This window comes from Thermobia domestica, chromosome 5 (assembly GCF_964235325.1).
Source record: "Thermobia domestica chromosome 5, izTheDome1.hap1.1, whole genome shotgun sequence".
NCBI classification, from domain to species: Eukaryota; Metazoa; Arthropoda; class Insecta; order Zygentoma; family Lepismatidae; genus Thermobia; species Thermobia domestica.
Window position 1 is genome coordinate 197,934,224 of NC_137458.1, and position 144,179 is coordinate 198,078,402.

At 36.3% G+C, this 144,179-nt stretch overlaps 1 protein-coding gene across 1 annotated transcript; it reads right to left on the reverse strand.

Annotated features, from left to right (window-relative positions):
• Positions 1–3,442: 3,442 nt before the first annotated feature.
• On the reverse strand, positions 3,443–102,559 carry LOC145686333 (putative acetylcholine receptor chaperone). The gene is made up of 4 exons (XM_081759551.1): positions 102,230–102,559; positions 68,882–69,020; positions 23,580–23,686; positions 3,443–5,564 (listed from the first exon to the last, which is right to left on the reverse strand). Exons 1-4 carry the CDS (start codon positions 102,338–102,340, stop codon positions 5,448–5,450), a joined length of 474 nt encoding a protein of 157 aa, XP_081615677.1. The 5' UTR covers positions 102,341–102,559; the 3' UTR covers positions 3,443–5,447.
• Between the last annotated feature and the right edge of the window lie 41,620 nt (positions 102,560–144,179).

Sequence of the window (144,179 nt, forward strand, 5' to 3'; positions counted from 1 at the left end):
CTTTGCTCTTTCAGGCACGAGACAACTACTATCTAATTTTTTTCTAGCGTTTAAACAGAAAGAAAATCTCAATAATAATAATAATAATAATAATAATAATAATAATAATAATAATAATAATAAACTCCAATAGCTCACATTAACAGTCAACAAGAAACTTGATTTTGAATCAAAGCAAACTTATATTAAATTTGTTTGTTAGAATATCCTATGGAATATATTCTTGTTCTCTATTGGTATATTATTCAAATTTAATGGTAACGTATTAATATACAAAGTCATACGAAAATGATATTTTAACATATAAATAATGCACTTTGGAACATACAGTCTCATAGTGGCAGATGTTCAATGCTTTTACTATGAAAAACCTGCTACTTATATTTGTCTGAAATTGTATACTGTTAAGACAATGAAATAATCTTACGAATACGGAAATTACAGCCAAATTTCCATCCTTGGAATGGGAAAGCAAACGAAACAGTATAGTACAATCACTACCAGCTCGATCCTCTTTAACGAGTAGAATAAACATGCTGATGATATTCTAGATTCTCCTTGTTTTGACAAGGAACGTTCCTATTTTTTCCTGATCCACTCAGCCGAAAGGTAACATAAGATTCATTCCGGAAGTCCAAATACGAGAGCGCAGGATGCTTCTGGCTGGCACGCTGAAAGGTGCTTCGGGAGTGAATGACCGCTATCGGGGTTCGCGGTATCTCTGAAGTCTACGGTATCAACAACAGTATGTTCCTATTTGGCGCTGGCATGTTGCGTTCATTCACATTGTAGATGCGGCATAGGTCGTCTGAACGTTTTTAAAAAAAGAAAGAAAAGGAAAATATGTAAACATCTTCCCATGTTGATGAAATTTAGAGACATGGTTTTATATTAAATAAAAGATGTGGGCTTAGAAGTAGCTATCATTTGTAATTTTTTCATTTGCAAAACTGTCATATTTTTAGTTACCGCCAGTAACAGCAGTACACACATCCCTGGATTAAGGATAGTGAAAAGTAGTTTGATAGAAACAGCCGCCTAGTAGTTGTGGAAGATATGACTATGGAGGCTATTGAGAGTTATGAATTATGATAACTTCCACCCAATCTACGTAGATTTAATAATCTGAAGGAACCGAACACGAACACTTAACTTGATGTTGACGCCGGGGATGGTTTTATTCATTCATACTATTCTGATCTCTCTATATAGTATGAAGTGATAGGATGAGATGCGGGAGGAACATTCGCTGAGAATGCGAACATTAAGTTTGCTGATAACTTTGTCCCGTATCTGTTCTCACAGGCGGAAGTTTGAAAACATGGTACAGTTATTAGGATTAGGAATTAAGATTTCTGGGCTGTAGGCATCGAAGGTCATTTAGCCTGTCACGTATATGAGTGGTGATGTCCCTCGGCGAGCACACTATCCAATGAAAGGGACGGAAGAAATAGGTACCATTTGTCTGGTGTGAATGAGGGGAACCCAGGAAAAACCTTACTCAAGATGGCTGGCCTGAAAAAGCTGTTACGCTTTTTTGACCGAGTGTCCTCACTGGGAATCTCGGTACAATTATTGATCGTATTGATTATTCAGGAACAATCTGGCTACAATCAAGTCATCCAAGCCTGAGGCAGAATATTACAAGACAGGGGGTCTAACCAATGCATCCAAACTTCTTCGAGAAGAATAGATGGTGCTATTTCCATTTCATTCACTGTTTGGCTTTTTTAGTGACAAGGAAATTATGTGGAAGGGAGAACTACGAGTAATACTTAAACGAAGTTCTACAATAACATGCTGTTCTACCGATAGAACTCTAAAACAGATTGTGGAATATTGGAAAGGGAAGCTGAATATTATAAACATGGAGCTTGGGATATCAATTGTGGAGTATGGAAAGATTCACGCTATAAAAATCAAGGCGAATATTCTCAAGAATCAAAAGCTGTCTATTGAGTTTCCCAATTATATCAGTGAATACACAAGAAACTACTTCGAATTCGATGCTACCGCTCAGTTCAATAATTTACAGTATGTCGTGCCTGACTTTATTGTTGTTGCCTTCTAGACAGGGCGTGAAAGTAGTGATCAGTTAAAGGACGCAAGTAAGTTCGAACATTGCAGCGTGAAAACCCTTTAGCTCAAAAATGTTTGAAACTAAGTATTTTCTACAGAATCTCAATCTAAATTATAGTCAGCATAACTACCTGAAAGCACTTTAGTCAGCATACACTGCATTGAAATTTGTACGTATCTCGAAGTTCTACTCAGCTGAAGAAATCTTCGCCACCCGCTCTGTATATGTCTAACACAAGCGAAAACAAGTGGCAATTAACGATCAAACATCTATATGGATCTTTGTAGATTTTACTGAATCAGTTCCTGATTATATCATATGTACTGTTATTTTTAGTTATCCTGTACAAGTGAGTAGTTATTTTTTATTTTATTATTATTATTATTTATTGTTAATCTTTCCGTAAGCGAAAACTGAAAACTTCAAAAATTTTGTGGACTGGACAGTAGGAAGAATCAAGTTTCCTTGCAATGCTTATTTTGATGTTAAACTCGAGAGTCGTTTTGAAATTAAAGTTAACGATACCCCAAAAGAAACACTTCCTCCTGTTGTATTTATAATCACGCAGTAAATGAAATTTTAACAATCATTAAGTCATCAGAATAATTTTATGCACAAAACATCTTCAGTTTAAAGCTTTTTCATTAATGATTTCAGTGTGGATCAATGCGCTTTTCTTTTTTTTTTCTTTCTTTTTTTTCATTTTTTTTTTTTTTTTGTCATTCTTGTTTGATACTATATTCGAAGTAAATCACTGCAATAAAGTTGAGCTCTAAGATTCATTTGATAAATGAGGGTACCTACGAAACAAAAATTCATGCTATCTGGTTTCAAAAAGACGTCGGGGAAACTGATATCTCTTATCGAAAAGTGTACGTTTCTATTGGAAGAAATGTCTCGCCTCTTGGGTAACCCTATTGATGGACCATATACTTCTTAGTTTGTACCCCAATTGTACTTACGATTTGCACATTCGTAGCGAATACTTGGTTATTTTGGATGAAGCCAGAGACGGAGTAGACATTTAACAGAAATCTGGCTCCTTACTGAGTGCAAGAGAGTGATTCATCTTAGTCACACTCAGATTTACAGAATTGATTATAAATGTCATGACGATTTGCTTTTAGTTAGATTTTTCTCATTGATTCTTTAAGAGCTTCTGGGTGTATTAAAGATTTAAAAAAAAATGTTTTAGGATAGCGAATTATTGCAAACCCTCGTACATTCTATTTCTATATTAAATTTCAAGGCATCTCGGAATGTTTATTAATAAAATGAAATGTATAATGTTGAACGAATTTTTCTAAAAGAATAAGTAATATTTCATGAAATCTGTCAAGCGATTAATAATAAATAAAGAAATAATATTTACTTTTATTTATTTTTGAAACAGAACTACAGTTTACAAGTAATCAATAACACAAACAAAATAAAGTACTGACACTAAAACTAAAATGTGAAGAACTCAAAAAAAAAAAAAAAAAAAGTACTGAAAGAAATAAAATACATACTCTCAAAAAGTCAGATGAATGAAAAACAGGAACTAAAACAATATAAATCAACATGCCGAGATTAAACAGCATTATTAAGATCTAACGTTTCGTAACGTATGGCAGTGGTTGTGAATTATATTAAAAAGTATAAAATTACACATATGCAATCACAGTTTCAAACTTAGTTTTTTTTTCTTTTTTAAATAGAGCTAATGGAATAGCCACTTTATCTCGTTATTGTAGTTTTGCATGACTAAATATTGTTTGATGTAGAATACATCATAACTATTCGAATTTAAAACAAAGTTTACATTTTATAATATGAGACTAATTTAATACTGGAAATAAGTCCGTTAAAATATAACTATAAAACGTTACTTTCATATTTCTATAACAGGATACTTAAAATACGTAATACATTCATTTGAACATATACAAAGCATAAGTGTCTGTTGATACAATGTAGAAATTCTCATATAATCGTTATCAATGTTTTTGCAGTTCCCGACTTCTCTGTCTCTTTCAACTTTTACATACACAAGGCAATATGAAAGCTTATAATGAAAATTCCGAAGAAAGACATACCATTTGATTAACGATCCAAAAACCACAAGGTGCTGTTTATAAAGATCCAAATTTGACTGCTTTCAAATATGAGGACTAAAGTATTTTGAACATAATTAAAATCAGAAGAAAAGGTAAATATTACAACACAGTATCTTTCAACAGCGAGGTTGTAAGGAAACTTGAAACTACTGGGTAACTACACCTAGTTCTTGGTATTTCAAATCTGATTTTTTAAAATAGCACAATTCTCCATACAAGAGGACATTAGCTTTACTTATGCTTTTAACCTTTGTATTGTTTTTATTGAAGTTTACAAATTGATACAAAGCAGAATTAAACGCTACGAAGTAATTTTTACTAAGATTTTGTACCCCATTTTTAGATTTTTGTTTTAGGAAATCGACATTCTACGTTGACCTTATATATATATTAAATCTGGGTATACATTCCCCTAATTTTCATTCACGAGGTAGCTTGGAGTATGAACATAAAATGCGCTTTTAATATACATTCAAGAAAAATGTAAGCGCTGAAAAACATTTCACGATGATGTTTCGCAAAAATTAAGTTTTGACTAGAAATATTGTAAGCATATTTGTACTACATTCAATGTTCAGACTAGCTCAACTTTGAGATTTAATACCGTCAACATACTCTAAGTGTATTAATTAACATAGTTCAAACTTCTACAATCAATACATTTCGAATGACCATACTCTCAAATATACACAAACACTATAAGGAATTAAAGACGTCATCAATTAGCTGTTTTTTATTGATTCTTGATTTGAACTTCGTGATTAAAACACAACTTATGTACGTAAAATGAATTTTGATTCTTACACGAATCTTCGTTTCGTTTTTCACTTTAAAATAAATGTTGCACAATTTTAACAACTGATGTAAAAACACACACACATACATACATATTTTATATAAACATTGTTTCAATTTCATATTGCTTTATTGAAAACCATTTAATTCATGCAGCCTAAACATCACACTTTCGAGACATAATAAATCTCCATACTTATTCTTTCACCTCATGAACAGAACTTAATATCAGTTCTAAAAAATTATACACACTGCATACTTTATAGTATTAAAAAGAAAACCAAAGGAACTGCAGAATATGCTAATTTTCTCTTCACATTAAATGTTTTCCTTTTTTTCAGGTGTTCAGTATCCTCAAAATTGAATCCGAACTTGTTTTACTGGAGCTGTGAAAATCACTCGAGATTCCTGGAAGGTATTCTGCATAAATTTCGGCAGTAGGATTACTGTTACGGAAAAACAACAAACAAAACTTAATCCTGTTTATCCAATTTTTCTTCAGCTGCACTTGCGGACTGAGCTTTCGCAAGTTCTTTTCTTCGAAGCTGCCAGTCGACTACTAATCTGCAAGTTAACATGAAGAAAAATACCTAGAAAGATAAAGGAAAACAAATTTTAAATTTGAAACTGTTCTGCATAAGGTACATCATGTATTTTCCCATTATAAGAAGAAAAAATGATTTTATTTTCATCACCAATGAAGAATAAACAGGAAAATGGGCAGCGACTGCTACTACTGATAAATTAAAATAACCTTTAGAAAAAACAGGTCACTGTACAATAATAATAATAAAAAGAAAAGGATAGTTTCTGCAATATTAAAATTTCCGGTTTTATATTAATTTCATCTTGTACGCAGAAAAGATATGCAAGACTCTCCGATATAGTTTCAAGTTTTTCATTTGTATATTACTGAGCTATTGATTCAAATGTATATACATCTCAAACTCAAGAGGGCAACTACCCGCTTGCCCTCCGGAAATTATGCTGCTGCTTGCGCAAATTACTAAAGAATTAGTTTTCTTGGATGAACATATTTCCATACTGCTTTTTGTTCAACAATAAAAATTAGCCTGTGTTGTATTTGAAATTTCACATGAAGACGAAATAATTTGTAAAAGAAATTCCACATTCTTTGAAAAGTCACTTGTTTCTCGCACAAAGTTTACGGTTGAGATATCACTATGTGGTTCTTTAAACACTTCGAACAATTCAACATAAGTTTTGTCATTAAATAAACGCACTATAGCAAAGGTTCTAATATTATGAAGATACACTGATGTTGAAGATTCAACGCACATTGTTTACACGATATTAGATTTAGGTGTAAGTGTACAATTATACTTTTTAAGACACAAAGTTTACTACATGATACACAAAAATTACCACCACCAATGTTCGAATACATTTTTTAAAACTATAAATACAGTTCACAATTTTTCATAACCTTTCTACCTATCCTTATCCACCAACGTCTACTAAGTTTTCTAAAAACGTGTTATTTTCACTTAGTTCAATATATGTATGATGGAAAGTAGTCCAATAATATGGGATTTTACGTAAGTATAAAAATACATTCTTCGACATCAACATCCAACGTTACATCTTTCTTTGTACATTGCAATTCTTCTAGTGTCATATAAAAACAGTCACGTCCCATTTGATTTGCACATCCTTCAGCACATTCCGTACACAGTAATGCAGTATCTGTTTTCATAAATATATTGCTTCTTTCACGCAGTCATGATTCACTTGATTACTCGAACATGTGCAGGCTAAGCTCCAGAACACTGCAGGTGATGCCGGTGGTGACGGCGACAACATCGGTGAAGGAGTCTCTGTGCGCTGAACCTCTTCAACAGAAGATTATGAAAATATTTCACCATCGGATGATCACGATAAATAATTAACGTTTTTGTAATCGATAACCAAGTACGATGACTGTGATCTCTGGTCTTTTGTTTCTTCGCCGGAGATTGTCTCGTCCATTATCTCACTAGTAACTGTCTCTGATCGACTCATCGCTATTATATAAATGTGAAATTCTCTTAAGATTGAGTATTTAACCGTTTACGTCACAATAAAATGGCGTCTTCATCCACTCAACGTCACTCATACTACATTAAGTTCGTCACAAAGGTGTCCAAACTCATGAGGTCGGCGCTCACGAGTTTGGAACTCACGCTCACTCGACCTCAACCTCACGAAGTGAGCGTGAGGTCAGACTGATGAGGTGAGCGTGAGCTCAGACCGGTGAGGCGAGCATGAGGTCGAAATGAGTTTGTGAGCGTGAGGTCTAAATTAGTGTGAGCGCCAGGTTAGGTCAGACTGATGATGTGAGCGTGAGGTCGAAATCAGTTTGTGAGCGTGAGGTTGGATCGAAGTAGACACCTGGTTTTTCCAATAGCAGGGAGAAGTATATTGTGATTTTTGTTCTCTACACAAAAGCTTTTTTTTTCTCTATCTGAAGATAACACCTGCTGTTGAACGACCATACAGGGAGTATCTTTGGTCCGCTATCTTTTTTTTTTCATTGGCCAACTTGGGATAGAAGTTTTAGTGTCTTTGTGATCAGGTATTTCTTATAAGCAACTAGAAAATAATCATGGAATATCTTGATGTTTTGTCAGGCACACTGGAGTATTTGGCCTCGAAATCCGGTCAAGAATATTTATTATTTAGTATCATAAAATATCCGATTAAATTAAATTGCTTTGTATTTACCTACATTTTTAAAGATAAATTACCGCCAAAACTGGTTTGAATATTTTCCTTTGTCATTTAACTATAGTTTTCTCTTGTAATTTCACTTGCCATTGTTTAATAGGGATTTTGTAGGCTAAGTCAGTGTTTTATTCACGAATTTTCTAGGGAAGAGGGGAATCTTGAATCTTGAGCTAGCAGTTAATCACATTAGAATTGCAGCCCTCCCCCGCCCTCGGCCGAGGGGAGCCCATCTCTCCAACTACTTGGGCGCAATTTCCCCCGGAATATACTATTCGCCCCCAAAATAGTGCTAAAATTCTTAGCGAGATTCCCCCTCCCCAATGAGTTTCCACACTGGTTTGATTGTCGAATACATTGCAGGCTACATCAATTAGTAGCCCTTGTACATTCTTTCTAAACAGGATCAGCCAATACAGTATTTTCTTCCACCTTCCGTCATAATTTTATCCTTTCAAGCCACAGAAAATACATTCATTCACATTCATAGTTGCCGTTCTTAAAAGGAAAATTATAGTATAATTAAAAGTGCGATTCTGTCATTTTGAAAGAAAATATGCCCTCCCCCCCCAAAAAAAGGCTAACGGGTGCAACTAACGCCCTAAAACCAACCTGTGGGCACCCCTGCCTGCTCCAAATAGAAAATAGAATTTACATATTTTCTGAGCGAGTATTTGAGAGACATAATTACATCTTGATAAGTATATAGAATTTCATATACAACGACTATTTACTTGCAAATAAAATTCATATAGTTACCAAATAATTGTTTTTGTATAAATATAACTACGCAGAACAGCCATAAATAAATGTTTTCTATTACTAGGGTAAATGTGCGTCTTCGACCACTTAACTCATTTTCGTATAATCCTTTAATCGTTGTTGAGAGAGCGGAACAACTTATGCGGATGCAACTAGCTCACGTGTGTTTCTAAAGCTAAATTTCATCTATATTTTATCCAGAACGGAGATAACTTATACCATTTATGTAATATTAGTCGGACAAATACCGATGATTGATTTATTTTTAGTGTTCGTCCAGGGCCGGATTTAATGTTTTGCCGCCCCTAGGCCCAAAAGCGTTTGGCGCTCCCCTCCCCCCGTCGATGAACAAAATTTTAACAATACAAAGTAATCATATAGAAAAACTTTTTATAAATATCTTCGTTTTTGTACAAATTTTAATGTATTTTCACTTTGTATCTTGTAAAGAAAGATTTGAATTGTTACAAATTCATTTTTTAAAGTAAATTTACAGATTGATTAATTTGAGTTTTACAATACGAGCTAGTTCAGTAATACAAGAAGTTCGTTTCGAATTTTCGACTGTACGTAATAGTTTTAATATTGAAAGTACTGAGAGTGTCTCTAAAATGACCAGGATAACTGTTTGTACTGTTGAAATTTATCTAGATAGACATTGGTAAGGTGGCAGATGTCGAGGGTCATATGCGAAAGAGAACTTAGGGAATGGGGCGAAGCGCATCATACGAACCGGCCTCTATGCAAATGTCTACTGCAAGTATAAGGTTAAAATTTCACTTAATTTCGATCAATGATTCAAGCCATAGATTTGCAAAATCAATTATTTCTTGGAGTGCTTCACATTACTTTTATTATTATTATTGATCTTTGATTTTTTGGGGGGCCGCGGTGGCTCAGTGGTACAGCGTTCACCTCTGGTGCGTAGGGACCCGGGTTCGATCCCAGCCCCCGCCAAGTAAACTTTGTGGTGGACAAACATCGTGTGCGTGGGTTTCCCGTTTCCTCCCCCTATTTCATCCATTATTTCATCATCACAGTCTCCTTTGCCCTAACCGGCGTAAGTGTGGGGCGTTAAACTCGAATATTTCATTTAGAATGAAGGGTTACGAGAGATGACAACTATTCTTAGACGCCTAACCAGATTCCAAAACCTACTTCTCGCTAGTTCTTAACTTTTTTGCAATATGTATTGAATCCGCAAGTTGTAATGTACTTCTATCATTTCCGATTTTTTCGGTGGAAAGATAAGGAGGTAACTAAAGGTATTCTTGGGGTGTTTAATTAATTGAAAGAAAAAAACCGCTTATTTCTATTAGTTTTTACTTTATAGTGATCAACGTTAGAACCGGACGTGGTTGATATCTGTCATTTTCAGTTTGAATAGAAGGTTAAGAGTGAATGTGAGAACTTTACTTAGAAAACTAAATCGATTCTTTTTAAAAAAATCACTATCTTGTTTTCTTATATAGTTTTTGATCTATGTAGATCAATACTGAGACTGAAAGTTGTAGTATATTTATATCACTTCCGATTTTAGTACATTGTTAAAGATGGAGATGCAAGGTCTTCTTGGGACGCTCGATCAATTGCAAGAAACCATGTTTCGCTATATGTTACTGTCTTTGCTCTATAGTAATCAATGTTGAACCGAAAATGGCTAATTTCTACCTCTACCCATGGCTAAATCATCTTCATTAACGAACTTTTCGAAATAATTATTTTCCCAGGATCGCGATCCCAGGAGATGGAATTCAATAATTCACTTGCATTTAGTAGTTCGCGTGTGAAGCAAAAGTCGTATAGGCGTACGAACTAATATTACAATATTGTAAATCCCAGTTGAGTGATCCTGATAAATGGACGTGGGTTTGTCATATTTGGTTGTATTAGGTAGTATTCCTGTGGAACAGAGAAAGTTGAAGTATTGAAAGTTTAGATCGTGTTATATGAATAGTTTTCGTTATGTTGAGAAAGTAGTATCGGTATACCATGATATTGGAAAGAAGAAAAAACCGAAAACTATCCAAATACTGAAAACAATCGAAAAATCGATATCGAAAATTCCGACATTTCAAACTATCGATCGATACATCGAAATATCTAAAGGCCTACCCACGACCCTGTGCACCAAAGGTGCGCGTGCTAGCCAATAGACTAGCGAGAAGGGCTGTGCCCAAACTCACGAAATCGGTGCTCACGAGTTCGGAACTCACGCTCACTCGACCTCAACCTTACGAAGTGAGCTTGAGGTCAGACTGGTAAGGTAAGCGTGAGGTTTAGTGAGCGTGTCAGACTAATGATGTGAGCGTGAGGTCAGACCGGTGAGGTGAGCGTGAGGTCGAAATGAGTTTGTGAGCGTGAGGTTGAGTGAGGTTAGATCAAAGTGGTCACCTCTGGTTTGTCAAAGTCACAAGCCAACATTTTCTTGATATATTTGGAAAATAATACGGGGCATTACAGAAAAACAAAGACGTGCAGTGCTAAGATTCTTCTCATGGCCTCCTTAAAGACATATCCTTCCCCACCTCAAACATTCGTACGAGATCTTTATCAACAATAGGCAGCATTTTACAACGGAAGAACAAGGACTCCCATTAGCTCTTCAAAACACACACCTGCGATGCAATCCCAAACTTTTTCCCCCTGATATTTTAGCTATTATGTGGTATTAAAAAACGCGTCCTTCAAAACACATTTGCAACACTTCAGGATGCAAAAGATCTATTGTCAAAAACTTTTTGACAATAATTAATAAGTAACAACGCATTATTCGAGAACTTTGTCAACAACAGACAGTATTATACAACAAAAAATATAAAGGTAACCAAGAATGTTCTGTAGTTCTTTCACCTACCATCTTCGAACATCGATATGTCACCTAAGACATACCTGGAAGATCAAAAATAGTCCCCATGAGCATCGACGACCTGACGACCTTCTATCAACATTCTGAAAGGCCATGGATCCATCGCGGTAGAACCTGGTGGACTGTGAAGCGAAGAAGGTATCAAGTGCATTTTGCACCTCTACTAAGAATTTGAACTGGCGTTCTCTAATGTAATTGTCCAAGGAATGGAACAAGTGATAATCGGACGGTGCAATGTCCGGGGAATATGGCGGACGCAATAGTGTTTCTCATTCAAGGCGTAGAATGGTGTCCCGGGTCATCCTAGCCACGCGGAGCTTAGCATAATACTGTAAAGGGAGGACCCCTTTGCGATTCAGAAGTGCAGGCTCCAGAGCTTAGAGTTTTTCTTGCACACGGCTCAATTGCTGACAGTACACAGTTGCACTGATACTCTGACCAGCTGGTAGCAGTTCCCGATGCACGATGCCGCGAGTAATCCACCAAACACACAGGGGGGCCATCTTCTGATGCAGTGCTGGTTTCGGCTGTTTTGGAACCGATTCATGAGATGCTAACCAATGATGAGCGCTGTGGAGCTTTGTACAGGGCTCACTTCTCATATGTCAACACCCTGTCCAGAAATGGCTCCTTCCTCAGACAAGACAGCAAAGAAACACGGGTGTCTGTTCGCGTTGCCTTCTGGCCCGGAGTCAAATCATGTGGAATCCATCGACCCAACTTGTAGTGCTTCCCAAGTTGATGGAGGTGCTGCCGAAATGTTTCTCCACTCGCAATGAATTGTAGTCCCAGTTGCTCACATGTCAGGTCACTGTTCGCCTCAATTGTTGCCTGAAAATCTTCATTTTGTACATGTGTTGGTCTTCCGGCACGTGATGCGTCTTCGAGTGTTTCTTCACCGTCCTCAAACTTGTTAAATAACCGCTGCACTGTCAACGTAGTCACGACACCCTCACCTAAGGCCTGGTATATCTTCCGCCCCGCTGCAGCGGCGTTTGACTCCAGTTTGAACTCGTACAGCAAATACACCCTTATGACGCTCTGTGGAGGTCCCATTTTCACTCTGTCCTTAAGCAAGTTCACGGTGTACTGAACTGCCACAACAAAGTAGTATGTTTAATATACCCACACCAACAACTGACCTTCGCCTTATCTCCATTCGCTTTCAACTCACGGTGTGAGGGCCAATTAAACACAGACCTCCACAAAAAGCGATAGAACTTTCTTGGTTACTTTTATAAGATGCTAACATACACGTGGAACACCAAAAGTTATTACAAATCTTTTCATAATAGTATCTCTATTGCCATACAAACAAAACAAAAGAACGTGCAGGTGTTCAAATTCATCTTAGAAAACTCTCCGATTACTACTCGAATAGAGATGACTGTAAAGATAACAGCATATATAATTATGGAAGACTTCCACTCCTCCTGGCTGCTTGAGAGTTGGTCATCACTTATATACTCTCCGGAGATCAACTTTTAATTAGGCTCCGCCCCTTCATTAAAAAGTAACACTTGTGTGACTTTCACTTTCACTTTTTAGCTGCATACGTGTCCAATTAAAAGTTTACTTTTTCGCTCGATACATTCTCTCCTCTAATTATCCTTATTTTCCTTATTATTTTTTTCTTCTCTTTCTTTCTTCCTCCTTTTCATTTCTTCTTCTGTAAGCAGAATCTTCTCCCATTCTTTATTTAATCCTGCATTCCAATTCATCACCTTGTCTCCTACCTTCACATAATCTCCCTGGCTTCCTTTCATTTTCTCACCAAAGTTCTGTTCTCTACTTCTATGACCTCTGCTCCTTCCCACCCTATTCTGTGGTATGTCTCTTTCTGATGCTTGTATATCGCATTGTTGTCCATTTTCAATCATACATCATCCTGGTGCTGTTTAATCCTTTCTTGCATTTTCTTTTTTTGTTTCTCGTATGTAAATTTTGTTACACTGCGCGCATCCTACTCTATATACTACTCCCCTTTGATCTTTGTCAGCTATTGCTTTTCTCTTGGTTCTGACTAGTTCAATTATTCTCTTTCTTCCTTTCCTGTACGTCCTAATTCCTGCTTTCAGAAGCATTCTCTTTATCTTCTCTGTTTCTTTGCCTAGGCTTTCTATTCCAAACCATTTTTTGTTCTTGTCTTCTTCCTCTTTCTTTCTCTCTCTTGCTGTGTTTCTTGTGACTCTATCCTCTTCGTTGTATCCATTTCCCTTAGTTGTGTCCAGAACTTCTTTAAATCTGTTTTCCTCTGTTCTTCATTTGTGTTCTTCTTTGTACCCTCATCCACATCACTTCGTTTGTGGCAATACATTTCCGCTGTACTCTCTTTTTTTGGTACACACCTGTTCACAAAAAGCTGGAAACTCCTTCAGAAACTAAGTCCGAAAAAGTGAGCCTAGATCCGTCACAATTCCCGCAGATCTATACACAGGGAATTGCATGTTCCCGCCGTTCTTTATATAGACACTAGCTGCAAACCGTACTGTCATCCGAGCGATGTGAAAATGTAAAAGCAAAATCAAACTACTTATTTCTGAGATTAATATTGATTGCACACTTCATGCATAGTTCCAATATGCAAAAACAATCATCTTCTTAAGTAGAAATTATTGAAAAAGACTTGTCTTAAGTAGAAAAAACTTCAAGTGTCAACCTGCGCTTGGAGCGATACAATTATCAAAATTATAACGCACTTCCTTCTAAGTTCTTCCGTAGCCAAGAGGGTTTAGTAATGCTGATTGTAATTTCTGAAGCGAAGGGCGACGGTTCGAGCCTCCGCGCGGAGAGTTCGTTTTTATTTCTTCCATTTTTTTTAATATATGGGAACACTGTTATAAATATAAATTTCTACTTTGAAGTGCTTGGAAAAACAATCAGACGAACTTTTCAAATCTCTGTTACATTTACTAGCCCGCCATTTCCAGAATTTATGTACGAAAACGTTAACACAGACGTCAAAAATGTAAATTATTCATGTTCCTGATATATATATATATATATATATATATATATATATATATATATATATATATATATATATATATGTGTGTGTGTGTGTGTGTGTGTGTGTGTTGTGTGTTACGCAACTCTGTAACACTTTTTTTTTCGTGAAAAATGCTAAACTACGAAAACATGACATATGCCTTGTCGCAGCAGACGAGTTTCTCCACTTAAGCCTACTAGTAACGAAATCACCTACACCCAAACAGCTGCAATTCATTCATTAGTCATGGCTCATCGTGGTCAGAATGTTCGCGAGCAGCTTACTGCTCTTGTTGAATACGGTGGTATGAGTGTGAGACAAGCTAGCGAACGTCTTGGTGTTCCCTGTTCTACAGCATATACTTGGTGGAAGAAATACTCAGAAACGGGTAACGTGTCTAGAAAACCTGGCACTGGCCTACAAAGGGTTTCAACCCCACATCAAGATCGGGTCCTAGTTGATGTAAGCCGTCGCAATCCTTTCATGTCATCCCGGCAGTTAGTGAGTGTGTCTCGTTTTCCTGGCTCCTTCCTCACCGCTCGGCGACGCTTTAAAGATGCAGGGCTTCACGCATATCGAGCCGCGTGTAAGAAGCAAAGTCAAAGTTGATCGACTAGCATTTGCTGAGGCAAATATAGGTCGTAACTGGGAACATGTAATCTTCACAGACGAAAAGATATCCTCTTCAGCAAATGATGGTCCTCTACTTATGTATAGACCCACAGGAAAACGTTACGATCCACAGTACATGCACAGAACGCATCGAATGGGGCATTTTACTATTCACTGCTGGGGATGGCTGTGTAAGGATACAGTTGGTGAATTACACCGTATAGAAGGCCGATTGAACAGCCAGAAGTATCTGGATATTGTGCAGTATGGATTGCTCCCCGCTGCAAGAAATTTATTTGAAGACGGCATTGTAGAAGTTCAACAACATCATAGCTCAATACATGATTCCCATCTAGTTCAAGCCTGGTTTCAAGAGGAACCCAATGTTGAGCTACTCGACTGGGTTTCAAGAGGATCTGACTTGAACCCAATGGAAAATCTATGGGCGGAAGTTGCAAGAACTCTACACGAAAATTGGCCTGATCCCCCACCAAGGACAGCTGACGCACTTTGGGAGCTAGTTTCTAACGCGTGGGAAGAAATAGCACAGGGACATCAATATGTCGCTAGCTTTGTTAACTCATTACAACAAAGACTAAGATGCGTCATCGAAGCTAACGGCGATTATACGATATATTAACCTGAATAAAGATTTGTCTTCATACCCAGGTGACCTTCGAGCTCTTTCAAGAGCTCACTGTTTTTCATTTTTCCTTTAATATTGCTTTCATTGGGACGTTTGCGTTTCGTCGGAATGTGCAATATATATTTATTTCTGCTCCTTTGTTTATCCTACACAGACGGTCTAGTAGTTTGCACGTGTGCCTCTGGTGTACGGGGTACTTACTGGGTTCTATTCCCGCTGGGAGAGGCTTGTTTTTATCTATCTGTGATAATTCTGTGTTCGTGCCCCTGTTGTTCAAGAAGTACTATAAAACTATAAAACCGAGTAAAACAATTACAAATAATAATAATAATACTAATAATAATAATAATAATAATAATAAAAACAGTTACTGAGGAACGTTCGGTAAGTCAGTTTTGTTTTAATATCTAATGCCTAGCGCGTTCGTTGTTGGGTCTTATAGTCGCGGATTCAATTCCCGTTAAGGATCCATTAACATTTTACTTGAACTAGAATTTATTTGCATAAATCACCCATCTTCTTCAGCCTAAAGGACGTAAACGTTTAGAAAAATATATGGTAAAAATGAAATAAAAAATAAGACAGTAATAATGCTATTAATCTGTATCTATCTACATAGGATATAAATGAAAAAGACGTCGTCTATCAGAACAAAAAATGGCTTAACCGTGTGAAATGATTTTTATTAGTTAACACTTTCACTTACCTCTGACTCATGGATACCCGAAGGGGACAGGGTGGTCCGCTCTCTGACTCACGAAATGTATACAAACAGAAATACCAAACATAATATATAACAACCATGAAGATAGCCTCTCCTAGAACATTTTAGGGTGCCATGCGCGGACTGGCTTGTTGTCATGCCATTTTTATTAAGATGCGTATCCTAACAGAGGAGAGGAGTTAAAATTTATGCCAAAAATAGAATATCTCACATTTGTGAGATGAAACTTGACCCCATGCCGTTAATGTCGCCAATATCTAGTGGCTCACTTGCCGTTAAATATCGATAGTCGATATAGCGACGCATCGAAAGATTGCCGCTAGTGTGTCCCTGGCGGCAGGGTTTCGTCGAGTCGAAATAGACATCTAGAGAAGGGGTGTTGCAGTTACCACCACGTAGCGGTGATGACTTCTTTTCGGTCCGTCTTTCGATTCGTCGCGGAGAATCGGCGAAGGAACCGAAACGACTTATCGCTAGTCATGTGCATGCGTTTATTATTATATATTAGTTTTTCCTGACGAGTGTTCCTAAAGTGAGCTCCGGGGTCACGAGTAACCCATGCTTCTACATCACAAGGTTGCTGTTTCGCGCCATTCCGGGAGAACTTTATATATATTTTGTAAGTGCTTTTTACTCATCTCAATGTAAATGAATCATGCATATAGGCTATTCAACATATTTTGGTGGAGTAATTTTCTAATTCATTGGCATTTCGTCGCGTCTCTGCCACCGGTGGTATAATTTTCAAAACGGAAGTAGGGCCACCGCGGATCGTTACAGTGGGGCCATCAATTTTTGGCGAAAGATCGCTAGTTACCCATCGATGGTCTACCGACGCTTACGGCACGGGGTAACTCTAAATTAAATTTAATTAGGAAATCACTACAGTTGCTATAAGAACTAGTTTTTGAACTTGGACTGTGTAATATTGGTCTTTTGAGGCAAATATTTCCTAAGTTCAACTCCGAGTATCTTCGGGAAACAGTAAACCAAAGATGATAGGTTCGAACCATAATCCAACGTTCACAATCGAAAACATTCTGTAAATCTGTATTTTCCTCTTTTAAGTGTAATAAGATATGCTGATCTGTTATTAACTGTACTGTAGAAACAATTCATCATTGTAATACTTAAGGATAAAGTATTTTGAAATTTATGTATACATGGGAGCACATGGTAGTTGCCTCAGTCCAGCTATAATCTATGCCCTCAATTTCCTTCGTGCAGTTCAAACCGATTTTTCTGCAAGCTGTTACACAACGACAATTAGTCTAGTTGTCTACGTGTCGAACTGCTAAGTTAAAGGACGAGGGATCGAATCTCGGAGATGGACATGTAAATTTTTATTACTTGCAGAATTATACATTTCACCCACAATAAAATGAGCATTAAAACAGTTTGTGTTTCCGTGGAAAAGTAAGAATTTATTTCAAGTTAAACTTGTGAGCAGTGAAGCAAAACGAATTGGGCTCATGGTTGTCCGAATACCTGACGATTTGAATAAATCAAACGACACGCCTTTAGTATGGAGTTAAAGAGCTTTCTGATACGTATAAAGAAATCTCAATGACCTAAAATCCATTGCGAAATAGGACCTACCAGAAGCTTCAACACCACGTCTGCGTCACTTCGGTGAACACTGTATCGAAACTTCCTATATAAATTTCACTCACTTGACGTCTAGTCAGTCGATCGTACTTGGTTTGTTAGCTAACTATATTGAAGGGGTATAGACGAAAAATATGCAAAATCCATTTTTCAATTTTGTCAGGAAACGAAGAAAATGTGACACCCTTATGTTTCAGAATTGTTAAACATTTTTTTTTTTTTTGGAGGGGGGGAGAGATTTCACTCATCTGCTGTTAGTGACTACTGCTGTTAACCATTGCTTTCTTCCATTTTTCATTTACACATCCTATCCTCTTTCAAATTCGGTTCCACATGCCATTCCATTTAGTTTCATATATTCTGTTCGATTAAATACACATTCCTCAATCTCTTGTAATATGTCCAAATTAACAAAACGGTTCTCTTGTCTTCTTTCTAATAATGATGATTTAGATTTCAAGAGAGTTAATTTTAAATAAACTTGCAACCAATTTGTTAATTACTACGAGCATTGAGTTCTTCCTCATTGTGTGTTAATATTCTCCAGTGTTTACATTCTAATAATAATAAATATTTATGCCACAATTAGATATAATTGAGTATACGAAGATGAAGTGGGTAATAAAGCAGTTCAAGCCAATATCTTACTTCAATCTGTATCGTAGATTACAATTATCGTTAAAAGAAATTGAATATTCGCATCCAAAATTGATTTTATCTAGGTAGGATGGATAAGGATGCGCACGAGACAAGATTTGAGGCCGTCTCGTCTCGACAATATGCTGTAAAAGTGATGTCTCGACTCGACAAATGTATATTTTTCTATTGGAAGAGATGTGTCTCGACTCGAATTTTGTCAGGAATATTCTGTCTCGACTCGACTCTGCGCATCCCTAAGGATGGACAGTTTGAAGAGCCCAGCATTCCAAAGCTGGCGGGGTAACCAATTACACCATTACGCAACATCTTTTCAGATACAACCATTATTATACACTTCATTTTCACAAGCTTCTTCTTATAATAACTATATCGATTTCCTACTTAAATTCAATTATATATAATTGTTTCTTATGTAGCAGGTAATATTCATGCTATACAGAATAAAACAAGTACACATTCAATGTAAATAAATACAAATGTAAGATATTACAGATTACTGGCATTGCGATTTAATCCGATTTTAAGCAGTACATATTTTCAAAATAATTGTTAAAATTACTTTATAAGAATCCAGATTATGAGGTACCCTAAGTTTTTGTAATGCAAAAAATACAAGCATATATATATATAGGTGTATTTTGGGGTACTTCCGGGCTTGATCCCCCCCCCCCCCGGAAATGTTATGTTTATTCAAATAAGATATTGTAAAGTGAATGAAGTATCTTGTAGAATGATCACATTTCCAAGAATGAAGTTAGCAACGCCCCCCGAAATATATATATATCTGAATAATTTTCATGTTGGACGTGTGGTTTTAGGTATTCAACTGTGTTCACATTTCTCATTTTAGCGTTTTCGTATATGAATTATGGACATGGCGGGCTAGTAAATGTGACAGGGATTTGAAAAGTCACAGTTCGTCGGATAATGTGTTTCCAATCACCACAGTAGAAATTTATATTTATAAAAAAGTTCTCATATATTTTTAAAAAAGGAAGAAAAACTTTAACTTTCCGCACGGAGGCTCGAACCGTCGCCCTTCGTTTCAGAAAGGTCAGTAGCAGAACTAAACCCGCTTGACCACAGACGCAACTTACAAGAGATAGTGATATAATATTGATAATAGAATCGCTCCAAGCACAGGTTCCTACTTGGAGGTTTAAATATCCATTTTCTGTCGTTTTCAGCAATTTCTACTTAAGATAATGGCTGACTTTTCATATTGGAACTGTGCATGAGGTGTGCAATCAATATTAATCTCAGAAATATTTGGTCTAGGAATTAATTCGTGCGGTTGGTACGCACACATTGAAGCTGTAGTACAAACACAAAATACATAAATACCTTAAGAAAAATACTGTCCATCGCTAGCCACCACTTTCGCCCATCTGTCAGGCAATGTACGGATTCGGTGGCGAAACAAGTCCTCATCCTTGGAAGCGATCCAGTCAGAGACCCATGTTTCGATATCTTCTGAAGAAGTAAACCGCTGTCCAATCAAATCGTTGTTCATGCAATCGAACAAGTAGTAGTTCGAAGGAGCAACGTCTGGTGAATACGGCGGGTGGGGTAAAACTTCCCATCCGACATTTTCTAAATAGGTTTTGACCGGTTTTGCGACATGTGGGCGAGCGTTATCATGTTGAACAATAAGTTTATCATGTCTGTTCTCCCATTCTGGTCGTGTTCTGGCCAGAGCTTGCTTCAAACGCATTAATTGTCGTCGATAACGTTCTCCATTCATAGTTTCACCCGATTGCAGCAGCTCATAGTACACCACACCTTTCATATCCCACCATATGCACAGCATAACCTTTGCACAGTGAATATCTCGTTTTGGTTGTGATGGACCTGGTTCACCTGGTTTCACCCAGGCCTTTTTTCGTTTAGGGTTCTCGTAATGGATCCACTTCTCATCACCCGTAATAATTCGATGCAGAAACCCCTTTCTGCTCTGTCGTTGAAGCAGCAATTCGCAAATGGTTTTTCGTCTTTCAACGTCTCTGTCTTTCAATTCATGTGGAACCCAATGTGACATCTTTTAAATCATTCCCATGGCTTTCAAGCGTTTGGAGACTGTTGTTTGATCAACGCCTAATGCTGCTGCAAGTTGTTCCTGCGTTTGACACGAATCCTGCTCGAGCAATGCTGTCAATTCTTCGTCTTGAAATTTTTTTGGCTGTCCAGCTCGCTCTTGGTCTGCCAAGCCGAAATCACCACTTCTAAACCGTGCAAACCACTTCTGACACGTTCGCTCAGCTAGAGCATGGTCACCATACACTTCCACCGATGGCTTTCAGTCGCACTTTTCTGCATGTTAAAGTAATGCAGCAGGACACCCCGCAAAAACACTTTATCAGGCACAAATTGCGCCATGTTCACTTAACTACAAACTGGTGTTGTTGACGCTTTAATCCACTGCCCTATACTACGAACGATACGCGATGACAGGGGTTTGCAACACATGTGTGGATACACGGAACTGTGGGACGCTCCGTTCGTTGCGCCATCTCTTGTCCACCCGCACGAATTAATTCCTAGACCAAATAAGTAGTTTGATTTTGTTTTTACATTTTCACATCGCTCGGATGACAGTACGGTTTGCAGTTAGTGTCTATATAAAGAACGGCAGGAACATGCAATTCCCTGTTTATAGATCTGTGGGAATTGTGACGGATCTAGGCCCACTTTTTCGGACTTAGTTTCTGAACGAGTTTCCAGTTTTTTGTAAACAGGTGTGTACCAGAATGTAATAAACTCTCCTCCTTCCGACTTCTTTATTTTCATATCTAAATAGTTTATCTGCTTGTCTACTTTATTTCATTTTCTAGTCTAGTCCCTTTCTTTTCATCTTCCACGTCTCTTATGAATTTCTCCAGCTGCCTTTTCGTTCCCTTCCATATTCCTAAACAGTCGTCCACATAACGGTAAAAAAGAAGCAGTCTTTCTCCTCCTCGTTCTATCGCCTCCTTCTCCCATCGATTCATTATTATATCTGATAGTACTGGACCCAAAGAAGATCCTATATTAAGTCCTTCTTTCATTTTAACAATTTTGTCTCTGATTATACAGTATCCATTCTCCCACATGTCTCTAATTTTTTCCTTACCTTTTTATTGTCCTAATTTTCTATTCTCTTTTCACCCATTTCCTCTTCTATTATTCTCAATATTTCTTCTCTCTTAATGCTCGGGAACATACTCTTAACATCCAGACTGAATAGCAATGTGCTCTCATTTCTTATTTCTAATTTATCTATCATCCTCTTAACCATTTGCGTATTCTCTACTCTCCTACTTTCTTGTCCTTCTCTCACTGCCTCGGCTATCCTCTTAAGCTTTTTCTCCAATAGTTCTAACATATTATTCCTGCAGTTAAGCACCGGCCTCAACTTCACTATTTCTTTGTGGATTTTTGGAAATCCTTTCATCCTAGGTAACTTTCCTTCTTCTCTCACTAACCTCTTGAACCCTTTCTTTTTGCAGTCCTCTATAATCTTTTTCTTTACCTCTTCTTCGTGTCCTTTTTCCGCCACATCTTCATATGTCTCGTCTTTCAGATCTCCAAGTTTTTTCATACCATACTTTATCCATCACAACTATAGCTTCCCCTTTGTCAGCCTGTTCCACTACTATGTTCTTTCTCGTTCTTACCCTTTCCATTCCTATTTTCTCTTTCAGTCAGTTTGCCTCTTTGTCTTCTTGATTTGTTATTTACTATATTTACTAGTTTCCTCCGAATTCTGTTCCTATCTTCTTCATCTTATATTTCCTGAAGTGCTTCCTCTATTCCATAAAACGCTTCTTTCTTATCTACCTCCTCTTTTGCTACTTTGAATTTATATTCTAGACTTAAAAACTGCTTCTCTTCTTCAGTAATCTCAATATCTCCTATGATTACCACTCTTTTCTTGTCTTTTGTCTCTTCTTGTTTCCAGAATAGGCTGGATAGAGTCACAAGGAACATAGCAACAGAGAGAAAGAAAGGAACAAAAAATGGTTTGGAATAGAAAACCTACGCAAAGAAACACAGAAGATAAAGAGAATGATTCGGAAAGCAGGAATTAGGACGTACAGGAAAGGAGGAAGCAGAATAATTGAACTAGTCAGAAGAACCAAGAGAAAAGCAATAGCTGACAAAGATCAAAGGGAAGTAGTATATAGAGTAGGATGCGCGGAGTGTAACAAAATTTACATAGCAGAAACAAAAAAGAAAATGCAAGAAATCACTAAACAGCACCAGGATGATGTAAGATTAAAAAGGGACACAACAACGCGATATACAAGCATCAAAAAGAGACAAATCACAGGATAGGGTGGGAAGGAGCAGAGGTCATAGAAGTAGAGAAAATAATTTCGGTGAGAAAATGGAAGGAAGCCAGGGAGATTATGAAGGTAGGAGACAAGGTGATGAATTGGAATGCAGGATTAAATAAAGAATGGAAGATGATTCTGCTTAAAGAAGAAGAAATGGAAAGGGAGAAGAAAGAAAGAGAAGAAAAAATAAGGAAAATAAGGATAATTAGAGGACAGAATGTATCGAACGAGAAAAGTAAACTCTTAATTGGACACGTGTGCAGCTAAAAAGTGAAAGTGAAAGTCACACAAGTGTTACTTTTTAATGAAGGGGCGGAGCCTAATTAAAAGTTGATCTCCGGAGAGTATATAAGTGATGACCAACTCCCAAGCAGCCAGGAGTGGAAGTCTGATGAAGACACATTTATTGTGTTGAAACTGTTACGTGATAGTGTTTTTACATATTATCACATAGCCTTGCTCAGTGTGTTATTGTGTATTAGAATAACATCAATGGAAAGAAAATACTGATTCACACTAATATCTATATAGTTAATATGTTTGGTTTCTGCAATGCAGACAATTACTTGTTAATCAACTGAATGATTTAGAAATACCCTTATTCTGTAATATAAATACGGTTTGTAATTTTAAAGTCAATACATAATTGTGTAATTAATTAAATTAAATATTAAGATATCAGTTTTGTTACTTACCAATGCTGGTGCAATTCTTTCAAATTTGTCATTAACCATGTAATGTGAATATACAGCCATCATCATCAGACAGACTAGAACGATGTTTGCTACTTGTTTGGCTTTTCCTTGATTAAAGATAAATACATACATAAATCAATGATACTAGATATAACGATTACGACTTAACAAGTTTAATAGACATGGAAAATGCACTAATTACTAGTTTTTTTTCTTAATAAACACTAGCGTAAGTAAACATAACGCTAACTAAATTAAAGTTTATAATTTTCGCAGTACCGTCCACTAATTTCTACATTCTGCTAGGCTTTGTCATCGTAAAGGGGAAAGTAGATATCTTATTACGTCAGAAAGGACACTTTTGTAATAGATAGTGTTGCTTCAAAAGCTTTCCACATCACTACATGTACGCTCAAGTTCCATTTAGAACAGCACTTCCTGATCCTTTTAGCTATCAATGCTCGCCTATTAATAACGACTACAATTAATGTTTATTTTAAGGAAAATTTACATACTTATACAATTATTGCCATGTTATTTCCTAATTCCAATTTGTGGGCGAGTTGAGTTGATTTTAACGTCCCGTTCAGCAGCGAGGCTATATGAGACGTGGACCTACTGATTAACGTGGAATCCGAACCACATGAGCTCCCGCCGGGAATCGAACCCGGGTCTCCCACGCCAAAGGCGCGTACGCTAACCGCTTAGCCACAGAGGAGCTCCAATTTGTGGGCGAATCTTCGAAAGGCGAAAAATACGTAAACGCAGTAACAAGTAATATTTCAACATTTATGTGACTTCACAACTCGAAACGTTTACGGAAATGGAACTAAACGTGCAATAGATTCACTCCTTAATACACAAACTACATTTTGTTATGAGTCATGACATGCGGGCACTGCTAAGAAAGTAGGAATGGATTTTGACCGCCACAAACGATATCTGTCATTAACTTTATGATCCTAAAATAGTTAATCAGCTGAAGATCCATTTCTGCACGAGTTCACAAACAGAGTGACCCCCAAAGCAAGCAAAAGTTTAACTCGAGTCTTCACTTCCTCAAGTTCAATACAATCTCAGCTTAACGTAAGGGAACTTTGGGTAATGGTATTACATTACGTAGTATCATTACTGATGCTTGAATGATTTCCGTGTTTTCTTATAAATACAAAATAATCGTAGGTTTTAATATAAATATAAAATTCTTTCGAGAAATAAGTGAATACGTAGTCTGGCATAAATACTGTTACAAATTAAAAAAAAAAAAAGTAAAAACTAGCAATTTGGTGAAAAGTAATTTTGCATGCATAAAGGATATGAAGCATACATGATCTAACACCAGTTTGTATCAATCATACTTAAAGAAGTCTGCCGTTAGCACGCACACAGGCTTGGAGCCTGGTGGGCGACTCATAATGCTAACTAAATTAAAGTTTATAATTTTCGCAGTACCGTCTACTAATTTCTAGATTCTGCTAGTCTTTGTCATCGGAAGGAGAAAAGTAGATATCTTATTACGTCAGGAAGGGCACTTTTGTAATAGATATTGTTACTTCTAGCTTTCCACCTCACTACACGTACGCTCAAGTTCCATTTAGAACAGCACTTCCTGATCATTTTAGCTATCAATCGTTGTCTATTAATAACGACTATGATTACTGCACGCACTGTCTTCACAGGAAATGTCTCCACTGCAGTCAGTGAAGAGTGCTTCATGCTGTCAAATGTTATGGCTCTTCTTGAAGGCAATACCCTCAAGCACTGTCCACAGATTGTAATCCAGAGGATCAGTCAGTGCCGCTAGAAAGCCAATCATCAGCGGATATGATGTTAGCCACATTGTGCTCCTGCTCACAAGGCGAAATCAACCCATGAGTGGCTTCACTTCTGGGTTAATTTCGCATTGTGGACAGAGCAGAATCTTGTTGCAAATTCTGTAAGGCCGTTCTAAACAAGTTGGTGGTCAAGTCTTTGTTATAGCTCCAGCACAGTTTTGATATACCGGAGCACCAGTTTTCACGCCTTTCCTACAAAACTGAAGATGTCTGGTGCCATATTCTTAGTTTGATGCATCTGTGACTGCATGATTTTTGTATTTCTGGAACTTCCATAAGGTTTGCACTACTCTTCTCTATATTTAGACCAAGTTCTTGTCTTAATAAAGAATGAACCCTAAGTAACTTCTTAAGTTAGTTCTTGATTTAACAAGCATTGTACCTTAGCTGATCTTGTGGTCGGTTTCATGTAAAACTTTTGATAGCCAAAAGTAGGCATTTCCGCCTCTCCTACTTTTGGTATTTTATCTTAGTTTCGACATTCATTTTTCAACTTACCATGTAAATTTTACTTTAACATGGTCAGGGTTTTAAAATACCATACGAAAAGTTAGATTCAACAGAGAAGCTCTTATATTCCGCCAGTGACTTCTCTATATGCTAAGGGAAACGGGAAAATATTCAAGTCATATGTATTTTTCCCTAAAGAAAGAAAAAAAAAAACTGAAATTGAAGGTCATGTTTGAGTGACGTGAACTCCAATGTTTCTCGTCTCAGAATCTAATCCAGATGTCTTCTTGCTGTACATCTTAGTCAAAAGTTTTTGGTTTTGTGTTTAAATAGTCAAAGACAGCTCAGGATGAATGGAGATCTTTGACAAAAATTTCAATTGTGCAGCATCCTGATACAAGACCAGTATTTCGACACCCCCAAAGTAAAGAAATCGTAATTTTGTGAGAATTAAAAAAGTTCAGAATTCAATATGTAATTGAAATAATAAGTCTTACCTTTTATTGATGACACACTATATATATATATATATATACAGGGTGGGCCATTTTAATCAATCCATGGAAATATCTGAAAAATGATAAAAACATAGAAGAAATGTTTGAAGTACACGTTATATATTGCTAAGGGGGAAAACCAATTCCGCCAAAAGTACTCCTCTCCGCCCCCCGTAAATGGGGGTAACGGGGGGTAACTTTGAAATGTCAAATGGGAACATGGGTCGAGTAATACCTTGTTCGAAAGGTCTCGGAAAACTAAGTAACGCTGTACCAAAAGATGTTTCATATTTAGCACCAGTTTCAAAATGGCCGTCATGATATAGTTCGGAAACTCCAGTACCCGTAGTATGAAAACCATGGAAGTTAAATGAATGGAACAAAATTGAAATACGTAAATATCATAGGGCATATCGAATGATGTGATCCCTGTGATCCCAGCGGCTTCCCTGAAGGGGTCTTGGGGGCTAACTTCAAAATTTCAATGTCCGACCGGACAACGGTTCGGGTGTACGCTTGACCTACCCAATGCTGTTTGGAAGGCAGATTTCATGGATAGAGAGTTGGTGCACTGAGTTAATGCGGATGGCCACAGTTACATTTTGTTTAACTATTAGCTCTCATGTCATATCGTGAGCTTAAGGCTAGTTTTAGACGGAAGCATTTATCGTAGCACTTCTCGTAGCAAATATCGTATCATCGATATCCTACCGTGTAAAGTAGCAAATGCTATAGGATTTCCCATGCCATGGCATATCCTATGGCATTTCTTGCCGATAGAACCTGCTCTATTTCGTAGCATTTTTCACAGAATTTCTGCTCCGATTGCAGCGCCGTGGTGTGTTAAAAGGAAGCGAAAGATTGTGTGTCAAATATCCATGCTCTTTGTTTTGTGTGGGAAATTGAATTGTAATAAAGAAAAATGAGGGAGTAGGGATACGATTATTATGTTTATTAAAAAATATGAGGAACATCCTTGTTTGTACAAAGTTAAAAGTGTACAGTTTCACTATACGAATCCACACAGAAATTCATTTAAAAAACATTTCGTTTCATTTATTGTACCTTCAGCAATCATTTCTGAGGTGTGCTCTTGCATTCTCCGGTGCAGGTTCACTTTAACAGGTGGCAACGTGTAGTTTTACTATACGGATCCATAGTATAAGTAGTAGTAGTAGGAGGAGGAGGACGAGGAGTAAGTAGTAGTAGTAGTAGTAGTAGTAGTAGTAGTAGTAGGAGGAGGAGGAGGAGGAGTAATAGTAGTAGTAGTAGTAGTAGTAGTAGGAGGAGGAGGAGTAAGTAGTAGTAAGAGTAGAAGTAGGAGTACTTAGTAACAGTAGCAGTAGGTGCAGTAATAGTAGTAGCAGTAGTAGTAGGAATAGGAGTAGGAAGGAGGAGGAGTAGTAGTTGGAATAGGAGTTGTAGTAGTAGTAGTAGTAGTAGTGGGAACGGGTTAGAAGCCCCGAAGGGGTTAGTTGAGTTTTGTTCTCGATACAAAATGCGGAAATTACAAACTTGCCAAGATTTTATGGCAGCTTATTGAAGATTACGTGCATTTCAGGTTCGACTTTAATTTCTATATTTTCACTTAAATACGCATTTCAGATGTAGTGCACACCATATTTCCATTACTTATACACTACTCTATTAAAATATTAGAAATTTCTTCTGTAAATTTTAAAATCTATGGATCTGTATAGTATAACTGTACCGTTAAAAGTCCTTTGTATCATAATAAGCATATGCGAAAAAGGGCTTTAGAAAAAATAGTGACTGAAATATCTGTTTTTAGTTCTGGAGCCATAATTGCGCTCTTCTGCAGTGATTTGTTTCCTACGTCACGACAAAATGCTTATCAAAATGCTTCCGTGTAAAAGCACAATATACTTTTGATGCCATAGAATATTATACGAGATTTTTGGCAGCACATCTGCTAGGAGAAATGCTACGATAAATGCTTTCGTCTAAAACTAGCCTAAGGGACGAAACAGTGTGTACGTATATCCCTGAAATGCTTTCCGAATAACCAGCACACATTGCATAAAAGTTTCTGTGGCGACGGAGATTAGCAAATTCACACGTTTGTAAGTTCCAGCAACTGCATTATTCGACAACTTCTTTCGTATAACGTTCCTTCTGTTTTCGCATCAAATCATACTCAGCCATACAGATATGCGTTACCATTCAAATAAAATTTCACCTGTTTTAGTCACAACAGCGTCATCCTTACAAACAAATGTTTCAACCACAAAATACCTATTTGTAGCGTAGCCTTAATTTGCGAATTAAAGTAGAGTTTTCATTTGAACTTTCACAGTTACTTTCCACCCCACTCACATACAGAGCGCAGGAAGAGATTATTTTGCAGGACTTGGATTTCTCTCTATACATTATGGCAATTTTACTCTAACATTTTTATCTCTGTTGTATCATTCTCGAGCCTTGGAACGCCTCCGTGGTTTTCCTATTTAATTTTTATTATTTTCATTTTTCTCTAACCGTATTCATACTATGGGCACTAGACGTTTTCTTAGACACATTCACCATGTCTTGGCGATCATTTTGAAAACGGTGTCTCATGTCGAAAATATTCTTACAGAAGCTGTTTGATATTCATTTGTCTATGTAACGTGATGTTACTCGCTTCAAGTTGCTATTTGAAATTTTCAAGTTGGTCTCGGATACCTTTCAGTGGAGTCACCCCGATAAAACCTCTCGATGTGCCTTACATCAGTTACCTACTCCAGTTTTTCTTCTGTTGATTTATCTCCAATTGCTTTCATACTACGGATACTAAACCTTTCCTCTGACACGGATACTATGTTTCGGCGGCCTTTTGAGAGCACTGCCATTTCACCTCAATCGTTTTCACCTGCAAGATGTTTGATTTTGCAAGATTTATCGAACGAGGTACCACTCGACTCATGTTACTATTTGAAATTTTGAAGTTAGCCCCCAAGACCCCTTCAGGGAGGCCGCTGGGATCACAGGGATCACACCATTCGATATGCCCTATGATATTTACGTATTTCAATTTTGTTCCATTCATTTACCTTCCATGGTTTTCATACTACGGGTACTGGAGTTTCCGAACCATATCATGGCGGCCATTTTGAAACTGGTGCTAAATATGAAACATCTTTTGGTACAGCGTTACTTAGTTTTCCGAGACCTTTCGAACGAGGTATTAATCGACCCATGTTCCCATTTGACATTTCAAAGTTACCCCCCGTTACCCCCCATTTACGGGGGGCGGGGAGGAGTACTTTTGGAGGAATTGGTTTTCCCCCTTAGCACGTTATAACGTGTACTTCAAACATTTCTTCTATGTTTTATCATTTTTCAGATATTTTCGTGGATTGATTAAAATGGCCCACCCTGTATATACACAGGGTTGATTAATTCGTGTGTCAATTTCATTTGTTCACTGTGCAAAAGTGGTATGAGGTAAATCCGTGCAATTTGGTGTAACTTTAGACGAAGGACATAAGTTTTGTTTCGCTATAGAAGCATGTCACTCATACTAAAAATTGAAGAGATATAGGGTCAAAAGTCAAATTTCGATTTTTTCCTTATGGGACTGCAATGGTAAATTCTGAAAGAGCCTGAGAAAACGTAAATCGAAGTGGTAACAAATAAAAAGCTGTATGGTATGATTCTATGTCGCAAGCCGACCAAATATGCGTCAATCAAGTGTCGAAGTCAGAGGTCACGGTCAGATCAAGGTCACAGGTCATCTTGAGAACCCATTTGAATACACGGAAAACAACGCAATGTCCGTACCTCATCATGTGAAATGGGTACTTAAGGTGACCTGTGACCTTGATCTGACCGTGACCTCTGACCTTGACACTTGATTGACGCATATTTAGTCGCCTTGCGACATAGAATCATGCCATACAGCTTTTTATTTGTTATCGCTTCGATTTACGTTTTCTCAGGCTCTTTCAGAATTTACCATTGCAGTCCCATTAGGAAAAAATCGAAGTTTGACCTTTGACCCTATATCTCTTCAATCTTTAGTACGAGTGACATGCTTCTATAGCGAAATAAAACTTATGCCCTTCGTCTAAAGTTACACCAAATTGCACGGATTTACCTCATACCACTTTTGCACAGTGAACAAATGAAATTGACACACGAATTAATCAACCCTCTTAAAAAGAATATACGTATTACGAAGAATTATTTTGTCCAAACTATCGATCGCTGCGCCTCGGCTCGGTTATTGGAGAAACGAATACATAGTCTAGTTTATATTAATAGCCGCTAAATGTCAGTTGTCTTCTATTTTGCTTGGTAACCGTCTTATGTTTAAAATGGCTACGCCGAAGCAGAAATCATATTGTGTTATCGAGTTTGCGAAGTGCAATTCCGTGATTACTGTGCAAAGACGTTTCAGGTTGAGGTACCAAATTGATCCTCCAAATGGGTGGAACATTCGCAGATGGTATCGACAATTTGTAGATACAGGATGTGTATGTAAAGGAAAGAGTCCTGGCCGCCCTCTGTTCCTGAAGAAAATGTTGCACGAATTCAAACTGCTTTCCAACGTAGTCCTTCAAAATCAACTCGTCGTGTCAGTCAGGAGTTACAAGTGCCGACAACAACAATTTGGCGTGTTTTGAGACGTCGGTTAGTTATGAAGCCGTACAAGTTACAGCTGTTACAAGCTCTGCGTCCTGATGACAAACGCAAACATGTGGCATTTTGTAACGAGATTCTGGATGCTATTGACAATGATAACACTTTTACACAACGCATCGTGTTCAGTGATGAAACGACTTTCCGTGTTAGTGGTCAGGTAAACAAACAAAATGTTAGAATTTGAGGCCTACAGAACCCACATGCAGTCACTGAACATGTACGAGATTCGCCCAAAGTCAATGTCTTTTGTGCGATATCCCGATCATCTGTTTACGACCCACTCTTCTTTAATGGAAACACGGTTAACAGTCAGCAGTATCTCGCTATGTTACAAAACTGGTTGTTTCCGAGGCTGCACGAAGACAACTTCATTTTTCAACAAAACGGGGTGCGTGAATAACTGAATGAAACTCTACCGAACCGTTGGATTGGTTGTCAAGGAGCTAGCGACTTAGCATGTCTCAGCTGGCCTCCACGGTCACCGGACTTGACCCTGTGACTTCTTCCTGTGGGGTTTTGTTAAAGACAACGTTTATGTATCATCACTCCCACAGAACCTGGAAGAGTTGAAGAACCGGATCCGTACTGCCATAACATCAGTGACGCAGGACACGCTTGTCCGAGTATGGGAGGAATTTGAGTATCGATGTGATATTGTTCGTGTCGCTGATGGAGAACATATTGAACACCTGTAATCTGAACTTGAGAGGTTCGTAAATATGTGTGTAAAATTTCATATTCGTATGTCTTAAAGTTTAATAAATATATGCATCGAAATACGTATATTCTTTATGAAACAGGGTATATATATAATCATTCTCGGATTCGAACTCGCTCTCTATTTGGTGACTTTTGTACCCTCTTATGGTAAATCAGGAAAATGTTGGAGTCCTGTTTGAGCAAGAAATACTCAGATAAACTGGGTCGCCCTTTTCTTTATAATAATAATAATAATAATAATAATAATAATAATAATAATAATAATAATAATAATAATAAAATTGTATTTTTTCCGATGTTACTTTCTGTTACCTTAACCTTAATATAAAGTTTCACTTTATATGAATTGGTTGAAGAAATGTGTATAGATACTTTTTTTACTATAAACCTTAGTGACATTTTGTTACTGAACTAAAAACTGACGAGAACTACAGAAGATTGTTCGGTTTATACTGGATCAATCTTGAAGAGTACTAACATTACGGGAAACCTCGCCACCAACATCCATAATATTGTAATGGATTCCCAACATTGTGGACTATCGCCCGACATCGGAGTTTCCCTCGGAGCACATTACAATAAAGTAAAAGGAAAGGGAATTCGGTCCCACTCCTCCCTGCAAGCATCCACGGACCAGGGAGGGTGTCCGGAGACCGGTCTTGGAGACCTTTTTTCAGCAGGCCAAAGCTGCTGGCATCACAGTTTTTCACAGTAATATTTCCAAGCGAAATGACATAAATTCCTAATCTCCGTTCCATTTCCTTGGAACCCGTTAAGCTTTGGTGACACTGAACGTAGCAAAACAAGACATTTAAGGTTTTATATATATATATATATAAACATATTGTTCCCAGATAAAGGTGAGTTCTTACAACCGTTTCAGTCGCAGTTTCGTTATCGACAAGAGATAAAGTTTACACTGAAGAGATATCGACGCGCTGGAAAGACAAGCTTTCGGAACAGGCTGTTGCGGCTGTAAAGGCAATGGTTGTCGTTTGTTACTAATGATTCTAAGCATTGGAAGTCCAGATCTGGAGTTGAGAGCGGCTTCGTCTGAATATTCTCAGGAATGTATCGTAATATGCACTTGATACATTGTCACTGCACTGGATGGTCAATGTACTTTATCGCACCGGTGTAGTCGTGTGTATTAGTTGGAATATTCGTGTGTTGATCAGGTTGATCAAATAGTTCGTGCGAGACGCGGTCAACAGGGAGCGTGACAAGTGGTATATAGTTTGTCATAGTTCGTCAGTGATGATTGGATGGAAGAGAACGACACGTAGTATATCGGCGTCATCCACAAATAAGCATGTCACTAAACATCACAGTAATAAACAAAACAGTTTTTCCCATTAAACTGTCACTTCCTGGAGACCTGAAATCGAAGGAGAAAAACAAGAGAATAGATGGGTTTCCAATGTTTTCTCCTGTTGTCCCCGTTACACTTCTTGTCGAGGTTGGGTATTCAAACCTGGAACACAGTGCAACATGCAGATTTGCACATCTATATTTTGCATACCAATATATAAATATTTAAGTAAATTTCACATGAGATATTTCACATTCGATTACGTAAATGTATCTATAAGAATAAGTTACCACTATTTTAATAATAATATTGAAAAATCGTTCTATATCCCATTCCTACTAACAAATAGTTAGAAATTTTATTAAAATACTGAATATATATCTAAAAGACAAAAAGAAAACAGAGATTATTCTAAATGGATAGAAACCTGCTATAAAGGCAACAGTAAGCCCGGAATTCACCTATTGTTGGAACTACACATCTCATTTCGAAGATACAGCAGAATAATAGGTATCCGAAATCCTATTCCGGGACCAGTATTTTCACACATTTTGAAGGGCTAGTGTCTGTTTACCATGGCTGTCGTAGCGAATCAAGAAAAACAAGTATATTAGCTTTCCAGACAGGAGTATCAGATGTAGTATCTGAAAAATTAATATTATTAATTAGATGTAATAGTAGTACTCATGTTTCTTGGAAAACAAGTGAAAAGTATATTTATGTCTCTTTTCGCTACCCTTCCTCGATATCACTTTTAAAACATTTTCTTTCAGTCGTTTCATTTTTAAAGGAAACACAAAGATACTTCTGGCAACGGTGGGCGGAGCTCTGCGAGCATGCCTGTGAGAACAGAACAGCAACCGAACGCCAAGGAAATTTACTGTTTTTAACCTTTTCTTGGAGAATGAGAACTACATATATACTTGAAATATATAATAAAACGAAATTATTTCTATGTAAATATTGTATCTATGTAACTCAGTTTATATAGCTGTAATTTGTAAAGCTATAATGAACAACCAGAAGTTTCAAAACAAAACCATATGGGCATTGTTTACGTGACTTCACATTTTCGTTCCAAGAGGGAAACATTACATGGGGCATGTACAACCCTCATCTCGCACTCATGGCGGAGAAAAACACTGATATCAAATCTTAATATTGTAATTTAAGGAACAAATTAAAAAGTAAACAGTGTATAGTGTCAAATAAAACAATATATTATACAATCATTAGAATTACGTGACAACTATTAATAAAATATTAAAGAATAAAGTTATAGTAATTGGACATAGAAGTACAGCTCCCAGAAAGAAACCGTTACTCTGAAAACACAAAGAAAGGGTTTGATCTCTTTGAAAAGTGAGCATGCAGAGCGCGAGCTTCTGTTTTTCGAAGTATTCTGTACGTAACAAAAGCAAGAGAAGGAGAATTTCTGCAATCTCTAGTTAGTTCTCAATCAGACCTGGATCAGTTTTTAGTTGTCAGTTATAGGTTCAAGTGTAGACAGTTTGCAGTTAGTCAATGTTATTCCGTATTTCGGATAGTTTTTCAACTATTCACTCAACAATTTGAAGACATTATGCGAATATATTTCCAATTTATTATTGGAACTCAGAAAATATTGTTTAATTAGTGTGTACTATGAGAGTTTACCCAAGGATATTTATCGGTGACGTTTTGTATCTCGAAGTGATCCGTTCGTTACGAATTTCAAGATAAAATTATAAACCTGTGAAATATATATTTGGTCTAGGAATTAATTCGTGCGGGTGGACAAGAGATGGCGCAACGAACGGAGCGTCCCACAGTTCCGTGTATCCACACATGTGTTGCAAACCCCTGTCATCGCGTATCGTTCGTAGTATAGGGCAGTGGATTAAAGCGTCAACAACACCAGTTTGTAGTTAAGTGAACATGGCGCAATTTGTGCCTGATAAAGTGTTTTTGCGGGGTGTCCTGCTGCATTACTTTAACATGCAGAAAAGTGCGACTGAAAGCCATCGGTGGAAGTGTATGGTGACCATGCTCTAGCTGAGCGAACGTGTCAGAAGTGGTTTGCACGGTTTAGAAGTGGTGATTTCGGCTTGGCAGACCAAGAGCGAGCTGGACAGCCAAAAAAATTTCAAGACGAAGAATTGACAGCATTGCTCGAGCAGGATTCGTGTCAAACGCAGGAACAACTTGCAGCAGCATTAGGTGTTGATCAAACAACAGTCTCCAAACGCTTGAAAGCCATGGGAATGATTCAAAAGATGTCACATTGGGTTCCACATGAATTGAAAGACAGAGACGTTGAAAGACGAAAAACCATTTGCGAATTGCTGCTTCAACGACAGAGCAGAAAGGGGTTTCTGCATCGAATTATTACGGGTGATGAGAAGTGGATCCATTACGAGAACCCTAAACGAAAAAAGGCCTGGGTGAAACCAGGTGAACCAGGTCCATCACAACCAAAACGAGATATTCACTGTGCAAAGGTTATGCTGTGCATATGGTGGGATATGAAAGGTGTGGTGTACTATGAGCTGCTGCAACCGGGTGAAACTATGAATGGAGAACGTTATCGACGACAATTAATGCGTTTGAAGCAAGCTCTGGCCAGAACACGACCAGAATGGGAGAACAGACATGATAAACTTATTGTTCAACATGATAACGCTCGCCCACATGTCGCAAAACCGGTCAAAACCTATTTAGAAAATGTCGGATGGGAAGTTTTACCCCACCCGCCGTATTCACCAGACGTTGCTCCTTCGGACTACTACTTGTTCGATTGCATGAACAACGATTTGATTGGACAGCGGTTTACTTCTTCAGAAGATATCGAAACATGGGTCTCTGACTGGATCGCTTCCAAGGATGAGGACTTCTTTCGCCACGGAATCCGTACATTGCCTGACAGATGGGTGAAAGTGGTGGCTAGCGATGGACAATATTTTTCTTAAGGTATTTATGTATTTTGTGTTTGTACTACAGCTTCAATGTGTGCGTACCAACCGCACGAATTAATTCCTAGACCAAATATTTATCTTTAAAAGTCGTAGATAGTGGTGTCTTACTTTTATTAACACGGCTAGTGGTTCCATATATCGTAAAAAGTATATATATATCAGCGATTTTTTTTAAAGTGGTATTGCATCGCAGTTTCCGATGCAAAAGCATGGAAATGCGGTACAAACTGAAAAATTTATCACAAATTGTGATGCATTTTTGCATCTTTCATTATTACCACGGAAGCTAAAATACGCAGCCAGATGAAAAAAAATATTACTATCATTTCAAGAATCTTTTCTTTCAAGGGTCGGTTGCTGAAGAAAAAAAAAATGTCTCGACTTTAAACTAGAAAACAGTTTTCCACTCTGTCTTTCCTTCTCTTTGTCGGTTTGTTGCTAGTGGGTCATCCTTTCAGACCTTCTCAAGTTTCGGGTCATCCTATCTTTATTTCTGAGTGCAATAAAAAAATACCTTGAAGGAAACGCTCAATGGCAGCCAGTGGCGGCGGTTGGACGTTAAAAGTGGGGGGGCAAGACATGATCTGAACAATTGTATATCAATGTTAGATTTCCTGATTGTTTCTAACACTGTTTGATGAAAGGTTGTATAACTAATAGGATACTATCTTTTTTCACTTAAAATACCGCATATCGTATTTCTATTTTATTAAGTAAATTCATAAGAGCAATACAGATAGGTACTAGCCCTTTATATTCTTAAACAACGAAAGTGTAAGAAGAGATTTGAGTTCTTGCTCATGAACATCTTAAAATTCTGTCTGGAAAATTGTGTGATCAGATTATTTAATAAATTTGCTAAACAAATAAATAGAAGGGATAATATTAATCATAGTAATGAATAATGATGCTTGTTTTGGAGAAGTTACATTGAAACTGGAAATTAATGAACAACTTATACTTTTCATTCCGCGCATGCCATTAAATGAATGTTTTTACTCTAAGAAAATAAAATACAGTAAGTACTTCAAGCATATGCTGACATTTAAGGAAATATGCAATTGCAATATTAATTGCTTTGAATTGCAATTAAAACGCAATTCCTGTAGTTTTCTTAACTCCACGCGAAGACAAGTAACCAATACGTACTCACGCAATGGCAAATATATGGCACCATTTTTTCTATGAAACAGTAATACAATACAAAACCTTTACCAGGGTCCACATTCTGGAAAATAAGTGAAAGTCAGGGAAAGGTCAGGAAGTAAAAATGTATCAGGTGAAGTCAGGGAAATCGCAGATTGGTCAGGGAAAGTCAGGGAAAAATAGATTTAGGTCCATTGTTCAATTACTGAATTTATAAAGTAGGGTTGATTTCTTTACTGTTAATGGATGCAAAATCTGGTGTTCTCAATGATGATATTGAGGGAGTCAGTGTTCTCTGATATAGTTGTTGAAACTAATTTTCTGCGAAAAACACATATCTAACTGCATCCTGGCATATTTGCTCAAAAGGGTAGACGCTGTTCTAGAAGAATTGCATGGTGCCAAGAGGATATGTGGACAAATGGCTGAGAACGCTAAGAAATAGTATCTACAACTCACAGTGAAAGCTCAGACTTAAGAATTTAAGGAACACTCGAGCGAATTCATAGCCAATGACAGAGATTGCATTGGACTTGATGAGTTTTTTACTTAGTCTTAGGAAATGGGAACAACTTCGTTGACTTATAGTCAGTTATGAAATTGTGTTTTATCTTCTTTCACGGAAACGCATTTTTTGAAAGTGATTTCACAATAAATAAAATTCTCATTGATGACAACTTACAAGAAGAATCTCTGGTGGCTCAGCGGATCATATATGATTCTGTGATGAGAATAGATGGATCTTCAGGATTAATAATTACAAGAGGTATGACAAATTCGTGAGAAGCTCAATGAGACAATATCAGGTGTATTTGGAAAAGAAAAGAGAAATAAATACTGGAGACGAGAAGAGGAGAGAGAAACGGAGGATACAGCAACAACTAAAGGAGCTGGAGGAAGAAGAGAAAAAAATTAAACTGCGGAGACGACAAGAGGGATATTCAGATCAATGGGAAGAAAACTATGCGAGAAAGGATGAAAACAAATTTCTAAATGGGTTGCATTTAACAACTGCACCAGCAAAAGTATGTGTTACATAATGTGTGTGTGTGTGTTTTTTTTATATAATCAGTAAAATCATGTATGAATTGTTTATTACTATAGTATATTATTATAATATTGTAATTGGTATTCTAATGTGTATTTTTTTTTCATATCTTAAGTACTCTGTATACTGCACACTTTCGTTTGTAACTTTACATTTTGTATAATATGTAGGCCTAATCAATATCGGCCTAATGCACATGTTTGTAAATTTACATTCGTTTGGAAAGAAAATTAAAAAAAAGAAAGAAACAGAAGCGGAAGAAAACAAGACCAAATATTGGGAGTGTAGAGGCTGGGATTTCTTTCTTTTTTCTATATTTTTAAGTTATTCAGGGGTCAGGGAAATCTGGAACTTTCGTCATGGAAAGTCAGGGAAAAGTCAGAGATCTTTTCTTCAAATTGTGTGGACACCCTATTTACATTTTCAAATAAAACTATATAAATTGGGTCGTCACTTCAAAAAAGTGGGGGGGCAACTGCCCCCTCTTGCCCCCCCTAATCGCCGCCCATGATGGCAGCACAGAAAACAAGTTCAAACTATAAGGACCTAGCCGATATATGATGTAGCATGAATGGGGTTTGGATATGGTCAGTATAACGCAAAAGTGCGAACACTAGATCGATGGAACAATAACGCATTGTTCTGCTCGAAAATACAGAGAAATACACTCATCATTCTCTCTCTTTTCTTTTCGCTTTTCATTTGAAGTATTGATATACCGGATGCACATTTACGCCCTGTAAAAACCAACATACAGTTTTTGCAAGATTTCTCCCCGAGAGACGCCACGAACCTAACTCAAAAAACATCCCGGCCAAAGGAAATCTCTCTCTACATATAATCATTCTATAATTATTCATTATAGTACAGAAAATGCGATACAAAATTTACAAATTGCGATACAAATTGAACTTTGTATCGCAATTTGCTACACAAAATGTATCTTCTAAATGTGGTGTAAATTTACGGATGAATAATCAGTAGTGAGTTACATTTACGAAATGTGGAGAATCAGTAGTGACGTGTGCTTATTTAGTTAGATAATAGTAGTAAAAAGTCAAACTACAAGGCGAGGACTATGCTAAAACCTTAATACTACTTAATAAGAATGGAAGCGGTTTGAAGGAAGTTTCAGTTCACCTTATGCAGTCTTTTCGACACAATATCTACAACGTTACCCGAATGGAGAATTCTAAGTGGAGCAAAGGACAACCGTACGAGTGAAGCAGATGGATAAAGAAAACAATACACGTGATATGAAGTTACAATCATCTTTGGTTAAATATTGTCTGTTAATTCTATCGGTTTAACGTCTTCAATAGAAAAAACTGGTTTCCGAGGCTTTCGGTATACAGATGATGTGTTGCTTTGTAAGGCGATTTGTCCTGAAGGCGTTTGAGGAAATCCTCTTCTAGTAACAGCAAAAGTCACCATGTTCCAAAATTCTAAAATAGTGTGAAAACGTAGTAGTACTTCCAATTTTAAATTTGATTAAAGCTATATGTCTAAGCTTACAATTGTATTTTCAATTCCTCTAATATTAGTGGAGAAAGGTATCAATTTAGTATTGGGCGGTAAATCTTGTTTCGGCAAAAAAAGGAAGAGACGACCCTGTATCTATTATTATTGGTAAAATGTCTGTATTCACTCGTATATTAATAAGTAGGTTATTTTCTTCTATATTGTTTAAATTCTTACATTCCCTTGGGTCATTTGAAGCTACGTTACAGAAGAGAGAATTACGAATTTAGGGTTTATTTCTCTCACTAGCTGAGCATACTGTATAAGACTGTTTTTCCTTTTTTCTGTACGCTGTTTATTATTTTGAAAACAGCTACAAGCTCCGTGGCATTTCTTGAAGCAAATACTGACAGTTTCGAGTTTAAAATTTTTATTATTATTTCTGTCCGAATTATTATTACTTCTGTATTATTATTATTCCTTCCATTCCTATTCCTATTCTTTTCACAATTGCCTATTCGTTGTTGGCCATTACAACCGTTCCTGTTTCTTCTAAATTGTGATCCCCTCACAGCATTTTGCGCAACTAACAAAGAAAGTTCTTCCATTTGGTTGGCAAGCCTGCTAATACCTGATGAACTATTCGCTGCTGATTGGCTAGTCAGTAGGGGAGGAAAGGGATTGTGACGAATGTGCCTGCTGGGGGCGGGGGTGGGCAGGTTGGTGTTTGATTTTGAGGAACACCCTGTAGCGGGAGTGCGAAAGAAAGCATTGTTCGGTTGTTGTCCATATATAGGTATAGAAGAGTCAGCAACGGCAGGTAGATGCAGGTCACTAGTAGGCACTCGTAATGCGTTAGAAGGTTGTTCACAAAGGGAATAAATAGCCTGCGACAACTCCACATAACCTCTTCTTTCATGAGATCTGCGCGGTCTCCAATGAGTGAAGGTAGTTTTATAGTATTTGTAGTGTTTGAGAGGTTTCTATTGCAACTTTCTACATGAAGTTCCTTTCTAATCCTTTTCCTGTCTTCGGTTGCTTGTGGTGTAACTTATCTTATTAATTTTCTTAAAAAGTAGGCATCAATAGGTTCATTCTCGCCCTGTTATATTTGAAAAATTTCGAATTCCGTCCTGTAGGTTGGTAATTTGGGACGACTAAGATTTATCAATTTACTTTTAATTGTTCATAAGTAAGTGTCTAATTGGTTTTGAGTTTTTAATTAGAGTACCAAATCTAAGGCAACGTTCTGTAAATACATTGGAAGTAATTCTTTGTTTTTTCTACTGTCCATGACTGCAGTAACGTCAAATAGTCAAACAGCATTAAGAACACGATTAGGATCTTCAGCAATTTGACCTAAGTATTTAGTTAAGTGTGGAATGTTGAAAGACGGGTGAAAGTTCAGCCATATTTATTATATTGTCTGTGAAAGTGTTCTTGCCTGACCTAGTCTGTGGCATAAAGTTTAAACAGTTAGTTTACTTGATATGTTGAAGAAAAGAAAGAAAAAAAAAAGAACAGTTTATTCCATGTACCTAAAATGTTTTTTAACTCCACTTTCCAGTTAAACAGAGTGTCCAGTGAGAGTGTTCAATTCAATCGTCTCGATTGAGTTCGACGTTTCTACAATGTAAAATTGCCTTGTTACGTACAAAATAGAGTAATTATGCACGGGAATGGATTTTCTCCCACAACTTTTTTTTTTTTTTTTTTTTTTATAAAACTTCCTGTTATAAAACAGTATAATACAGTTTCACTAAGATAAATACAAAATTCTCTAAGTAATTAGGATAAGAAGGTGTTCCAAGGGCCTGGCAGCAATAGGAAGGATTCTCACAAAGATCCAGGCAAGCTGAGTGAAGTGGGCTACGATTCTCAGTGCTCCACAGCAAGCAGAGAGATTGGAGTCCCGCAAAGCCTCACAGCTAGCTAGGTGGGAAGGAATCTCTCAGAGCTCCACAGCAAGCTAAGTGGGCAGGTAGCCTTATAGCTCCAAGCAAGATAGAAGGCTTGGGTTAGGTTAGGATCCCTCAGAGCAAGGTAAGAGAGGGGTGTTGACCAGTTAAAACGGGTGTCGGTTGTGGCGATGCTTGGAATTTTATACCTGCTCCTGATTAGCGTTGGCGCTGGTGTTCTTCTTCCGTAATCTGTTCAATGGTGACGATGATTCCTGTCGTCTGCTTCGTGCAGTAGCTTGTAGCAAAATGCATGTAGTTTTGTTTACAAATAAAAGCGTAAATTGATGTTTATAAATACAACCATCTGCGGGATATTACAATATCCACAAAGAAATTAAATTTCGAGTGAAAGGAGGAAATTCGTGCTATCGTTCAGTTTAAAGTCTCTTGGCATCGCGAATTCTGTCGAGGAATATTGAAACTTAAAATATATAAAACGATAATCATCTCTGTCGTGCTGCATGGCTGCGTAACATGGGCGTTTACTCTGTGGGAAGAACGCTGACCGAAGTATTCGAGAATAAAATTCTGAGACGAATATTCAGACCCACGAAGAACGGGAATGGTGGAAACTTCATAACATAGTTTCATAGCTTTTCATTCCACTATTAGCGTACGCGCCTTTGGCGTGGGAGACCCGGGTTCGATTCCCGGCGGGAGCTCATGTGGTTCGGATTTCACGTTAATCAGTAGGTCCACGTCTCATATAGCCTCGCTGCTGAAAGGGACGCTAAACTAAAATCAACTCAACTCATTCCACTATTATCATCTATCTTATCATCACAGTCTCTCTTAATGTCGGTAGATAATCGTGGAACAAAACGCTGAATTTACATGTTGTATAGTCCTTAACTCAAAGGCAAAACAACCAGTTTGTGGAGGATAATAAATGGTTCAATTATCAACACCACACAACACTTTGAAAGGTTAATTAAACATTGAATACTCACACATCAGTATAGAGCATTATATTTAAGTGCTTTAATAATAGTGTCTCAAGTAGGATGAAAGAACGAATTGCTGCATGAAAACGCAAATTGATTTTTAAATAATGTACCTCTTGTCTAATCAGGGTTGTTGGAATTTTCCCCAGTGGGTTTTATTGGGTAAAACCCACAATAAAATCCAAAAAAGCCCACATCAAAAAATATACTTCAAAACTTCCACTGAAATAATATGATTACGATTATTTTCTTTAATCGTACTTCTTAAGCCTAGTTTCAAAATTGGCTTAAAATATGTATTTACCACCAGAACAGAATACCATTGAAACAAAAAAGGTTTGGGAATCATTGATAATGAATTCTGTTTGCGCTCTATCAAATTCGCTGTAACGCTGTTCAACTGTAATCTATTACATAGAAAGAAAAATAATCTTGTTTGTGCGCGAAACTCGGGAAAACGGTTAAACTGTTTGGAATGAATTTTTGGATGCAGTTATCACATACCTCGAACTAGGTTTCTAATCAGGTTACTTTGATTAAGATGCGTGTTCTGTGGGGGAAGTGGAGGGTTAAAATGCGAAAATCTTAGTATCTCACAATTCTATTAAGTTAGGAAGATGGCATTTTTTATGTAAACTTCCCATTAAAAGAAACTAGACCCTGTCCCAGTGTTTTTGAGTTTCCATTTTAAGTGGGGAAGGGGAACATTTTCTACAATTTGAAAGCGAGGTTGCTTGTTGTTTCTGATCACGTCACAGGGGGAAACTGTTAAGCAGTTTGAAATGAATTTTTGAACATACAATAGTTAGTACCTACCCTGAGCTGGGATTTTTTTATTACTTTGATTCAAGGGCGCAGGAATAGAGGTTTAAAATTCATGTAAAAAAAAATACAATATCACGAGGCCGCCAAGTTCGTAAGATGAAAATCGGTATATAAGCTCCTCATTAAAAATAAGTTGGCATGTGTTGCAGCGCTTTTGAAAATTTTTGTTTTAAGGGGAGGAGGTGATTTTCCATAATTTCTTTGTTTCCATTGAAAGTGATGTTACATGTTGTGTGTGATCGTATTACGGGAAAACGGTTGAACAGTTTGAAATGAATTTTGGAACATAGTTCATTATTACTTATTTATTTATTTATTTATTGTGTTACTTTGACTAAAGGGAACATCGTAATGGAAGTAAAGAGGGTTCAAAATTTCAGCCAAATTACAGTATCTCGTGAGCGCGTCAAGTTAGGAAGATGAAATTCGGTATATAAAAACCTGCTTTTACAAATTTCAATTTTAAGGGAAGAAAGATGTTTTCTATAATTTCTTCCTTCACATTTAAATATACGACGTCTGTTGTTTGTGATCGCGTCACGGGAACTGGCTGAACAGTTTGAAATGAGTTTTAGAACAGTTAGTACCTACCTCAAGCTGGTAACTTTCCTTAAAGGGCGTATCCTAAGGAAGAACGGGGTTAAAAATTCATGGTATAAATAATGCTATAATTCATGCTAACAAATAAAATATCTTATTACACTTTCATTGATATGCGTGTTCTAAGGGGAAGAGGAGGCTAAAACATTTTCCTTGAACCTAATTCTCCCCGTGCAAAAACCAGACACTTCAGCGAGTATGGAATCAAGCGCAATGCGGCTACATTTCCTTTGCTTTTGTTACATACTTGCGTATTAATATAGACAGATAAAATGTCTTTCTTCATATGTCAGTTAATTACAAATCGAGAACGTTTCACTTGAAAAAGAAATTACTAAAAATACAAATATACACCTCTATCTTCTCAACACTAACGGCAATGAAATCGTGGAACTTCCTAATTCTTCTTGTGCATCTGATGGAGTGTGTGAAGCACAGTGCAATTATTGTATGTTACAAAACCCCTTTAATCGCAAAATCTATTGTAAGAAACCACACTGCAACTGAAAATGAGAAAAATCCGTTTCCAACATTTCAGTACTTAAAAGAAAATATTTTTATTCACTTAGTTAAAAAAATAAAACATTCAATAAAGTCATTTTTTATCTCTGGCTCCTCAACTTGAGGTACTATTTCAGTATTTACCTGGTGGTGCCTTCCATTTCAACTCAGGCAAAAAATATATATATATATATATATATATATATATATATATATATATATATATATATATATATATATATAAAATTGTACCATCACCATCTCAGATATTGTTGAAACTTTTTTATATAGCAACTAGACATATTTTTAAGAGACCCATATTTTTTTGTTTTGTCGAAAAAAAATTTCCCGCCAAGTAATGGGCCATCAAAGACTAAGAGTACAATTTATGAACTGTAGAAGACATGGAAAATGGTCAACTTCGGAGCCTCACCATTCGGCTATGGAGACAGGTAGAGTTATAATTCTTGTTGTGGTATGTACATAGGGATATAAATAAACTATATTTTATTATAGTTTGGTTTGCGCATGCGTATCTTTTTGTTCATAAATTAACAAATGAACGTCAATTTATCTGAAAAGTCGAAGTTTGCGAATTTTTTTCGAGCACTTCCGCTTCGAATTTTAAAATTCTGTTTTCGCGGTTGGTAAGACCTAGCTACCCGCTTTCCGAAAAAAAGTTTGTATCGCTTCTGTGTGCAACCGTTTTGTCGCAAAAAAATTCGAAAAATTGTAAAATTTTCAAAAATCGCCATTTTTGGGCGCCATTTTCTCGAAAACACCACCTTTTAAAATTCTGAAATTTTGTCAGATGGTTCAACTTTACATGAATAATAAACACACCAAATACCATTCTCGACCAATGTTTCATGAATTAACTGCAGCCTTTTAAAGTTAGCGAAGTTTCATTAACTTTCATGTCACAGTTAGCAACACTGGGAACAATAGAAGTGCAATGATTTGATGATGTTTGTGGTTCACATTCATTAAATGAAGAATAAAAGGTTTTCTTGACTGGTTTTTCTTTTTTTTTTTTTTTTTTTCATTATTTTGATCAAGAAGGCTTTCTGAAATAGTAAAATGAGCCTCCCACTACTCCTCCGTTTTCTTAAACCGAAATAATCTGAGGTGGAAATTACGATTACGAAACGCACAAATTTCAAGTTCACTTACTTAAAATGGTCTTCGGAAACAAAATTTCACTGATTTATTTTTATTTATTTATTTTTTTATCTATTTATTTATTTATTTATTTACATGGACCAATTATTTGCTTGCTTGCAGGGTGGCCACTCATTTGGAATTTCAAAATTCCCTGACTTTTCCAGAAATTTTCCCGGTTTTCCAGAAAATTTCTAGAGATATCTAAAATTGGTATATCATTGTTTTTCAAAGCTTAAACAGAAGCTACAAGTGAAATGCAATGTGGACTAGAGGATCATTATTAAAAAAAGAATCACAAAAAACACTAGCGAAGATAAATAGTCTAATTTTAATCACTTACTTGCCTAATTTTCAATTCTCCTGCGTTTCCACTCCACTGTAACAAATTGCTGCACAGAACGAGAAGAGGAATGTCTATCCCTATCGCTTTCCAACCTTAAGCTTAATACTAGTCACAAAAGTACACACACTTACAGTCCACTACTAAAACACAAATTACTGGAACGAACACTACTTTACTGAAATGTTTTAAAACCTCAAATCACAGATTTGCAGTTCACTAAATTCAAACTGAAGTTAAGACCACATCCACTTAAATGTATTTAAGACTTCAAACCAATAATCTCATTATCAATTGCAGACAGTTTCTCCTTGACATCATTCAACAACTTCATTTTCTTCGCCTCGAGTTCAATAACTTTATCCTTAATGGCATTTCTCTTCTTCTGTTTCTTCTCTTCCTCTTCTTGATTCCTCAAAGACTCAACATATACTCCATGAGCATTGCGGGCAGCATGGACAACCCTCTTTGTAATTGGAAACTTATCAATACCACCCACAGCTGAAATTTTATCATGTACCTGCCTGAGTGCAATTAGACTCAACTTGCTTTGATTTTCAATTAAACATTCTTTGTTGACTGAAAATCCCCTCTCCACACTAGCATTTCCATGAGATATAATGAGGAGAAATTTCACAAAATCAGTCATATGTATTGAGCATGCGCCTAAATGCAACATCTCCATCCAATGCAACATCTCCATCCAATGGTCATCTAATCTCTTAGTTTTCCTGTCATAAGTCCTCATTGCTTCCAATACAAGAGCAAAAATTTTGAATTCACCTTGGATTTCATCAGCTAATGTTCGTGAAATCCAATTCTTGGATACTACAATTTCTAAGCAATTGGACAATCTCTTTGCAGCTACAGTGTCATCCATAACAAACACACTTGGATCCAGGAAAGAAATTGCTCTTGTCAGGTTGAATTTTAGAGGTGACCTGTCCATTATTTTCAGTATGAATTTCTGACATCCTGCGCGACAGTCTTGTCGAAATTCAAGTCTGTCTATCCGATACGGTATTGGTTTTTCGTATAGCATCCTTTGATGTGTACCCAATGTTTACAAACTTGGCTGGCTTGAAGTTTTCGCTATTATTGAAATCAATCTTAACCAATGGCCGGCCTTCCAAAACACTATCTTTCACAAAACGACCTGCAACAGACAATACTATGGCCTGGGGCAAGTTGTAAAGGAAAGGAGCTAATGGAGCTTCTCCCTGAAATTCACGCAGGAAAGGTTCAACAGTTTTTGCTAATGTTGTGAAAAAGCCAAGTTTTGCACCAAGCAGGTTATCATTTGTGAAATGTCTTACAGTATCAAAGCTTTTGCACTGTGGTACTTTCTTCTCATCAACAGCCCACTGTACGTATTTCTTTACGTTCGGTAATATTTCCATCGCCCGGCAAGCAACGACTGAATTTTCTGTCCATCTAATGCTGCAAAATTTTTTTCGGAAACACAGAAGACCCTGTGCATCTTACGTAATCTGCACGACGAGCTGGAACGTCTTTGAATGAATTATAAGACGCCCTTAGGAATTCTTCTAATTTCCAACCTGTTGCTTGCATGGCAGCTTTAAAAGCACAATTCATAGTATGCAGCCCACAACTTCCAATATCAAGAAGAATTGGATCTGAAGGTGAACTTGCAAGATCTTTCTGCAGGTCACTTAAAAATTTGAAGTTAACATGTGGGCCATCCATCGAAACTTGAACAATTTTCTTGAGGTCCAAACCTAAAATACCATTCTTGAAACTAACTTGAATGTCTGCTGACGTTGAATGTCCGAGGAACACTGAATTTAAATATCTTGCTGACACTTGGTTTCTTTCATTGTCCCAAAACTGAATCGTAAGGTCCATTTGCTGCTTTTGCGAGATTTTGTTAAGGCTTTCATCAAACCCAATAACATAATGCTTGCAAGCTTCTATTTCTTTGAGATGATCACCTTTAAAAAGTCGTCCAAAACCATGAACGATAGTATAAGCTAACTTGGTACGTTGTAATTGCATCTTACTACAAATGTCGCTATCAGGGAACATGAGCTTAAAATTTGTTAGCCAGTCGGGAAGCAGATCGGAATGACAAGTGTTGCATTACTGCCTGCAAACACCACAGAACTTCAGCTTTAGTTACTGACTCAGACACTAGAAACGACTTCATAACATTAGCATGTTTATTTTTAATAGATTCTTCGGAAGCCACCAGCATCTCTTTACTTACAACCAGTTCTTCAGCCGGACAAGAAGGACCTGGATTCTGACCACTACATTCCACTGCATTCTTTTGCTGACAAAAAGTTGTTATCGGCCGAGTTACTACAGAGTTCTTCACAGCTGCAGTGTGTTTTTTGCCTTCCATGTGGCTAATAATAGCCCGTTTTCCCATGCTGCTTAGGCTAAAAGTATTTCTGCAAATCTTACAGAATGCAGCATTCCTGTTGTCCTTCACAGCAGAAAGCCACAATGAGAAATTTGGGTTGGACAGCCAGTCGTTCGAAAAAGTAGCTCTTTTTAAGACATGATTGAGACGCAAACTGAAATGAAAAATAATAATATGAATATGAGTGTACAATTCATTCACATCAGAAATTAATATATATAACAACATCAATGAAATAAGCACACTGTCTATTGTTTCTCATTGCTCAACGTTATTACTGAATTTGGTATACCGAAAAAGTTAGTTAGATTAATAAGATGTGTTTAAGCGAATCCCAAAGCAAAGTCCGCGTAGGAAAATACTTGTCCGCAAGCACGTTGAGAATGGCCTGAAGCAAGGAGACGCTTTGTCGCCATTATTATTAAACTTTGTCCTGGAGTATGCTATAAGGAAATTAAAGGATAGCAACCAGGGCCTAGAGCTAAAAGGTGTTCACCAGGTTATGGCATATGCCTATGATGTAAATCTGATAGGGGAAGATAAAGGAACAACAGAACGAAATGCAGAGATTTTATTAAACGCTTGCAGGGAAATGGGGTTAGAAGTAAACGCAGATAAAACTAAATACATGGAAGTTCGCCGGAATCGTGATCATGCAAATTGCGAATGCGTCAAGATTTGATACCCGTAGCCCCTTTAGCTTTTAGTCTGTGAATATTTTGGGTACAGATAGACAGGCAGACACGCGCATTAAATATATCGATGAGGCTTGTTTTTGCAAAAGTTATTTTGAAACTGGGAATTAATTAACAACTTTTATTTTTAATTCACGCATGCTATTACATGTTATTACTGTTAGAAAGACAGTAAATACTACAAGCTTATGCTGCGACATTTAAAGAAATACTTTTGCAGCTTCCCGAAACATGTTCGTTGCCATTAGGTACAATTTTCACTTTCTTGGAATACATCAAAACTCAACAATACTTAGAATCACTCCCCACTTCAGTTAGGTAAAATAATTCTAAAACCTAAAATTATGTTGAATTCACTAAATTTAATTGTATATACAAAATTGTACCCCTAAACCTGTGGCGTATGCTGGGATTGTGACTTGGGCTATCACTAGACCTAGCAGATCCGGACAATAAGGCTAGTTGATTAAATGTTAACTTCACTAACAGTGCAGTCTTTTCTGTAGTTGTTTTATTACACATTTCGAAGAATTAGCACTAGCAACTGTCTAGTTCACTTTAGATATGGGCTTCAGTGATAGCTTTGATAGCCCACATTATACGCTACTGCCCTAAACTCGTATATTACACTGCAAAACAATGCCGCGTCTTTGACGTGGGAGACCCGGGTTCGATTCCTGGCGGGAGCTCATGTGGTTCGTATTCCACGTTAATCAGTAGGTCCATGTCTCATATAGCCTCACTGCTGAACGGAATGTTAAACTCAAAAAAATCAAATCAAAATATCCCTTACTAGTAGAAAGAAGAAAAGACATTTTAGGAACTGTCGATTTTTGTGCAATTAAAAAATAACTTGGGAACAGTGTTTCTTCCAGACATGTTTTTTGGGGAGCACTGCCCTCTGAAGCTCTGAGAGTTCCCCCTGAAGGAAACCAAAATAACAGTGTATCATATAATAATAAACAGAATAGTACCTGCAGTGCCCCTCCGGAATACTAAGTGTGCCCCCGGAACATTGTTTCTGAAAGAAACACTGCTTGTAAAGGACTTTTTTTTTTTTTTCGGAATTTTATCTCAATTAGTTCCAAAGCGGCTGACTAACATATCGAGCCCTTGTAAGAAGAAATGAAAGTACACTCGAATTGTGGCGTGCTAATAGGTTAATTTTTGAGCCATTTTTCGTGGCAATTAAAACGCAATTCTTGTAGCTTTCTTAACTGCACGGGAAGACAACAAATACGTACTCACGGAGCAGCAAATATTTTATGGCACCATTTTTATTCTATGAACCGTTAATACATACAAAAACTTTATATTTTCAAAGGAAACTATATACATTAATGGGTCATTTCAAAAAAGTGGGTGCAACTGTCCCCCCCCCTAATCGACGCCCATGAATCAGCCATTCGTTATTCTCTTTACATATTTAGAAGCGAATAATTTATATAGGACGAATCAACATTTACGCAATGTTACAATCAATATGCATGCTTATTTCCTCAGACCAAAACAAATCTGTACTAGAATTTAGGATCGGAAAATCGAATGTAACGGAAACTCAAATACGAATACGAACAATAAGCGAAAAGGTCGATAAACGGCTCAAAATTACAGAAAATAAATCCAACCCATCGCAGAAATGTCGTTTTACATAATACTTACAAATCATTGACATTGGAAAAATTCATAAAAATTATCAGTGTATATTTTATCACTCCTACGGGTGGTTACGCGCGTTAACGAAAACTGACACGTTAATCATACATAAGGTATACACAATAAATTCACACACCACGACAGGAACCTTGGGCAACTCAGGGACACGAACCCCTAAATTCCAGTAAAATTATTGCTTTCAATTATTCTTTTGTGATTCCAGGCCCCCGGGCATTTGTCCCCTATTCCCTCTCCCCTGTCGCCGGCCCTGCAAACTCGTAAACCACTATTAAACACAAATCATGTGAGTTATAGCAAAGAAGTCCATGTGTTAAGAAAAAGAATTACTCGAAAACATGGTATTTTGATCCAGGTCCATAGCTAGGAAATGGCCAATGGAGGTGGAGCCCGCACCCTGCGACAATCCTCAACTCCTTTGACTGAAATTTTCATTTGCTTTTTAAACAAATATATGTTTAAAAAAATAAGTAGTCAATAATTCTTAAATTTATTTTCTTGGAAAAACACCATTACAGAATTTACATAAAATCGGTTTAAAATTGCAAAATTCAAAACAAGAAACTGTTCTACTCATTATCTGCTTATTATTCGTTAATTTGCAATCAAATATTTCTCCGGATTTAACAACAAATATACAATACCTTCACCAGCTTATTAGCAACCTCTGTCATATTGCACTACAAGATTATGCTATCGTTCTTTGAGGTCACAAATGAATGTCACAAAAAAACAGCAGACAAAGAAATCGTTTCTGATTGGTTATTAATTTCGGCATTTCTTTGATCTAACAACATATATTGTTGGCAAGCAATAATTCCATTGTTAAAAACAGTAAATTGAAATTTTCAGTTAAATGTTATTTTATAATGTAAAATGAATTAAAATATAACCGTATTGAATTAGAAATGAGTAGTTATGTGCAGATATACTGAATTTAGACCGAAATCGTTTAAAATAAAGATATTTCATATTTGAAATTATGCCTATTATACTGACGTACAGACCTTTACAAATTGTTAGTATACTTTTATTTCATAGTGTTGTTTTAAAACTCTTATATAGCTCACACACGAGCGATAAGCTGGTTTTTCTTATTGTTCATTCACAGAATGAGCAAAGATCATCCCACATGCAGTGCTGAATTCAGGGGTGCCCAGGGGGACATTTCCCCCAGAGATAAAACATCCCTACCCCGAAGACACATGAGAAAATTCACAAGATATTAATATTGGTATGATTTTCACCAACATATCCATCCAGCATTATCCCTCCCTCGGAGAAAAGTTTCTAAATTCAACACTGCCCACACGGGTTTTTCGCAGACCGTCAACTTGGCGGCGCAAAACGGGGGGAGGGGGCGCGGAAGCGTAAAATCGCATTTTTTTCTTTAGGAAATTTTCACGAATTTTTTGTGACCTTAGTTTTCAAGGTATCATATTCAAATTTTGCATACGTATTCTGTGGACCTTTGACTATTTTTCATGGAAATATGAAATTTCCATGCTACGAACCCATCATCACTATCTCAGCATAAATTTCACTATGTTGTAATTGAGCAGTACTATACATCAGTCATGAACAAAGGCGTCCACAGAAAATTTCGCAGGGAGGGTGAAGAATACAAGCTTCCTTAATAAGTATAATATTTTAATTTGAAAGCATAACTTCCCATTATAGAAATTATTATTAACCTATGCAATTTTCCAGAGTGGTCGACTGACCCTTCGACCCCCTCTGTGGACGCCCATGGTCATAAATATCGTGAGGATTTATGTATTTTTTTTATTAATACCCATCCCTCTTGCACGTAACTAAAAGATACCGTCTTTAATGGTCACACAGGCCTACATGTAAGAATAGTTAGGCCTATCTACATCCTTATTGCAAACAGTGTATCACAAAAATTCAGTAGGCACACCCCTATGGCTCTATAAAGTTACGTGTTTTCATTACTAACAATTCAAAGTACTCACAAAGCTGAACACAAACAAAAAACAAATAATAAATAAATAAAAATAAAAGATAAATAAAAATAGATAAATTTATAACTTCGCTGTTGTTACAAGCCACACGACGTATGATCCCCTTCTCACACGCAAACATAAAACAGCATAATCGTGATTCGTATGTATCCTGAAATAACTCTTAAGGCTTCATATATTTTTAATAACTGCATATGCATAATCTATCTTTACTTACCTCCTCAATCCTCAACCTCTTAAATCCAGCTGCCGGATCACAAGGTCCAAAATACACGCGTAGCACGTTTAAATACCACACAATTTCACACAAGCACACATCGATGCGGCGTAGCTAACGTACATTATATATATATACTGAACCGGATGGTTAGCGCGTGTGCGTACGATGCACGTAGTCCCGGGTTCGATTTCTTGTGGACACTCAAAAGCTTTGGTGTTGGCCCAGAGAGTATGGAGAGGACAATTATGGAGCTACCTGTATTAAGAAGTAGCGGACTTCGGTCTAGAAAGCCGGCATTAACAACTTTAGGTAGGCCCGGGTCCCAAAGGTTTTGTCGTGCCAGCAGTGGCGTGCGGTGGTTATGCAACCGGGGAACAGGTCGACATAGATGAGAAATATTGTGTAACAAAACAACGGAACTGAAGTATTAAAATGTGCTTTACAGAAAATTTTGTTTGAAGCTGATTTTTTTTTTTTTTTTTTTTTTTAGAACAGTAGTGCATGCAGTAGCGGAATTGGGTGTAAAAACTAAGGGGAGGGGAATGCCATTACTTCAAATTGGTGGTCAAAAGGTCAAATATCTGTAAAAAAGCATGGCCAATTAATCGTGTGTCGCAAAAAGTACTGCCGCCACTGAGTACAAATGCATGTGGAATCCACACAGTTTTTGATTCCACATAGAAATACACGCATTAACCAAAATTCCACACATTTTGTGGAATTCGACACACATTCGGAACTCTTCCGGCAGAAATACTCAACTATCGTTCAGCCTTTATATTAATCACGTGACTACCAAAACGGGATGCAGGGGCGCAGCCCCGAGCGAATTCTGGAAATCAAGTGGCCATCGAACTAAACAAGTTTGTTAATTACAAAATGGTCCCGATTTCGCTCCAGCTCAATTCATGGGCAGCACTAAATGACAAAAGAATATGAAGAAAGTATGCGCAGCCCAAACCAGCAGAGCTAGATAAACGAAACCTGGAACGAAGAAGAAATCTGGGGGCGAAGCCCCCAGCGACCAAAGCCATTTTGTATATAAATAAACCAGCTAAATGGCTAGGAGTACAGCAGAACGTAAATTTTCCCCCGAGTAAAAATTCCATGTTTTTCATCAAAATTCCCTGACTTTTCCAGAATTAAAAAATTCCCTGACTTTTCCCGGTTTTCCAGGTGAGTGGCCACCCTGGCTTGGTGTCGTCTTCGCTACTAGCATGTAACCGTGCAGGTGCTCCAATAGGTGTTGTCTCACTCACAACTCGTCCAGGAGTGGATCTAGAGGGAAGAAACTTTTTTATTTTATATATAAATAAAACCGATCTCAGAATTTGGAGCTCTTAAAAGTAGTTTTAAGTAGCAGTATTACCCCCTTCCCTACCAGAAGTCCGTCCTGGATCCGCCCCTGCGTAGCACATTGTCGATAGTCACAAATGCTGAAGGTCCATATGGAAGCATAAACAGCACTTCAACTTCACGTAATTCATGATTTATTCATAATATTTCTGCTACGCACCACTGGTTATTATACATATATGTATGTAACAGAAGTTCCTTTTTGCTGATTTCTTAAATCTACACTTTGAATTGCAGAAGTTCGATTTTTTGGGGAAGCATGAAGTTAGTTCATGGTGACCCGTTACTGGCATAAAAATTTCGCCATTTTCCGAAAGCCAAAGATGACTTCGTTGAATACCAGTTACCGGTCGCATACTTTCCCTTTTTTCTTCCGGAAGTCGTCGAATTCAGTTCCAGGCAACAAAACGAGAGTAATACCCGGAGTTTGTACTTGCACTATACTCACGAGTTCTTCTGCGGTTTTAGGGGCCGCGGTGGCACAGTGGTAGAGCGTTCACCTCTGGTGCTTGGGGTCCCGGGTTCGATACCAGCCCCCGCCAAGAGAACTTTGTGGTGGACAAACACCGTGTGCGTGGGTTTTCTCGGGGTTCTCCCGTTTCCTCTCACTTTCTTCATTCCACCATTTCATTCATTATTCATCATCACCGTCTCCTTTAGCCTAACCTGCACAAACGTGGGACGTAAAACTTAAAGATTTCATTTCATTTTTTTCCTTCTGCGGTTATCTGTTACTGTGTATCTATTTTTGCCTAAGCTTATGCCGCGTTGCCACATCTCCCCCCCCCCCGCCCCCAATACCGTCGCAGAGACCCTTACATGGCCAGTTTCACTGCAAAACCACTGCTTTATCGGACCTGTCTGCATCTCGAACATCTGAAAGCGATTTTTAAACTGGGATGCAGCACCATCAGAAATCACTGACACGGTTTGGAAAATTGTCGACACTTATTTTCACGTATTCAAACCTTTTTCTATAAAATATATTTTTAGCTTTTCTTCGAGTATTTTTAGAATCTTGTCTATGGCTATGAGTACATGACCCGAATTGTGTGTTTTATCGTCGTTTATTACATCAAAACTGTCAGTTGTTTCATATTCCGATGATAACTCTGCCGATATTTCACTTTGCAGAATAACAGTCCAGTTGTCAAAGAAGTCCACATGAAGGAAAACTGAATCTGTATCTTGAAATTTTATACGGTGTAATTAATTCTCTTTGGATTTTCTTGATGTAGTCATGAAGTACAATTCTTACAGTTAAACCAGCAATGTACGATACGAAAACAGAAAGTGGCACAGTTTTTTAACGAGATTATTGTTTTCCCATATGGTATATGTAACACTTTCATTTTCATCAGGATCAATAATTAAAGACTCCACACTTATTCCTTCCACTCCAGGACATTCACCACATTCTTGAAAGAAGACAGTAGTCATTTTCTACGGATCATACTACTAAAGGAAATAGGTCACTCATGACAGCTTCAATACAGGCTGCACCTTTGATATGTAGCAACGCAGTAGCAGCTAACTTAAAATTTGCACAATACACACACATACATACACACTTCCCTCGCAGGTTGCGGACTGACCCACTTTAGTCGAATACTGTAAAATTCCGAGTGACCCATTCTTATGTTGGGATTGTTCTGTTTAAAAAATCAGTAAATTTCTTTGGAACGCGTAAGAAAACGTTTCGATTTTTTTTAAACTTTTTGTCCTTTTTCGATCACTGTAATGACATCGCACTTAATTGAGACTTTGTCTGGAGCATTCCAAATCATCACTGAGGTAATACTTCAGGCTTTTTGTAGATCATCAGAATTTATTGGATGGCCATTTCAAGTAAACTTAAAATTTGTGTGTTTCGTAATCGTAATTTCCACCTCAGATTATTTCGGTTTAAGAAAACAGAGGAGTAGGGGGAGGCTCATTTTACTATTTCAGAGAGCCTTCTTGATCAAAATAATGAAAAAAAAAAAACAGTCAAGAAAACCTTTTATTCTTCATTTAATGAATGCGAACCACAAACATCATCAAATCATTGCACTTCTATTGTTCCCAGTGTTGCTAACTGTGACATCAAAGTTAACGAAACTTCGCTAACTTTAAAAGGCTGCAGTTAATTCATGAAACATTGCTCGAGAACGGTATTTGGTGTGATTATTATTTATGTAAAGTTGAACCATCTGACAAAATTTCAGAATTTAAAAAGATGGTGTTTTCGAGAAAATGGCGATTTTTGAAAATTTCACAATTTTTCGATTTTTTTGCGACAAAACGGTTGCACACAGAAGCGATACAATTTTTTTTTTTTCGGAAAGCGGGTAAACAGGTCTTACCAACCATGAAAACCTAATTTTAAAATTCGAACCGAAAGTGCTCGAAAAAAATTCGCAAACTTCGACTTTTCAGATAAATTGACGTTCATTTGTTAATTTATGAACAAAAAGATACGCATGCGCAAACCAAACTATAATAAAATATAGTTTATTTATATCCCTATGTACATACCACAACAAGAATTATAACTCTACCTGTCTCCATAGCCGAATGGTGAAGGTCCGAAGTTGACCATTTTCCATGCCTTCTACAGTTCATAAATTGTACTCTTAGTCTTTGATGGCCCATTACTTGGCGGGAATTTTTTTTTCGACAAAACAAAAAATACGGTTCTCTTAAAAACATGTCTAGTTGCTATAAAAAATGTTTCAACAATATCTGAGATGGTGATGGTACATGCTCTGCCTGAATTGAAATGGAAGGCACCTGGTGTGTTTTGAGGGAAACCGAGGACGGATCGCTCAGGGCTTTGAATCATAAATGTAAGATGGGATTTTATTCCTATTCTGTATTTACATAAAATTATCCAGCTTTTTGTTATTCTACGGGGCCGCGGTGGCTCAGTGGTAGAGCGTTCACCTCTGGTGCTTGGGGTCCCGGGTTCGATCCCAGCCCCCGCCAAGTGAACTTTGTGGTGGACAAACACCGTGTGCGTGGGTTTTCTCGGGGTTCTCCCGTTTCCTCCCTCTTTCTTCATTTCACCATTTCATTCATTTATCATAATCACCGTCTCCTTTAACCTAACCGGTATAACTGTTGGACGTAAAACTCAAAGATTTCATTTTTTTTTTCTTTTGTTACTCTAGAAAACTGTGTACTTCCTTCTTTCTAGAAATCAAAATATACGCGCGTGTCAATGGTGCAAAGTGTGTTCCACGAAACGCGAATGGAACTAACATGGATTCCTTGTGCTTTTTCTTTCTTTCTTTCTTTTTCTTTTCTTTTTTTTTTTTTTTTTTTTTTTTTGTTTATTTGCTATTTCTGAGTTTAGCTCAATGTTTCATGATTATGCACCACGGCTAAGGAAGAGACTGTGATGATATGAATAATAATGGTGCCATAACGAAAGTAGTAGGAAACGGAAGAACCCCGAGAAAACCCATAAACGCGATGTTTGTCCACTACAAACGAAGCTGGGATCGAACTAGGAACCCGCGCCAGACGTGAACTCCTGTGGTCCCACAAGGGAATACCTTAGTTTCGTGTGTACAGTAGAACATGTATGCTTAAAATTGTATTTTAAATAGGAATATGGCTTTCAATATACGTACGAAATTTAATAAAACCCAATAAAAACTAATTTTGCCCAAAAGAACCCAATTTTACCCAATACAACCCACTGAGCGATTTTTTTTTTTTTAACTGGGTTTTTCACAACCGTTTCTAATTAACATTTTACGGTTTACAACATTGTGTTGTAAACTTCTAGGTAATCATCACATATTGTTTGTTTTTTGACGTTTAAGACTCCATTTTCAGCACCGAATCTATGAGACGTTAACCCATAGTTTAAGGTGCAATCCGAACCAGCATAATGAGTTCAAATTTTTAATGCTCTCCCACTGGGAATCGAACACGAGATCAGGCGCACCGAAGGAGCACGCGCTAGCCAGTAGTCCAGCGAGGAATACAATTACTAGGGTTTGCCCAAGTGGGCCCAGCCCGAAAAAACCCGTTGGACCCACCTGAAAAAAAAAAAAACACACTTTAAAACCCACCTAAGTTTTTGAGCTTTTTGTTAGTATATTGTTGGTACAAGTAAGTTGATCACATTGAAAGTGACTTTTATCAGATTTTGGTCTTTCCTTGGGGGAATTAGATGCTTTCGCGTTAAGGCATACAACACCTTTCACCATAAGACCTTTATAAAATTCTGAATGAATACGAAACCTTACCTTAGCTTGATATAATTATAGAGCAAATTAATGTATGGATTATGCTTATAACCTGTTTGAAGTAAAATATGTAATTTTATATTTTAGAAAATACTTTCCGTGAATAGTGTGCTCGCCGACGCCTAGGGACGTTATCCAACATATGTTTGACGGATTTAAGGCCATACTGCCAATAAATATGTAATGCATTAGTAAAACTATTAGTATTATTTTTATTACCTTTGACGGTAACAAGTATTTTTCAGTAAAATTTGGTTTTCCAACAACAACAGTTTAGTTCAGTTATTTGTTGCTACTCTTCAAATAAGCATCCTGTAAAATCAACACCAGCAATAGCATAAAAATTCTTGTCAAATTTAAAAGCTGAATGTTCGAAGTTCCGAAGACTACGTAACGTTTACTATTTCAAGTGCTCAATTCAAAATTCCGTACTAGTTGAAATTACGATGTACAGGGTAGTCTGAAAGTGGGCGTACCCCCTTTAGGTTCAACAGTATAGTGTTAGTTATGGTAGAATGTCTGCACACAGTTACCTTGAAGCAGGGTTGGCAAAAACCATAGTTTTTATTGAAAAAAAAAAAAACTTTTTTGTTTAAACCAGGTTTTTTTGTTTTAAATAATTTGCTCTATATATTCATATCATATATGGACAGAAATAAGTTTGTTTCGCCTTGGTGCTATTATGCAACAACCAGGTTATGCTGGAATAGGTCACATAAGCTTAAAGCAGAATCCAAACCGCTTCTCGACCTACATCCGAGATTAAATTGTCCTCCATTTGAACTCGGACCAGGACTAATTGGCTAGAAATGCGATACGTCTGCAGACTCGCTCACGAAGGACCCCTGATAAAAATACGTTGTACTGATCTTTATGTAGGCCTACTTGTTAATATAATTGTCAAGAGTCATTTCAGAAAGGCAAAAGGATAAACAGTTGCAGAAGTGAAACCATTATACAGAATTACATATGGACAATTTCAAAGTACTACAGAGTACAGAAGAACTAATTTAATTCAAGTTAGTTAACAACGATTTTTATTAGTCTATGTTAAAGAAATACAACGACTTAATTTGCATATCTAAGAAAAGTGAATAAAGGTACGAATTATTTGAGTCCACTTCGGCTCACTCATTTATACATAAATACATACCAAAGATACTTGTCATTTCACTAAATGCCTCTCGTGGAACATTGTTGAAACGAAACAATATTTAGACTTTTTCTTTGATTGCAATTACATAACAATAATAACAAACTATAAACAAATCACAACACAAACATTCATAAACTTATATATATATATAAAAGTTGCTTTTGTGGTATAATCTTTTTGAGTAATAAATGGGGAATTTAGGTCTGAATATAATACGAATAATATACGGGAGTGAAACGTGATACCCCACAAATGTGTGTTCATCCAAGATTTTACAAACACTTACACTTTTAAGAACACTTTTCGTTTTTGGGTTTAAACCAGTTTTTTTTTTTTTTTTTTTTTTTTTTTTTTTTTTTTTTTTAACCCAGCTGGTTTAAACCATGGTTTAGACCACCTTGGTTTAAACCAGCCAACCCTGCCTTGAAGTCTTAAGAGTCATGAACATCGGTATGATCACCATACATGTAACACAGCTGAATTCTGCGCCAAGTTCTCGCAGATGTTTTGCGGAGATACACTGGAGTCACGAGGGTGAAGGCGTGTTCAACAGCTACTCGTAATTCCTGCGTTGTGGATATCAAGTGTTTCTTACTTGTTACTTTATGAAATCCCACAGAGCATTGTCTGGTGTCGTCAGATCGGGACTTCTTGGAGGCCAGGCAAAGGGAGCTGGTGAAGATGTATAACCTCTTCCAATCCAGCGGCCAGGAAATGTCTGATTCAGGTAATTACGCACATGAATCGCGAAGTGAGCTGGTGCTCCATCCTGCTGTATCACAACAGTGTCTTTGATACCACTTTCTCCCAGTTGAGGCACCAACCACTCATTAAACATCTTTAGGTAAGAATGTCCATTGATATCCTAAAACCGTCAGAAAACACCAATTAGGGGTACACCCACTTCCGGACCACGCTGTACAGTAAAGAAACTGCATTTTCGAAGAAAAAGCCGTTGTGAAAGAAGTACTCAGGAAATTTCCGCAATTGAACACAAAGCATCGGAAGTGAATACTTCTAAATAAAACCATTTATTTTACGCTGGAAAATATTTAATTTCATTTGAGACCTTTTTTTAATATTTACTTTATAAAATATGAATTATATCTTTAATTGTTTTAAATTAATTTTCTGGCAAGAACCGTCTTGCAACAAGTGCTCGGGAAATTCCAGTAATTGAACGCACAAAGTATCGGAAGTGAACTTCAACAAAACATTTGGCGAATGTCACTGAGGCTTCAGGGATGATTCGATCTACATTTGTTCATTCGTCCTTTAGATCAGTAGACGAATATTTCACCTTCATCGGCTCTGACGGCCCCCCGACTTGGAGTCTATTCGCCCCTGGTGTACCACACATACAACAGGGTACCACTTTCGGTCTTTTCAGTTTAAATTTTTAGGGTACAAGCACGAGACACACTAAATTTTCTGTATAGATTTTGGCGGCATACCAACTTGAAATTTTAAAATGGCGGCCTTTAAAAAAAAAAAAATAGCTGTTATCCATGCTACAAAGCGCAATTTTCGGTCTTTCAAGTTGAAATTTTCAAAGTAGAACCACGAGATACTCCAAATTTTACCTGTACATATTGTAATATACCAAATTTTATTTAAAACACAGTTTTATCAACACGTAAAACTATTAATATTGAAGATGAAAATGTAGAGATAAATTTAAATCTTTCTCATTCCCATCTAAACTTATCAACTTCACTTAAGACCCTGATTTAAATACGGATTTGCAAAATCTAAAATTGACCCAAAATGATTTATACTTAAACATTTTGAAATTTTGCATACGACATATCTAATTATAATTCCAATTATATTGGTAATTTTATTTATTGCCATGATAATTCAATTTTTCCAGATTCGTAACTTGAAACGACAGATTCATTTAACGCAATCTAATGAAGCTTAGATTAAGAGAAAAAGCATACACCAAACTTTAAATCTCTTGGTACGATGTTACTCATATGATAGAAAAGAAAGATAAAAATCCAATTTTGATAGCAATGCATTGCATAATACGTTTCAATCTATATTGTTTAATACTACTGAATATAGACTCTTGATTTTTTTTTAAATGCATTAAGAACTATCCTGATCATTTGCATTTTCAAGTTTTCTTTAGTACCCTAAGTACATGGAATGTACATAAAAGAGTATTTCAAGTAATGTATATTTACCTGGTATTCAAGCCTATCAGGTATTAGTAATAAATCAGAATAACATATCGCCGTCATAGTCATACTATTACGCATTTAAGCTTTGCTATTCTAGAGTATATGAAGCTAAAAACTATTAGAGTCTTTCTTTTTCTCGTTTCAGAGAACAAGAAGGCACGGAGAGATTTTTAGCTCTAGTTATTTCCTTAACAATTCTGTGTATTATTTTACTTCTTTCCATCATTATCATTATTATTGCCTATCTCAAAGGAAACTGCAAAACTTATTCTAGTAAGTTAAGTCATACGAACGTACCAGAATCTGTCATCTCTTTTCCTAAAATTAATTTTGTCAACTCTCACACTTCACGTAGTGAGATTAGTTATCAGGTTCAACGGAATCTTTCAGATTCATTTTCGAATCAAAACGTTATCTTTCCTGACTCTCAATTTTTAACAATTTCACCACGTATTGACCTATTTATACCACCGAATTTTCAAGAAACCAAAATTCTTTCTGATTATCAGAATGTTATATTTTAATAAAGTTGTGCTTTGAGAATATGAGGAACACCTTCCACATTAAATCCTTTATATCATTCACTACCTGGAAAAGGCACGAATCGACATCATACCCTGTGATTTTTTCTTCATTGAGAAAAGACATGGATAAATAAACATTACTGGAAAAATGGAACACCCAGAACAATGAAACAACTGTGCAAGTGTTCAAATGTACAAATGCAACTTTTGTTTTGACACTAATAACTATAAATATCATCAGCTATATATATGAGCTACGAACTTCAAAAACCTTGGTGAAAGAGTGCTTTGAGTGACAGTGTTAAGTTCCAATAATACAGTGTAAATAGTGAAGTATATTCTTTTAAGTGAACGCTGCAAATATTTCAACAGTGCAAAATAATTATTTTTATATACTATATTTTTCATGTTTGGTGATTTCATTTCTAATATTGGACTATTATGTGGACAGTGGACTCCTGAATATTGCAATTAATACTTTTTTTTTTTTTTTTTTTGTTTATTTTGTTTCAACAGGGAAACAAATTAAAGCGGGGGAATGTAATATACCAAATTTTAAAAACCCCAAATTATTGTAAATATTTAAACTTTTGTAAAAATCTATGTAAATAATTCAAAGCTGGCTTGAGTACAAAATATTAACTGTCTGAATTGAATGAATTAAATCAGGGTTGTTTCCAGGATCTAGTCCTTTGTATTGAAATAAGCCCAAAACTTATTTTATTCTATCAGACATACACGTGGAACTCCCAGACAAGGAAATATGAAAGGCATGCGGATTGCATTCCGCACTTTTATATAAAAGGACCACCAACGTTCACCTGACATCACTTCAAGTCTATACTTAGGTTCTAGACTTGCCATTCGCCTTAGGAGTTACATAAGCTGCAGAGGAGGCGGAGTCTTCGAGGTTTCCTACAACTACCTCAGGAATCATAATGTAAGTGCCTTTTCATGTTACCTTATCTGATAGTTTCAGATTCCCTGATTCGTTTCTCAAGCACAGCCTTTATTCTCATTATAAGAAGGAGTAATGAAATTAAAACCTCTTTATCACTCAATTATCAGTTTTCTATTCTCTTTAGTCCATGTTTGTCTCTATCTCTCGCAATATTCTGTAAGAAATCAACTTAAGATTTAGATAGACGGAGAGCCTATAGTCAAGGGCTCGATTCTCAATTTACGTCCCAATATTAAGTATTCTTCACAGAATGACACTATTTTGGCGGAAATCCAACATAAATTTTCAAATGGCGGCCATTTTCAAAATAGCTGTTATCCACGCTACAGGGTACAATTTTTCGGATTTTTAAGTTGAAATTTTCAGAGTAGAAGCACGAGACATTCTAAATTTGCTGTATAGATTTTTTCGGCGATACAATGCAAAATTTCAAAATGGCGGCCATTTTTTTTTTTCAAAACAGCAGTGAATAGAAAATAGTTGCAAGTTGTGACAATGATAATCTTGAAATATAAATCACATTTTAACACTTTTACCCCAAAGACATTGAAATATTAAAAAAAAAAAAAAAAAAAAAAAAAACGAAAAACCCATATGAGCTAGGTGGGTTGGGCTTTTTCAAAAAACCCGGGTTTTTCCAAACCCTGACAATTACTAATTGAAAGTTGATTGATATGTCATGGGTCAACCTTCTATAACAATATCAAGACTGAACAATATGGTCTACGTACAAATTAGTATACTGTTTTTACATTTTCAAAGTAAATTATTTAAGAAAAGAATAATTGTTGAATTTGCTTTACAACTTTACTTATTAACCGAACCTAATGTAATTAAAATATTTCGTACAACACAACAAAAGGCTTTCGGGACGCCTGTTTATCCCGCTTTTCGTTTTTCAGATTGAAAAAATCAACTTGCTAAAAAAGGAAGATTTTCGGAATATTTATGTAGCCAATTAATTTTACTAAACAAATAACAGGGAGTTCAAAAATTACATCCATTCTTTCATCCTATCTGTGTTTAGCTTTCAAAGAGAGTGAAAAAAAAAAAATTAAAAATGTATTGAAGACAGGGCATTTATGTTATGTCAATAATTCCTTGAATATCACTTTCAATAGAAAAGAACGTATTTTTCCCGATGACAGGCTTTAGCTACTTTAAAAAGAAAGAAAAAAAAAGTTATTTTATACTTCAATCGACAGCGCAGAACTGTTTCATTGTTGGAACTTTAATCAACAATGGTGACACTACTCTCAGTCGCTGCATGTTTACCGCATTTAAACTGTCTATTTCGTCTTGTCTGCGGTCTTCTTAGGCACAATTTCTTCTGAGAACTGAGTTGTCTTTAATATATTTTTCCCACGTGTGGATAAATATTTCTACGGATGATGTGCACGCATTCAATGATTTTGGATTTATATTTTTTCCTTTATCTGATAAAATTTTCAGTAATTTTCAGGCTAAAATTCCGTAACAACTTACTCTAGTACAAGAAGTGGCAGTTAAACATATAAAGGTATCAGTCTTATTTAATTTTAATACTGGATTTCGTTTTCTGCCAAACCTTTGGAGAGTCTGCGTAAGTCTGTCAAAAGATTTAATTTTTGTTTATCGTTCTAAATTTAGCGTAAATTTATTTTTTCTTGCTAAATGCTAAATTTATATTTCTTTTAGGGTAGTGTTTCTGACTCAGGTGACGACGCAACAAAACAACAAATCTGAATTCGGAATAAGAGACGCTATTTCAAAACGAACATAAAAAATGCATACTACTGTAGCGTTTACATAACATTGATGCTGTGTAAGAACGAAAGAATGTGATCAATAAAAATAACAGTACTTTGAATGTTTCTTTTAAATATAATATTTGCTCTGCACAATGTTCTATCAATGGAAGAAAGAAAAAAAAACAATACTAATAAAAATGGAACAAATTCAAATTCTCCGAATAGCACTCAAAGCGTTAGAAATCACTTTATAATGTCCAACACTTATTTAATCCGGTAGACTACACAGCAGTTTGATTAAAATAACTTTACTATTTCTGAACACTTGTGTCAAACATGAGATACCACTTTGGTATTTTAAACTAATGTTTATTTTTTTCAGTAATTTAACGCAAAAATAGTGTCTGAACATACATATTCGGACTTGGCAGGCAAACTTAAAGGTAGAAATACCTAGCATTCTTTGTAAAAAAAAAAAAAAAAATAAATAAATAAATAAATAAATAAAAAAAAATAAAATACAATAAAATAAAAAATAAAAATAAAATAAAATAAAATAAATAAAAAGTAAGTATGTTGTAGAAACCTGATGTTTTATTCTTTTCAATTGGCACGAGCCTTCCCTGCCGGTCTAGTGGTTAACGTGCGCCTGGGTTCAGTTTCCGAAGGAAGAGTATTGAACGCATTACGGTTCGGATTCCACTTTAAATTACAGGTCCACGTCTCAGATAGTCTTGGTTTTCAAAAGGGACGTTAAATTTCAACAAACAATAACATACCGGAACAAGCAGTAGGCTGCTATCGATTCTATTTATACTGCTGATAAACAAAAATTTTAAATGCTTAGTAGTCTTATTTCCTAATGAACTGTTGAATATACGATCATATACATAGAGAAAACCATTACTGGGGAAAGGCATCAATCATAGAATAAGGGATTTTTTTTTTCCTACGACTGACATCACTTCATTACGGTTCGGACTTCATTGCAATTGGCAAGAGAAGAATATAGTCAAATTGTGAGGGACACATGACCAGCCTACACTGACAATCAACGTACAGAACAAAGTAAGATCAGATCCGACTCAAACTGCGCCCAGAGGACACATAATGGAAAAGAAGAAAAAAATGCCAAATTGGAGCTGCCCCATCCAGAAACACCAGAGATATGCTCCGCAACATAACGCACCATGCGACAATATGATATATGGTAAACGTCATATTATACCCATTTATGTCGAAAACGGAAAGGATGGGCAGCACCAGGATGATATCAGGATATTTGATATGGTATAACTCTGACTTGGCGGCCATCTTGAAAGCAGCGATCTTGGATATAGCGTAAAGTATTGAAATTAGAAGCGGGGTGTGTGATATATAAATGTAAGGTAAAATGCAAAAGGAAAATCAATTATGTAACCGCGAAAAATGTATGTGTAATGGTGTGGACGGGACGAAGTGTGGAGGACTCGGGCAAAACAAACGTGTATTCGAAGGACAGAATAATAGGACAAGACCCCATGATAATTATACGCGACAAGTAACTGCAACAGTGTCTGTGCATGGAAGTGCATCCGCCTTGACAGATTATGCCTTTCGAGGATATTGGGATTCCGTTTGGGACAGTGAAAACCACAGTTGCAACCCACGATACGAGCGCTCGTTTGGAGACAACATAAACTATCTCTTATGGAACATCAATTCGGCAGCTCGCTCCGGAGTGTAGGAGATATCATGTTGGATTTATGATCAAAAGCACGACCTACCTGGGATTGAAGCTCACTCCTGGAAAATGTTTTGTACGTTTCTTGTTCAATTTTATTGCTGTTTCGTGTAAACAATGGACGTTTCGACCCACGTTTGTTTAAACAACAATATCTGAAACAACTTATGTACGGATGAGAAAGCCCAGGCATGTTCTAGCTTACATTTCTTTATGAATGCTTCTTTTCCTTTGCTCGGTTTGCTACACTGTTTCGCGACGGCCCCAAACAGTCACAATATCAGGGAAAGGCATGAGTTGTTGCAGTCTCCCATGAGAAGGCTAGTTTACCACACAATGAAACGACTCGAATTGTGTCTACTTGTCTCGAGAGTCTCATCCACATTAACTTTTGTTATATCGGGTTGTTCAAAATCTCCAGCATGTGTTCAGTTGCTTGTCGTTCGTCCACTGTCGGTTCTGTCGATTGGACATACAATTGTTTTGGAAGTACACTTTGCATCAGTAACACCACATTGAGAGAGTTCGCCATTGCAGCTCTATATTGGTGTTTGTAGATGAACGATATTGCGGACACATTCACTACACAGAATATTGCGCGTTTTGGCTTGCGTATGCCACAAACACACTATCACTTCTCACTGGTTGGCCCCTGCTGTCACGTTCACTTCGTTCCATATGTGCCAGTGAAACCAGTAGACACAATTCGAGTCATCTCGTTGTGTGGTAAACTAGCCTTCTAGTGGGAGACACTACATCAAGTCATGGAATTCATCTAGCCAATGCAGAAGGCTTCCCTTCCCTGATATTGTGATTGTTTCGGACTGTCGCAAAACAGTGTAGCAAACTGTGCAAAGGAAAAGAAACATTCGTAAAGTAATGTAAGCTAGAACATGGCTGGGCTCTCTCATCCGTATACACTTTATTTCAGATAGTGTTGTTTAAACAGAGTAGACCGAATGTCCTTTGTTTACACGAAAGCAAGAAAATTGAACAAGAATCGTACGTTGTCCAGGAGTAGGCTTCAATCCCAGGTAGGTCATGTTTTTGATAACCAATCCAGGATGATATCTCCTACACTCCGGAGCGAGCTGCCGAATTGCTGTTCCATAAGATATAGTCCTTTGTAGTTTATGTTGTCTCCAAACGAGCGCTCCTATCACGGGTTGCAACTGTGGTTTTCACTGTTCTAAACGGAATCCCAATATCCTCGAAAGGCATAATCTGTCAAGGCAGATGCACTTCCATGCACAGATACTGTTGCAGTTACTTGTCATGTACCAAGTCGTGGGGTCTTACTCTATTATTCTGTCCTTCGAATACACGTTTGTTTTGCTCGAGTCTTTCACACTTCATCCCGTCCACACCATTACACATACGTTTTTCACGGTTACATCATTGGTTTTCCTTTCGCATTTTACCTTACAATTGATATATCACACACCCCGCTTCTAATTTCAATGCTTTACGCTATATTCAAGATCGCGGCTTTCAAGATGGCCGCCAAGGTAGTGTTATAACATATCAAATATCTTGATATCATCCTGGTGCTGCCCATCCTTTCCGTTTTCGACATAAATGGGTATAATGTGACGTTTACCTTATATCATATTGTCACATGGTGCGTTATGTTGTGGAGCATATCTCTGGTGTTTCTGGATGGGGACAGCTCCAATTTGGCATTTTTTCTTCTTTTCTGTTGTGTGTCCTCTGGGCGAAGTTTGAGTCGGATCTGATCCTGCCTTGCTCTGTACGTTGCTTGTAAGCAACGGCCGATGACCTGAAGGTTTACTTTTCTCGTGTACTGAGGAATAATCGTCAAGGATTTCGCCATATGTATGATAATACTCTATATCACCTGAAGTAAGCTTTATTCGCCGTTTTATGGTTTTTATTCTGTTCTTCTAATCATCTGAGATGTATCTACATAAATATAGGAGAAAAATATCTGGACTAGACTATCTAAAAAATTAAATTTTCATAATTACCACTTACTTTATACTAGTTATCTATATTTTTGATTGCATATACAATTGAATGAAAAAAATATAGCTTACCACTAGGAATGAAAGTTAATGCTACTCCACATAAGACCTCTAAGCTACCTACGACTCTTCTGTACCATTTCGAAGGTATTTTAAAATTCAGCGTCTGCGACAATGGGAATACTTTAGAATATTTCACGTACTCTTTTCTCTGAAAATAATTAAAAAGATTATTAAATATTAAAATATAAATATACAGCTAACAAAATCTGTGATACTCTAAAGAAATATTTTTCTGGAACGTGTATACACATTTATAATTTGATTGTAACTGAAAATAGTAATTAAAAACATTCTACAATAAATGGTTGCATGATAATTTTTAAATATTCCTTCGCGTTCTTGGAAAGCTGGCCTCTGTGTATTGAAACCATAGTCACCATGTTTTGAACTAGGAGTCTAAACTAAAAGAATATCTAATAGTTCAAAAACAAACAGTTGTATAAACCTGAAAGGAATACTTCGAAATACAGTAAGTTCCATTTTAATAATAAAACTCAAAAATTGAGTGAAAGTTAATTTCAATGTTTTAAAAATTTACCTTTTAAGATTCATTTTTACAGTAGAAACTCGTTAATCCGCACGGCCTTCAGTCGTTTTTATATATTTTTAGATTTTATGTCACAACAATGCAACCGCAAACAAAGTAAACAAAGCTGACGGGATTAGTCAGGTCAGTGCATTTTCAAGGGTGTACAGTATGTGGTACAGTTGCGTGCATTGCCAAAATGTCGAAAAGGGAACATATTACTCTAATTTTAGAAGACAAGAGCAAGATTATTAAGCGACTAGACAATGGAGAAAGTTAAGGAAAACTTGCTTCAGAACAAGGCGTTGGAAAGTCGACAGGATTTGACATTAAAATTAAGACAGATAAGACAATCTCTTACTATTCCCGTAAGGAATGTGGCCCTGGAAAGCGACAAACTTTGAGAACGCCTGAAAATGGGAATGTTGAACAAGTATTTTACACATGGATCGTGCAGCAGAGGGCCATAAATAACATGCTAAATGGTGACATTATCGCAGAGAAGGCTAGTTGGGTATTTTTCTTTTTCCCTTTTTTTAACAGAGAAATGATGGGCAGTGATACCTTTCGTGCAAAGTAACGTTCGGGTGTGCAATTTAAAAAAAAAAAAAAAAAAAGATTTGGAATAAGAGTGTTGAGTGTGACCGGAGAAAAACTGAAATTTAGTGAAAGCCTGGGATGAGACTTCTCAAGGGAACATCGTAAGCCCTGGCATCTTCCCCAAAGACCGGCAAACGAAAATGAATCAGATGATTCCTTTGTGCCTGACACTGCTCATGTTCTGCAGGTTGTTCATAAGCAGACAAATGATCATATCACAGAAGGAGATGTTACTGAGTGGCTAAATGGAGAAAAGGCAGGGTTAGGCAATGAACACTTATCTGATGCTGAAATTATCCAACGTGTACGAGAAGAAGCAGAGAGCGGTGATGAGAAAAACAATGTAGAAGAAGAACCAACATAAAGTGTCAAACATGCAGAGACAATGCAAGCTTTCAACACCTGTTTGGCGTGGGCACATGAAAACTATATTCCAGGTCCAGATCCTAACTCTTCATCAACTTCATCTACAAGCTTATAAAACAAAATAATTACTATAAAAACCGAATGAATTCTTCTCAATATAGTTATTTAAAATTTATGGAAATGTTTAGCATGACAAAAGGAATTAATAATCTCTAAGAATGGTACATTTCTGTTCACAAAAACCTAGACTGCATTCTAGAGATTATTTCCAACGAAACGACCCTAGATCTTTACTAATTCTATTTAGATCTGGCTCATTTTCTCTGTATTTTTGCCACAGCCAGAGGTATAAATTGAATTATAATATTGCAGTACGTATATGATAATTTCGTTGTACATAAAAGAAATAGCTACAATACAGGAAATTACGGCAATTTCAAATCGCAAATTTTATACATTATTTATATTTTTAATCTACAACGATTAAAAAAGCGATGGAAGTTGGCACAAAATCATAACTACATACAGACTACAATAATTAACTACCTGTTTGCATGATTTGTTAATTTTTTCCACTGTAAAACATACCCTTCTTTAGTTATCTTCTTTCGAGACAAAAATAGGAAGCAATTTATGAAAAACCCACAAAATCAGCAGGGAAAAAAGCAAGAATATTTCAAAACATTCTGCTGTTTTCTGATAAAATGTGATTCATCCGACTTGTGTTTTGAATAGGAAGCTGAGAGGAATGTGGTCTTTGTTTCCAAAAAGGTTGAAGATTTCAACAAACAAAGTAAAATCACATTTATTTGCAATGTCAGTATTACAAATCTTCATTCCACAGTAAGGTTACCCTATGTTAACATATTCTAGAGCAAAACATCAACTGAAACTTGAATAAATTTTGTTGCGCATGAGGCGAGTTACTTTTCTTTCTTTCTTCAAGCTGGGCTCTTAAAACTATATATATTTTTAGAACACCCCATATTGGTTAAAAAAATTGCATACCTTTCAGGTTATAATAATAATAATAATAATAATAATAATAATAATAATAATAATAATAATAATAATAATAATAAGCATAATAATAATGATGTCCAGTACCATATCATTGCAGTCTTATAACTAAAAACTCTTACGTACATATATATAGATAGAGAGATGCTTTAAAAATGTCTGATTCTTACATCTCAATTTTATAATACAGAACGTAATGATAATCAATATTTCTTCGTGGTTTGTTTCTTACTTTTTTCTCTTATCCTAAAGGAGACAAAGCAAAGTGCTATTGTTTGTTTTTATAAGGCATCAAGAGTTCCACAAATACTCAATTTCAATAACAAAACACATACAGTGCACATTGTTCACATAATGTTCTTCAGAATATTAATCATGCTATCGAAATGTTCTACAAACCTCTACTAAATTAATGGATAAATTTTGCGAAAAAAAAAAAAAACCTATGGGACGTTTTCAATTAATCTTCTTCCTAATAACGAATAGAAACAATTAACTGGTACATTGAAACAGAAACTGAGCAAAGGTTCCTCTGCGGAAAAACTACAGAGGTGGAGTCACAACAAAAAAAATTGTACTGGCTTTCAGTTTAGTTGAACTTCAGCGACAGACAAATTTTTGGGGATTGTTTCGTTTTGGGAGGTCAATCTTTTCTGAAAAAAAGAAAGAAAGAGAAAAACTGATCAGTTCACAGCCTTTATGGTTTATATTACCGTGTGAAAAAGGAATTTTAAAAAAGGAGGCGCGAGAACGTGTCAGAGAGCGAGCAGTTCCTGAATACAATTAACTGACATCAAGAAGGAACAAAGATTAACAACTTTTTTTTCTATAAAGAAAAGGAAAAGGAAAACAATGAAAAAACTAATTTTCAATAAAATTATATGTTTACTATTTGCTTTTTCGAAATTTCTCGTCAACCCCTATTTAAGGACAGAAGAGTAAATACTCCGTTCTCATTAAAAACGTGTCGGTAGGGCGTACCGTTCCGTATCGCCAGAAATAAAGCAAAAAATGAAAATGATTTTTTTTTTTAATTTTTGAGTTTTACGTTCCACGCTTATGAAAGCTAGGCTAAAGGAGACGGTGATGATGAGAAATGAATGGAATGGTGGAATGAAGAAAGTGGGAGGAAACGGGAGAACCCCGAGGAAACCCACGCACACGGTGTTTGTCCACCACAAAACAGAAATAAAATTATATATATATATATATATATATATATATATATATATATATATATATATATATATATATATATATATATATATATATATATATATATATATATATACACCTCTGTAACTTATTTGCTGTACTTTTTTGTAAAGCTCTCCAACAAGTAATTTTGTAATTGAAATTCAAAATAAACATATAAACACGATGAGAATAATCTTTAAAATTATGAATCTTGATAAAATAATAATAATCTGTTTATTACTTCTTTCTCTGACGTGTAGGTTTGACATTGTGGTGGACAAACACCGTGAGCGTGGGTTTTCTAGGAGTCCTCTCGTTTCCTCCCACTTTCTTCATTCCATCATCCACCATTTATTATAATCCATCTCATTATGACGTTTCCATTACCCTCGGTGCATTCTTTATTTTTAACTTAGAACCCAAAAACTATTTTAAGCTACATTTCATAATAATTCTACCTTTTTGCCAGGAAGAGAAATTTGAATTTTTAAAATGCAAGAATAATGCTAATGTTTCATTACGTGAAAATAAGCTTTACCCATTTTAAATTCATAGTACCGGTACTCGACCACTGAAAGAAAGATACGATTCTCCTGTAAGTATTTCTCTGTAGATTTTCAGTAGGTTACATTTATGTATATTTTTGTCACGTTTCATAATCTCATTTAATAACGATCCCATTGTGCGTCGTTAAAAGCAATATAAATAAGAAACTTTGCGCCTTCGCTTCTCGTTTCTTTTCTTTTGTAAGGTAGACTGCCGCTAAAATAAAGTCCAAAGTTGCATTCATGTTTAACTCAACGGCTACTTTTATTTCTTTAATTCTCTCACAGACTAATGTATATATACACATGTTTTCTTTATATTGCATAGCTTAATGGTTCTAATGCTTAATCTTTAGATGTTAATAATTTCCAATCCTGGAATCATCTGAATTTAACATTTTAACATTCTTTCAGGAACTCTTTAACATACTTTTCTGCTGGAAAATTATCTTACATGATACCTCCTGCAGTATCGCAATAATTATATCTGAAAATGGATTTGTATATACATTGAGGAAATTTATGGAAATTGCTTTCGTAAAACGAGATTTCCACACTTCACTCACGGTCCCTCTACATGAAATAGCAAGAAAAGAGTATCACAAAATGATAAAAAAACAGTCGAGTGGTAAACTACATGAAAAATACGAATATGAAAACCCAAGACTAATAGTTCGAATCTACCGTAAGACATACGATTTTTCTTTTCTGACTAAAACTACGGAAAAGGAAAAGAATGTTACGAGTTGATAGTATGAAAGAAAGAAAAAATAAAAAAATGACGTAATGTACACCAAGAAACATCTGCTTCATGCCAAAACAATCGTCTTCAATAGGTCGATTGCTCTAAGTTGAAACGGGCGAAGTCATAGCAAGGTACTGTAGATTGAGTGTTTACAATCGAACGAAAAACATGCTAAATCACAAAGAATATCCACAACAGATAGGGAAATTATATTTTTTTCTTTTTTACAATTTTACTTCCTAATGTTAAATTTTGTGGTTATATTTACTTGATGCAATTCCTTTTTCAACCATTTATTGTCAAAAAATGTATTATATGAAACTTGTAAATGAAAAATATATTTAAATAAATGTTTGACTATAAAAAGTAATAATGGAGAACAATAAGCTTTTAAACCGTTGAGGTATATTTTAGTTCAACATTTTGAATTATTACATACATATACAAATTCATATATATTTCTTTTATTTTGTAAGTAACCAGTATACGTATTATATAACAAGTGCACTTGTATCCTTAAAATTGTATAGGGAAATATAAAAATATTACGCAGTTCTGACTATTAATGATCTTTTGTGCTGGTCAAACCTGTTTTCTCTGCATTCTCCCGTTCTCTCCCAACTTCGTACTTCCATTTCGTTCATTCTTATCACCACCGTCTCCCTTAGCCTCGGAGTATAATCACGGGATGCTAAAATACTACTATACTATTACTATTACTACTACTACTACTACTACTACTACCACTACCACCACCACCACCACCACTAATAATAATAATAATAATAAGCTTTGTTCAAGCTATACTCACTGGTCTAGTGGCATGGGCGCGCGTCTTTGGTGCACGAGATTCAATTACCGGTGTGACAGCTCTGAAATTTTAACGCGCTACAGTAATTCGGATTCCTCAAACTGTATGTATACATCTCACACAGTTTCGGTGATGAAAAGGTACACTAAACTCCACTAATTAAAAATAAACGAAGTTAAAACAAACATCGGTCCATGACAGTATACAGGTCATTATTTTACACTACATCATATAAGGGAACAGTTAAATCTCGCCTCATTAACGAGAGGTATTTTGCTTACATCCCGCGACCAGCTAATCCGATTACTATTCTTCCACCTTCTGTTTTGGTTTCACAAGTGACATGATAAGGAGAAACCTATATCACTTGACTTGACTCTTTACCGAAATACGCTTTTCATTTTATGTTGGTCTCACTTTATAAAGATTGTGAATGGTTATACTTTTAAAAATCATCACGGATATTGCATCACACGTGAACTTATTGATAGCTCGGGTTGGCGTTTAATCTCCCCTTTAAGCGCTAAGGCTACATGAAACTAAATAGGAGCCTACAGAGAAGTAATACTCAATAACTGTAATTAAGCAAATAAAGTATAAAATCATAAATAAATTTGCTGTTTAATGTCGAACCTGAACTACTACTTGGGTCTGTATCCGCGACAAACACCAGAAATCAAATGTGGGCCTACATGCGCAAAAGTTTACGTGTGAGCTACTGAAGAGTTCAGGTGTTCGAATGCACCTAATTTTTGATGTAGAATCTAAACATGATTTCCATGCTCACGCGAGGAAACTTCGGTTAAGCTAACCAACTATTAAAGTTTCTTTCCACGATATTGCGGTTATGCTATGAGTTATCTATAACAAAATATCAAGGGAAGTATACGATAGGTACCGTAGTTACAGCAATAATAACTTTTTCTTAGAAATCTAGACATCGATAATTCCTATACTAACATTCATGAACATTCTGTTTATGATGAACTAAAAGAATCGAGTTTCGGAGAATGATTTTAATGCATGTAAGTTATGTTTATTCATGTCTATATAATTGTTCTAAGTATCATATCATGAAGCTTTGCAGCCTTCAGAAACAAATCGCATAACCCTATGTTGTATCACTTCGCTCACAAGTGTTAATGATTGGTGAAGAGGAAAGTTTCATCTACTTCCCACAATATTTCTAGTGTAGCACCTGTTTATATTCTTGTCACCGCCATGTGAGCTCTCACATCATTACTCTCATATGGGACAAAATAGCCGGTACTCAACAATCTCACTCTTCTCTAAGAGGAATCAAAAATGCTACTTTTTCAAATTATAATTACAGCTGAAATCACAAGAAGTTATCACAACAATATGATCAACTGAAAGACTAACAAGTAAGGTTTTCCAAATGTCACACTCCGATTTGTTTGAAACTCCTGCAGTGAATAAAGGAACCAAAAGTAAGACATGTGTTTTTTATATCAGCCAATGTGGGAGATGAAGCGGGCAAACACCCTCCTAAATTGCGAACATAGGGCAATATGACACCTTTTAGCAAGGCCATAACTAGCAACGCACAACTTGGATTTGCTTGAAACTCCCGCAGTGAATAAAGGAATTAAAAGTAAGATATACTGTTTTCTTTATATCGGACAACGTCGGGATGAAAGGGGGTAAACACCCCCCCTAATAGTGCATTAAGATTTCCAAGGTTTAGTTCGTATTTGGATACCAGCATGAAATTTTGTACAAGCTATCTATAACTTGTTCTTAGTCAAAAACCATCGAGAGACAACTCGTATCCTCCTCTGAGCAGAGGGGGAGAAAATAGCCTTAGGCGCGCAAAGACTCCATATTAAAGCATACCTTTCGGGCGACATAACTAACCATCTACTTATGATATAAGGACGATTGTTATTTTTTTAAGGCTAGTTAACGTTTGGTATACACTTTATCCCCTCGAATGTCCCAAAAGAGAAGGTGGAAAGTCACCAACGATGTTTACAAGCCTAGTTAGGGGCCCAAATTCTAGATACTTAGTGAAATAACCGATATTGCAATTATATCAGCCAGTGTGCAAACTACCAGGGGTATAAGGGGAAATCTCCTTTGTAGAACTGAACATCTCACGTAAGTTGTGAATTATCCAATGTTAATTTTCTCGTATGTACACTTCATTCCCTCTGTAAAATGTCCTTTAATTCGCACATTCTACATTACATCCTTATTCTACAATTAACACTGTGTCCAACACTCGGAATGCGTTGGGATTTCCCTATATAATAACATGGCATATTTCTTTCCAAAATATTATGAAAACTATTAATTTTATTTAGTTCAAAATTCGTCCAAATGTTTGTTAGTATTAATATTGCATGTTCAGTTTTACTTTTTCTTGCTAGGCTAATGTTAGAGCTAGCAAAATAAAAATTAGTTATCTTCCATTTAAAAGCTGTTTAACATATGGCCCTACATTTTGCAAAAACGCAGAGCAGCAGATAGGAGGCTAATTATCTAGTTTTCTTTCATTCTCTGCCCCCCCCCCCCCCCGCTAGGTCACGTGCGCGAATTTTGGGTTGTCCCCGGAGATAAAGAAACTGATTGAATGAATTGACAGCACATAAGAGCAAAGTCTGTTTTCTCTCTCTTCGTAGATCTTAAAGATTTCATTGATTCTACATAAACATCTACGCGAATAGTTACCTGTTGAGGCCTATTGGAGCTAACGGAAGTTTCAGAAAATCTAGGTTGCTTTCAAGTGAGGGAAGTGTTCATCCTATAAAAGTAGTTTCGAACTGTATAGTGTAAACTCGCTTATTTGTCACATCAACTGACAAACGTTTACTTAGAGATCAAAGAGGAGTTACCCTGTTGTGATGTATAGCGAACTGCAAAGAAGAAAACGACCGAGAACTGCTTTTCGATATATCGTACCGTTTATGCTCTATGAAAATCAAAATTGAAACCGGAAATAGTAGTAAATTTCTATGAGTTCCGGTTTTCAATAGAGAGAGAGGAATTGAGATGGTATATTTTCTAGAGACGTTGAATCAATTTCAACGTTCATTAGCTCTTCGAAACCTTGAAAAGTAGGAACCCGTAGTTCCGTAGAAACATTCTCCTTGTAACCAGGCTGGGAACAACACTAACTTTTAGGAAATGCGATCTCTACGGGGAAGGAAGCGGGATCAACTAGAAAATACTCTACCGTTTATTCGATCTCCGGAACTATTAGATGTAGGAAATTGAAATTTTTACAGATCTTCTCCTTAAGCCTTAGGCTGGGAATAAGACAAAATTTGCGAATTAAAACCTTTACATGGGGGACGGGAAATGAGATTGGAACTCTTTTCGCTGTTCACCAGATATCCTAGACCACTACCTGCAGAGATTTAAAATTTTGTATGTGCAAACACTGTCAATGAACCCTAAGCTAATGGTAAGTCTGGTCTTTTCAAAATGCGTCTCCTACTGAGAAAAGGGGGACATTAACTTTTTCTTTGATCTTCAGCGATACTCTTTGGGTACAAGAACTTGGAATTTTGATAGTTTACTCTTTCTAACATTAAATAACATAGCCAATGTATTTTCCTTCGTTTATGCTCATTGTGTACATCGAACGTACAAAGTTCTGTCGAAGTGTCAATGTGCAAAGTATGATCAGCAGCCGCGTCAACACCTGAGTCCCCCGACTTTGCATGGACTCGTTGGTGCACTACCACGAGTAAAGCATTTAGCCTATGGTTAGTGATACGAATTCCATAGCACAATATACAGATGGTGATCAGAAAAATGGAAACACCTGAACGAAATTGCAACTTACCAGATTAATATGGTGTCGGGCCACCTTTCGCCTTCAGAACAGCCTTGATGCGACGTAGGATGGAGGCATAGAGGTCGTGAATGGTAGCAAGTGGAATTTTACACCATTCCTCGTGCAGGGCATCGGCCAGTTCTGTGAGAGAGGATGGAGGTGGAAATCGTCGCCGGAGTCGTGTTTCCAAGACGGACCACAGATGTTCAATTATGTTGGGATCTGGGGATTGGGCGAGCCAGGGGAGGTGTTGAACTTCATCCCGATGTTCCTCAAACCACGCTGCAACAACGTCAGCTGTGTGAATGGGTGCATTATCATCTTGGAAGATGGCGTCATTTTCCGCGAACAACATCCGGACCATAGGATGCAAGTGGTCTCCTAAAATTGCGACATAATCGTTGGCAGTGATTCGTCCGCTAAGTGTGACCACAGGACCCAATGAAAACCATGATATGGCGGCCCACAGCATCACCGAGCCGCCATCATTTTCACAGTTGGGCGGAGACACTGCAAATCATAAGCTTCTTTGGGCGTTCTCCACACATAAACACGGCCCTGGTTGGGAATAGGGTGAAGGATGACTCATCCGACCATATCACACGTTTCCAGTCCTCAACGGTCCAAGTTGCATGGTCGCGGCACCATTTGCGGCGTGTGAAAGCGTTATGGTCCCTGATGAGCGGTTTGGCCTGTGCAACACAACCCCGTAAGTTCATGTCATGTAATTCGCGGCGGATTGTGATTGTCGAAACAGGGTGGGGGAGGTGCTGACTGAGTTCCTCCGTCACTTGCTCCGCAGTGGCACGACGGTTCTGCGTGACAATGCGCTTTAATACCCGGCGTGACCTGTCACTCATGATTTTCTTCTGCCCACTGTTCCGCTTCCCCGATGTGGTTTTCCCGTGTGTTGTGTAGGCCGTCATCACCTTCGACACTGTCCCACGCGAGACACCTAACACAGTAGCCACTGCCGTCACACTCACTCCACATAACCGCGCACCAACAATTTGCCCTCTTTGAAAATCTGAGAGGTCTCCCATTTTACACTACCTCAGTCTGCTGCAGCCACTGGACACTGCTATTCCACTGTGCCTGACGTAGTATGGAGACCGACCTAACACACCACCACCAGCGGTCCGGCGCTGCGGGCGCCACGACACCACTGCCAACCCATACATCTGACGTGTTGCCAACTACAGGTGTTTCAATTTTTCTGATCACCATCTGTGTGTGGTACAGGTAAAAAGTGATTTTGTATGCATCGTGAAGAAAATAAAGAATAACTAAGTAGAAAGAAATGAAATAAATATCTGAAAATCTTAATTTGATGAATACAGTTCGGCATCATGAAGTACTGAATGAAAACTTGTGAGTAATATTTTCATATTTTATCATACCAGAAAAAAATTCTCGTAGCTATCTGTAATCTAAGCATGCAGATGAAACTTTTATTCCTAACGAATAATTGCTTTAAGATGGTGACCGTTTCCCATCACCGCATATCTAGTTCACTTTGACACAATCACCACGTAGTGTAGCCTATAAAACAACTTATTATACACTTTTTCACATACACTGCAACTTGTGTTCAGTTCTGATAAAACGACAAACAAATCTATATCAATTTACTTCATTCCTACATATATACGTTCATAACCTAAATAAATCCACCTCATTAGACATGTGCCGCAGGGAAACACACAGTCGAATGCGCGAAAAGTGGCAGTAGGAATAAACCATGAAGACCTAACTCAAAACAACATCGCACCATATACATCTACATCTAACCCCAAAAACACAAAAGACAATATGACTGCACTTTACAGCGATAACAGTGAAGAACCTAGCAGAAGAGACACGTTGTCGAAACACCACATTACAGCAAGAACCGACAGAATCAAATCGAACCGACAGAATAAAATCACTGAATCGAATGAAATGACCGAAGTAAAAACTTCCCATATTAAATTACAGGTAAGTTCTGTTTCTCGTATTTCCTTTCATTTACGCGCATTGTGTACAATGAATGTACAAAGTTTTGAACATCTTATCAACGTGGAAAGTATGATGGGCAACTCCTCTGGAGCGGACAACGACGAACATCTGGCTCTGCCTGGTAGCTTCGATACACGGTATCCCTACACGCGCGACCCATAACCCATGCGGTCGAGATACCAATCCTCCTATAAGAATATTCAGTAGAGGTAAAAAGTGATTGCACAAGCATTTCATTCAAAGAATTTAATTTCGATCAATTATATCTGTATATATGCCCACAACGATTTGTAACACTATAAGCTATATATCCTTTAACCAACCCTCGTATACACAAGAGGACTTCTTGGAATTAGCGTTTAACCAGTCGAAATTCGCAGAAGAGCGAAACTATGGAATTTTTCTACCCAGAAGGTGCCTCTCTTCTCAAGACATTTCAGCACCTCTCGACGAACCGTATTTGGGAAGGTATTTACTCGTTCCCTCACTCACACCTACGCAGTCTGCTGTCCAAGGTATCGATATCTTCGACTATTGAAAAAATGAAATGAAATCTTTGAGTTTTACGCCCCACGGTTATGCCGGTTAGGCTAAAGGAGACGGTGATGATGAGTAATGAATGAAATGGTGGAATGAAGTGGGAGGAAACGGGAGAACCCCGAGAAAACCCACGCATACGGTGTTTGTCCACCACAAAGTTCACTTGGCGGGGGCTGGGATCGAACCCGGGACCCCTAGCATCAGAGGTGAACGCTCTACCACTGAGCCACCGCGGCCCCTTCTTCGACTATTGATTATTGATTGATAGTGAATTATCCAATGTCTACGTATTAGTTACTCAATTAATAGATATTCACTTTCCTTAATGGTGTTTAATTGGCTAAAATGTTTACTAATGTGTAGTTTTATGGGAACTATATCCCAGTAACATTCGTATCAATCCGCCCTCTTTGTCTGCACAAAACGTTGATGTGAGAGAGGCGGGCAGTGCGTCTTCAAGTACTCATATCGAAGAGGAAGATATACAATTACGCAGTAGTGCGCGACCAAAATGAATGTTCTTGTCTGTGTTCTATAAAGTGTTATTAAAAATCGTGCTACTGTTTGAAATCATCGTTAATATGTAAAAACCAGAATCGTTAATTATAATTTCTTCCACCTTTTCTAATCCAACTAGTGTGAAAAAAAAGCGGTGACTGTGAATTGAGTATCACGTTGAAATGGAGACGATGATAATAATTGTCGGAGAATGAGAAAGTAGCAGCAAGAAGAAGAAATTGGGAACTTTTCACCAATAGATGGAATATTTTTGCATTATCGCATCATTATGCGACGCGAATAGCGCGACCGTATTTCATTCGTATATGGGCCAGCGAGTGAAACACACGCATAATATGTAGTTATTGTGTAAAATCTTAGTTGTTTGTGAATGTGAAATATTAATAATAAATCGATATCTTGTATATTATTTTAAACCTTTTTTTCTTTTATCAAGATCAGTGTAAAATCAATTCTCTAATGTACATGCATAACGCCATTAATATGTCATTAGTGCTCTCTTGTTTATTTGCTGATGGAATGTATTCGTAATGTGCTATGGGTAAAAATATTATAGGTAAGATCTTGAGGTGCTTGTGATAATCATATGTTAATTTGCAGGCCATGATGTTAATGTATTACAGTACAACACCACTGTAGGTTATTTTTATTATTTTTTGGTAGATCCCCCCTCCCCCCGCTTTAGGCTACATGAAACATGTGTATTACCCGAACCAATGCTATTTGGTACGATTAGTTGTTGAAACTTGAAGTTCAGTTGGAATCGTACCGGGTAATCTCGTCCGCGACGATGGGTATTCGGAGAAAAACACCAGTCTATTTAAATAACCTGACACCGAACCCGAAATACCACTCATAAAATGGCGCCCAAACAGGGACCTTTATTTCTCTGAGAGAAGGTGAAGTGTTGTATTGTGTTAGTGTATATTCGATGCCATAGTTTAGTGTATATTATATTTTCATAATGTGATATTCAGTTTTATAATGGCAGCAACTAGTGAATTGGAAACACTGCTCGAGGCGGTGAAAAAGTTATCTGTAGAACTGAATGAAACTAACCAACTTATGCAAAACAATCACTTTTAGCTGTGAATGTACACGATGCATAATAAACTATCAAATCTAATGCAGGACTAGTTACGGATTGAAAATCGTTTAGTTAACGCAAACATGCAAGTTGTGTCTTGAACTACCAAGCTGACGTGGAAAATCTTGCCTGAGCAATGCGAGTAGGAACATATCTATTCTTGTCTGATTCTGCATTGTGGCCGTACAGTAACTTGTTCATTTCGGTTTCAGTTGTGTTTCTGTGCAGATGTTTATGTCGTGTTGAATCCTTAAGACTGAATACTTATTGAGGTTGCTGCAAGATAGTGTTGTTCATCCTGTCAAGTGATAATTTGGCCTATAACAATGTCGCGAAGTGAATTAGAACAGTGCATTGTAGGAAAGGAAACTAAAAGTGAATGCCACAAAAACAGCTATACACGGGTGGTCAAATTGCAATGTATTATCAGTGCATCCGAGAAAGAATTGTTATCCCAAAGGAGTGGAATCAGTTTTGATTTATTAACTAGTGTTTGTGAACATCAAAAAACATATTACTTGAAGAAGTATGAACATTATCAGACAAGTTGTTTTGATCCATTTAATTGCCACAAAATACCAATCACTAAGACTTTGCGAAAAGTAAGAGCTGATTTTACTAACGGAATTAATAAAAACATTGACTCTGTAAAGGTTATTCCTGGACAAAAGATATGCGGCAATTGCAGAAACAAACATGGGATTTCCTTTGAATGCAAAGACGTGGGCTGATTTAGTGTACACGATGTACCTGTTTTTGAAGAATCTGTCGTAAAAAAACGAAACTGTAGAGCATCTTAGTGTTTCACTTACAGCATTAGGGGAGTCACCTCTAAAATTCCATTCCATTCCGTCACACAGCAAGCCTGCATATGCTAAAAGAAAGCTTGATTCAGCAAGTTCTGCTCTGAAAAGTAAAATAAGCAAAGTTGTGGAAAAAGAGTTTGTCTCTAAACAAGATCTTGTAAAATTTCAAAGATGTGAAACAAAAGGCTGATGATATGGATAAACTTATTGATTTAATAAAGGCCAAAGTCCAAGGTAAAATCACTAGAAGAGAAAAAGTACAACTGTTAACTTTAGTGCCCTCATCTTGGAGCAGGAAACAGATTGTCGATGAATTTAATGTGAGTGAATATGCCATCCGGCAAGCAAGGGAAGTTCTGAAGAATAAAGGAATTTTAGCTATTCCTGAATTGAGAAAGGGAAAACAGCTGAGTGAAGATACAATTCAAATAGTAAAGAATTTCTACGTTGATGATGAATATTCCAGGATTCTACCTGGAAAAACAGTGAGTATTTCAAAAAATGTGCACATGGAGAAGCGATTATTACTTGGGAATTTAAAAGAATTATACTCCTCATTTAAACATCAACGTCCCAACATTAAAATTGGATTTTCTAAATTTTGCACGCTACGACCTAAGTGGTGTGTATTAGTAGGTTCCGCTGGGACACATTCCATGTGCGTGTGTGCAATACATCAAAACGTTATTCTCCTACTGCATGCATGTCATATAGAAGAGACATATCAAGACTTGATCCGTCATCTGGTTTGTTCTGTGTACAGTCGGGATTGCATGCTGAGGCATTGTTCCGAGTGTCCCTCCAGTGAAAATCTGAGGCAGCTTCTGATTGCAAAATTCGAGGATTTTGACCCTGGGGAGGAAGTAACATATTACCAGTGGGTATCAACGGACAGAACAGAATTGGTGAAAAGTACTGTCATTGGACGAGTATGTGACAATTTTGATACGAAAGCTTGAAAAGCTTGTACAACATTCATTTATTTCGAAAGCACAGTCACCTTTCTTAAAGGACAGAAAGAAAAATCTTGAGCCAGAGACAGCCGTCATTCTGATGGACTTCAGTGAAAATTATTCCTACATATTTCAAGATGAAGTTCAAGAGTATCACTGGTCTACTGATTCCTGTACCCTACACCCAGCAGTACTATATACACGTCTTCCTGGATCTGCAGACCTGACTGTATCTATTTGTGTGTCATATCAGATGACTTGAAACACGATGTCGCATTTGTTTATGAGACTCAGGAACAAATAACTTCTTTTCTTAAAGAGCAATTTCCATATGTCAAAAACGTAAATTACTTTAGTGATGGATGTGCTGCGCAGTACAAGAATTGTAAAAACTCCATGAACTTGTGTTACCATTTTGAGGATTTCTTAAGTGCACCATGGTCATTTTTTGCTTCAAGCCATGGTAAATCCCCATGTGATGGTATTGGTGGGACAATTAAACGTCTGCTTACTAAAGAAAAGCTTCAAAGATGTTCTGATTTTTTAAATATGACAGAAAAAGTTTTTACCTTTTGTAGATCTCTCATTGAACATATAAATTTCGGCTTCCTGAAAAAAAGAAACTCTCATAGATCACGAAAAAAACTACAAAATCGTTTTTCTGGTACAAAAACAATTCTTGGAACACGATCATATCATCAGTTCTCTCCTCTAAGCCAAACCTCGATTGGGACAAAGCGAATCAGTGCTGATCCAGATTTCAGTTTCATTTTTCATTTTACTGAAGAGAAGACATCTTCTCGAATGAACATCGCAGGCATCATCACTAATTCGTATCTTGCATGTGTTTACGATAACCATTGTTTTTTTTTTTTTGGGGGGGGGGGTTAGCATTGGGTAAAAATGAAGAGGAAAATGATGTTGAAGTCAAGTTTATGCACCCTTTTGGACCGGCTCCATCCTTTTACTGGCCTTCTGCAGGAAAAGACGATGTGCGCCATGTTCCGATATCCAATATTATTTGTTCTGTGTGCGCCCCCTTTACTAAAGGTACTGAAAGAGTATATTATTTCTCAGATAAGGAGGTTGAGTTTGTGGAGGAACAATACAGGCTGCGTTTTGTTGAAACGAAGTAGCAAGTTCCTTCAGTCTCAAATAGTGAAATCCAATCACTGTGACTGGCATATGCTGAGGTAAGAAATTGATTGCATGCACAAGAAATTTTGCATATTTCTTTGGTTACAAATTTTCAATTTAATGTAGTGGAAAAGTTCAATCATTATTTTCATTTCGTTTTGAAGACTAAAATGTAACTGTCGTAAATGTTGATAAAAAGAAGTACGAAATTCAGTTTTGTTCTGTACTTTGTGTTGATCCTGTTGTTCCTATTTGCAAATTACGTTTATGAAAGTACATCTTCCAAATCGAAAAATAATACGCTACTGCCCCCCCCCCCTCCTCCCTCTCTGGAGTGTCATATAGCCTTCATATCTACGTTTATTTGAAAGATAATGGACTGTAGATTTGGAAAATTAATTCAATTTTAACATTAAATTCACTTTGATTATATTAGTAGTTAGGCAGACCGTTTTTTTTTTTTTCTATAAAATTTCGAAAGTGAATGTTTCAAGCCTGGTTGTCCCGCGTCTCTCAACTCCCACACATTTCAACACAAACAACACGTATACTTAGTAATTACTTGAGACCTGTGTGAGTGAATCGAGCAATGATGTGCCAATAAATTGCTTGCATCAATGGCAATAGCACTTTACAGATGACACGAAAAGCTGGCGCGTTGGCCTTGAAGGGTTAAACGGGAATTACTAACCGAAGCATTCAAAAAACCACTAATTTTATTTTACAGTCTCTTAGAACATACCTTAAAGTTCAATTTTAAAAGAAAGAGCGGCAAGGTAATTGGTCCGCCTCACAGCGATAATGCGCATTATGTAAAATTAGAAATTTACACAAAAATTAACTATTTTGAAGTGCAAGGGTGCATCTTTCACCCTTAATGTACAGCAATCCTTTTTTTTTTTTTTTTTTTTTTTTTTTTGAAAGCTCTACAGACATATAAACTTCGGGTAGAAAATTTCCAAGTGATACATTGCTTAGATACTGAGATATGAATTTTTGTATTAAGCTCTACGAAATATTAGATGGCCTCGAGAACGACCGGGATGCCTGAAATTCTGAAACTTTGGTCTCGTATTTCTCACAAACTATTAGGATTTCGGAAGAAAAATTTTACAGGTCTTCATGCCATAGCAATGCTAACAAGTACATGAAGTTCCATTAAAATCTGAATCGGTGGGTGACATTTCGGATTTTTTCTGGGTGATTTGACGTGGAATGAGCCTATAGCAGTAGTGTAGCAGAACTAACTAGAGATAGAGAAAAGAAATCAAAACAATATGTTCAAATTCAGAGTACTGTTTTGGAGGTTAAGAATGACATTAGTAACCTCAGACAAGAATTACAAATGTTACAAACTCAGTTGTCATTGATACAGAACCAAATTTCAAATTTGGATGTTGAATCCAGACCTGGTAGTGTCAGTAACACTCGTAGCGTTACTAATTCTTTATATGATAGTGTAACCAGTACTCCCCGAACTCGTAGTTCCACCAGCCGTAGTAGTAGTGAGAGCAGTAACAGCAGCTATGACACTCGTGTTAAACTAAAATCTAAAAGTAAAAACCGTAATCGTACCCATCATAGGGAACCGGTATGGATTAAGAATGCTAGTCTCATTAAGCGCAGTGATATTGAGCCTTTTGAAAAATTCTTTGGTCATGAAAGTGAAATTACTGCATCTAACTTTCTGGAACTATTTGAGAAAAATGTCAAATTAATGCAAATCCCAGAAACACAGTATTTAGATATTTTAGATTTTCTGATGCAAGGATCTTCTAAATCTTGGTTCATTACTTGTAAACCCGATTTCAAATCGTACAATGACTTTGTACTTGCTTTCAAACAACAGTTCGAATCTCCTCTCAAGTCGTAGCAGGGAAAATGTTTGTATTGCAATCGAAAAGGTATGACCCCAAAGTTGATGGTACAGTTTACCAATTTGTACCTGATCGTTACCACGGAATTAGGGAGTTGAATAAAAATGTTAGTGAGGCATTCATATTGAACACAATTAAACTGTTGTTGCCTAATTATTTCCAAAAACAGTTTTGTTGCCATCTCTGGATTTACAGACTATGTTAAATGTTGTTCAAAACCTTGAAACATTCTCAAAGATCCATATGGAGGTCAGGAAAATATAAATTACACGACCGAAGGGCATGCGGTAATGGTGAGCACACGCCTCAACCCTTTTTAATTCCTCATTTTAGTAACCAACCACCATCTGTTCCAAACTTTAGTCAATCCCGTGCCTTTCCCCCTCCTTCACCATCAGGTAATCCCAACAAACAAACACCGTTAAACTAAAAATGCTCTGCCGAGAGAGTGCTTCTGGTAGAGCTAATGAAAGTGTTGGTAATGTTCAAAATTTTAGTGATGAAAACGCACTCACCCCTACTTTTCCTGTAGATGGGTGGATTTTGAGTTTTACGTCCCGTTCAGCAGCGAGGCTATATGAGACGTGGACCTACTGATTAACGTGGAATCCGAACCACATGAGCTCCCGCCAGGACTTTTCCTGTAGAATACGTGGTGTTAAGTAAAAATATTAATATCATCAATTGGGACATAGACATTTCCGAAGGCGAGACTGAAATATCTGAGGATGTGAAAAATAGTAATGGTACTCGAACTGCAGAAATTTATTGTAATATATTGAACACACAACTAAAAGCGTTGTGCTATACAGGTGCTTCGGTGTTTTCTTAGTTGTCGTAGAAACGTGTTTCTTCCGTAATTTTCCATCCGCAATTAAAACCTGCACCACATATTCTCTTGGTAGATTATTCAGGTAAACGAAAACACCAGGTGAAGGGCGAAATAAATGTTTGTGTGGAAATACAACATTTGATGTTCGACACAAGAGTTTTGGTAACTAAATACTGAATGCCTGTTAGGACGTAATTTCCTCATATCTGCCCGAGCTATGATAGATTTTTCGAAAAACGTAATTAGTTTTTCTAAGGGAAAGGAAATCGTTGTTGTTCCAATGCTCGCTGAAAAATTATGTAGTAGAGAAATTAGCGGGTATTGACCTAAGAAAATTTTGACACATGGTGACCGAATAAATAAACCTGTTAATACTAATTCTGGTTTTTCTGTAGAAAATGGTAATCTTTCAGATGAAAGTTCTGAGTTCAAATCTGATTACAATTACTCATCTTCAATGTGTCCTGTAATTAACAATTTGGTTTTAGAAAGGAAGAAATTAGAGCAAGAGTGGATCCGTGCCTTAAATGAACGAGACCAAGCATACTCTCAGTTTAGAAAAGGTTCTAAAGATTTTAGGGTAAAGGATTTTATATTAATCAAGGCGTAGAGAAACACTTTTTATTAGAATATTATGGTTTACAAATATCTGCAAGTGATGGCGAAATTAGAAATGGACATGGTAATAGGCAGGAAAAACATGAAATTAGTGGGGATAATGTGTTAGAAAAAATTAACGTTTTGAAAATGTACATGCTGTAGCAACCATAAATGAAATTAGAGAAAAGGTGCATGAATGTGACCACCTGAATAGTGAGCAGAAATAACAATTATTTGATTTGTTGGTCAAACATCAAAATGTTTTTACTGATTTCCCAGGTAGATGTAATCAATATGAATACTCAATTAATGTTGATACCAGTGATCCCATTGTGAAAAGACAATATACTTTACCTTACCATTTTAAAGAAAGTATTGATAAACAAATTGAAGAATGGTTAAAATTGGGTGTTATTGAAAATGCTGTTTCTGTACACAGCCATCCCATTTTCTGTGTTCCTAAGAAAAATACGAATAAACCTAGAGTCGTAGTTGACTGAGTTGAGTCGGCATGTTAAATTGAAACAATTGAAAGTAAATAAAATTGATTTATTGTTAAAGGTCAAAGGTGAGCTCAATTGACCTTGTGTCGTCGTATTCACAAGTTGTTGTCTGAAAAATCTCGTGATTCCATTGCGTTTTCGTAGAATTGGCATATGTATAGGTTTACTGTAATTCCATTTGGATACATATGTGGTTCCGTTGCTTTGACTGATGCACTACAAAAGGTGTTAGGTGATACTTTGCACGATAAACTTGTACCGTATATTGATGACCTCAGTACCCCAACATTTTCTTTGAAGAGCAATTGCATTTACTAGACCAATTGTTTACTACATTACACAACGCCAACATGGCTGTCAACCTTTCAAAATCTTCATTTTGTAAAACTACATTTAATTTTTTAGGTTTTGTTGTAACACCTGAAGTTATTCGTAAGGATCCTTCTTATGTAGAAGTCATTCGTCAGTTACCACATCCTACGAATATGAAACAATTACAGAAAGTGTTAGGTCTTTTTGAATGGTGTTCGAAATTTGTGCATAAGTTTGCTGAATTAGCTTCTCCTTTCTTTGAGCTCACCAAGAAAGGGAAAAAATGGATTTGGACTCCTGAATGTGAAAGTAGCTTTCAGTCTCTTAAAGACAGCTTAGTCCAAGACGTCCTTCTCACCCATCCGAAACTTAACTCTGATTTTTCGTTAATCACAGACAGTTCAAAAGTTGCGGTAGCTGGTATAATTTTTCAGGAAATTGATGATAAATATAATATTATTGAATTTTATAGCAAAACTTTGAATAAAGCTCAACGCTCCTATACTACGACAGAACAGGAAGCACTTGCTGTAGTGACTTCTATTCGTAAATGGGGACATTTACTGTATGGTAAACACGTGAAGATGTACACAGATCATTACTCTTTGGTGTATTTGCACAAAATTAGAAATTCGAATTCTCGTTTGGCGCGTTGGAGCCTGGAATTGCCAGGTTTCGACTTGGAAATTGCACATATCCGAGGAATCGATAATAAAACCAGTGATGCTTTGTCACGTATTGTTTTAGCCCCTAAAAATGAAATTCATACGGTGAATAACCTACAAGTGTTACCATCTTTTTTCGGAAATATGACCATACAGGAATTAATCGAAAAACAAGGTGAGCATCCAAAATATAATTCGATTATCAAATTTCTTCAAAATCCTAACGATCCATATTGTAAGGTGAGAAACAGAAACCTTGAAAAATATTATAAATTAGACAATGGTGTACTTTTGCATAAGAATTTTCATTTTCCTGATTCTTGGAGAATTTATATTCTAGCTTCATCAGTCCCAATTGTTGTAGAACATATGCACTGTAAACGACGATATTTTGGAATTGTAAAATCTTTTGGTTTTGTAAATGAACTTTGTTATTGGAAAACAATGAGAAATGATATTAGTAATTTCATTAACGATTGTATTATAGGTAAGGAAACGACAGTAAAAACTTCATCTCCTGCAAGGCCATTGGAAAGTATTATTGTTAACAGTCCGCGTGCACTTGTTTCAATTGATATTTTTGGATCATATGTTTCTTCTTCATCAGGTTATAAGTATGCATTGTCAATCATGGATGTTTTTACAAGGTATTATACATTGTATCCAATGCGAAATGCTACCACTAAATGTGTCTTACGTTGTTTAGAATCATTGTATTTCTTGCATTTAGGTATTCCCATTGCTATTTTGGTTGATAATGGTAGCTGTTTCATTTCTCGAAAACTTAAGGAAAAAATGTCAGAATATGGAATTAAAATACATTATGTGACACCTTATCACGCTTCTTCTAATCCAGTTGAAAGGATCCATCGTGAAACTTATCGTTTGTTCAAATTGTATTGTAGTGAAGACAACACAGCTTGGGAAAAGTTCATTCCCCAAATCGTAATTTTGCTAAATTATTCAATTTCTCGCAGTTTAAGGATAAGTCCTGCTAGTCTGCATTTACACAAAACCATCTGAATCCATATTTAAACATTTTGGTATTGTTGTAATTGAAAAAGGTGAAGATGAACATGTATTGTGTGACAATAAATTGGTCATGGTAGACTTGAAAAGAAATGAGATTATTCGTAAACGAAATATTAAGCATAACCAGAAACAAGAAACTTAAGTATAAGGTAAAAGAAAATGACCTAGTCTTTTTAAAACAAACAAATTTGAGTTCAGCAATAGACAAAAGAATCTCAAAATTTCTTCATTTGTATAACGGCCCCCTGGTATGTTCTAAAAAGGTCTCTGAAAAGGTGTTTGAACCAACGGATCCACTTACAGGTAAATGTTCATGATTACATTCTGTAAACAGATTAAAAGTTTGGAAACCTACTAAGGAAACTAAAAATATTTGGCTCAATTTGGCTACTAAACATTGTGGAAATAAAAGCGATGAAATTTTAAAAGCTCAGAGTTAAATAGTTGTATTGAGGAGGTTCAGTACGATGCTATTAATGCTGTAATTGTAAAATCTTTCAAACGAATGTGATTCTCTAATTAACCAAAACAGAATCTACAAAATTCTCGACGAAATTTTGGAATTAGACTTGTACTTGAAATATCTTATCGAATCTCAATGGTGCAGTGTCGATAATTTGGAATTTGCATTAGTGAATTTCATTCATCCTCTCGTTTTGTTTGGTGTGTGGTGGGCTACCGCAGCCTTGTTTTTCATCTAAATACGCCTACGTGGTAAACCACTGGGTCATAAACGAGAAAAAAAAAAAAAAAAAAAAAAATGAAAAATTTAAAATGAAGTTATGTGTAATGTAAAACACTTATACATTTATTGTAAACGTTTGTTACTACACACGTATTTTGTGTTAATCTTTTCGTTTAACACGAAAAACATTAAAAGATAAACTTGAAATCATGGAAGCAAAGTCCCCTCCTAAGTTTTGGGTTTAATCACATTTTGTAACGCGTCTGCGACGCAATTTTCTTATTTGTCCCCTCTATATTATCTTTAATAATAAATCCTTTTTTCTATGCTTTTCACTTTGCTTCGGGGATGGGAAAAGTAAATTAATTTTTGGGGTAGGGTCTTCTATATTCCATGCAGGGGCTTCATGCTTCGAGTCTGACAATCTCGCATTAGCCTAGTCATATTTCATTTTAGATAAATGACATATTTCTTATAACGATATGTTTTAAATTGTACTATAACTTGTAATGTTTATGAATATTAAAATAAATAAGTTTGTAGTATGTGATACTTTAGTTAAATTGAAACATATTGCATTTATGATGTTTAAAAACTACTTTTAAATACGTCTTCTTAGAACTTTTATGAATGGTACGTTTATTTTGAATGTTTTGTTAGTATGAAGTAGTGCTAAAAGATTTTCCTTATATGATGAATAAAGGAACTATATATTTATCAAGTGCAAAATTGTAATTAGTTATGATGAATCATTTACTAATAATTTTATGGTATTCACGAAATAAGTGAATAATAATGTTATTTTTTTAAAAAATCAGTATGTGTAGTCATACTTTACTTTACAAAGGTAAATGGTATTTTATAATTAAGTGTTGTCTTAAGTATTATAATGATATATTTGGTCATTTTTGAATACTATGTTAGAATTTATACGTTTAAATTATGTTATAGTATGAGTTGCCAATTGTAAAATGGCATCGAATATACACAATTTGTATTGGTCATTATATATGTAATTTTTAATTTATATGAAGTTTCTAAAACATTATATTGGTACTAAATTACTTACCTGTGTTAAACATAATAGAGTTATTTTATATTTGAATATTCCGAGTTATGTTTGTACTTACATATTATGAAGCAATCGATATGGGTAATATCTAATGGACTTAAAGACATTAATAAAATGGCATTCGCGTTATCGTAAATCGCCCACACGTATATTATCGTCCAAAATTTCCTGTTCAAAAGTGAACTAACGAACCATAATACTTCAGTATGCGTGAATTTTAACCCTTGTGGACCATTGGAGTATGCAATTTAGCAGTTATGTAATTGTGTTTTTTGGTGAGGTGCAAATCTTGAAGATTGAAACTCAGGGTTCTTGCCCACTTATTGGACCACATCAGTGGACATTCCCTTCCGAAGCCGATGTAACGCTAGAAGCTATATATCCTTTAAACAACCCACGCATACACAAGAGGACTTCTTGAAATTAGCGTTTAGCCAGTCCAAATTTGCAGAGGAAGATATACAATTACGCAGTAGTGCGCGACCAAAATGAATGTTCTTGTCTGTGTTCTATAAAGTGTTGTTAGAAATCGTGCTACTGTTTGAAATCATCGTTAATATGTTAAAACCAGAATCGTTAATTATAATTTCTTCCACCTTTTCTAATCCAACTAGTGTGAAAAAAAAAAAAAGAAAGAAAAAAAAGCGGTGCCTGTGAAGGTGGGTATTCGGAGAAAAATCCCAGTCTATTTAAATAACCTGACAACGAATCCGAAATACCACTCATAGGTTAAGCCCTCCTAAAGTGTACACGGGCAAGAAATAAGGAAACTTCACAGAAAACAAATGGAGAACAATAATTTTTCGTGAAATATTCATTTAAACTTAGCACGTAATCTGTTATTTTGACACGTTACAAACTACGTCTTGTTGGTAGGTCTACTATTTTTAAGTGGAGGCAAGCTGACGTCAGACATTACGATGCAATAAGGCAATTATTTCCCGGTATTGAAAGATGGCACTCTGATGTGATATTTCAATTTTCAATTTTATAAAAGCGTATGCTGTGAGGAACAGGAAATTTATTACGTTTTCTGTAGAGACAGAGGTAACCGAAATTGAGTACAACGTGTAGTAAAAGTGGGAAAGCCCTAAAAATTTTTAGAAAAGGAGTAACAGTTAGATATTTAACTGTGACCACCGTAGTGATAGTGTATGTATGAAAAGAGCAACTAACTCAACTTAGTGCTTTTGGTGACGTCCTCGTTTACGCGCATAATTAGCATCGCTGAGTCAGCTGCTCTCTACGGACGTACCCCGCGCTACTTCGCAGACCTACAAGTTTCGCCCTGCTCTGAATGTTAGATAGCATTCGTGGCCATACTCATAGTGGCCATATACCACATGTTGGTTTGTGTATTTTACACTACTTTTCACGGTATTTTTCGGACTCACTATTTATTCATAAATGGCAAATTCCTCCTAAACTGCATCTGCACTGAGGAATGCAACTTTCTTGAGAAACACTTTCTAAGGTAATGACAGTGAATTTCCTAATAAATGACAAAAGTTTCACATCTTTAATTCTGAACACGTTGAACCTACATTGAGGCACAAATGCCAATTAAAGTACAGAACCGCATTAAAAAGTGCTTTATGACGGTTAAAATAAGTGAATGCATATGAAAGATGTCTCTATTAGATGCTATTTTTCACCGGCGGTATATTTCTGCACGGTATACAGAACCTGTATTTTATATTTAGGTATAAGTTAAGCGTTATCATAGTGCTGCCAAGATGTCTTGGTCCGTGGCAAAAATGCGAACTACAGCTCACACTCACGCGTTGAGCCAATAACGGTACTGCTGTTGCTAAGCGAGAGAGCGTATGACGAGATACTGGAATTACTTCAGCTGATTGAAGCGCTTGGAACGGAACACGGCAAGTCTTTACTTTGACTCAAACAGTGACTTTAATCGGTTCTTATAGGTTTAGTCACTTCCTGGAACTGTTTGCATGTGAGTCACTTGTTGGAACTGTTCGTGCCTTTGGTGTGTCATCTTAGTTCATATTTTTCCCACTAGGTGTCTATGTACAGTCATATGGTAGGTTGTTAGTGTGATGTCACATGATCTGTGTGCTTGTATGTGTGTGCTGTCGTTGGTGGCATGCGGTGAGCGCGCAATTGATTTTTCGTTTCACGGCGACGATCGAGTTATCAAATGTGATCGAGAAACCGTTTTATGAATTTAATACAACGAATTTGAATTTGTCGTTTTTAAATAAGTTTGTATTAGATTTGGATATTAACTCATATCGCTTTGCAGCACTCTCTGGTTTTGGTTTAATTGAGTTAGAGAAAACCTATCATAGTGTGGTCTAAGGCTGAGGATATTTCCGATGTATAGTAAAGGTGGGCGTTTATTGATTTTTCTTGTTTGTAATAATAGCAAGTGTGCTCGGTTTAATAAAACGACGTGTATGCGGAAAGGAACATTTTTCAGTAATGTTGAGTATTGCGCATGTATTCTTGCTATCTTATTTTTACGTGTGTGGAATCGGCAATTATGAGTTCATTATTCATGAATGTTCTTCTATGGCGAAATGATGAGTGTTTTCTTTTTTTAATTCATATTATTTTTATTCTTGATTTGTTTTGCATTTGAGTATTATTCAAAGTATTTGGTTTGCTGCTGGTTGTCCTATTGTCTTGTTGAGATGTAATTTATTTTTCTTTGTCATGCACTGATTTATGATTAGTGACGAGTTTTTTTTTTTTTTTTAATTTTTTTCCCTTCTTATGTTAGCTTTATAAGCCGTGTCCAAAAGTGCATGGTGCACACTTCGAGGATGCACACTCGAAGTCCACAAATAGAGTTCACACTAAATAGTGTACACTTCGTCAAATTAGCTTTTGACCCACACTTGTTTACAGCGCCTCATCGTGGTGGAATATGTAACACTGACAACAAAAGAAGGGAGAATTTCGAGTACTAGAAAAAATTAACGCCTTTTTATTTTAGATGAATGACTTTCCAGTTATATTAAAGATAAATATATCGTACAGATTGATAATATGGAGTAACCATAAAATGACTTAAGAGTTTCTTTCATGTAAGCAAGAGCTTCAGCGTTGCCGTATCTGCAAGTATTTATCAGCATAAAAACCACTAAACTATTGGCGATGTTCTATCTTATTAGGCATGCTTGCGCGAGGGAATATTTATTAATCCCCTGGAAGAAAAGTAGCACTGGTGGTTAGGGCGCTGATGACACTGTTGCGAAGTAGCTTAAGAATTTTATTGCAGGTGAAAGTAGGCAAAAGCGTTAGGACACCGAAGGTACTGAGGGGAGCGCTATTTACAATAATGTGGCTCAAAACTACTTTGGGAGAGAGTTCATAGTGAGTATAATTCCTTTATGTACGGTAGATACACAACAATGAAACTTGTCGTCGTTCTACTCTATTACTTCAGATACAGGCATATTGATTAGACTATTTCTAACATATTGTGCTAATGTTGAAGTTCCATATATGTTATTCTTTCTTTGTGAATCTATAGAAAGAACTGGTGTAGTTGATCAACATGAGGACTAAAATTTACAGGAAAAAGCTATTATGTCACTATGAAATACCTATTTATAAGGATCACGTGTACTCAAGGTGGATAACCCTAATTAAAGTAATGTTAAAAAAATATATAAGATTACTATCTTATAAGCCCGCTTAAATTGAGTTCTGTACATTGTATACACTTCAACATTTGCGTGCACTTAACTATGCTTTCGGCGCCCTACATCTTTCTTGAAATATACCCGCTGTTTCTCGTACATGCTTCCCACTACGAAAATGGTTACTCAGTAACGAAACAAATCCCCTCGTCCAAATATAATCATAAAAAGCTACTAATGATCTACTAAGAATTTTATGAAAATTAAGAGACGGTTTTATGAAAAAATAAAGTATGCAATGTAGTGGCTCTCATTGTTCAACTGTACAGAAGGAATTATTTGTTCATAATCAATTCATAATGGGTACCGTAATGGGATTATATGAATTAAAAGGAAGGCAAGTCTTTACTTTGGCCATTTCATTCAATGAATCGATTCGTAACCAAGACTGAAAAGGACGTGCCCTGCGAGCCTCTAACCTGCCTTCCCTTCACTCGCTCAGCAATAATATGTGAATTAAATATTAAACTTTGGTATAGCATGAAACCAACCTAGTTACTAACTTCTCTTCCTCTCTCTCTCTCTCTCTCTCTCTATATATATATATATATATATATATATATATATATATATCGCTGACTCAAAGAATAAAAAAAATGAAAAAATAAATGTCCAAAGTAAAGACTTACCAAGAGCAATTTGTAAAATCTTTGATAAATGTGTAGAAAGAAACTTTTGATCTGTATTCCACTTTTGGGCAGCTGTCAAAACTGCAAAATGTATGGTAATTGGTATATTACAGTCTCTCAAGTGCAAGGAAATATGATAGCTTTGAAAGGAATTTGTTTAGAATCAAAACTAGAAAATTAGGCCATCTACCTACGAATTTACGTTTGCAGCTGCAGCTGTAGCTGTAGGTATAGAGAAATCAATAATCTATTTATTCATTATTCTATGATAGAGCTTATCATTTTAATTCATACGCCATTAAAAATTGTCATTTACGTGCAAATAGCTCCAATACCGATAGTATAATTATTTCAATTAAGCTACATATACCACGTAGTATTTGAACACAAATGCCTTTATAGCATTATTCTTTTATAGCACTATTCTTAGCTTTTATAGCACTATTTGGTTTCTTTAACTATAATATTTTAAATTCCATTACATATTCAAAGAACACAACGTAAATACGTTTGTTATTTGCGTAACATTTTTATATTCCACTTGTAAAATCACTAATTTGTATATTTATCAAGTAAACTATTATTAGATCATTCCACAAATATATTCATCTCAACAAAAATATTAAAAATATGCCTTTTAAAATTTATTAAGTCACTTTGACATTATTGTTGTTGCTACTACGAAGAACTCCCATCTTAAGTACGCAAGTGCGTTAACGTAGTGTACATCCTCGCACACTACGTACTATGCACTCACAGACTTGTGAGCTTGGACCTTTTGACGCACACTACGAGACGTCAGTTCCGGAAATAAGCGTACTTCGAATGCACACTTGTGTCTTTTGGACACGGCCATAGTAGTGGTGTGATTATTTATTGTTGTTTTGGATGTTCTTATGGTACTTGAGCGGGGGGGGGGAGTTGGGGGACGGTAGCCCCCCATTTAGATCTCAAAATTGATAGTCACCGCTTCACTTGAATTGATTTCTCGGAAGACATTAGGAATGGTATTTAGTAACATTTTGGCCCTTGTACTTATAGTATAATTCTTAACATCGTACATTACTTTAACTGTGATAGTAACTGTAAGCGATTCATCTGATCCGGTTCCGGGAGCAGTTTAGGAAAGATTCCTAAACTGCTTTGGGAACCGGATCAGATGAATCGGTTGAAGTCACTGTTTGACTCAAAGTAAAAATTTGCCCGGAACACTAAGTGTCAAGTCAATGTGGCATATTTACTGTATGAAACCATGACAAGTGCTACTGAAACTTGCATAGCCTATTTGCCAAAACTCAATTTTTCCACTATCCTCGCTTGAATGCATACCCATCATCGCTGACGTGCCTGCTCCCTTCGGTTGCAACAACGCACTAAGGTGTGGGTCCACCAGCATCACCCTGCTCTGACTCGGTTAGACAGCAGTCTTGCTTTTTAGTGGCCACTTAGTACAGGTTGGTTTGTAGGAAGGAACTGAGTGAAAGAATTATATATGGCCTATGTTTAGCAGAAGGGGTCCAGGTCTTTCCTCTAAAAAATGTTAAAATTTTGGTAATTTCTGTTCACATTCGGTTAGTTTAGGGTAGGTTAGGTTAGTTCAGTTTATATAATATTAGTGTAGGGGTCCCGCATAATCTTATCTATTAAAATATTACAACAGTAATTAAAAGTGCCTGAGCTGCAACCGATAACTTTAGCTTTAAAATCTTTCATTTACGGTTATGTGTGATTTCACGTTTAACGGAGACAAACATTTTAAGTATTTGTACTTTAAATAGTCTAAATTAGTTAACTATAACCTTTTCATAAAGTTTATGACATAAAATTATTGTTCAAAGCCTTTATATTTTAATAAGCCTTCTCTAAAATCAATGCATGTTAGTTGTGCTTCCATCTTCCGAGTTCTTCTAAACTATGTTCATATGTTAGTGGTCAATCCTTTCGACAATGAGATCTCGGAAACTACAGGCTCTAGAAAGATGACGTTTTCACTGATCGACTGGAAATTTTGCGTAGATTGTCCGGTTCTAATTGAATATTTTAAAAAATAACATGACCTTTATTTCTTTATTACATTTTTTTAGGGTACACTGGAAGCGTTGAAATTAAAAAAAAAACTAAGGCATCATATCCTATGCATTATACATTCCAACACCAAAATGTTGTATATTGGGGTTGTATATGTCTCAGGCGTTCGGCGCATGGCCAAATAATAGTGAAAAAGGAAGGATAACCATTTCTCGAGTCTTAATATAAATCTTGAGTGTTTTATATTTTTTGAGTGTTTTGACCAATGAACACCATATATAACTGACATTATAATTAATTGTATATGTAATGTACAGTTGTCTCTCGTTAATTCGAAATATTGGATAATTCGAACAGAAGTCCCCTTGAAAACTGTATTGAAAACAATAGTAAAAAATCGTGGATAAATCGAACTTTTGAACCTATGTTTTGGATAATTCGAACTAAATACAGTTGAAAATTTTTAATGGTGGACAGATGTAAACAGAGAAATACAGTTTAACGTGTTTTCAGTTATCCAGATGCAGCCATAGGGATGAATAATACAAAAGATAAATAGAAAATCTATTTAATGATAAAGATTAAGGTGAGTGGGGAAGAAGTAAAGATAGACAACGTGTGCCAATCTCATCTTGTGTCAGAAATGGTTGAAAATTTAAGATGAATTATTGATAAAGTCAATCAAATGTTAATAATATCGTATTCCACGCAATACATGAAATTCAAGATTTATTGACCGTACAAAAACAATCAAATTTAAGCAAATGAAGTTTACGACTTCTTAAAAGTGAGAACAGAATATTCAAATTGTTACTGGTATTTAATTGTTTGCGCTATTCAATGTATGTTGTAGTGTTGTACGCAAATATAGTTTCCATTGTACACGTAGTTCGAGTTATGGGGAGTCAATATCGTTTGTTAGTTCGCGGTATTCGATCACGCAAATCAGCTGCTTTAAAGGGAAAGTCTACACCATATGAATATGTTTTGATGCACAGTACTTTGGTTTGTTTGTTGTTATACAGTGAAACCTGTCTTCAGCGGAATCGAGCGGGACTCGCAAAAATTTCCGTTAAAGACAGGTTTCCGCTTAATGGAGATAGACCTTTCCGTTAAAATATATATATATGCTTATAACGGACATAATGAGAAAATATATTGATGTACGCAACTTGTTCAATTACAGCACTTTTTCCTTCTACGGATTAATACTCAAAAAAACTTAAAATAAACACAAAATATGCTATGCACACTTTCCTTTATTTTTCCCAATAGTCAAGCAGGATTTTTTGCATACATTGCTACTACTTGGCTGCGGTATACTTCAGGACACAGAAAAGCTTTCTCTGGAATTTTGAAAGTCCTTTGAACTCTTTCCTCCTTGTTTTCACGACACGTGATGGAGATATATATATAACTTCTGCTTTACCTCAATTCCTTTTTTCCAGAACTTTGTTTTGTCAGTTTTCTTCTCATTTTTGTTGGCTGTCGCTAGTTGCTTCACAAGCGGAACACAAGTACGCCTACAAAGAAGACTGACAGCTGACATGCTACGTAGGACTAGCGAAAAATTATGGGAGCTGAGTATGAGTAGTGATTGACGAAGGTCAACACTGCCCATAAAGATTTAACAAAAGAACGAAGTATTTATCGCAGACAGTATATCTTTACCCTCTCACAGAATGTTTAAAAATTTTCTAAACGATGTAGTCTGAAACTCAGAATTTTCCGTTAAAGGTTTATTTTGCTTTCCGTTGTCCGCATAACACAGTTTCCGCTTAATGAAGGGACTTTTACATGTCTTTTACTCCAAAATCCATGGGACCATGAAATATTTCCCTTTAAGACAGTTTTCCGTTTAATAAAGGGTCCGTTGAAGGCAGGCTTTACTGTATATGTGAAAAAATGTTGTCAGATATTTCGAATTTTGGATAATTCCAAGTTTTTTCGTGTCCCCTTGACTTCGAATTAAAAAGAGTCCACTGTATTTGCTTATTACATACTGCATGCAAGAAGAAAGGAAACACTGGACATACATGAATTAGAATCTCTAACCGGAAGTAGGCTCAAATCTTGCAAACGGTACGAGATTTTGAGAAAAAATAATCGAAAAAATCTCCCCTTTATGATACCCCTTGCCGATTTTTTAAAATCAAGACGTCTTTCACTTGTGTCTGTAAAGGGACATGTACATAGGTTGTGAGGAATGAGAAGGAGATTTATGCACATATGCGAATGATGCGCTGTGTAGAGAGCGCAGGTTCAGCTAGTTTCCCAAAAAATGATAGAATTTCGCTTGTTTCTACTAATATTAGGTTAGTTTAGATTTGGCTACGTTATGTTATATATATATAACAATTCTTCCTATTGGTACAACAAAAGTAAACCTGTACGCATTCTTTGGTCAACTAGTCTTCATTTGCGCAAAGTTATTTGCTAATAATAGGTGCTCTACCCACTAATGTTCTTAGTTATTTTATTTACTCTACAAGCAAGCTCTAAAATAACCACTCCAAAACTGACCTTCACCCAGCCATTGGATACGCACGCTACAGGCGTTATGCCAATTTCTTTCATTAACGCATAAATTTAGCAATGAATTCAATGTTCGTTATCATAGTATAATAATGAAATTGAATTTTACTATTGAAGTTCCTTTTAAAAGATCAATGTTTCTTTAAATTTCGAATTTCACTACTTAATGAAACTTTTTTTTTTTAAAAAAAAAAAAAAAGAAGTTTTGAACAAATACACTTCAAACTTATTCTATAAGCAAAATAACGCTGAAATACGTACCAAATCTTTATGCAAATCCTTGCTAATCTTCGGAGTAATTTTGATTGTTCCCACAAAAATAAAAAACAACCCTAACAACACGGACAAGCTCTTCAGCACAATAGATCCCATAACTGATTCTTTTCCTTGTATTTGTAGAACAACGACGTAACTTGTCTACTATTCCCAACTAATTTATCTGTAGTAACATCGACAATAATCCATTCAGAGTGTGTCACAACATGTTATATAATATTGAAAGCTATTAATATTGTTATCATTTATGGCAACTTCCTCACTTCCGAAGTATATTACATGAAGCAGATGACCAGAATGGAGCAGTGTTGCCAACAGGTTCTTGCAGAAATAGCTAAATGACACACAAAATCTACCTAAAAATGGGAATGGCTCGATCCACTTTATATCAAAAGAGGAAACAGACAAGAAACCATCAAAAATGTCTCTTACGAGTTATTAGTAAATTTAGCCAGTAATATTTGGTATACGATAAATCTAAATTTCAGGAGAAAGATTATAATTTACGCCATGGTTGATTGTTTATATTGAGGTGTAGTAATTTTCATAAGTTTTTAATTTTTTTTTTCGAAACCTCGACAAATTACTTGTGGAGAACGAAAGGAATATGTTGCAGCCAATGAGAAACGAGTTGAATTTTCCCCTATCTAATAACATTGGGACTCTTTTTGAAAATTTCTGAGTAAGCAATGAACAAATACTCACAGAAATTTATAGGGAGTCAGGTTGATAATAAACGATTAATTATACGATATACGGACTTACAATATTACTACAAGCCTCCAATTAAGTTATTAATCCCCCCTTTTCTCATATGAAGATTTGCAACAGCGCGATCTCTGTTGCTCCCTGTAAGTGTGCGCAACGTGTGAGGAATTCGGGGTAGCCATTTAAAACAGAGCCCTGCAAACCCAGGCCCGAAGACGGCCCGGCCCGGTCCAGATGGATCTGAATTCTGTGCCCGGCTCGACCCGGCCCGGCCCGAATCTCTAACCGGGCCGGGCACATTTCGGAAACTATGAAAGACGGATCGGAAACTAATGTTGGCAGCCTGTGTTAATCGTACTGTGTTTGGGAAAATAACTCTTTATTCAAGACTGTAAAGTACTGTACTTCTACTACTCTTATTATTACTACTACTGCTACTGCTATTATTATTATTATTATTATTATTATTATTATTATTACTAATACTATTACTACTATTACTATTACTACTACTACTATTACTTCTACTACTACAACTGCTACGACTTCGCGTCAGAGTTGACATGTCTGGTGGTACATACTTTACAATCTAAGTACAAAAAAATATCGAAGAAATACTAGTTATTATGGCCGGTCTGCGTAGAATGCGAACTGATGCTTGACGAGGGGCAACGGTGGCTCAGTAGGTAAAGCACTCACATCTGGTGCTAGAGGTCGTCGGATCGATCCCTCCTCGTGTTATGTGAGCTTTGTGGTGGACAAACACCGCGAGCGTGGGAGTTTTCGGATTAGCCCGTTTTCATCCACTGTCTTCATTCCACCAATTCATCCACCATCATCCATACGTCTTGAGCCGTAATTGCCTAAAGAACATATGAGAAAGTCAAGTCCTTGACCTACTAATTAGAATTTGGTCCGCTACCATTAGACCACGGAGGCCGAAACCATGAACTGGCGTGTTCATAAGATTAGCGCAATTTGTAGTAATGTTCAATTAGCAAGGCAGATTCCAAATCATGTTACATGTTCCTGTATTCTTTATAATTCGATGCTACAATAATAATAACAAAAAACAATGATCAAATAAATCACCCAGATCCTAGGGTCGATGAAGTGTTCCTGGAACGGTTCGTAACAAGAAAATAACAGAGCTATATGACGGAATGCGAGGTAGTAAATCAAAACAAAATCCACACATATCATTGTTGAACGAAAAATACCTCAAAAGTCCCCTGAATGAAAAATGTATAGATATCAGCTATCAAAAATGCCTTTTAACATCACATATAATAGAAGGGATAGTTGATATTAAGAAAATGAAAATATAAGGTTTCCTAAGAAACCAATAGTGCAAAATGAACATCGCTCTACAGTATGTCCTTGTACGCATCGAATAGCACGGAAACAGAGTCAACAGTCTCAGGCATTCATTTCTCCGTTCCTGAACTATATAGCCTGTAGTACTAAAAGCTCTTTCAGTAGACGCACTAGAAGCAGGGATGATGAGACACTGACGGGCTAATTTACACAATTTTGGTAATGTTCGCTCTTGTTGCTTCCACCATTGCAGTATATCTAGTTCTCTTACACATGATGACATGTTGAGGTAGATATCTACTTCATCATCAAATTCACCAGATACTGAATGTCTATCTTCCCAATCCATTAGTTTATTCTTCTTGGTAGGTGACTCCAAATCTTGTCTGCTTGAGTTATTATCCATAGCACGGGAATCAAAGAAGCCAACTGCAGTAGATGACTCTGACGAAATAAGGCGACGTACTTCTGTGTAGACAGATAATCTCCCATCTACAGAGATTGCTCGCAGATGACGGTAATTGGGGCTCAAGAAGGTCCATACTAATGTCGACCTTGTCATTGAGAAACTTTTTCACTCGAACCTTAATCTGTGACATATCTTTCGAATACACTTCACTGTTAACTCTGCAAAGTTTTTTTTAGTCTATCAAACCAAGGCAGTTTCAAATTCATTGTTACTGTTTTCTCTGCCTCCAATGCTTTGGTGGCATTGTAGAAATATTCTAAAAATGTAGTAATTTCTTTCACTAAGGATTCATCTAGGCCATCTAAACGCTGATCTTTGTGCTCTTCTAGTTGTCGCCGGATGTCGACGACCTGCGATTCCACAGATCTTAACATGATGAGTTTAGTGTTCCATCTTACCTCAGTGTCTTGGTTAACAGTGTGCGGAAGCCGGGTTACCAACCCAGACCTTTTGAGATATGTAACTAACTTACTAATGCAATCGAAAAGGTTTTTTACTGATGGGAGCTCATCTCGGAGGAAGTTGTATTGAAAAGCGTTACCCAAAACTGTGTTTAGTAGATGATTTGCACAGTTGTAGCGTTTATTATCTTCTAAAGCCTTCACAATATTACTTCCTTGGTCAGTAACGAACGGAGAGTTTCTCCAATCTTGTGAGATTCCAATCTTAGATAGTTGCTTGACTAATTCTTTTTTAATATTCTCTGCCGTCTTTCGTGTTGTTGGAAATGCACTAGTGAATAACACATGCCTTTTTAAGTTCCACCCTTTTAAATATTGTACTGTCAGTTCGATATATGAGTGTTTGCGATAATTATCGGTCCACAAGTCCGTTTGGAATGATAATTCACCGCGTTGCAGAGCGGTGACGCGGTGGCTCAGTGGTAGAGCGTTCACCTCCGGTGCCTGGTGTCCCTGGTTCGATCCCAGCTCGCGCCATGTGGACTTTGTGGTGGACAAACACCGTGCTCATGGGTTTTCTCTGGGATCTCCCGTTTCCTCCCACTTTCTTCATTCCACCATTTCATTCATTTCTCATCATCACCGTCTCCTTTAGCCTAACCGGCATAACCATGGGACGTAAAACTGAAAGATTTCATTGTTTCCATTACTGTACTAATACGACAGCGAATACCACTACTGCTATTACTAGGAATACGGAAACAAAACAATGAAAATGAAATCTTTTAGCTTTACGTCTCATAGTTATGCTGACTAGACTAAAGGAGACGGTGATGATAAGAAATAAATGAAATAGTGGAATGAATAAAGTGGGAGGAAAAAGGAGAACCCCGCGAACCCCCACACGGTGTTTGTCCACCACAAAGTTCACTTGGCGAGAGCTCGGATCGAACCAGGGACCCCATACACCAGATGTGAACGCTCAACCACTGAGTCACCCTTCCAGGAACACCGAATCGACCCTGGGGACTTGGTGATTTATTTCATCATTATATTTTGTTATATTTGTAGGATCATGCTATAAACAATACATGAACATGTAACACCATTCGATATTTGCCTTGCTAATTGAACATTACTACAAATTGCACTGATCTTATAAGCACGCCAGTTCATGGTTTTGGCCTCCGTGATCTAATGGTAGCGTACCAAATTCTACTTACTAGGTCAAGTACTTGACTTTATCATACGTTCTTTAGGTAGCTAACTACGGCTCAGGCTGTATGGATGATGATGGAATGAATTGGTGAAAAAAAGACAGTGGGAGGAAGCGGGACCACCCTAGAAACTCCCACGCACACGGTGTTTGTCCACCACAAAGCTCACATAGCATAAGCAGGGACTGATCCGACGACCTCTAGCACCAGATGTGAGTGTTTTTTTCTACTGAGCCACTGTTGTCCCTCGTAGATCAAGCATCGGTTGACATTCTACGCAGACCGGCCATAATAACTAGCATTTATCCATTTTATTCTGAACTTAGAAGGTAAATTCGGTACCACCAGACATGTCAACTCTGACGCGAAGTCGTAGCAGTTTTAGTAGTATTAGCAGTGGTCGTAGTAGTAATAGTAGAAGTAGTAGTAGTAGTAGTAGTAGAAGTAGTAATAGTAATAGTATTACCAGTACATCGCAGTCTTGAATAAAGAGTCAGTTTCCCAAACACATTACGATTAACATAGGCTGACAGTAAGACCGTACGAACACGGCAAAGATAGAGGTAGCGGAGGACATTAAAAAAACAAATAGCCTGACAACATTAGTTTCCGAACCGTTTTGCAGAGTATTCGGGCCGAGCCGGGCCGGCCCGGTTAGAGCCCGGTCCAGTTTGATATTACTTGAAACGGGTCGAGCCGGGCACCGGGCCGAACCGGGCGCGCCCGGCCCGTGCAGGGCTCTGATTTAAAACAGGTTTTTAACCCTTTTGAGACCAACTTTTTAAGGTAAATTTTAAACTTACAGCTATTCCGTCGAGACTATTTATCGTAGGACCATAGTTCATACCTCGTTTCGTTCGGATGAAGCAGTGTTTCTGACTGTATCAGTCAAGTTTCTCTAATATGTACTACTATGAGCAAAATAAATGACGCGTCTCTTTATTTTGAAGTTTTTTGAAAATATCTCCGTTTTCTTTATATGTTCGAAATTTCGGAAGGTTTCCTCAGCAGGACAGGTTAATAACAAACCCGTTTTTAATATTTGTGTTAGATATTAGCTTAAAATAAATAAATTAGAAGCAAAAAACATTAAATCGACAGAAATCTCGAGAATTACCAACTCTGCTAAAGTGGGAAATTTTCAAGAACGCGAGGGAATCCTGCAGTTCAACACGAAGCAGCGACATCTATGTCATTGAGAGAAATGTGGATTAGATCTACAAACTAAACTTTTAACGAAATATTTCTAACATGTCTTATTACGTGCATTATCTGCAAACTCCAAATATATGAATATATGCCAAGTATTAGCGTAAAGATAGAGCAAATAGTGGAAATTATCTATGGAAAAGGACGAATTGGTAGCACGATCGTAATGAAACATCGTCTTTACCGGAACAGGCTCTGTTCACGGAAGAAAACAAATAGCTCAGTTAGTTAAAGCAAGTAGTCTGCATGCCGAAGGTAGTGGGTTCGGTCCCCATGGAAGTGCTGTTGTCATTTTTATCATAATGGTTATTTTATTTATTTTTTATGTGGGACAGAATCAAATTATAACATATGTGTAAAACTTGTGGCGATACCATAAAAAGAAGAAAATGTCGTTGTCGCACTTGCATTAACTAACTAACTAACAAAATGGCCAATGGAACCCGGAGGTTCAATGCCGCGTTCACAAAAGCTCTCCACTGACTTCTATCCTTAGCTAACTGCATCCAATTTCTACTTTGTATTCCTATCTCTGCGAAATCCAATTTAATATTGTCCTCCCGTCTGCGCCTAGGTCTTCCTAATAGTCGTTTTCCGATTGGTCTTCCAGTCAAGACTTTGAAAGCATTTCTACTTTCTTCCATTCTAGCTACATGACCCGCTCAACTGAGCCTCCTAGACTTGACGACCCTAACAATGTTGGATAAACCATATAAATTATGTAGTTCCTCGTTGTGAAGTTTCCGCCATTCTCCATTTCCGTTCCTCTTGGGTCCGAATATTCGTCTCAGGATCTTGTTCTCAAATACTTTCAGTCTATGTTCTTCCCTCAGAGTAAGTGACCGTGTTTCGCAACCATACAGAACAACAGGCATGATTATCGTTTTGTATATTTTAAGCTTCAAATACCCCGACAGAATTCGCGACGATAAGAGATTTTGAACCGAATAGTAACACGAATTCCCTGCTTTTAGTCGACATTTAATTTCTCCGTGAATATGATTAATTTCTCACACTTGCATTAGCGTCCCTAATTTTGTTTGCAAACAGTTTCGTAATTATTTCCCCTGTGCTCACTGCTCACTATATGCTCGCTGGCGCATAACGAATGTTTCCCAGTAAATGTTAATTCTAATTTGGAGGATTTTATAAAGTTTCACAATATTTCTCACTAGATAATCTTCTATCTACGTGTTTGGATATTTTGATAACAGATTTCCCTATTAAATGTTTAATTTTCCCTAGATGTTTAATTACGGAAAAGTTTTACAATGTATTTGTATTGAATTGAAATCGTTTTGAATTTACTACATAAAGTAAGTAATCCGAAGTAGTCAAACTCAAGTAATTGATATTCTACGTAAAAGCAACCTATTGTAGAATGATGATGCTTCTTACCTTCAGCACATAATCTTTACGTTAGAAAGTCAGACAGAAAAATCCTGGTTTTTCCTCCCCTATGGCCACCCATCTTAAACCTCTACATTGTACGTCTCACAAAATTTCGGTGCTCCAAAAACATTCAAATAATAATAATAATAATAATAATAATAATAATAATAATAATAATAATAATAATAATAATAATAATAATAATAATAATAATAATAACAATTATAATAATAATCCTAAATATGCCATCCTTACATAATGTAAGGATATCTTAGTTTCTTAGTTTAAATCTTAAATATCTTAGTTTAAAATGCTTTCTTTAGTAATTGTTTGAGCAACCATGTAGGAGGGGATACGACGTTTTATTTTGCCCCTCTCATTTCAGTACCCTTCCAACAGAAAGTATTTCTGATAAGCAGGGCAGACAAAATGAATGAGATATATTTACAGCATTCTCTCCCCTTTCATGATTGGAATATCACGTAACATTTTTTATTCTACCAAAGATGGCCCCGTGCGGTTAGGGGTAGGTAACTAAAGAAATACCTAATATATAGCGCCCCTTGATTGTAACATTACCACTTCTTTATTTGTACGAGGGATCCCCTACACAATCAAGGGTGACAAAATGAATAGGAAAAGTGTCTATTGATTCCAGTGGCGGATCCAGCACGAACTTCTAGGGGGGCGGGGAAGTGAAAGATACTTTTGATGATGTGAAGCTGTCACAAATTACCACTTAACTAAACTAAACAATAGTGGGGTGAACCGGAACCCAGTCAGTTTAAATTGATGTTAAAATTTAATTTTTGGCTTGATATTAAAGTTTTGGTTTCAAATGAGAATTTCAGTCCAAGTGGTCAGTGATTAAATCTCGTAGGGCTCTTCAGTGTAGGCTAATACGGGCCCCTTATGAGAAAAGGCAAAAATATTAACATGTTTATAACTTTCGAATTTTTCGTCTATTTTAAAGAAATATTTTGCTTCGTATTAAAGTGTTGGTATCTCGGAGAGATTGGAATACAAAGTAGAAACTGGATGCAGTTAGCTAAGGATAGAAGTGAGTGGAGAGCTTTTGTGAACGCGGCATTGAACCTCCGGGTTTCATAGGCCATAGAGTTAGTTTTATTCAAGTGTTGGTTCCAAATGACAATTTCAGTCCGAGTGGGCACTGATCAAATCTCGGGGGAAGGGGGGGTTCTTCAGTATAGGGAGCTATGGATGGCTCCCTTATGGGAAAAGGCAAAAATCTGAAAATGCTTATAACTTTCGAATTTTTCGTCTATTTTAAAGAAATTATTGACTTCATATTAAAGTCTTGGCTTCAAACGACAATTTCAGTCCGTGTGGACAATGATCAAATCTCGGAGGGCTCTTCGGTGTAGGGGTTTCGGCTTCTTTATGGGACAAGATTCACGTAGTTGATATTGCAAAATTGTTTTGTATACATGAGTGGAAACTTGCACCATTTGGTTACTTTAACCTCTTATATTTTGCAGATTCAAATTCGAAGCAATAGTTACTTCGCAAAGCTAAAAGATGGCACTTACTAGTTTCATTAAAATGAAATGTCTTTTATGAGAAGTTGTCATGGAGAAGACGAACGAACAGGCACCCAAATGTTGGTTGAGTCGGACGGTTGAAACTCGTTAAGCTCGTTAAGCTCGAAGCTCCTCCGTGGCTAAGCGGTTAGCGTACGCGACTTTGGCGTGGGAGATTCGGGTTCGATTCCTGGCGGGAACTCATGTGGTTCGGATTTTACGTTAATCAGTAGGTTCATGTCTCATATAGCCTCGCTGCTGAACAGGACGTTAAACTCAAAATCAACTCGTTAAGCTTGCTTCAATTATTATTATTAACAATGATAATAATAATAATAATAATAATAATAATAATAATAATAATAATAATAATAATAAAGCATTCACCTTTGGTGCATGGGGTCCGTGGCTCGATTCCACTTCGCGCCAAGTGAAATTTGAGGTGGACAAATACCGTGTGCATGGGTATGGATTTTCTTGGGATTTTCCATTTCCTCCCACTTTCTTCATTTCACAATTTCATTCATCATCATTCTCCCTTAGCGTAGGTGCATAATCGTGCAACGTTAAAAAAGATATTGCATTTAATTTTAATTTCAATAATAAAAACAAAAATCAATTCAACTGAAAGGACTGTAATTTATGTTGACAGCAATTATCAGGGTGCGAATTACCGGGGGGATGAGGGGGATTTTCCCCCTCAATCACATTTTGTTCCCCCCCAAAGGAGTCAGCTGAAGTATCCCCACCGGGGATGCTCGCTTTCCCCCTCAAACTATGCTTAATAAAACTCCAAATTTCACTGATTTTTGTTATTTCTTGTAAATTTAATCTTCTATCTGTATTTCGAAATGATCGATGTAAACTGTTCAGTTTTGGTCATTTCTACTTACCACCTAATTACTCACTATTTTCAACGTTGTTTAGTAGAACTATATTATTATGACTACGGTTGTTACTTGCAACTGTACCTTCGTACCCTTCAGTTCGTCATCGTTTGTGAATTTGAATGTACTAATTGCGTATAACAAAGCCACATATAGATTTATAAATGTTCTTAGCGGTTGGCCAAGAAGAAGTAAACAAATAGCTTCTTCTACCATACTTGGCGAAGTTCGGATATGTCATATTCATCCTCTATATTTGTATCGATTATCATCTTATTTTAATTTTTGTTATAACATGTTATTTCATTTTCCAGTGTACTCTTTGTTAGCACATGGTCTTCATTCCCTAGTAGGTTGTGTGTATGCAACTCAAAAGTTGCATTTAATTTGTGATAATTAGCATAGTAATCACTGCTTTTACAGTTTACGGAAATGAACTTTTGAAACTGTACTCAAAATCTGAGATACAGGTATTCTCTCGTAAGTATATGTTAACGTACACGCTGGGGGATACGCTCCTAGTGAGCAGACATGTTAATGAAAGTGATTTTTAGGTGAATAAGCGAATAATTCAAGATTTGTTTCAGCATTTGTTAATACGACTGGTTCTCCGTGTCATTGTCCGTGTCTGTATAAGCATTTCAACTGGAGCGTTTTTTTTTTTTTTAGTTAACCCTTCATTTTTCCATCTTTTCGCTGTACAGTTTGCTGTCCACGCAATTAATGTTGTCTGAAAAACTTCAGTGTAATGTTTTACTTTATTTGAATAACGTAGCCCATAGTGAATCAACTCATCTTCAACCTAACAGTAAAGTAATTTTTAAGTGTTGATTTTCCGTGCCCATCACGGAATCGATATTTGGAGAAAAAAAGTCGTGATGAGCACAGCTTTAGCGGGAAGTAGAAGCACAAGTTCGAAATTTGAATTGAGAGATTTTAAATATTTGGCCTTCGATTTGATCTTGATGTGAGAAATCGGGACCAGCAACAATCCATTTCTTATTTGATAGGCTAATATCTAGATTTTCTTAAAAAAAAAAAAAATGTCCGGTTTAACTGATAATTTTAGTGGTTTTCACAAGACTGAAGTAGGTTTCTTTTCGCAACCTGTATGTTTTATGCAAAGTGGAAGCTTTCAATATGAGTGGAAAAATTAACATATGCTTGTGATTATGGCTATCGCTCAAGCCGAATTATTAACTAAATAAACCTTAGAGAGCTACAGGGACAAGAGTGAGTACAACAATAAAACACGTTCAGAAAGGTTTAGTAGGGTGTGTGTATGTCAGACAATATATATGTGCATAGTTATTGTCGGTAGATTTATTAAATGAATAAATGTCTTATTTATTTCAGATGTCACACACACACACACACAGCGTTCACCTCTGGTGCTTGGGGTCCCGGGTTCGATCCCAGCCCCCGCCAAGTGAACTTTGTGGTGGACAAACACCGTGCTCGTGGGTTTTCTCGGGGTACTCCCGTTTCCTCCCACTTCCTTCATTCCACCATTTCACTCATCTCTCATTATCACCGTCTCCTTTAGCCTAACCGGCATAACCGTGGGACGTAAAACTCAAAGATTTCATTTCATTTTTTCACACACACACACACACACACACACACACATTATATATATATATATATATATATATATATATATATATATATATATATATATATATATATATATGGGGGGTAAGGCATTTATTCTCTCATTTTGAAATTTGAACCTTCAGACTATATCCTTTGGCCTAATTTTATCCCCCCCAATATAGATTATTTAATTCGCACACTGGCAATTATCATAAATATGCAATCATTATAAAAACAATGCTTTGAGTAGAAAGATAATCCTTCCCAAGTGTTAACGAATGCGCACGAGATAAAACATGTCTCGAGAAAGACGAGTCGCGCTTTGTGACATCCAAGATAAGACGAGACAAATGTTTTGGACACGAGATAGCTGTAAAATGTCTCATCTTGTCTGGAATGTCTCGAAAACAAAAGTCTAAGTTTTAATTATTTTTCAAGATCTATTCTCTCAGAATAGCTCTCTGCCTTAAAATTAATAACGGCATTTGTGATTTAAAAAAGATAAACAATGCCTAAAGTTAATAGTTAACTTTTCGAAAAGAAGCTTCATTAAGGTTGAACCTGAAAGATGTCCACAAACTTTGGGAGATAATTCGTGACATCAAAAGGAGACAAATGGTCCTCTTGTAGTTTTCGAATTTAGCTTCGTTGTCGAGATACAGGGTTGCCAACTGGTCGTGTTTGAGAAGCTCACTGGGAATAAATTCAACTCCAAGAATAAACTACTACTCATATATTTTTCAGGTCAATTGACTTATACCATGTTGTAAGGTTAAATATTTATTTATGAAGTGTGTACAAAATTTGCCAGAGTCTTTTCTGAGAAAATCGCCGAGAAAAAGTCACCTCCAAGAATAAACTACCCCTCGTAAATTTTTCTAAGAGAAATATCTTATACTGCAATATAGGGTTGTTAATTAAATATTGATTAATGAAAAATAAACAAAATTGTTAAAACCATTTTTGAGAAAATCGTCGAGAAAAAGTCTCCTCCAAGAATAAACTACCCCTCGTAAATTTTTCTAAGAGAAATATCTGATACTGCAATATAGGGTTGTTAATTAAATATTGATTAATGAAAAATAAACAAAATTGTTAAAACCATTTTTGAGAAAATAGCTTTTCTCGATTTTCGGCTGTTGGCAAACCACACTTATTTTAGGTGGTAGAAAAAAAATTGGAAAATCTCCTGTAGGAATACTATGTAAACCATAAGTTTAAAATTTGGTGTAGATACGTTGAACCGTATGGCATAGAAAAGTGTACCGAACGGACGGACCGGAAGGACGGGTGTCGAAAAGTCGCATTTTCGGTATGTATACGCCATGAAATATGTAAATCCGTTGAAATCTGAATTTGATATATTATTTTCTCAATCACTATATTTTCTTCTCTCCTTTGTCGCTCGAAAAAGAAAAGCCTGAGTTTACCACAAAAAGCTAGGGAGTTTACCAAAAAATATTCAGTTACAGGGCCACCACACTAAACTTTTTAAATTCAATTTCTTAACTGTGTTAGGCCGCAGTTGTTACTGAAGTGTGTATTTGGATAATACGAATAAAATTATCGTATTATTCAAATACATCGAATGTCAGATTATCGAATAAAAAATTTCGATTGAAGAAAATCCACACTACAAAACTAACTCACACTTTGAGCACATTTTCATTAGACATATAATATACGAATTAATGCAATCATTGTTTATGAAACATGAGAAAAATTCAAATGAGTCATTTTTGAGAAAGTCGTTCAAAAAGAACACGTCAGGAGTAACCTACCTCTTGTGAATTGTTTCGAACAATGAGTTAAGATATACTTTTGGTTATTAATGAAATATTTGTTTGCAAAATTTGAACAAAATCGCCTGTCATTCGAGAAAATAGTCGGGAAAAAACTTGACCCCCAAAATAAACTATCCTTTGTAATTGTTTTTCATAGAAATGAGTTATACTAAAATATAGGGTTATTAATGAAATACTTATTTATGAATTATCAATAAAATTGCCCGAGTAATTTTTGAGAAAATCGCAAGGGAAAAATAACTCCCCGAATAAACTATCTCTTGAGGATTCTTTCAGGGTAAGCGAGTTATTCCATATTATTAGGTTTTTATTGAAATATTTATTTCTGAGTACGAACAATATTGCTTGACTCATTTTTGAGAAAACTGTGGAGGAAAAACACCCCCAAGAGTAAACTGCACCTCGCATATTTTTTTTAGGACAAACGAGTTTTGCCATATTGTTCGGTTATTAACGAAATATTTATTTTTGCAATATGAATAAACTCTTTTGAGTCGTTTTTCAGAAAATCGCCCAGACAACACACACCACCAAAAATAAACTACCCCTCACATTTTTTTAGGACAAACGAGTTATGCCATATTTTAAAGTTATTAATGAAATATTTATTTATAAAATATGAACGAAAGCACTTGAGTCAATTTTGAGAAAATCACTGAGAAAAAACTCACTCCTTAGTATAAAATACCCCTTGTAGATTTTTCTCAGATAAATGCCTTATACCACAAAATAAGGTTGCTGATTAAATATTGATTTATAAAAAAAGAAAGAAAAAATGAAATGAAATCTTTAAGTTTTACGTCCCACGGGAAAAAAAGAAAACAAGACCGTTAGAACCAGTTATGAGAAAATATCTTTTTTCTATTTTCATCGTACAGGAAACTACCCTTGTTTTGGGAGTAGGAGGGAAATAAAAAACTATAGGAAATACTATGAAAATCTTAAACTAAAATTTGGTGCAGATAAGTTGAACGGTATGGCCTCTAGGCGAGTGCACAGAAAAGTGTAGCGAACGGACGGACGAACAGATGGACATGTATCGAAAAATAACTTTTTCGGTGTTAGGAGCTATAAGTTAATACGTGTAAATTCGTTGAAATCTCAAATTTGATTTTTTTCGAACACCATACCTTCTTCTCTCATTTGTCACTTGAAAGTAAAAGGAACTCAGAACTACAGATAAGAGACACCTACTTTTACACATAGACATTTATTGATTTAAAACTGTTTTAGTTTGTGTCATTTCACTTCCAATTGAAAGGTTTTACCATGACTTACGGCATACCAATGACGAGACGGAAGTTTTCAGGAAGTAAATCCATTCAGAAGTCTAGACTGCATTACACCTATCAGCCTGTTTTTACTTCTGCAGTTGTAGACAGCTGTAATTTCGTCCAAACGCTACATGAAATAATTCTTGGTTGACGTCATTGTGTTACTATTTTAATATTGTTCTCTTCAGACGGGTTTATTACGATTTAAATAAAATGGCTGGCTGTTAGAGTTTTCTGCTCATATATTTCGATAAAAATTTTCATTGCTTCATAGATACGTAGATCAATGTTTAGATACACATTTTAGGAGAGTGAATTTTGGTGTATATAATAATTTCATGCCAGATAAAAGCTGGATAAGTTTTGATAACATGTTTCATATGTAGTTCTCAATAATAGGCATGTTGTTCGGGGTTGACGTTCCAAGGTTCAGCATTGACTAGCAGTTTTTGCTATTAATATCCCTTCTAACAATATTGGCAGTGGACAAAAGTTAGCCCGTGTTGAAGCTTTTTGCTCCTAATTTAGTTATTTTACTTTACTATTTAACGAATATATTGAAAATTGTCACCAGACACGTATGCAGTAATTTATTTCGGGAGGGGTCCGACTTCAATATTAGGATAAATTATAATAACATTTTAAAAGATAACCCCCAAAATTCGACTAAATTTACAGAAAAGTTGGGATTTCAGAGGGGGTCTGGACCCACTCCTAAATGCGTCCTTGTTTGTCAGTAACGTTTCCTCATATTGAAACTCTCAAAAACTTCGGATATATAAAGGAAAACGAGTTGTTTTCGATGAAATATCACTTCATGGAGACGCGACAGTTTTATTGCACATGGTGGTATCCCACGTTCACAAGGGCAAGAATTCCTTCCATTGCCATTGTGCTCTATCGAAAGGTTAGATTTGTAAAATATTACTCCTACGAACAAGCATGATTGGCAGATAGGAATACTGAACAGAACTCCACAGAAATGCATGCTGAACTTACGTTTATAGCTACCCTTTGGTGATTTGCCCTCAAGATCAATCGAGTGGTAATTCAGTTCCGTCTCTGTTCTTAAGCCATGTTCGTATTACTTCGAACAGTTTTGATAATGAAAAGCATGCCTCGTAATATAACAGACTCCTTTCGCGTAAGAAATCGAAACTCAGTTGGTCAGAGCAACTAGTCTGTACGAATTAGGTTGTTAGTTCGAGCCCAGTATGAGTAAGGGTTTTATTACTATTGTTTTTATCTTTTTTATGTGAGGAAAAATCAAATTGTGGCATTGCGATATTAAATGTATTTGGTTAGGTAACTTTGTCTTAGCTAAACTTTAAACATCAGTAACCGTCGAAATTATTTCTGTAACCGATCACTTACTGAAAATTTCAAACACGTGAAAACAGTGGCATAACATGAAGCTTAACCTCTCCTTCGCGTCCGTACTTTCAGGGGTGGACCAAGGGCCGAGTGACTGCCCGGGGCGCCAGAGAAAGAGGGACGCCAAAACTAGCCTCAAAAGTATATTTTATAATGTGTTTTCTACTGACGTTTTTGGTTATATTCTTGTAAAATAGTGGCAATTACATGATCTTTTTCCATTTCACCATGGAAGAAGAGAGTTTCATAGTATTAAGGGGGCTGTATCGAAAAATGGAGAGAGGGCATGTAGAATAAAGAGTGGCGGGGAAGTAAGTATTGTTTATTTGTTTGCTTGAGTTTAGCGTTCTAAGTTATGCCTTAATGGCCAGAAGAGATGTGGATACTAATTATAGTGGAATCCGAACCACTTTTATCGTTCAACAGTAATCCACGGGGAATTGGACCCGGCACTACAGAAGGCAGGCGTGCTAGCCACTAGACCAAGCGAGGGGGGCGGAGTTCGTATTGTTTATAGCGGGTCATATTCTTTGTGAAATTTTCCTAGGTAATGAATTTCTTTTTGAAAAATGGGTTTAAAATATTAAAAACACTATGATGAAATGTAAAATATAGGCTAGTACTAGGGGGAGGGCGCCAAAAAGTAACTTTGCCCGTGTGAAAATTTGGCCTGGTCCGCCCCTGGGTACTTTCTGTATATTTTTTGCCTTGCGGCTTGTGCGGTCCCCACGCCACAGGGTTGCGGGGGCGCTATTTACGCCTATGCTTCGAACATAATTCAATAACTGCTTAAGAAATTCTACCATCAGCGTGGAAACGGGAATATATATTTTTCTAATAGTCCCATAGAACTTTCACTCAGATCGCCAGATGCAATTTTTCAGAGTGTGCTCTGGCTAAGTAGAAGGAAGATCTGATATTTCCTAAGTAAGTTCCTTTCAGAAAGTTTGCTATTTCTTTAACGGTGATGTAAATAAACATACTCATCGTTATTAGCCCGACACCGAACCATCCTGGACAAATCCCTCTAGAACAATGATCGGCAAAAGTTTATTCTGCCTAATTTTATAAGCGACTCAAGGTTGAAACACTTGTTAACGAAAGCAATGTTGTGTATATACTGCCTTGTTTCTGACAAAATATAAAGTGCTTTGTAATCTTTAGACTCTTTTCCTATTCTTTTTGTCACCCTTGGTTGTGTAGGGCAGCTAAAGAAGAGGTAATATTACAGTCAAGGGGCGCTATAAATATATTAGGTATTTCTTTTGTTACCTAACCATAACGGCCTAGGGTCGTCTTCTGTAGAATAAAAAATGCTACGTGATATTCCATTCACGAAGGAGGAAAGGAAACTCTACATATATTTCTTATTCATTTTGTCTGCCCTGCTTCTCAGAAATTATATACTTTCTGTTGGAGGGTGCTGAAAAGAGAGGGGGAAATAAAACGTCGTGCCCCCTCATACATTTTAAATTTTGTGACGTGGTTGCTCAAATTATTACTAAAGAAAGCACTTTAAACTAAGATATCTAAAGTTACTACATTATGTAAGGGTGGCATATTCAGGAATAATAATAATAATAATAAATATGAATGTTTTTGGAGAGCCGAAATTATATGACACGAATCATTACATGTAGAGCTTTAAGATGAGTGGTCATAGGGGAGGAAAAAACATGATTTTTCTCTGTCTGACTCTCTAACGTAAAGATTATGTGCTGAAGGTAAGAAGCATCATCATTCTATAATAGGTTGCTTTTACGTAGAATATCAATTACTTGAGTCCTTCTCCTTCGGGCAACTTTCCTTATGTAGTAAATTCAAAACAATTTCAATTTAAGACAAATATTTATAGGGAAAATTAAACATTTAATAGGGAAATATGTTATCAAAATATCCAAACACGTAGATAGAAGACTATCTAGTGAGAAATGTTGTGAAACTTTATAAAATTCTCCAAGTTAGAATTAACATTTACTAAAAAACATTCGTTATGCATCAGTGAGCATGTAGTGAGCAGTGAGCACAGGAGAAATAACGAAACTGTTTGCAAACAAAAATTAGAGACACTAATGAAAATGCGACAACGATATTTTCTCTCTCTCTCTCTTTTTTTTTTTTGATATCGGCATGAGTTTTACACATATGTTACAATTTGATTCTTTCCCAAATAAAAAAATAAGATAACCATAGTGATAAAAATGACAACAGCACTTCCATGGGGACCGAACCCACTACCTTTGGCATACAGACTCGTTGGTTTAACTAACTGAGCTATTCGTTTTCTTATGTGAACTGAACCTGTTCTACAGTAAACACGACTTTTCATTACGATTGTGCTAACAATTCTTTCTTTTCCATAGGCAATTTCCACTATTTGCTCTATCTATACGTTAATACTTAGCATAGATTCATATATTTGGAGTTCGCTGATAATGCATATAATAAGACATATTAGAAATATTTCGTTAAAATGTTCGTTTGTAGATCTAATCCACGTTTCTCTCAATGACATAGATGTCGCTGCTTCGTGTTGAACTGCAGGATTCCCTCGCGTTCTTGAAAATTTCCCACTTTAGCAGAGTTGGTAATTCTCGAGATTTCTGTCGATTTAATGTTTTTTGCTTCTAATTTATTTATTTTAAGCTAATATCTAACACAAATATTAAAAACGGGTTTGTTATTAACCTGTCCTGCTGAGGAAACCTTCCGAAATTTCGAACATATAAAGAAAACGGAGATATTTTCAAAAAACTTCAAAATAAAGAGACGCGTCATTTATTTTGCTCATAGTAGTACAAGTATTGTCTGTCTCATACGTAAATGCCTGTTTTCCGCGTAATAGTATCTTTTGCCCCTTGAAGCGATGGAAGATATGGGAAAATCAGTTCGCTTAATGTAATTGACCTTAAAAATTTTTAAAGCTGTGGATCCTGGTAAAACAACAAAACATATTACGTTTGCAAGTGTACTTTACACAACAAATAACAAGAACAGGGTGACAAGCAGGGAAAACAGAGAAACTGTTATACTGTTCTACGGTAAGACGATACAAACAAAAATCATAAACTGAATGTTTAAAGGGTATAGCAAGAAACCAAGCACCTGAGTGTGTGGTGTAGTGGGTAACTTTCTATCCTACCAATCAGCTAATTCATGTTCAAATCTTCGTCAAGTGCCTTTTTTCTTTTCGTCGAAGGAACAGCCATTACTTGTAATATTTACTTTTTTTTACTTTTCGTCAAAGGAACAGTCATTACTTGTCGTATTTTTTATTTACGTCTTAGGAACAGTCATTACTTGTAGTATTAGATTTTTTATATATGGTGCCATTCTGTTAGATTTTTCTTATTCTTGTCTAAGGTAATAATGTTAAGCTGCAAGTATGATTCTACCGAGGTAGATCGAAAGTAACGATGTTCTAGATTTCTTTCCATTAATAAAATTTAAAAATAAGCTTACATCCGAAACTAAATATAGAAGTAATTGAAATGAGAGTAGAAGGTTAGTGCAATATAACCTGAGGGCAGAAGAGCAAACCACTAGGCAGAAGAGGAAAGCAACATAACCTGAGGCGCTTTCAAGTGGCTGTCTTAACTTTGAACTGAACACACCTTCTTTTAAAACACAATGTTATCAATGAAATACTGGTCTGTGTGAAAAAGAAGAGAAAAGAAACAATATTAGTATATTTTGTTTTTATTATTAGATGTTTCAGTATGTTGAGAAAAAGAAGCCACGTCCACTATTAATTGAGAATATGATCAATAGTGTTCATACCGAGTGGAATGACAGTATGTATTCTAGAAGGTCATATTCTATTTGAGAATACTCACGTGAGAATGAAAAGAATTTAACATTTATGGAATCAACCCTATCAAGAGATGGATTTCTGATGGGAGTTCTCACTTAATTAGGGATCCCAAGTTAAGTTGTAGAACCATGTCTCGTATAATCTCGGTGCTGAAATGGATGTTACACTCCCAATAAACCAACTGATCAATTTTAGAACTATCAGCTTCAGGAAAGATAATTGGTTTGTGAATTGTGAAAGGTCTCGGTACTAAGGGGGTCACCCTATCTTTAGGGATGCGCACGAGTCGAGACATGTCTTGAATCGACTCGACTCGAATTCGAGTCGAGACACACTTTGTAAAATTCGAGACGAGTCGAGACAAACGTATTTCTCGACTCGAATTTTCGAGTCGAGTCGAGACTGCTGGTAGAAATTTCGACTCGACTCGAATGTCTCGAAAATCTTTCTATAATTTTTAATATTATTTTGAAGAAAGTACTCACTCAGAAACACTCGGCACGACAATTTCGGAAACTGCAGGACTTTTCAGGTGTTCGAGGAGTGCTGTGGTGATTGTCTTCAACAAGTGGCGAAACCAAGCGGACAAGACGTCCAAATGTCGAGAGGTTGGGCGCCCCCACCTCATTACAGATGTCGGACGTCGTAGGCTGGGCAGACTGATAAAACAGAACAGGCAGCGAACTGCGTCGGAGCTAAGATCAGAGTTTAATGCTGGGCAAAGTACAAGTGTGTCTGAACTAGTGTTGTCAAATTTCCGGAAATTTTGAACCTGTTTTTTTAAAAAAACATTTTTTTTCGATTTTCCGGAAAAAATTGAAAAAATAAAAATGTTTGTATTAGGTTAATTTTACTAGTACTCATATCTCTTTTTTTTAAACGTGAAAAATGTAAGTTCAAAAATTTCAATATTGCGAATATTAAAAAAAAAAATAGCACGCGAAAATAAAACTATTCCAATTATTACCTATATATTAAAATACTAGATTTACGCGTATATTTTTCTCCTCACAGAAAAGTTTATATGTTTGTCTTCAATAATTTCAACAATGAAATCTCGAACCCACAAGTGCTAGAAACGAGCCGTTTTCATTTGTCGATTCCAAATTTTGTGTATATTGTCCAGTTCTAATTGAATATTTTTTAAAAAAGAACATGGCCATTAGTTCTTTATTACATTTTTAGGGGTACACTAGAAGTACTGTGGCGGTGCAGTGGCTCACAAGCAATGTACAGAACAAGGCACGATCAGATCCGACTCAAACTTCGCCCAGAGAACACATAATAGAAAAGAAGAAAAAATGCCAAATTAGAGCTGCCCCCATCCAGAAACACCGGAGATATGCTCCGCAACATAACGCAGCACGCGACAATATGATATAAGGTAAACATCGCAAGATATCAATTTATGTTGGAAACGGAAAGGATGGGCAGCACCAGGATATCAAGATATTTGATATGCTATAACACTGACTTGGCGGTAATCTTGAAAGCCGTCATCTTGGACATAGCGTAAGGTATTGAAATGAGAAGCGGAGTGTATGATATATCAATGTAAGGTAAAATGCAAAAGGAAAACCAATGATGTAACCGCGAAAAACATAATGTGTAATGGTATGGACGGGACGAAGTGTAGAAGACTCGGGTAAAACAAACGTGTATTCGAAGGGCAGAATAATAGGGCAAGACCCCACGATAAATGGTACGCGACAAGTAATTGCAACAGTGTCTGTGCATGGAAGTGCATCCGCCTTGACAGATTATGCCTTCCGAGGATATTGGTGCCTTTTTCTGATATTGTGACTGTTTGGGACCGTCGTGAAACAGTGTAGCAAACCGTGCAAAGGAAAAGATACATTCGTAAAGAAATGTAAGCTAGAACAGGGCTGGCCTTTTTTATTCGTACGTACTTTGTTTCAGATAGTGTTGTTTAAACAAACGTGGGCCGAAATGTCTCTTCTTCACACGAAACAACAAGAAAATTGAACAAGAAACGTACAAAACGGTGTCCAGGAGTGGACTTCAATCACAGGTAGGTCGCGCTTTTGATCACCAATCCAAGATGATATGTCCTACACTCCGGAGTGAGGTGCCGAATTGCTGTTCCATAAGAGGTAGTCCTTTGTAGATTATGTAGTCTCCAAACGAGTGATCGTATCGCTGGTTGGAATTGTGGTTTTCACTGTTCCAAACGGAATCCCAATATCCTCGGAAGGCATAATCTGTCAAGGTTGATGCACTTCCATGCACAGACACTGTTGCAGTCACTTGACGCGTACAATTTATCGTGGAGTCTTGCCCTATTATTCTGCCCTTCGAATACACGTTTGTTTTGCCAGAGTCTTCTACACTTCGTCCCGTCCATACCATTACACATATGTTTTTCGCGGTTACATCATTGGTTTTTCTTTTGCATTTTACCTTACATTAATATATCGTACCAAGGTTACTAGAAGGAAAGGTTGCGCTATACGCACAGACGCTTCGCTCCTCGTTTTGCGTGACCAGCGAGGAGCAGCAAGTAGGTATAGAGGTGTACGAAGCAGCCAGAATGTCTTTTTTCTTTCTTTATACATATCATTTTCGCAGTCACAACATTTTCCTACACACAAACTACAAATAAATAAATAATAAGCCAGAAATAAATAGAACATCTTCTTAACGCAATTTATATTATGGAAAATTAACGATGTACCTGTGTTGCATGATCATTTATTTATTTTTTGATGAGATAGACAATTGTTGAATTATAATTACATTTTACATGTATTTATATCTGAAATGTTGCTCTTAATGTATTTAAGCAAAGTTGCAGATAAATATGTGTTTTACCAGGGCAATCTCTTAAATTTCCGGTGCCTGGAGTTAAAGTAATTGCGGAACCAATGATGAGGTGAGTTCCACACCCGGCATAAATAGATTACTTTGTGATTACTGATAAGAATATCTCAATAAATACATAAAACCATGGATAATAATAATAATAATAATAATAATAATAATAATAATAATAATTTGAAGAAGAAGAAGAAGAAGAAGAAGAAGAAGAAGAATATTAATAATATTAATAATAGATTGTCGATGTATTCAGTTGGGGAAGCCCTTTGATGCCTAGCATTTTGTTTTGTTCAATATACGGCACTCAGGCTTAAAGTTTAAAATTGCCAATTCATATCTTCTCCACACGATCATTAAAACGGAGCCCATCCGTGTTAAACGTCATGTCGACTATCCATCACAGATTATACGTATTTAATGTACCCATTGTTGACGCTATGATTGCACTTCGTGACAGTAATAGTAGAAAGTCCAGAAAAATGTATTTGGTTTATATCTAAATATTTGTATGCTAACTATTGTTACGAATCGGGATGAGACGACAAATTAGGTTTTCTCGTCTTGTAGAATCGATTTTCGAAAAAAGCTCTTTTCGTCTCGCCTCGAAGTTTCTCTAGCCTCTTGTATAAATTTGTGTACAAAATTTGTCCTGACCTCCTAAAGTCACGGGAGATCCACGAAGGATGAAATATAACAACAGTTAAACTATTGTCGCAGTATGCGTGTCACGACACTCCAAAATTATAGAAAATGTTAAGATTTAAAATTTATTAATTTCATTAATTGGTTTAAGAGAGAAATATTACAATGTTTTGTTTATTATTCTAAATTGCTGTAATTAGGTTGCAGACATGTTATATCATCATTATGCATTGCTGATGCTTGTTGTTTCTTCAAGAAGTAGACACGAGTCTGCAGTGTCATAATAATAACAAAACAAATACGAAACATATGAATGTCAAACGTTGTGGAAATTCTGTAAACACAGACACATAATTAAAATTAGGTAAAAGTGGAAATTTCGCAGACATAAGCTGTCTAGAGAATTTGGTCAATGAAAGAAAATGCAGAAATTGTGAATAAGCACAATTTCGGCTCAGAGATGTAAAACGTCAGAATATGCAATCAAGAACAACAAAAATTCGTCATCACGAAGATGATGATAAAAACCTAATGTTTGAGGGAATCAAGATCAGTCTCAGAGAGTCTCTATGATGAGTCGTTAGGGATCAGTCTCCAAGGAGTAGTTTCCGAGGATCAGTTGTTAGGAGCAGTTTCCAAGCGTTCAGTCTGGGATGAGTCTTGGAATAGTCTACATGGATTAGTATTCTCAATAAAGCTATTATTGAGACCCACAGCGAACTACGTTCCAGTGGACATCCATCCACTGTGAGACGAACTTCGAAGTCTGAAGTTCGAACCTCGTTCATCAAGGTATGCTAGAATAACATCTCTGATATTCAATCTTTGACCAATTCATAGATAGTTCTATACAATGCGAGTTAACTATTTTACTTAATATAACACATACAAACATCCTACTAAAACTCTACTATAAACGATAATTGAATAAATGAGTTCTCTAAAGATAAACATTCTCAAGTTTAATTATATCACCTTTCGCATGTCATTCAATTAAAATCCTAAAGTTTTAGGTTGGTGGAGATAGAAGGAGTTTCTGGTTTCCTACCTACTCTGGATAGTAGGTAGAAGCAACAAATACTGTGCAACTAGTTTACATCCCTATCATTAGACCCAAGCACAGTCTTTTTGTTGACATGGTGGAGATGCTGGGTAGGCACTAAGAATTATTATAATAATTAGTCAGGGTGTAGGATTTGTAAATTGTTAATATTTTGAGTAAGATTTAAATAAGTAATTTAAAAATGAATTTAAAAAGAAAGTAAACACTAGAATTTAAAGTAAATAAATAGAGATGTCTTTACGACATAGTAAGAATACATTATTAAAGTAATAAGGATTTTAAAATTAATAAATAGGATTAAATAACTAGATCATGAAGGATAATTTTTAAGTAGCTATCTGGAAAAAAAAATAGAAGAATAAGAACATATTAGTAAATATTAGTAAATAAGGAAATAAAGGCAAGAAAGAATGAAAAAAATGGATTGATGAAATTTAAATGTGTAGTGATTAAGTTTAAAAGATATAGTAAATATATTCAACGTAATTAGGACATTCTTTATAGGAAAACCTAGGTAGGTTAGAAATCACATTTTCGTGACGTTGAACTGGGAGTGCGCCAAACCTCTCACGAAAATTTGTAGGAACACATAAGTCTTCGGCGACATTAAGGCGGTACAGAGAGGAATTAGATACCCACTTGTCGTTTCGCAAAGCAGTGAATTTTTTTTAGTGAATCTTACCTATTTAGTCGAGTACTAGGAAGATCAAAATTGTTTTTTTTGTAATTGGATTGTAGGCATAGCAATAATTTAGATGTTAAGAACATAAGTGTTAAGGAAAATTAAGAATAGAAAATAGACTTGCTATCTAGCAATTAAGTTAGAGTAGTTAAGTTCCTAGGATAAGGAAAGGTACAAAAATATACTTATCACATGCATTTAAATTAAGGAATGAGAAAATGAGATGGAAAGATCTGGAAAGAGGAAAAAGAGAAGGAAAATAATTGAAAGATAATAGAGAAATAGATAGCTAATTTAATAGTATATAGATTAATAGACAGAATATTATGGATTTGACAAGGCAAGATTTTAATTAATCTTGAAATATTTTATTATGACTGGATTTGACGATTATTAATTATTAACTATTAATTATTAATTATTATTATGATTATTATATTATTTATTATTATGATTATTAATTATTATTATGATTATTATATTATCAAAATTATGATTATTATATTATAGTAATGTTAATGAAAAGAAAAAAAGAAGCTAGCTAGATAAATATATGAGTAAGCACTGAATATAAATACTAGTTAAGATATAGAGCTCTAGAGATAGCTATAAGAAAGAAATAAGCTTACTAAATGAGATTTTTAGGGGAAATAGGACGTCGCTATATGCAGTCGATTAAGATACCCTTAATAGATATAGAACACTAAGAGACGAGTTAAAGTATCATGTTTATTAAACTGATCGGAGATTTCGTTTCAACGCTTAGGCCATTTGGCAAGAAATGATTTAATTAAGAATTAGTATTTAGCGCTAGTTAACATTACTTTATTATTATATTATTGATTAATTATTATTATTATTGATTAAACCTGAATGTGACAATGGCTTAGATAGTTTTTGGGTTACAAGGCCAGTAACTAAAGACGTTTAAGTTAAGAACTAGGAATAGACAATTATGAAGTACAATTGATGTACTATTTATTATCGAAATAACATCGAGATATTGATTTTAGTTGATTTTTATACCCGATTTTGACAGATTTAAATAGTTAAATAAATAAATAATATTTTTGAGTATGGAGAAGAATGGAGATTTAAAGTAAATAAATTTTTTTTGTTAAATAAATAAATAGTAGTAATAGAAGTAAGTAAATAAATAAACTGTATACAAAATGGATTTATAAGATGTCTTGCGAGTCAGGCCGCAAGGAAACAACCAAAGCCTAATCCCAGATTCATGGAAATATGAGTCTGCTTCAGTATAAATTTCCCGAATCTGTAAATACGTTTTGTGTACAGTGAATTGTGATAAATAAGTAAGTTAATAATAAGAATAACTAAAGAAAATCGGTTACGGGAACATAATTAATAATAGAAATTAAAATATTTGTAAATGTAACATGTATAGTATTATAAATAATGGTTTAAATTTAATAAAGTAATTAATAGAATTGTAGAGTACTTACCATTAAAAGTAGAGATGATATATAGCACAATAAAGGATGTGAAAAAAAATAATAATATATATAACACGTTCACACACGAAATCACACATCACGTATTTTGCACTCTTCATTTAAAAAAAAAGTAATATATTCAGATTTACATATAATTCGCATTTGGACTATGAATTGGTTAATCACGATATCGAGGTGATATTGTATCATACAATAGAACTGTAAGAGTGAGTGCACGTAGACCGTTATGTATCGGGAGGACGCTTTACACGTAGAGTGGATATGTAATCTGGTCAAGGTTGAACGGAAGTCGCAGAAAAAGGAGGAGAGAGATGAAGTTTTGCTGAGTTCAACAGTTTTGCATAAAAGCGTTGACGCGAGGTTGACATTGTGTTGCCAACTCTGGTGATCAATTTGAGTCAAGGTTGCGAAAAATATAATGCTGTTTATGTTAGTGATTTAGTGTTGTGGTGAATTTAAATGGAAATCCATAGTGAAAGTGTATAAAGAAATACTATAGTGTGTGTGTATATATAGAGTGAATATTAATAGATCAGTTTCAATTTCCCTAAGAAAGGACTTAGGTTGGAAACATTCATTATTGTGTTGACAACGAACAAAGTTCAAGTAGTGTTGAGTTTCGACAATAGATGGCAGATACATGCAGTATGCTGTTATCAAACAGATGTAAAGTTATAAGTAGAATAGAACTAAATGAACTTTTGAAAAAAAACAGGAAAAAGAAAATTCGTGAAAATTAATAATCATTAATTTTTGGGTTGTTTGTTTTTTCAACAATAATTTGGCTTTCGATTTAAAAAGAATTATTTTGTAAATTTTCACATTAATTAATAAGTTTGAAATTTCATATACAGTGAGTTCTCCGAAAGCCGATCTTTTGCAAAGATCTAGTCGGCATCGGAGATGCCTCAGTTTAAAGTGGGGGCGTGTCGCAGTATGCGTGTCACGACACTCCAAAATTATAGAAAATGTTAAGATTTAAAATTTATTAATTTCATTAATTGGTTTAAGAGAGAAATATTACAATGTTTTGTTTATTATTCTAAATTGCTGTAATTAGGTTGCAGACATGTTATATCATCATTATGCATTGCTGATGCTTGTTGTTTCTTCAAGAAGTAGACACGAGTCTGCAGTGTCATAATAATAACAAAACAAATACGAAACATATGAATGTCAAACGTTGTGGAAATTCTGTAAACACAGACACATAATTAAAATTAGGTAAAAGTGGAAATTTCGCAGACATAAGCTGTCTAGAGAATTTGGTCAATGAAAGAAAATGCAGAAATTGTGAATAAGCACAATTTCGGCTCAGAGATGTAAAACGTCAGAATATGCAATCAAGAACAACAAAAATTCGTCATCACGAAGATGATGATAAAAACCTAATGTTTGAGGGAATCAAGATCAGTCTCAGAGAGTCTCTATGATGAGTCGTTAGGGATCAGTCTCCAAGGAGTAGTTTCCGAGGATCAGTTGTTAGGAGCAGTTTCCAAGCGTTCAGTCTGGGATGAGTCTTGGAATAGTCTACATGGATTAGTATTCTCAATAAAGCTATTATTGAGACCCACAGCGAACTACGTTCCAGTGGACATCCATCCACTGTGAGACGAACTTCGAAGTCTGAAGTTCGAACCTCGTTCATCAAGGTATGCTAGAATAACATCTCTGATATTCAATCTTTGACCAATTCATAGATAGTTCTATACAATGCGAGTTAACTATTTTACTTAATATAACACATACAAACATCCTACTAAAACTCTACTATAAACGATAATTGAATAAATGAGTTCTCTAAAGATAAACATTCTCAAGTTTAATTATATCACCTTTCGCATGTCATTCAATTAAAATCCTAAAGTTTTAGGTTGGTGGAGATAGAAGGAGTTTCTGGTTTCCTACCTACTCTGGATAGTAGGTAGAAGCAACAAATACTGTGCAACTAGTTTACATCCCTATCATTAGACCCAAGCACAGTCTTTTTGTTGACATGGTGGAGATGCTGGGTAGGCACTAAGAATTATTATAATAATTAGTCAGGGTGTAGGATTTGTAAATTGTTAATATTTTGAGTAAGATTTAAATAAGTAATTTAAAAATGAATTTAAAAAGAAAGTAAACACTAGAATTTAAAGTAAATAAATAGAGATGTCTTTACGACATAGTAAGAATACATTATTAAAGTAATAAGGATTTTAAAATTAATAAATAGGATTAAATAACTAGATCATGAAGGATAATTTTTAAGTAGCTATCTGGAAAAAAAAATAGAAGAATAAGAACATATTAGTAAATATTAGTAAATAAGGAAATAAAGGCAAGAAAGAATGAAAAAAAATGGATTGATGAAATTTAAATGTGTAGTGATTAAGTTTAAAAGATATAGTAAATATATTCAACGTAATTAGGACATTCTTTATAGGAAAACCTAGGTAGGTTAGAAATCACATTTTCGTGACGTTGAACTGGGAGTGCGCCAAACCTCTCACGAAAATTTGTAGGAACACATAAGTCTTCGGCGACATTAAGGCGGTACAGAGAGGAATTAGATACCCACTTGTCGTTTCGCAAAGCAGTGAATTTTTTTTAGTGAATCTTACCTATTTAGTCGAGTACTAGGAAGATCAAAATTGTTTTTTTTGTAATTGGATTGTAGGCATAGCAATAATTTAGATGTTAAGAACATAAGTGTTAAGGAAAATTAAGAATAGAAAATAGACTTGCTATCTAGCAATTAAGTTAGAGTAGTTAAGTTCCTAGGATAAGGAAAGGTACAAAAATATACTTATCACATGCATTTAAATTAAGGAATGAGAAAATGAGATGGAAAGATCTGGAAAGAGGAAAAAGAGAAGGAAAATAATTGAAAGATAATAGAGAAATAGATAGCTAATTTAATAGTATATAGATTAATAGACAGAATATTATGGATTTGACAAGGCAAGATTTTAATTAATCTTGAAATATTTTATTATGACTGGATTTGACGATTATTAATTATTAACTATTAATTATTAATTATTATTATGATTATTATATTATTTATTATTATGATTATTAATTATTATTATGATTATTATATTATCAAAATTATGATTATTATATTATAGTAATGTTAATGAAAAGAAAAAAAGAAGCTAGCTAGATAAATATATGAGTAAGCACTGAATATAAATACTAGTTAAGATATAGAGCTCTAGAGATAGCTATAAGAAAGAAATAAGCTTACTAAATGAGATTTTTAGGGGAAATAGGACGTCGCTATATGCAGTCGATTAAGATACCCTTAATAGATATAGAACACTAAGAGACGAGTTAAAGTATCATGTTTATTAAACTGATCGGAGATTTCGTTTCAACGCTTAGGCCATTTGGCAAGAAATGATTTAATTAAGAATTAGTATTTAGCGCTAGTTAACATTACTTTATTATTATATTATTGATTAATTATTATTATTATTGATTAAACCTGAATGTGACAATGGCTTAGATAGTTTTTGGGTTACAAGGCCAGTAACTAAAGACGTTTAAGTTAAGAACTAGGAATAGACAATTATGAAGTACAATTGATGTACTATTTATTATCGAAATAACATCGAGATATTGATTTTAGTTGATTTTTATACCCGATTTTGACAGATTTAAATAGTTAAATAAATAAATAATATTTTTGAGTATGGAGAAGAATGGAGATTTAAAGTAAATAATTTTTTTTGTTAAATAAATAAATAGTAGTAATAGAAGTAAGTAAATAAATAAAGTAACTGTATACAAAATGGATTTATAAGATGTCTTGCGAGTCAGGCCGCAAGGAAACAACCAAAGCCTAATCCCAGATTCATGGAAATATGAGTCTGCTTCAGTATAAATTTCCCGAATCTGTAAATACGTTTTGTGTACAGTGAATTGTGATAAATAAGTAAGTTAATAATAAGAATAACTAAAGAAAATCGGTTACGGGAACATAATTAATAATAGAAATTAAAATATTTGTAAATGTAACATGTATAGTATTATAAATAATGGTTTAAATTTAATAAAGTAATTAATAGAATAGTAGAGTACTTACCATTAAAAGTAGAGATGATATATAGCACAATAAAGGATGTGAAAAAAAATAATAATATATATAACACGTTCACACACGAAATCACACATCACGTATTTTGCACTCTTCATTTAAAAAAAAAGTAATATATTCAGATTTACATATAATTCGCATTTGGACTATGAATTGGTTAATCACGATATCGAGGTGATATTGTATCATACAATAGAACTGTAAGAGTGAGTGCACGTAGACCGTTATGTATCGGGAGGACGCTTTACACGTAGAGTGGATATGTAATCTGGTCAAGGTTGAACGGAAGTCGCAGAAAAAGGAGGAGAGAGATGAAGTTTTGCTGAGTTCAACAGTTTTGCATAAAAGCGTTGACGCGAGGTTGACATTGTGTTGCCAACTCTGGTGATCAATTTGAGTCAAGGTTGCGAAAAATATAATGCTGTTTATGTTAGTGATTTAGTGTTGTGGTGAATTTAAATGGAAATCCATAGTGAAAGTGTATAAAGAAATACTATAGTGTGTGTGTATATATAGAGTGAATATTAATAGATCAGTTTCAATTTCCCTAAGAAAGGACTTAGGTTGGAAACATTCATTATTGTGTTGACAACGAACAAGGTTCAAGTAGTGTTGAGTTTCGACAATAGATGGCAGATACATGCAGTATGCTGTTATCAAACAGATGTAAAGTTATAAGTAGAAAAGAACTAAATGAACTTTTGAAAAAAAAAAAACAGGAAAAAGAAAATTCGTGAAAATTAATAATCATTAATTTTTGGGTTGTTTGTTTTTTCAACAATAATTTGGCTTTCGATTTAAAAAGAATTATTTTGTAAATTTTCACATTAATTAATAAGTTTGAAATTTCATATACAGTGAGTTCTCCGAAAGCCGATCTTTTGCAAAGATCTAGTCGGCATCGGAGATGCCTCAGTTTAAAGTGGGGGCGTGTCGCAGTATGCGTGTCACGACACTCCAAAATTATAGAAAATGTTAAGATTTAAAATTTATTAATTTCATTAATTGGTTTAAGAGAGAAATATTACAATGTTTTGTTTATTATTCTAAATTGCTGTAATTAGGTTGCAGACATGTTATATCATCATTATGCATTGCTGATGCTTGTTGTTTCTTCAAGAAGTAGACACGAGTCTGCAGTGTCATAATAATAACAAAACAAATACGAAACATATGAATGTCAAACGTTGTGGAAATTCTGTAAACACAGACACATAATTAAAATTAGGTAAAAGTGGAAATTTCGCAGACATAAGCTGTCTAGAGAATTTGGTCAATGAAAGAAAATGCAGAAATTGTGAATAAGCACAATTTCGGCTCAGAGATGTAAAACGTCAGAATATGCAATCAAGAACAACAAAAATTCGTCATCACGAAGATGATGATAAAAACCTAATGTTTGAGGGAATCAAGATCAGTCTCAGAGAGTCTCTATGATGAGTCGTTAGGGATCAGTCTCCAAGGAGTAGTTTCCGAGGATCAGTTGTTAGGAGCAGTTTCCAAGCGTTCAGTCTGGGATGAGTCTTGGAATAGTCTACATGGATTAGTATTCTCAATAAAGCTATTATTGAGACCCACAGCGAACTACGTTCCAGTGGACATCCATCCACTGTGAGACGAACTTCGAAGTCTGAAGTTCGAACCTCGTTCATCAAGGTATGCTAGAATAACATCTCTGATATTCAATCTTTGACCAATTCATAGATAGTTCTATACAATGCGAGTTAACTATTTTACTTAATATAACACATACAAACATCCTACTAAAACTCTACTATAAACGATAATTGAATAAATGAGTTCTCTAAAGATAAACATTCTCAAGTTTAATTATATCACCTTTCGCATGTCATTCAATTAAAATCCTAAAGTTTTAGGTTGGTGGAGATAGAAGGAGTTTCTGGTTTCCTACCTACTCTGGATAGTAGGTAGAAGCAACAAATACTGTGCAACTAGTTTACATCCCTATCATTAGACCCAAGCACAGTCTTTTTGTTGACACTATATTTATTATTGGAGTATATTGTGTAATGACTTGTGTATCTTTGAATGCTCTTCATTGTGTTCTTAGAATCACTTTATCAATTTATAGTTTTTCTAACGATGAACCATGCAACTTTAAACCAGTGTTTAAGGTTTAATACTTGGGTGAACTCGTGTTGCCAATGAGACTCGTGAAGTTTCTCATCTTGCCTCGAAAACGAGACGAGAACTCCCATATTTTTAAATGTAAAGGAATTAAAAAGATTCTCCTCGTCTCAAATTGCAGACGAGACGAGACATTTCTCGCCTCGATCTCGTTTCGTGGACAACACTAATCTCAACAATGAATTAGAAATAGTTAACCTGCTAGTTTTCCTCAACGGTCAAACTCTTCCATTCTGTGGTGCAAAGCGTGGGGCAATCGCCCGACCTGTTCTATCCACACGATGTCCCGCAGTTTTACTCTGATTTCTAACTCAAATCAACATCTAGGGAACCAATAAGCAGAAAAAATATCGAAAAATAATTTTAAATTATGAACTTCATGCATACATAGAAATTTATGAAAATGAATAAGGAAAATAAACTTGCTTTATTTTACTTTGAAATCGGAAAATCGGCTCCCCTAGAAAATTTTCTTCGGGTGCCTATTATCCTGACTGAGGACTTTTGTCTTTTCTTCACTATTTTGGCATGGAGGGAGTTGAGTTGATTTTTAGTTTAGCATCCCTTTCAGCAGCGAGGTTATATGAGACGTGGACCTACTGATTAACGTTGAGTCCGAACCACATGGGCTCCAGCCGAGAATCGACCCCGGGTCTTCCACGCCAAAGGCGCGTACGCTAATCGCTTAGCCACGAAGGAGCTCTTTGGCATGGAGGGACTAAAACTATCAGTTAAGTATGAATAGTACAAATCAAAGGCGTATACATGCATAAAGAAATCGATTGATTGTATAATTGATAATAATTTAGAACAACTTTTAATTCTAAAAGAAACCGATGAAATATAAGTGTCACTGTTAATATTAAACAAACTGAAAATAGTTTGAAAAATGTATCGGTAAATATCGGTGTTTATTTGCCAATGCCGATACCGATACTCCCAAAAGTGGCTGATATTACCGATACCGATATATCGGTACATCCCTAATTCTATAATGTGGGACACTTGGAGATGAAAGACAAATACACGTAAAAATACATATGTACACACGTACTCAAGTTCATACTATCTTGCAATATTGCATGTCTGTACAGCCAAACCCACGTAATGAAATCTTCCGAGATATAGACCTTTTTTCTATTAAATAATATTCGTCCACGTACACCACTAGAAAAGCAAGCAACACAATTCAACATAGCAAAAACCCAAAATAAATAAAGAATTGTCTGTGGTTTTACTAGCAAATCTTCGCGCGCCAAGCAGACGACAAGCTCAAAGTTCCTCGCTGGTGACGTCACTGTGAAGAGAATGTGAAAGTAGAGGTTCGGGACATAGATTAAGAGCACCCCCTGATATCATATACCCCGCTTCTCATTTCAATACCTTACGCTATATCCAAGATGGCAGCTTTCAAGATTGCCGCCAAGTCAGTGTTATAGCATATCAAATATCTTGATATCCTGGCGCTGCCCATCCTTTCCGTTTCCGACATAAATGGGTATCTTGCGACGTTTACCTTATATCATGAAATGAAATGAAATCTTTGAGTTCTACGTCCTACGGTTATGCCGGTTAGGCTAAAGGAGACGGTGATTATGAGAAATGAATGAAATAGTGGAATGAAGAAAGTGGGAGGAAACGGGAGAACCCCGAGAAGACCCACGCACACGGTGTTTGTCCACCACAAAGTTCACTTGGTGGGGCCTGGGATCGAACCCGGGTCCACAAGCACCAGAGGTGAACGCTCTACCACTGAGCCACCGCGGCCCCACCTTATATCATATTGTCGCGTGGTGCGTTACGTTGCGGAGCATATCTCCGGTGTTTCTGGGTGGGGGCAGCTCCAATGTGGCATTTTTCTTCTTTTCTATTATATGTTCTCTGGACGAAGTTTGAGTCGGATCTGATCGTGCCTTGTTCTAAACGTTGCTTGTCAGTGGTAGAGCGTTCACCTCCAGTGCATGGGGTCTCTGGTTCAATCCCAGCTCGCGCCATGTGGACTTTGTGGTCGACAAACACCGTGCTCATGGGATTTCTCGGGGTTCTCCCATTTCCTCCCACTTTCTTCATTCCAGCATTTCATTCATTTCTCATCATCACCGTCTCCTTTAGCCTAACCGGCATAACTGTGGAACGTAAAACTAAAGATTTCATTTCACTAGAAGTACTGAAATTTTTGAAAAAAGTAAAGCATCATACCCTACGAGTTATATATTACATCATCACATAGTTGTATATGGGGGTTGTATATCTGTCAGGCGTTTGTTTCATGGCCAAATGACAATGAAAACGAAGGATAACCATTTCTCCAGTCTAAGATTAATCTTCATGGTTTGGAGAGGTTTTTTCCCCAATTAACACCGTTTATCACTGACATAATTAATTGTGTGTGTAATTTATTTACTTATTAAATAATGCATGAAAATGCATGCATACACGATATGGACATTCAGTAAATGGATACTTGAAAATTTGAATTCAATTATCTATACAAGCCAGCTACGAGTCTTTTGTTTGGGCCACGGGTGCAGTCCAAACTACTTTTTCCTTCTACCAATTTTACAATTAGGATTGAGCTTCTTACCGGATGTGTAGCCTACCGAAGGACCATATCGATGTTATCGAAACTATTGTGCTATTGTTTCTTTGTATGCTTTGGCAGAAACTTCTGTAGATATCGAAGCCCGCCAGTGACGCCATATCTAGCATCTTGGTGCTAGATCTAGCATAATTCACTCCCATTTAGCATCTACCATCTTGACTTTAGCATCTTGGCAAAATCTCATTCTTCCCTCTGGAGAACAGAAAAAGAACGAAACTTTAGATGGTTCACTGACCGTTGGGAATTATCCCTTAGTTGAAGCGATGGTTGGAGTAATAAAACCAGTTAGTATTTCCGCTGTTGTATTGTTGAATTCACAGAAATTTTAAAAAATATGCAAAACGTGACTCTGCACAAGATGTTTACTTACCCATAGATTTATTATTGTCAACTGAACCCTGAATGTGAGGTTATCTGGGACGTTTCTGTCCCTTCTCACTTCACAACTTGAGAGGGGAAGGGGTATGATAGTCACCGCTAAAAGAAATGCTTCAGTGCTGCGTCGGAATCGGCATGTTTTGTATATATTTCTTAAAATGTTATCCATTCATAAAGTATAAATTCCCCCTTCCTCCCTTGATTCTCTTTCCAATACAGAGAACCGACTCTTTAAATGAAGAAAGAACCCTGAACCCTCCCGAAAATGTTAAAATGAATGATACGTACAAATAACAAATCTGTGGATGAATCAAATAATGCAGATACATGGGAAGATGATGACGGAGATAACAGTGCTTAATGCAGCACAGTCCACCACATGTAAAAAGATTTGAAGTGTTCATGTTTGTGTACTGTACGTGTGTATGTGCTTCTTTCTGAATATTTATATGCGCGTGTGTCTTGTAATTTTTATATTAATATCCACTGGATTAAGTGAAAGTACAAAATGGATTTGATGACTGCCAAATTGACGTCACCTTGGTAAGTCATTATTTATTAATATTTAGTAATATTAAATTAGATTATAGTTTAGTGTCGTTTTCAGGAGCAAAGTTCTACAAGACGTGAACCTGCAGTTTAACGTCGGATTTGAAACACATGAGCTCCTACCATGAATCAAACCTCGTTCAAGAAAGACGCATACGCTAACCACATAGCAACGGGGAGCTCAATATTTAGTAATATATATATTAAGTTGTAAAATTATATTCATTTAATTTTCACTAATATAATCTTCACAATGTAAAGTCTTCGCTAGGCACGTTATCTTGTTTAAAAACAAAAAGCCTATCTCTTATGTTTCCGTCTCGGGGTTGGACTGCGGGATGATTGAAATCCGAAAGAGATGTTTTTATTATATTTTGTACAGTAGATCTGATCCTTCAAAATCTCCGTGTTTGATAAGAATGAACCTCCCTGACTCACGAAAATGTATACGTAATATAACAAACCATGCACATTAAATGCCAAACTAATATAGCAAACATAGAGGATGACCCCCTAGAAAATTTTCTTCGGCGTCCCATGTCTGGAGGTATACAATTTCGCAACTCAGTGGATACGATGTGGATGTATTCAAAGTCCACTGATTTACTCATCAAATTTAGATTTTATAAAAATATTCTCAGTGAATACTAACCTGAGAACTATTTTTTAACTCGATCGCTAAAGGAGTTTTTTTTTTTTTTTTTGTTCACCAGGTCTCGGTAATCGTCCGGCGTGAAAACTGAAGTTTCTACAAGTGTTTCCCTTGCAAATTTTTTGAGAAATGGGTCCTCCAGGAGCGTTATTTAGGGGGTAATTCCTGTTTGTTATATACATACACCGGTGTATATAGATATAGATAGACATAAATATAGATATACTGTATATATATATATATATATATATATATATATATATATATATATATATATATATATATATATATATATATATAGATAAGTAGGAGCGGGTCTTTAAAATTAGTTCCGAAAGATAACATGAAAATCTGGCATAATTTGCAAGAATCCATCTAGTCTAATATAAATAAAATAAATAGTTTGTTTGTGTGTTTGTCTATCTGTATGCGGGCTGGGGACCAGACGAGTGGACCGAGAGTTGCCAAATTTTGGTCAGGAGTACCTTGGCCCAGGCCCCAGATCAAGATGTATTTTTTTTTCAAAATTCGAACCAGGGGGAGTTTACAGGGCATGTAAGAGTGGTAGAAAATGGCCGATATTACTGTCGAATTCATAGTTTTCACGGTCGCTGAAATCAATGGTGAAACACTGATCAGATTAACTTCCAAATTTACCCTATTCAAGCAGGAGGTCACCGGGGGGGGGGGGGTCGGATACCGAGACAAGTAAAAGTCACCATTTCAACGACCGCGAAAACTATGAATTCGACAGTAATATCGGCCATTTCCTACCACTTTTACATGTCCCTGTAAACGCCCCCTCAGATCCCCTGGTTGGATTCCGAGACATGTAAAAGTAATCCAAAATAATCGATATTAGTGTCAGATTCATAGTTTTTGCGGTCGCAGAAATGAATGGTAATACTTCAACAGGTGTTGACTTCCAAATACGGGCCCCATGCGAAGAATGGGTATATTCATCTGTCTAATATAAATAAAATAAAAGAGTTTGTTTGTGTGTTTGTCTGTGTGCGGCCTTTGGACCAGACGAGTGGACTAAGAGTTATCAAATTTTGGTCAGGGGTACCTTGGCCTAGGCCCCAGTTCAAGACGAAGCCCTGTTTTCAAATTTCGAACCAGGGGAGTCTCAGGTGGTGCGTTTACCGGGACCGGCTTGGAAACCAGACGAATTGACCGAGAGTTACCAACTTTTAGTCACGAATACCTTCGTCCAGGTTCCAAGTCAAAGTTAAACGATTTTGTCAAAATTCGAACCAGGGGGGTCATAGGTGGTCGTTTACCGGAACATGTAAAAGTAGAAAATAACCGATGTTAGTGTTGAATTCATAGTTTTCGCGGTCGCTGAAATCAATGGTGAAACTTCGATAGCATTAACTTCCAAATTCATGCCATGCGGCACCTGGCCGGGGTCACCGAGGGGGGGAATTGAGATATCGAGACATATAAAAGTAATCCACAATGACCGATATTAGTGTCAAATCCATCACTGATCGCTGAGATTAATAGTGAGGCATCCATTAGCAATGATATGCAAGTTCAGCTACAATTGTATGTGGCCGGGAGTCAGCGGGGGGGGGGGGAAGGAAAGATACCGAGAGATGTAAAAGTAATCCAAAATGACCGATATTAGTGTCAAATCCATAGTTTTCGTGGTCGCTGAGATCAATGGTGACACTTTCATTATTGATCACTTGCAAATTCAGCTACAATTGTATGCGGGCCGGGAGTCAGCGGGGGGAGGGGGTACCGAAACTTGTAAAAGTAATACAAAATGACCGATATTAGTGTCAAATCCATAGTTTTCGTGGTCACTGAGATCAATGGTGACACTTTCATTATTGATCACTTGCAAATTCAGCTACAATTGTATGCGGGCCGGGAGTCAGCGGGGGGAGGGGGTACCGAAACTTGTAAAAGTAATACAAAATGACCGATATCAGTGTCAAATCCATAGTTTTCGTGGTCACTGAGATCAATGGTGACACTTTCATTATTGATCACTTGCAAATTCAGTTACAATTGTATGCGGGCCGGCAGTCAGCGGGGGGAAGGGGGGTACCGAAACTTGTAAAAGTAATACAAAATGACCGATATTAGTGTCAAATCCATAGTTTTTGCGGTCGCTGAGATCAATGGTGACACTTTCATTATTGATCACTTGCAAATTCAGCTACCATTGTATGCGGGCCCGGAGTCAGCGGGGGGAGGGGATACCGAGACATGTAAAAGTACTCCAAAATGATCGATATTAGTCTCAGATCCATAGTTTTCACGGTCTCCGAAATGAGGGTAATACTTCTACAGGCCTTGACTTCCATGCGAAGAATGGGTATATTTAGCTAATACACAGTATATATATATATATATATATATATATATATATATATATATATATATATACTGATCAAAAAAATAGGGAATCAGATGAAAAATCATGTAAAACTTCTTACGAATAATGTGAGAACACTGTATCTTGTCCAGTTCAGATTAAAATCATGAAGGCCCAACGTGCAAACGAACCGTTTGGAACATCTGTGCACGTGATCAGTGACGTGGCGCTATCAGATATCACTTTGTAGTGTGGCGCTGCAAACACATTCCAGCTCCAGGATACCTTTGTTCTCATTGTGTTTAGTGCGTCACAAATCCACGTAGTGAAATTGCGCAACAACTTCGTTTGCCAGAATCATTGGCATGGCGAGCTGTCGGCAGGTTGGAAGCTGGTCAGTCACAGCGGGAGGTGGCACATACCATAGAAGTGGCACAAAGTGTGATTTCCCGATTGTGGAAACGATTTCAAACAACTGGAAGTGTTCGAAGAAGACAAGGACAGGGCCGTCCACTAGCAACCGAAGCCAGAGATGATCGTTATCTCTTGTTAACAGCCCGTCGCAACCGGCGTCAGAATACAACTCTGCTCCCGCGAGCCTTCCGAACAACAACAGGACGCACAATATCCACTCAAACGGTCCGCAATCGCCTTCGACAAGGTGGTCTCTACGCACGTAGGCCTATGGTGTGTGTCCCATTAACTGCACGACACCGTGTTGATCGAAGATCGTAGGCGGAGGAACATCGTGAGTGAGGACGTAATGAATGGGGCAATGTTTTGTTCTCTGACGAGCCTCGATTCAATGTGGAGCCTGATAATCGATGTGTTTTCATCTGGAGAGAGTGTGGAACACGACACAATTCCATGTTTGTGCGAGAAAGATCCCAGTATCATGGTGGTGGACTGATGGTGTGATCAGGAATCAGCATTGGTGGGCGTACTGATCTCCACATCATTCGAAATGGCTCTTTGACGGCTCTCAGATATAGGGATAAGATCCTGTAAACTCTTGCTCTTCCTTATGCTGGTGCCATTGGTGATTCGTTCCTTTTCATGGATGACAATTCTCGTCCTCACAGAGCACGGTTAGTGGATGAAATGCTGGATGCTGAGGCTATCGCTCGGATGAAGTGGCCAGCATGCTCTCCGGATCTCATTCTTAAAAAATGAAATGAAATCTTTGAGTTTTACGTCCCACAGTTATGCCAGTTAGGCTAAAGGAGACGGTAATGATGAAAGATGATTGAAATGTTGGAATGAAGAAAATGGGAGGAAACGGGAGAACCCCGAGAAAACCCACGAGCACGGTGTTTGTTCACCACAATTCTCACTTGGCGGGGGCTGGGATCGAACCCGGAACCTCAAGCACCAGAGGTGAATGCTCTACCACCGAGCTACCGCCCCCCCGGATCTCATTCTAATTGAGTATGTTTGGGATATGCTTGGCAGACGAATTGCCGCTAGGCCAGTAAATCCAACAACCATTCCAGAGCTGGAAGTCGCTTTCTGGATAATTGGCACAACATCTCCAAGAACTCATCGATAATCTGATTGAATCCATGCCACGCAGATGCGAGGCTCTGTTGGCTATTTGAAGTGATCATATGACATATTAAGGAACAGTCAGTGTTGTTGCGTTGCTTGTTTGTGAGCAGTTCGAGAGGTGCACACATAACCGTCTTGTATCATGAGCCATGTGAACAAGGTTTTCCGTGCCCCAACATCAGTGTGTGCCCCATTTTTCTAGTGTATTTTAAAGCATTCCTTCTTGTATGATATATATGAGTCAAACAAAAGCTTATTCATATCTTATCTTAAGGTCTTGTGTGATATTTCAGCTGAACCCCTAATTTTTTTGAGCATTTTATATATATGGATATATATAGTGGCGGATCCAGATATGATCAAGGGAGGGGCTAAACCATACTTTGCAGTTTTAGGATTGAAGCCCATTTTATGCAGTGTATACTTGAGTGTAAAGGGGGGCCTATAGCCCCCTTGGATCCACCTCTGTGTATATATATGTATATATATATATATATATATATATATATATATATATATATATATATATATATATAGGTAGATAGATAGATAAATATAGATATATACATGATCGAAAATGGCCTCGAATCCATACTCGCTGAGATGAACAGAAGATACCGTTTAAATCCAAAAATTCAGTCCCATTATTAGTACTCTAAGGGGGATGGTGACATGTAAAGATAATTGAAAATTATCAATATTAATGTCAAATTCATAGTTTTGGGTCTTCACAAGTTCATTGGTGACAGTTTTGGTGCCCTTTGTGTCCAAAATGAAACGTATTCTCCCCGTGCGAAGAACGGGTATTCTGCTAGTCTGTAATAATAACTAACGGAAGTTTCACATACTCAACCCTTTAATATATTTCTCGCTGCTCAAATTTACTCACTTGTGCGGTATTAGAATTAAAACCTGTTCCTTTAAGTATTTTTCCGTTAGCGAAATACATTGTATATACAGTAGGACGTCGATAATCCTAACGTCAAAAATCCGAACGCAGTTCCTAGAAGCTTTTTACATTTTGTGTTAACGCTAGCGATAAACAAACAATAGCGAGTCCGTCGACGTTATGAGAAGTAAGTGTTTTTACAAAAGTTCATTTATATGTAATTATTTGTCATGTATTTTTATTTTATTTTTTTCTTAGGCCTATAAGTTTTAAGTGTGACTTACAACAACAGTGTTATTTAGAGTACAAGCAGGTTCTTCAGAAACATTAAATGTAAGTAGCCTTACGTACGGTATTGTAATTACTGTATGTTCTGAATAACCACTGTATCGATAGAACATACTGTACAGTATATATAAGCCTAAATGGCATTTTCTTGGTCATTTTCGAAAATCCGAACTACCTGTGGTCCCAATTAGTCAGTAGCGTAGCGTGGTATTCCAAAATGGGGATGCCAAAGTTAGTCACTTGTCCAGGGCCGCCCACAGGGGGGATGTATGACGCAAGCTGCGCCATTGAGAAAAATTTTCGGGGGAATTTTACTCTAGTTTCGAACTAGCAATTTTACTGTCGGAATAGCATTAAAACACGATTTTGAGAAGCTAATTTTCAAAAATTTTCCGGGGTGAACCCCCGTACCCCCTGCTTCGATACTCGATGAATGAAGTACCGCGCAAGTAGTCGTATGAAAGGAAAGGTTGGTTCGTTTTAAGAGAGAAGGGCCGCCCACAGGAGGGATGAATGGCGCAAGTTGTGCCATCGAGAAAAATATTGGGGGGAATAAAAAAATTGGGGAAGAATTTTACTCTAATGGCGAATAAGTAATTTTGCTGTCGTCAGAATAACATTAAAACAAGATGCGATTTTTTTTTTTAAATCTCGAGAATGAATCCCCCTACCCCCTGCTTAGAAACTCTATGAATGAAGTACTTCGCAAGTTGCTATATGAAAGGATGGCGCCAAGTTCTGGTGAACAACAGTTC

Bases quoted from the DNA above. Each gene is read 5' to 3' on its own strand.
- LOC145686333 (XM_081759551.1), bottom strand. From the start codon at position 102,340: ATGGGATCTATTGTGCTGAAGAGCTTGTCCGTGTTGTTAGGGTTGTTT. The intron at 69,021-102,229 runs GTACGTATTTCA...AATTATTTTCAG, and splicing joins AGGATTTGCATAAAGATTTG to AGAAAAGAGTACGTGAAATA. The intron at 5,565-23,579 runs GTAAGTAACAAA...TTATCTTTCTAG, and splicing joins AAAGAATTGCACCAGCATTG to GTATTTTTCTTCATGTTAAC.